At 37.4% G+C, this 144179-nt stretch overlaps 12 protein-coding genes and 2 pseudogenes across 14 annotated transcripts; 3 read left to right on the plus strand and 11 right to left on the minus strand.

The window, feature by feature from the left end:
- Positions 1-1338: 1338 nt before the first annotated feature.
- LOC132662510 (olfactory receptor-like protein OLF2) lies at positions 1339-2274 on the plus strand. Its single transcript, XM_060607967.3, has one exon. The coding sequence runs from the start codon at positions 1339-1341 to the stop codon at positions 2272-2274; it is 936 nt and encodes a 311-aa protein (XP_060463950.2).
- An 11612-nt stretch (positions 2275-13886) lies between these two features.
- Positions 13887-14730, plus strand: LOC132660683 (olfactory receptor 5W2-like; annotated as a pseudogene).
- Positions 14731-25772: 11042 nt separating this feature from the next.
- LOC132662509 (olfactory receptor 5W2-like) lies at positions 25773-26756 on the plus strand. Its single transcript, XM_060607965.3, has one exon. The coding sequence runs from the start codon at positions 25773-25775 to the stop codon at positions 26754-26756; it is 984 nt and encodes a 327-aa protein (XP_060463948.3).
- Positions 26757-31824: 5068 nt separating this feature from the next.
- Positions 31825-32778, minus strand: LOC132662508 (olfactory receptor 5I1-like). The gene has a single exon (XM_060607964.1). The coding sequence runs from the start codon at positions 32755-32757 to the stop codon at positions 31825-31827; it is 933 nt and encodes a 310-aa protein (XP_060463947.1). The 5' UTR covers positions 32758-32778.
- An 11813-nt stretch (positions 32779-44591) lies between these two features.
- Positions 44592-45542, minus strand: LOC132676685 (olfactory receptor 5L1-like). The gene has a single exon (XM_060628715.3). It carries the CDS (start codon positions 45540-45542, stop codon positions 44592-44594), a length of 951 nt encoding a protein of 316 aa, XP_060484698.2.
- Positions 45543-50323: 4781 nt separating this feature from the next.
- Positions 50324-51265, minus strand: LOC132676686 (olfactory receptor 5D18). The gene has a single exon (XM_060628717.1). It carries the CDS (start codon positions 51263-51265, stop codon positions 50324-50326), a length of 942 nt encoding a protein of 313 aa, XP_060484700.1.
- A 3846-nt stretch (positions 51266-55111) lies between these two features.
- LOC132676621 (olfactory receptor 5L1-like) lies at positions 55112-56060 on the minus strand. The gene is given in 2 exon segments (XM_060628655.2): positions 55112-55505; positions 55507-56060. Coding segments are annotated over 2 exon segments (948 nt in total).
- A 7990-nt stretch (positions 56061-64050) lies between these two features.
- On the minus strand, positions 64051-64986 carry LOC132676481 (olfactory receptor 5L1-like). The gene has a single exon (XM_060628550.2). The coding sequence runs from the start codon at positions 64984-64986 to the stop codon at positions 64051-64053; it is 936 nt and encodes a 311-aa protein (XP_060484533.2).
- Positions 64987-70155: 5169 nt separating this feature from the next.
- LOC132676482 (olfactory receptor 5D18-like) lies at positions 70156-71091 on the minus strand. The gene has a single exon (XM_060628551.1). The coding sequence runs from the start codon at positions 71089-71091 to the stop codon at positions 70156-70158; it is 936 nt and encodes a 311-aa protein (XP_060484534.1).
- An 8861-nt stretch (positions 71092-79952) lies between these two features.
- Positions 79953-80924, minus strand: LOC132660682 (olfactory receptor 5D3-like). Its single transcript, XM_060604467.1, has one exon. The coding sequence runs from the start codon at positions 80922-80924 to the stop codon at positions 79953-79955; it is 972 nt and encodes a 323-aa protein (XP_060460450.1).
- Positions 80925-87990: 7066 nt separating this feature from the next.
- On the minus strand, positions 87991-88932 carry LOC132662507 (olfactory receptor 5D13-like; annotated as a pseudogene).
- Positions 88933-106301: 17369 nt separating this feature from the next.
- On the minus strand, positions 106302-107252 carry LOC132662506 (olfactory receptor 1165-like). The gene has a single exon (XM_060607963.3). It carries the CDS (start codon positions 107250-107252, stop codon positions 106302-106304), a length of 951 nt encoding a protein of 316 aa, XP_060463946.2.
- An 8076-nt stretch (positions 107253-115328) lies between these two features.
- Positions 115329-121342, minus strand: LOC132662505 (olfactory receptor 5D3). 3 transcript variants are annotated; one of them, XM_060607960.3, is made up of 2 exons: positions 121318-121342; positions 115329-116245 (listed from the first exon to the last, which is right to left on the minus strand). In XM_060607960.3, the coding sequence occupies exons 1-2, from the start codon at positions 121340-121342 to the stop codon at positions 115329-115331; spliced, it is 942 nt and encodes a 313-aa protein (XP_060463943.3). The 3 variants fall into 3 exon arrangements, with proteins under 3 accessions (XP_060463943.3, XP_060463945.3, XP_060463944.3); XM_060607962.3 differs by lacking the exon at positions 121318-121342 and adding an exon at positions 116661-116680 and having other exon boundaries at positions 115329-116253; XM_060607961.3 differs by lacking the exon at positions 121318-121342 and having other exon boundaries at positions 115329-116273.
- Positions 121343-127965: 6623 nt separating this feature from the next.
- LOC132662504 (olfactory receptor 5D3-like) lies at positions 127966-128898 on the minus strand. The gene has a single exon (XM_081790174.1). It carries the CDS (start codon positions 128824-128826, stop codon positions 127966-127968), a length of 861 nt encoding a protein of 286 aa, XP_081646300.1. The 5' UTR covers positions 128827-128898.
- Positions 128899-144179: the final 15281 nt, after the last annotated feature.

The following is a 144179-nucleotide window of genomic DNA, read 5'->3' on the forward strand; positions in this document are numbered from 1 at the left end:
TAGGCTCCCCACAGTCAGCACAGAGCCAAACAAGGGGCTCGATCTCACAACGATGAGATCATGACCTGAGCTGAAATCAAGAGCTGGACGTTTAACCAACTGGGCCACCCCAGTTCCCCTTGGAGTAACTTTCATTAGTAAATGTATAGTTTTACCTAAACCAAAATAAAGAAGAAAAACTTTTTTTTTTTTAATCGTGTGAAAGGGTACATGCAAATCTTAGATATTCTTTTAATTTTTAAAAACAATAATAATTGAAATATCACAATGCAAATACTAATTTATATAAATCTAACCCCATATGAACCACATACCATATTTACTCCAATCCAAAGCAAAATAAGACCATCATTTATATTCCAATTCTCACATATCAATAGAAAGACAGGTGCATGCACACACATACATATATAAACAAACAGAAGTCTATATATGAAAAATATAATTTCTTGTTCAGCTCTATTTTTGATGAAAAAGTTAAGTTTAAATCCAAAGAGATGTAATTGTATATGTTATTTCTGTTTTCATTTGTTTTTAGCATTTTTCCTCTACATGAGCTTTGGTACCAGACCACCATTTCTGAGTGTAAGTAATAATAATGTGGCAAAACAGTAAAAATGTTGTATTGTTCATTACTTTTATTTTTTCTTCTATTAATTTTTTAAGTTTATTTATTTATTTTCAGAAAGCATAGGGACAGTGAAAGCAGGGGAGAGAGAGAACCCCAAGAAGACTCCATGTTGTCAGCACGGAGCCTGATGTGGGGCTCAAACTCACTAACTGTGAGATCATGACCTGAGCCAAAATCAACAGTCGGATGCTTAACTGACTGAGCCACCTAGACACTCGTGTTCATGATGTTTAAATAAGAGACCTGTTCATGATATCCAGTTTTAACACACAGGCTTGAACAAATCATGGTTTTTGAAGAACAGTAAGTGTAATCGCTTTTAGGCTCAATTTGATATTTGTTTTTCAGACATAAAGCTGTAAATTCAGCTTTGCCTTTAGGTGTGAGTTTTATATTATGTTTGATCTGTGATGAGTTTTCATTCACGATTGCTGAGATAAAGCAGTGAAGGTGCACACAAGTCATATATTTGGTGGGTGATATGCAAATTGATAATCAAACTTTAAATTCTATCACAAACATGTTAATTTTGTCAACAGCATAACAATGAAATGTTTCTGGGCTATTTTCTGAGGATAAAGAATATAATATCTGAAACAAAACCTTTCTCATGTATAGATTGTATTTTTGTGAGTTTCAAGAGGAATTAAAACTTTGATATACCGTTTCTTGGTTATTTCGGGAGCATTTTGGAAGAATAAAGAAGAATGGATGGAAAAAATTGCTCTTCTGTGAATGAATTCCTTCTCTTGGGAATTAGCAATATGTCTGGAATTAAAGTGACCCTATTTGTCACATTTTTAATTGTTTATCTCATCATTCTTATTGCAAACCTCGGGATGATCATGTTAATTAGAATGGATTCTAAGCTTCACACACCAATGTATTTCTTCCTCAGCCACCTCTCTTTCAGTGACCTCTGTTATTCTACAGCAATTGGACCCCGGATGCTGGTAGGCCTCATTACCAAGATAAAGTCAATTCCTTTCTATGGCTGTGCTCTGCAATTCTGGATCTTCTGCACGTTTGCAGATTCTGAGTGCCTACTGCTGGCGGTGATGGCCTTTGATCGCTACAAGGCCATTAGCAACCCCTTGCTCTACAAGGCCAACATGTCCAGCAGAGTGTGCTTTCTGCTCATGGCTGGGGTTTACATGGTAGGGCTTGTGGATGCTTCTGCAAATACAATATTAACATTCAGGTTATGTTTCTGTGGATCAAACGTGATCAACCACTTCTTCTGTGATGTCCCACCTCTCCTTTTGTTATCTTGCTCAGATACCCAAGTTAATGAGTTAGTGATATTCACCATTTTTGGCTTCATTGAGCTGATTACCCTTTCAGGGCTCTTTGTGTCTTACTGTTATATCATCCTGGCAGTGATAAAGATCCGCTCTGCTGAGGGGAGATTCAAAGCTTTCTCCACCTGCACCTCCCACTTAACTGCTGTTGCAATTTTCCAGGGAACCCTGCTCTTTATGTATTTTCGCCCGAGTTCTTCCTACTCTCTTGATCAAGACAAAATGACCTCCTTGTTCTATACCCTTGTGATTCCCATGTTAAACCCTGTGATTTATAGCCTGCGGAACAAAGATGTGAAAGAGGCTCGGAAAAAACTTAAAAATAGAAAGTGGTTTCATTGAAAACTTATATGTATCTATTTTTCTCCCAATCTTACACTTTCATTTGAGAAGTTCAAAATTGTTTTGATTAAAGTGGTATGATCTAGGGGTGCCTGGGTGGCTCAGTTGGTTAAGCGGTTGACTTCAGCTCAGGTCATGATCTCGCAGTTTGTGAGTTCGAGCCCCGCGTCGGGCTCTGTGCTAACAGCTCAGAGCCTGGAGCCTACTTTGGATTCTGTGTCTCCCTCTTTTTCTGCTCCTGCCATGCTTGTGCTCTATCTCTCTCTGTCTCTCAAAAATAAATAAATATTAAAAAAAAAAAAAGTGGTATGATCCAACAAGTATTTATACCATGTTCCTGCCATAACCAAGTGTGTCATTTCTTTAGTACTCCATGATTCATTTTATGTCTTGAGCTTATACTTGGTATTCCTTATTTATGGAAAATTTATGGACTCCTAGTTTGCCCAATTTGTGTTTCTACAATCTCTCATTTATGCATGAATCTAATTTCCTGTATGTTAGTGAGAGTTTTCTAAGTACGTAACGCACTTCTATGTGTTTTGTATTTTATGGTGAATCTAACAGTTTTGTGTTAATGAATCTTGTCATCTAGTGGAAACTGATGAAGTTTTGGGGTGATGGTGGGGGTCCAGAGCTGAAGGTCAAGAAAGGCTTCTTGAAGATGTCCTTTGCACAAAAAGGTGATTTTTTTTTTTTTTTTTTTTTTTTTTTTAGCACAGGGACAGGACCCATGGGCAGGAAGAGCTGCCTGGGACCCTGTGGAAAGACTGGTTCTATACTTGGGAGTTGGGAGAGGGGGGAGGGGAAGTCAAGGGGAAGTTTTCAAAAAGATTTCATATGCTAAAGAAGACTCGCAGGATACTGGAATCCAAGCTGTTGTCAAGCTTAGGTTGTTTTTCCCTCCAGCAAAGTATTAACATTAAGACAGTAGGGAGATCCTGGAGAAACTTTTTACTCTGCCAGCCTCTAATAGTTGTCAATGGACTGCAGTTTATAAGGAGATTGAATTTTACCTGCCATTTCCTTCTTGCCTTTGTTCCCCATATCACTATGGAGGTGTGATTTTGAGGTTCCAGGAAAGGAGTCTACAGGTTTCTGGAGATTAGGGTATTAATAAAATTGCCTTTTTTTTGTAATCTATCAAGACATGGAGACTCATGCTTGACTGTGTCAAGTCCTGCTTGACTGTGATCTCCCTCAGTTAACCATTTGTTTTCCTTCCTTTCCTTTGTTCTTGAGTAGCCAGGAGTGCCTGTGGAATATCACACATATCCCACCTTGGCAGGAGGGGTGGGGTGTTAGCTCAATTTTGCCCTCAGCCTGCCTATATAGGCTCTCTCATCAGAAGTGACAAATGTTAATTAAATTATCATTCAAATTATTTATAATAAACAGTAATTATGCCATAAAAAAAAAAAACAGAAGCAAAGCACAATGTTCAATTATAGTGAAGAATGTTGAAAAGTTCTTCCTGGTAATGGGAACAATCTGGGATCTAAAAGATAAGTAGGAATTAGCTGAGAGATGCACTAGATGGAGAAAGCATTCTATGCAGATAGATCAGCAACTAGAGGGTCCCCAGGGGAACAGGACCACATCATTTCTGTGGAACTTAAAGAAAACCAGTATGGCTGGGCTATAGTGCTACCCTTCACAACTTAGTCACTTCCACCAGGGGCTTTCCTTCCCTCTAGCACTCACTAAGTTTGGGTCCCATACCACCCTGAGCCTGGGAACTTTGTTGAATCTACTCTCTGTTGCCTAAATCATTACCTTCAATGTGGGGTAATGAATACCCAGAGTTTAAGGACTGGATATTTTTATCTCTTTCCTCAAGCCCCACTATAGCATCTGGGTAAAGAAAAAATGAAAAAGATCCAAAAAGTTAATTGTTATTGAATGTTTATTCATGGGAAGTACTTGGAATTACTTGGAAAATAATTAACCCAGAGGGCTATTGCCTGGGTGTTTACCAAGATATTTGCAACTCTGTTCTGCTAAAGCAGAAATCACTGAAGTGATTTCTTCAGTAAGTCTGGATACAAACAGCTCTTGCAGGACCAAAGAAAAGTCAGGGACACTCTTAAATATTTGCTACAATTACACAACCTGAAAGTCACTCAGTCTAGGTCTACCTACGTGCCATTGTAAAGGGCTTCCGTGAAAACATTTCAGATTGCCAGCAAAGCCCAAGTAGGACAATGAGACTCTTCCGTTCTCCAGGGTGATATTTTTTCTGGGATTCTGAGACATGGTAGGGGAAGGTATAAAGGTAAAACAAAGAAGAAACAAACAAAGAAAAGGAACAGGGGATTCTTCTTTTCGTTAAGATCTCTCCTCAGTTTTCTTATGTTTTATTTGAAATTTAGATTTAGACTCTAGATATGGAGTCAATATTATAGGTCTATTTTTTCTTAAGGGTTCCTTATTCTGATCAGGAATGGACATCCCTAAACATAAATGTTACCAGTGATGAACGATTAGAAAATATGTATAATGATAGAAACAATTGGCTCCATACTGAGGAAAATCTGGTTAGGAAAATTTATTAAATAAAAAAGTACTAATTCTCACAAATTGGTAATTGTGTAGCTCTTTCTTAAGAGGCAGCAAATTTAACCTAACTTGAACTCTGCAAACCTGCTGGGAACTGGAAAAGGAATGGTAGCAAAATTGGGTCTGAATCTGTACTATCAGTTCACAGTGATTGTGACCTTCGGCAAATCATTTTCCTTCTTTGGTCCTCAGTTTCCACTCTGTCAAAAGAGGGCTTTAAACTGAATGATCTTTATTGTGTATTCGAGATACCACATTTCATGCTTATACTGATATGATTCTATAAATGCATAATGTATAAACCCGCTTCTATCTTTGGGGAGATCTTAAATATAACAGATGGATGGGACTACAGTACAATCCCAGGCTAATCTGACCTGAAATTGAATTGGCAATGATCGCAGATAGATAGCACTGATTGCAAGAGCCCTCACCCCGTTAAGGTGGACCCACTCAACTGATTTTCTATTCTTCATATTTTTCATTTTAACTTTCAGAGACATCCCATATAAAAGTGAATATCCAACTTTTATGTATGTATGCATGTATTTATTTATTTATTTATTTATACTTTTTTTGACGTTTATTTATTTTTGAGAGAGACAGAGCATGAGCATGAGCAGGGGAGGGACAGAGAGAGAGAGGGAGACACAGAATCTGAAGCAGCCTCCAAGCTCTGAGCTGTCAGCACAGAGCCTGACTCAGGGCTTGAACTCAGGAACCGTGAGATCATGACCTGAGCCAAAGTCAGATGCTTAACCGACTGAACCACCCAGGCGCTCCTTGAATATCCAACTTTATTAGTCATTAGGACAATTATGGACTCTACATAACAGCTAAAATGAAAATGACAGACAATATTACCTATTAGTGAGGATGTAGAAACAGACACAGGATTCACTCACTAATAATGTGCAACTCTAGATTGGCATACTGCTTCGGGAAATTGTATGCTAATATTGGGTAAATATAAATTTTACACACACACACACACACACACACACACACACACATTTCCTATTCCTGGTTTTATACACAAGATAAATAAGTGTATCTCCATCAGAAGACATGTGTAAAAATGTTCACATTAATATTATTGGAAATAGAGGCACCTGGGTGGCTCAGTTGTTTGAGCATCTGCCTTTGGCTCAGATCATGATCTCACATTTCTCCTGAGTTTGAGTCCCACAGTGGGCTCACTACTGTCACCTCAGGGCCTGCTTCTGAACCTCTGTCCTCTCCTTCTGCCCCCTCCCCCACTCATTCGCATACAAGCACTCTCTCTCTCTCTCTCTCAAAAATAAATTTAAATAAATAAATAAATAAATAAATAAATAAATAAATACTTGCTGTCTTTTCAGGGGTGCCTGGGTGGCCTAACTGGTTCAGTGTTCAAGTCTTTGTTTTGACTTAGATCATGATCTCACTGTTAGTGAGCTCGAGACTCTCCCTCAGGCTCTGCACTGATATCATGAAGCCTGCTTTGGATTCTTTCTCTCCCCCTCTCTCTCTGCCCCTCCCCTACTTGCTCTCTCTCTCTCTCTCTCAAAATAAATGAATAAACTTTAAAAAAAACTACTGTAATAAAGCAAATGTGTCTTTTTTTAACCTGTAAGCCCTTCTCATACTGTTTTCAGCAACAAGGAGACTTAGTAAACCCGGTTTTCCTTGGTATGGTTAACATGCGCTGAGCTTATTCCCAAAAGCTCAAGACTCACAGCCATGCACCTACTTTCTGAAGGAGAGACTTTATAAACAGATAGCTGACTACATCGATTATTGTGGCGCCAGGGAAGGCGTTTAGATACAATTGTTTTCTTCACATGCTTGTCTCTGGTGTCTTGCATTAGAACGGAGTAATTTTCTTTCATTATTTTCGAAAGCCATCTTCAAAGAAATACAAATCCTTTGAGATGTTAATCATCCAATTTTTAATAATCATATGGTCCCTAAAGCTCAGATTTCAATGGAAGGGTTTGAAGGGAACTTAGCGTAAATGGTTTATGGGGCAGTCAAGTGTAGGACGGTAAATTTAGGTTCTATCTAAACAGAGTGTAACCTGAAGGGGTTTGTCATCCCTGGAGACGGAGAAGCATCTGATGAGAAAATGAGTTTGGGAAGGAGTCATATAAAATGACCAAGTGATGTGAAATGTTGGAGTCTGGTAGGGAAAAGTTAAGACAGACTTCTTGAATTATCTTTCGTGCAAAAGGGGTGGTTTTATTAAAGCATGGGGCCAGGACCCGGGGGCAGAAAGATCTGCCCTGGGGTTGTGACCAGTGACTGATTCCGTACTTTCAAGTTGAGAAGGGGTTAGGGATAATGAAAGTCTCTAAGAAACTTGGAAGCAAGGTTTCCGGACCTTGAGGCTAGTCAAATCTTATTCATGAGACCCTTGAGATGTATATCAGTGGGCCATAAGCTTGGAGGATGCTTGGGGAGGTAGAGATAAAGGAAGTTTCCAAAGGAATTTGTGTATGTTAAAGACTTACAGGAAACTAGAGGTTGGCTAATGTCAAACTAAGGTTGCCTTTTGCCTCTAGCAAAGTATTAACACTGAGGCAGCTGAGTTCCTTGAGGAAGGTCACTCTGCCTTTCTCAAGCACTTGTCAGCCTGCTCTAAGCTCTAAGGAAAATGATGTTTTTCTACATTTCTTTTGTCTTTGTTCTCCACATCACAAGGACAAATCCCATCCCTTTAATATGAATCAAAGTAGTAAATAATGGTAGTAAAGTTCAAGGGTCATACAATTGCATCTAATGTCTTCACTCGAATGGGTGGCAAATTATCACAATTACTTAGTTTGAGCCTGGCTTAAAATCATATCTCCTAAGGCAGTGAATTCTGTATGTTTGTATTGGTATCATCACACACAAAATAATAATAAAAACGGAAAGGTTATTGAAACGTATCACACAGAGTCATTTTTCCCAAATCAAGAATACTTTAATGATTTTAATCTATGATGTCGTCTAGATTTATAGGAACCATAAAAAAAGAAATGCTATGCCCGTTTCTAGTTCCCACTGAGGACTCAGACAAAAAAATTACCTGGAATATTTTTGCCCATACGCTGGTAATGCTTATAAATTCGTAAATTATTTCTTGAACCCACAGATCTGGCATTTACTTGATTTGTTTAAATGAATAACATAACTGCAATAGGGCAACACGTAGGGCAGGAAAACATTCCTGTACACGGCACTTAACAATAGACTTTCATGACACATATACATTTGTGCCTGTTAGTGAAGGAAAGGCATTTCCTTCTATTCTTCAAGTTCTTCTTGCTGAATTAGGAATTAAATTCACATGAGACAGATTAACAGGAGAGGAAAACAAAACAAAACAAAAAATACAGTTTTATTGTGTGCTCACAGAGACCAAATAATGAAATTGAGATCTAAAGAAATTACCAAAGCAGGCAGCTTTTATATTATTTTTATGAGAAGACAATAAATCTGTAAGGAATTGGCAGGATAAAGAGAATTGAATTTGCAGTCTTCGATTAGTAAGAAACTCTAAACAGAATTTGGTCTGTGGTAGTAGATTGCTAAAATGTAATAAGGGTTGTTTATACGGCCTTCCAGGCTCTGAATTTCCTATACTTGGTGATAAGGATGTGTCTTTACTTCCTGGTACAGGGAGGGTACCTTTCCCATGGGAGATTTACTTCTTGTTTTCAGGAGCACAGAGGAAAGTCAGAGGATCCTCGCACAGGCCTTCTCTTAAACAACTTTTATTTAATATAATCAGTATGCCAAAGTGGGACATTTTGGGTGGTCGCCATGATACCCACATTAGTGTCCCAGAGTGAATCACCTATCATAAAGTATCACGTGGAACATGGCCACTACAGTGAGTACTCCCCAAGATTGCCACAAGGTGCGACTTTAGGGCCACTACATTACTTATATTTTGGGGCTACAGTTGACACGTGGTGTTACATGGGTTTCAGGTGTACAATATAGTGATTCAACGAGTCTATACGCTATGCTGTGCTCACCATTACATGTAGCTACCATCTGTCGCCATATTGACCGTATTCCCTACATCGTATCTCTCATCCTTGTGACTTATTCTTTCCATTACTGCAAGCCTGGGTTTCCCACTCCGTTTGACACATTTTGCCCATCCTCTCCTCTGGCAGCCGTCGGTTAAATGTGAAATCTAAAAACCAAAACAACAAACAAAAAGCAGAATCAGACCTATAAACACAGACAACAAACTGCTATGTTACTTATTTTCTATGTGTTCCCTGGATTTGTGCAATACAGCGACCCATTGAGCAATAATATTAACGAAGTGTTCTGGCTAAGATGAATAAAATAAGGCAGATTCTTTTCTCAGTCTGCAACCCCTTTCTATTGTTCCCATCTGCCCTCCGTCGCCCGTGGCATTTTCTCTTGATTTACAAATAGGACTTGGATGGTCTCTCAGCTTTTTAGAACTCTAAGAATCTGTGGGTTGCTGTTTTTGTAAATTTGAAGTAAACACACTAGAACATTTCATGACAATAGCTCAGAGTTACTTCTTCTTAAAAGAGATATTTTATTTTTTATGACTACACTGTAGTTGGGAATATTAATAGGAATTAATATTAACAGGAAATGCTTTGGGTCAGACAAACATGATGCTTAGGGAACTTCTGTTTACTAATTACATCTGTATCATATTTTCAGTATATGTATAATGAGATTGTTAAGAGACAGCCTAGGAACCACAATATTAAAAATGTATGATGATATATATGGAGATCAGTTAAATACTATATGAAAAGCACAAAGTTTTGTTAAGAACTCCATAATGAATATATATATGAATATATATGAATATATATATGAATATATATATGAATATATATATGAATATATATGAATATATATATGAATATATATATGAATATATATGAATATATATGAATATATATATGAATATATATATGAATATATATGAATATATATATGAATATATATATGAATATATATGAATATATATATGAATATATATATGAATATATATATGAATATATATATATGAATATATATATGAATATATATATGAATATATATATATATGAATATATATATGAATATATATATATGAATATATATATGAATATATATATGAATATATATATGTATATATATAAATATATATATATGAATATATATGAATATATATATGAATATATATATGAATATATATACGTATATATATAAATATATATATATGAATATATATGAATATATATATGAATATATATATATGAATATATATATATGAATATATATGAATATATATATGAATATATATATATGAATATATATATATGAATATATATATATGAATATATATATATGAATATATATATATGAATATATATATGAATATATATGTATATATATGAATATATATATATATATATATATATATATATTTAATGTTTATTTTTTGAGAGAGAGAGAGAGAGGCAGAGCACAAACGGGGAAGGGGCAGAGAGAGAGGGAGACAGAACTCTAAGCAGGCTCCAGGCTCTGAGCTGTCAGCACAGAGCCCCATGTGGAGCTTGAACCCACAAACCATGAGATCATGACCTGAGCCGAAGTCGGATACTTAACCGACTCAGCCCCCACAATGAATTAATTAAATTCACACCTTTTGCCTTCAGGAATTCAGTGTTGAATGAAAAGATGCTTAGAAGACAGTTGAATGAAAAGGAAGGTAGAGGCGTTTTTATGGTCGGGAAAAATGGAAATGTAGGATTCATCTCTCTGTCCCAGTGAAGGATTTCAGTGAAGTCAGGGAACAGCAACATGTTTGGACAAAATTCAGGGATGGTGGAGCATTATGTTGATAGCTGTCCAGGAGGAATTTAAATATACTTAAATATCTAGTACCTCCCAATTTTCAAATCACTACCATAAATTATGGCACATAAGGGTTATTTTTGGAAACAAACGGAACTTGGCTTTGTTGTTGTTAAAGCATCATCCCAACACTTTTTTTTCTTAAAGAATTGTCCTTGTACAAATGAAATATATTTGCAGGAACAGGTCTCAAAATTTGTTTATTTTTACTCTGTTGAACATCCATCGGCCTTACAATAAGAAAATACTTAAAATTTTTTTAATGTTTATTTATTTTTGTGAGAGAGAGAGAGAGAGAGTGAGACAGCACATGAGTGGGGAGGGGCAGAGAGAGAGGGAGACACAGAATCCTAAGCAGGCTCCAGTCTCCACGCTGTCAACACAGAGCCTGATGCGGAGCTCAAGGTCACAAACCACAAGATCAGGACCTAGGCTGTAGTCAGACTCTTAGCCAACAGAGCCACCCAGGTACCCTCAATAAGAAAATATTTAACACACATTTACTGAGTTTTTACTAATGCAAATATTTGTGTCCAGGATTATGGGAATGTAGAAAGACACACATATGAATAGATAAAAATCATATTCAATAATGAGTATATTAGGAGTAATGGATGTTATACAGTCATAAAATCATTGAAATGAGGGTGAACGACATATAGTTGAGGGGAAAGAACCAGACAATGACTAATGAAAAAAGTAGTATGAAAGACTACCAGATTTCTAAATGAGAAGTGAAAGAGATATTTCAGAAATTGAAGAAACAGGATGAACAATGAAACAGATGAAAATTATTAAATAGGTCTATTTGAAATTCATTAGTATCTGCTTTTACTAAAGGAGGGTGTAAGATTCATGGTAACCATGAACACAACATTGAAATAAATTCTGTTAACTTCTATCTTTGATCAATTTGGTGATAAGCATGAAAAGTTCAGCCTTTGCCAAATTGAGACACCATTCATCACGGAAAATACATAACCACAAATCTAATTAATCATGTTCACGTAATGATGAGTGAAGACAGTGGCTTTTGATTTAAGTCCCAACAATCACAAGGTAGAAAATAAATACAATCTGCTACTTGCATGTACAGAGGTAAGAACAGAAACACCAGTTTCAAGTAGGTTTCTGTATGATTAAATTCAAAGAATTATAGAAGAAAGACACATTTTTTTTGGAAAAATGAGAAATCAAGCATTTAGAAATTTGTAAAAGAATTACGTTGTACCTGCTTACTTGAATTAACTGCAATGTAACTGCCAAACAATTCTATTTCTTTGTTTAGGCGTCGGTGTGCAATTGTCGTTCATTTGTCGTTTGTTTGAAAGGTAAAATAGATGCATCTGGGTGGCTCAGTCTGTGGAGGGTCCAACTCTTGATTTCGGCTCAGGCCATGATCCCAGGGTTGTGGGGTCGAGCGCCACATCAGGCTCCATACTCAGCATACTCTCCCCTTCTGCCCCTCTCCCCCCACCCACTCACCTTCTCAAAATAAAATAATGTAAAATTAAATTAGTAAATTAAATTTAAATTAAATTAAGTTAAGTTAAATTAAATTAAATTGCTAAAAACGAAAGGCAAAATGAAATGGGGTCATTTAGGTCAGGAGTTTTTTAAAGGGAGCCGGGAGGCTATTAAGAAAATAGGCCCTTCTTTTATTGACGTGAGGAATCACATTGATTGATTTGCAGATATTGAACCAGCCCTGTATCCCAGGTATAACTCCCACTTGGTCGTGGTGAATAACTTTTTTTTTTAATGTATTACTGGATCCAGGTGGCTAATATCTTGTGGGACCTCATCAAAATAAAAAGCTTCTGCGCAGTGAAGAAAACAACCAGCAAAACTAAAAGGCAACTGACAGAATGGGAGAAAATATTTGCAAACAACCTATCAGGTAAAGGGTTAGTATCCAAAATCTATAAAGAACTTAGCAAACTCAACACCCAAAAAACAAAGAATCTAGTGAAGAAATGGGCAAAAGACATGAATAGACACTTCTTCAAAGAAGACATCCAGATGGCCAACCGACAAATGAAAAAATGCTCAACATCATTCATCATCAGGGAAATACAAATCAAAACCACAATGAGATATCACCTCACACCTGTCAGAATGGCTAATATTAACAACTTAGGCAACAACAGATGTTGGTGAGGATGCAGAGAAAGAGGATCTCTTTTGCACTGCTGGTGGGAATGCAAACTGGTGCAGCCACTCTGGAAAACAGTATGGAGGTTCCTCAAAAAATTAAAAATAGAACTACCCTATGACCCAGCAATTGCACTACTGGGTATTTATCCTAGGGATACAGGTATGCTGTTTTGAACGGACACATGCACCCCCATGTTTATAGCAGCACTATCAACAATGGCCAGAGTATGGAAAGAGCCCAAATGTGCATCGATGGATGAATGGATAAAGAAGTGGTATATCTATACAATGGAGTATTACTCGGCAATCAAAAAGAATGAGTTTTGCCATTTACAACTACGTGGATGGAACTAGAGGGTATTGTGCTAAGTGAAATTAGAGAAAGACAAATATCATATTATTTCACTCATATGAGGACTTTAAGACACAGAACAGATGAACATAAGGGAAGGGAAGCAAAAATAATATAAAAACAGGGAGGGGGACAAAACATAAGAGACTCTTAAATATGGAGAACAAACAGGGTTACTGGAGGGGTTGTGGGGGGGGGGATGGGCTTAATGGGTAAGGGGCATTAAGGATGCCACTCCTGAAATCATTGTTGCACTATATGCTAACTAATTTGGATGTAAATTTAAAAAAAATAAAAAATAAAGAAAATCGGCCTTGGGGCACCTGGATGGCTCAGTTGGCTAAGCTTCCAGCGTCAGCTCAGGTCACGATCTCGCAGTTTGTGGGTTTGGGCCCGGGTCGGGCTCTGGGCTGACAGCCCAGAGCCTGGAGTCTGCTTCAGATTCTGTCTCCCTCACTCTCTTCCCCTCCCCCACTCACACTCTGTGTCTCTCTGTCTCTCAAAAACTAATAAATGTTAAAAAAATTTTTTTTTAATAAAAGGAATAAAAAGGGGGAATTTATCATGGATAAATCTAGAAGAGTCAAATTACGAACTATAATTTTCTTCAGTGTTTTTGTAAAAGTTTGCAACAAGAATGAAGAGGAAGGTCAGGGTTAATTGATCCCTTTTGTCTGAATTATTTCCCTTGGCAATTACCAATAACTGGACACCAAAGTGGCCTTATTTACCATGTTTCTAGATATGTATCTTGTTAATCTCCTGGAAACTCTTGGAATGTTCTTTATAATTAAAATGGATTCCCAGCTTCACACACAGATACTTTTTCCTCAGTCACCTGCCTTCTGTTACCTATGCTTTTGCATACCAATTGGGCCCAAGATGCTGGTAGATCTATTTGCTAACATCAAATCAATTTCCATCACAGGCTGTGCTCTACAATTCTTCATCTTCTGTATCTGCAGATTCTGAGTGTCTACTGTTGTTGATGATGGTCTTTGACTGGTATAAAGTCATTGGCAACCCCTTGTGCTCCCTGCCCATGCCTAGGATACTTATAGTGGGAATGTCAGCTGCTTTGATACCCCTGACATGAACATCCCGCTTATGTCTTCTGTAGGTCATATGACTAATCATTTCTTCTCTGATATCTCTACTCTCCTATTGCTGTCTTGCTCAGATGCACAGGGCAATGATTTCGTTATTTTTAACATTTTTGCCTTCGTTGAATGGAGCACCCTTTTAGGAGTTCTTGTCCCTTATTGTCATATCAGTCTTGAAGATTCGCTCTGCTGAGAGGAGGTTCAAAGCTTTCTCTACCTGCACTTCCCACTTAATGGCTGTTAGAGTCTTCTGGGGAACTATGCTTTTCTATAATATATTCCTGGCCAAATTCTTCCTCTTTCCTGGATTAACCCAAAATGAACTCTTGGTTTTACACTCGTGTGATTCCCATGTTAAATTCTCTGATTTATAGCCTACGGAACAAGGATGTGAAAGAGATGGTGGAAAGTTGAAAAATAAAATGTGATTTTAAGTAATTAGTCACATAGGACAAATAAATACATATTTATATACATACACATGCAAATGCACTCTTCTGTTTTCAAATCTCCTATTATACTTCCATGTTATATTATATTATTAAATTGTCTCAAATACCTTAACTAACATATTATTTTACTATGCTACTATGATGCCAATATTTAGGTAGCCTATATTTTATTGTATGTCTCCATTTTAAGTCAGCCATGCTTAATATTTGGAAAATTTATCAGTCTTCATGTTAGTGTGTCAATTTTGTATTAGTTGTTAATTTTATGCACTGATTTAATTATTCTAAGAGCCATTAGCGTTTAGTATACACCTGTTGCACTATAGGTGTCTTGCATTTCATGGTGATTCCAGGAGTTTGTATACTAGTGAGTTCAATAATGTAATAAAAAGAAATAAAATTAATTCATTAATCTTACAAATTATTCATGATAAACTCTACATTTTCCCTGAAGTGAAAAGTCAAGATACTCTCAGTTCAAGCAAAATGTCTACCTCTAGGGGCGCCTGGGTGGCGCAGTCGGTTAAGCGTCCAACTTCAGCCAGGTCACGATCTCGCGGTCCGTGGGTTCGAGCCCCGCGTCGGGCTCTGGGCTGATGGCCCAGAGCCTGGAGCCTGTTTCCGATTCTGTGTCTCCCTCTCTCTGCCCCTCCCCCGTTCATGCTCTGTCTGTCTCTCTCTGTCCCAAAAATAAATAAAAAACGTTGAAAAAAAAATTAAAAAATAATAAAAAATAAAAAAAATTAAAAAAATTTAAAAAAAAAATGTCTACCTCTAGAGTGCAGAGAAGAAGATCCTCTGAAATTTCATTTCAGATCAAAATGGTGAAGAGGGATACAGTGGTGATGGGGTGAAGAAAGGAATCCAAATGAAGAGGTTACAATTACAGATCCTGAGGTGGGCAGGGCAATGCCTTCTCAGAGGTTATGTAGTTGTAGGGGAGCAAAGTTTTTCCTTTCTTCTCTTCCTGGTTCTCTGACTGATCTAATAATTAGGGGCACATGAACCCCAATGTGTCCAGCAGCACTATCAACAATAGCCAAATTATGGAAAAAGCCCAAATATCCATTGACTGATGAATTGATAACGAAGATGTGGTTTGTATATATAATGGAATAGTACTCAGCAACCGAAAAGAATGAAATCTTGTCATTTGCAACACCATGGATGGAACTCGAGTGTATCATGCTTAGCGAAAGAAGTCAGTCAGGGAAAGACAAACATCATACGATTTTACCCATACTTGAAATTAAGAAACACAACAGATGAACATAGGGGAAGGGAAGGAAAGATGAGATAAAAACAGAGAGGGAGGCAAGCCATAAGAGACTCTTAAATAAAGAGAACAAGCCTAGTCTTGCTGGAAGAGAAGTGCATCGGGAGATGGGCTAAATGGGTGATGGGCATTATGGACAGCACTTGTTTTTTTGTTTTTTTTTTTTTTTTTTTTTTTTTATATGGTAGTTCTGTTTTTATTTTTTTTTTATTTTTTTTTATTTTTTTTTTCAACGTTTTTTATTTATTTTTGGGACAGAGAGAGACAGAGCATGAACGGGGGAGGGGCAGAGAGAGAGGGAGACACAGAATCGGAAACAGGCTCCAGGCTCCGAGCCATCAGCCCAGAAGCCCGACGCGGGGCTCGAACTCACAGACCGCGAGATCGTGACCTGGCTGAAGTCGGACGCTTAACCGACTGCGCCACCCAGGCGCCCCTATTTTTTTTTATTTTTTTATTTTTTTATTTTTTTTTTATTTTTTAATATATGAAATTTACTGTCAAATTGGTTTCCATACAACACCCAGTGCTCATCCCAAAAGGTGCCCTCCTCAATACCCATCACCCACCCTGCCCTCCCTCCCACCCCCCATCAACCCTCAATTTGTTCTCAGTTTTTAACAGTCTCTTATGCTTTGGCTCTCTCCCACTCTAACCTCTTTTTTTTTTTTTTTTTTTTTCCCTTCCCCTCCCCCATGGGTTTCTGTTATGTTTCTCAGGATCCACATAAGAGTGAAACCATATGGTATCTGTCTTTCTCTGTATGGCTTATTTCACTTAGCATCACACTCTCCAGTTCCATCCATGTTGCTACAAAAGGCCATATTTCATTTTTTCTCATTGCCACGTAGTATTCCATTGTGTATATAAACCACAATTTCTTTATCCATTCATCAGTTGATGGACATTTAGGCTCTTTCCATAATTTGGCTATTGTTGAGAGTGCCGCTATAAACATTGGGGTACAGGTGCCCCTATGCATCAGTACTCCTGTATCCCTTGGGTAAATTCCTAGCAGTGCTATTGCTGGGTCATGGACAGCACTTGTTGAGATGAGCACTGGTATCATATGGAAGTGATAAATCACCGGGTTCTACTCCTGAAACCAATACTACAATGTATGTTAACTAACTTGTATGTAAATAAATAAATTCTAAAAAGAAAAAAGATATTAGATTAACAGGAGAAAAACAAATTTAATCTCATAAGTACACGATCTCATAAAAATATAAAACTCAAGTAACCAGAACAGGTAGCTTGTATATTTTTTAGACAAAGAAACGATATATTTGGGGTTTTTTAATGTTTATTTTTTCTTGAGAGAGAGAGAGAGCATGACTGGAAGAGGGACAGAAAGAGGGGGACAGGGGATTTGAAGTGGGCTCTGGGCCGACAGCTGCTAGCCCAATGTGGGCTCAAACTCACAAAAGCGAGATCATGACCTGAGCCATAGTCAGATGGGTGGGTACTTAACCAACAGAACTACCCAGGAGCCTGAAACAATATATTTGTGAAGAATTGACATGACAAAGAAGTGTGGGCTTGGATTAGTAAATAAGTAAAGAGGTAACAGTTTGTTTATACAGATTCCTCAGCCCTCAATTCCCTCTCTGGTGAAGAGGATGTCTCTCTTTCTCCTGGTACAGGAAGGGTACCTTTCACATAGGAAATTTATTTTCTGCTTTCAGGAGAACAAAGGAAAGTCAGAGTGTCCTTCTTGCACCTGCTGTTTCTTAAGTAACTTTAATTTAAAATAATCAATAGCCAAAGTGGTATATTTTGGGGTGGCTTATTCTGTCCCCCCCCGCAAGATGAAAATGAGAAGGATAAAAGTGCAAAGTGGAGGGTCCTGCTAAAGTACCTCCTTGTGTTGAAATTCTCAATACAGCCACTTCCACTTGGCTCTTCTTTCCTTCTTCTGCCTTCCCAGTCCTGGTTAAATGATGTTCTTAAATTATAAATAATTTACTCTCCTCAAGGCATCCCTATACCTATGGCTCAGTTGATTTGACCATTGTCTCCAATATAAGACTGTATTCTTTGGTGAAGGTTGAGTATCATCCTTACCAATCCAGTGCCTTTATCATGTCTGGGACACAAAAATTGAAAAACAAATAAATAATAAAAACCACACACCTAGGGCACCTGGGTGGCTCAGTTGGCTGAGCATCCGACTTGGCTCAGGTCATGATCTTGCAGACCATGAGTTCGAAACCACATTGGGCTCTGTGCTGAAATCTCAGAGCCTGGAGTCAGCTTTGGATTCTGTGTCTCTTTTCCTCTCTGCCCCTCCCCGCTCATTCTCTGCCTCTTGCTCTCTCTCAAAAATTGATAAACACTTAAAAAAACCCACACACCTGATAACATTTTTGTTTGGGTTGTTTTGTGTTTATTTTGTTTTGCTGACACTATTTTTGAATGTTCACTAGAAATTTTCAGAACATAATTAAATGAGAATATAATATATGCTTTGTATATGTATTTAATAGCTTTTACAAAAATATTTATAAATGGTTGTGGATACTAAATTAATGCCTATATAAATATATTAATTATATGGGAAGTAAAAAAGCATTCATCTATGTCCTCCCTGGATGTTTTCTTCTTTATCTAGCTCTGCTCAAGTTTTCTGATGTCAACCACTAAAAGAATCTTACTGAGAAAACATGGATATGGCTATGTGTTTGTAAGACCATGTAAGACTCAATGCCATTCTTAATTACTATTAGAATTATACCCCTAAGTAATTATAACTGTCCTTGGTGAAAGAATTTAAGAATGGAAGCAAACGTCAAAAGGCTTCTCTGCTTTTGAGAGGGGCATTTATGGGAAACTGACAAATTGGGGGGAAAATATGGTGGTGGAAAAAATCAATGGGAAGGCTTCTTTTGGGAAAAAAAAAGGTTTAAGAACTTCCATTTGTACCATATTTTCCCAATTTATCAATACACTTTTGTTAATCTTTCTTAACTTTTTGAAATGCAGTAAAGTCTAAACAAGTCAGAAGCTTAGTGGGTTGATCAGAGGCTTCTCATTCAGAAGTTATAAATATGGCATCACCCTTCCATATGACATATAACAGTAATATCATGTAAAGACTGATTTGATGCACATACTGGCTTCTTTAATCACATCTAATGAGTGTGAAGTCATAAACCAATTAAATGAGATATTTTAAGCTCATCTAAAAATGGAAGAAACCAACTTGATTAACTGTAGGCTTCATCTTCCTGAATTTATGTAATTAGAGAGTGAAAAATCACTGTCTCAGAATATTGAATAGTAGCTTCATGACTTAAATAGGAACTTAGGGCAGATGGCTGAACTAACCCTTCCATGTGGAATTCTACAGAAATAGGGAACACATCAAAAAGCTTTGTGGTCTATTCTGGTTCATGTAGTTCCTTCCTCACCCATTTCCTTCCACTCTCTACATCACAATGTCCCCACACATCCACCAGGAACTGATGAAAGAATTATTATCCAGTATTACCATACAAGTGACTATTGATATAATAGACATGTTGCCATATCTGGACTCCTTTCCTTCAGCCTTGCACTGAAATCCCTAAGGATAAAAATGACATCGTGATGGTACATTTGGGCATTTGTATAATGCAACAAGCAGATGGATGCACACAGTGGTAGGTTGTGTGACACCATTTGTTAAAATACAACAGTGGCAAAGCTCGGTAACCGAGTAAATGGGTGCTCCTGTGTAAAAAAGCCAGAGGCAGCAACTTTAAACCTCTTTGGACACTCCTCTCCAGAAATATGCTGTGAATATGGCACCAAACGCAACCCCAAATCGCTGTGGTGTTCAACGACTCACTAGACCTCACCCCCACTCTGTAAAAGAGGATCTCAAACTAGATTATCTCTAAGGCCCTTTCCGGTTGCCTTAATCCATCTCCCCAATCTGTGATTCTACAGCTGTGTAAACCTATCTCCACCATTGGAGATATTAAAATGACAAACAAACAAACCACGCGAGGGGCTTCATCTTCATACAAAAGAATGACTTAGGCTGATTTGACCGGAAGGGCAATAATGATATCAGCTAGAGAGTGTGAGTGGTGGAAGGCCACATACTTGTAGACACAGCTTCTTCACACCTTCTTTACCTCTTTTTCTGCCTTCAGAATTAAACAGGCACTTCTCAGAAATGGTTATACAACTTCATTAGGACTCAGGTGAATAAAATGTAAGTCTTCAAGGCTGGACTTTGGCCCACCAGAAGAATGGCCAAAATGAAAATGATTCACGATATGAGCATCAAGCACTTGTGTGAATGCGGAACCACCGTTGACGTTACAATGTTACACGTTGACGGCAGGGATCAGAAGTGATGCACAACTCTGAAAAACTGTGGGGCAGTGTCTCTTACAGCGGGCCCCAAACATTGGGATGCCACACAACAAACAGAATGAATAAAATATCACCAGAGGCAATGGCATAAGGGAATCTTGTATACATAACATTGGGTGTAAGAATCTAGACATACAAGCTTACAAACTGAACGATTTCAGTTCAGCATACTTTTTAAAAAACATACTAACTTGCCATATTGGACGTCAATTTGTGTTTCGTTTCATGGTCTCTGAAAGGCTGTTATGTTCATGTTTTCGTCTAGATTATGTGTGCAGGATGTTTTTATTTCTCAAAAGTCACTAGTAGTTTTTAAAATAATACACATTGGGGCGCCTGGGTGGCTCAGTCGGTTGAGCGTCCGACTTTGACTCAGGTCATGATCTTGCTGTCTGTGAGTTCAAGCCCCGCATCGGGCTCTGTGCTGACAGCTCAGAGCCCGGAGCCTGCTTCGGATTCTGTGTCTCCCTCTCTCTCTGCCCCTCCTCCGCTCATGCTCTGTCTCTCTCTCTGTCAAAAATAAATAAACATTAAAAAAATTAAAAAAAATAAAATAATACACATATACAACTTTAAAATTAATTCTAAAAAGATACGCAGTTATCCGGTTGTAGAAAACTGAAAATTTTTTTAAACCCTAGCAGTTTATTTTATACAGTATTTTCAAGATGCTTCTGTAAAATTAACAAAGAATGCAACTTTTAGAAAATATTTCATTAAATAATTATCCCATATGTTGCTGAAATGAGTTGTTTGCTTATAGAATACAGATGTTAGCAACCCACAGCTCCTGGTTTTCTTGTTTCCTCCAGCAGGAAGACTTAGTTTTCCTTGGTACCAGTATCATGCACAGAAATTATTCATAATGGCCCATGACTCGGGCCAGAAAACTATTATCTGAAGGAAGGAGTTCATAAGTAGACAGTTTCTATGTAGTGCGATGCTTAGGGGTGACTGTGGCACCAAAGGAATTGTTTAGTTACAGATGATTTTCTCACTTGTCTTTCTATGACATCCTAAACTTTACCTTCAGTCTTTCCCTTCATAATTCTAGAAAGCTGTTCTCTCTTAACAAACAAATTGCTTCGGGAATTAATTTATATTTTTCAATTTTGTGCAGTATATTGCCACGCATGCTCCCCACCTAAAGGGGACTGGGATTAGACTACATAGTCCGGAGGGACGGCCATGTTTATGAAGTTCAAGCTTGGCACCCGTATGAACAGAATGTAGTCTGAGGAGATCTGACCTCCCTGCAGACAGGGAAGCACCTGCCAGGAAAATGAGCATGGAGAGGACTCAGGAGAGGTGACTGAGGGTGCTCCACGTCAACCTCCAAATATGCATCAGAGATATAGAGAACAGTAGTAAAGTGCCCACGTAACACAAATGCGTCATTTTCTTGAGTTCATCGGATGGCAAGTTATTGGCAATTCCTTAGGTGGTTTAAGATTTGTGTCAACAACACGTCCCAGAGGAGTACATTTGGTGTTTCAGTGTTGGAAATATCACGCAAAGAGTAGCAATACGTTCAGAAGAAGCATTAACAATTGTCACTAGAATCACTTTTCCAAAAATTAAAAACACACTGATTTTATTGAATTTTTGCCTCAAGAGTAGTCTGGCTTTATGGAAAGCAAGGGGAAACTCCATAACAACAAATAAAACAAGTAAAAAATAGTCATAAGAGCCAAACCTATGTTTCTGTTTCCTCCGGGTGAGGTTTCAGAAGAAATATGAAACTACCTGAAGCCCTGACACGTACAATCTGGTAGATGCCATGCACATCTTGCTTTTTTTGTCTGCTTACACAAATTTTGGACTTGCAGATTGTGTGGCCATCAAATTAGCGATGTTAAGACTCAAGAAATACAGGTGATACATATGATTATTTTACGTTTTATGGAATATCAATTAGCAGTGGTCGTTTAAAAAACACATCCGACCTATGCTCGTATGTGTACAGCAATGATTTGTTCACACGTGATAAAATGTTGTTCAATCACAATACAGAGATTATCCACCAAAGCTACCATGTTATATAAGTTCCAGGGTAACCAATTTCTTTCTTTCTTATTTGCTTCCTGCAATTGTGCAATGAAGCCACCTGCCACATCACTTTCTCTTCACATCAATGCTAATAATGATCAAGTACCCAGCTAATATAAATAAACCAGATTACCTCCAACGTAGTAACCCTCCTGCTCTCAATCATCCGTCGTTGGATCCTACCTTGGTGGATAATTGAGACTTTAATGGTCTCTCAGCTCTCTCAGAAAGCTAGAAGTCTGTGCATCATTAATTTGTACGTTTTCAAGAGTCACTTTAACATAAAGACACTACAGCATTCTGTAAGAGTACTTAAGAGAGTTATCCTTAAGATAGCTTTGCTTCATTGCATTATATCGAGGAACCTATAGTGAGCAAACCCTATGGATTCAATGAAATTCAATGACTATGGGACTATAGAAGTTTACTTATTCCCTCTGGGTGTCAATTTCTTCTTTTTTAAAATTTTTTTAATGTTTATTTATCTTTGAGAGACAGAGAGACAGAGCACTAGAGGGGTAGGGGCAGAGAGAGAGGGAGACACAGAATCCAAAGCAGTTTTCAGGTTCTGAGCTGTCAGCACAGAGCCTGACGTGGGGGTCAAACTCTGGAGCTGTGAGATCATGACCTGAGCTGAAGTTGGACACTTAACTGACTAAGCCACCCAGGCGCCCCAATTTCTGTGTCATATTATAAGTTGTTAAAGACAACCAGGGATACGTATTAATACATGAAATATATCATACTATGCGTTGATAACTAAACAATATAAATCTGACTAAGGTAAAAAGGAAAAAATGCCTTTAAATACATTAATGTCCATTAATAGAAAGAAATGTGTTGCCTCTATTCATAATACTTTTGTTATATATAATGTATGTTCTGATGCCATTTTTGTTTAAAAATTACATATCCAATAATATAGACAATGAAATCTACTTTTCCCTAGGCAGTGAGATTATGGCAGGTTTTTTTGTTTGTTTATTTTTTTGTTTGGCTATTTTTACAACAACTTTTATTTTATGAATATTTTTATGGAAGAGTGTCCGTAGATGTGTGTAAATGTATATATGTATAATGTGTACACATACACATTATAATGTATAATAAATGTGAGCAGGTATTTGTTTGTAAATTATGGAATTAAACAAAATGCTTCTATGAAGAGTAGTAAACTTGAAATAAGGAATTCCCATTGACTGGAGTCATTTTACTATTGCTAATTAAGTATACCATTGAGGAGTAAGAATAGAGAGGAACAAAAGGAACTTTTTTTAGAAGTCTGTATTTTTCAGTCACACAGCCTATATGAAATATCAGATGATAAATGATGTCATTTTTTAAGTGACTTATTCCTTAGAGGCCAAGTGTTCAACACCCAGGGACCAGATACAGAGATGACTATATAATCTGGCTCATTCAGGAGACAATGCTTGCTGAACCTCCTGCAGACAGAGCTGTGTACAACAGAGTCCGTAATTCTGGGGAAGGTACTGATATATATATATATATATATATATATATATATATATATATATATATATTTTTTTTTTTTTTTTAATTTATACTTTAGATTTGTTTAGCTTTTTATCCTCTTCAACTGAAAGCATGTGATAAAACCAAAGAGAATATGAAATATTTTAACTTTAGTTACTTGGATCAATGTATCTTAAATGCATAAATACACAGATAGCAAGGGCGACAATAAAATGGGAACGTGGACTCTCAAGCTAGTTGGACATTTTTTTATTATTTTAAATCTCTTACTGTCACTTTGTATTTTCAAAAAAAATATACTCGTTGTTAAAGGAAGACAATTTTAACTGATACGTCCACAGGGACAGGTATTTAAAAGAGGTGAGGCCAACAGTTTGGAAATATGCACATTGAACACTAGATCATTATTCAGATATTCATTTTCTGTCTTTCATCTCCATTATTCTTATGTCCTCATGGAATACAAGAGGTCACTTATGATACTGCACAAACATCATTCGTTGGGTAAAATACAACTGTGGGACACAGATTTCCGCTGGCCTCCCAAAGACCACCAACTTTTTTTTTAATGTTTATTTATTATTATTATTCAGAGACAGAACGTCAGAAGGGCAGAGAGGCAGAGCGAGAGGGGGACACAGAATCTGAGGCAGGCTCCAGGCTCTGAGCTGTCAGCACAGAGACCGACGCTGGGCTCGAACCCATGAACCGCGAGATCATGACCTGAGTTGAAGGCAGACGCTTAACCAACTAAGCCACCCAGGCGCCCCACCACCAACTTTTTTAAAGCAAAGAGAGGCAGATTTCAGAGATATTCTGTGCAAGAGCATTCAGTGAAAACAATAAAATAATATTACACTTTCTAGAAAATTAGGTTGTGGGTGCAATTCAGAAATGAGTCTATCTGAGGTTGGAGACTGTGAATTTATGAGTACTTTTACCATGTGACTTATGCATCTGATCTGTTGGTGAATAGATCTTGTTGATTATAGTAAATTAAGGCAGATGGACTCACACACTAAACCATTTTCCCTTTCTTGCTGCCCTGTCCCTGTGATCAGCATCCAGCATCCCTACAGTTTGGTCCCCCAAATTCTTCCTACTCTCTCCTGAGCAAGAGCAACTGTCTGAGGAGAGCGGGGTTAGCCTCAGCATACTCCTGTCTATCCACTCTGCCGTAGCGCGCATGGAGACCCTTCCACCATATTGTCCAGCAACCACCATCTGCCTTGCTCCAGTGGGTCCTGGAACAAACTATCTCTACCTCTTGTTTATTGAGACTGGATAGAACATAGAATTAATGGGGTTGTGGGAGAACGTCATATCCAGGAAACTACCAGACCTCTGTCCACTCCACTTTCTTGGATGATGAGGGAAAACAAAGGAATATATTCATCACCTGCACCTCTTACTTAATTATGCTTCTCTATTACAGGACATAACTCATGTTGGCAAAATTTAACAAAAACAGCTACCTTATGAGAATACCTGGATTATTGTGAGAATTATTGCCTCAAACTACGAGGATATCGTTTCCAATCTATAAGCTAGACGTAGCAAAAGTTATCATAAAAACTACATAGGTGGTGTGGAAATAGCATGATTTAATTTGGATGAAAAGTGTGCTACAAATTCTTCACAGTGCTGTTGAAATGCAGGCAATATTATTATCGCTATCATGTAATCGATTGGTATGGGTATGTATATATTTCCAGGACAGTCTGTTTAATCTAAACAGTCCCGGCACTGCTCATCTCTTTTCCTGAATAGAGAAAAATAGAAAGGACCAGCAGTTTAACTACTAAGATAATAGAATGATGTTAATCGTGATTCCATTTCCTTCTTTCACAACCAGGGATTCCCAGATCTCAGCGATGGCTGTTGAGAACTGCTCTGTGATGACGGACTTCATACTCCTAGGACTTACTGGAAGAAAAGATGTGCAGCAGGGGCTCTTTGTGTTCTTTCTGCTGGTTTATGCCATAACCATGATTGCCAACCTAGGGATGATCCTGCTGATCAAACTGGACTCCAGGCTCCACACACCCATGTATTATTTCCTGAGCAACCTGTCTTTCTGTGATGTCTGCTACTCCTCCACTGTCTCTCCCAAGATGCTGGCTGGCTTCCTAGCTGAGCAAAAGAAGATTCCATACAACTCGTGTGCAATTCAGCTGTATTTTTTCGGGGCCTTCGCAGATGTGGAGTGTCTCATGTTGGCTGTCATGGCTTACGACCGGTATGCAGCCATCTGTAATCCACTTCTGTATACAATCACCATGTCCAGGAGAATCTGCATCCAGCTCGTGGCCCTTGCCTACATCGTGGGATTTGTGGATTCGGCAATCCACACCGGTTGCACGTTTCGATTGGCATTCTGCAATTCCAATATCATCAATCACTTTTTCTGTGACATCCCACCCTTGCTGTCCCTCTCGTCTTCGGATACATCTATAAACGAGATAGTGATGTTCACTTTCATTGGTTGTGTGGTGGGGTGCAGCGTCATCACCGTCCTCCTCTCCTACACCTACATCATAATGACCATCCTCAGAATGAACTCAGCGGAAGGGAGACGCAAAGCCTTTTCTACATGTGCCTCCCACTTGACCGCAGTGGCCATATTTCACGGCACACTCCTGTTCATGTATTTCCGACCCAGCTCCAGTTACTCTATGGACACGGACAAAATGGCCTCTGTGTTCTACACGGTCGTCATCCCAATGTTAAACCCACTGATCTACAGCTTACGGAATAAGGATGTGAAAGGTGCCCTGAAAAAAATAATCAGTACTTGAAGTTGGATTTTTCACCAAAAACTATTTTTTAAAAGATTCTGAGAGCTGAAGTTCAGATCCTTTGGCATAGATTCCTATAGTCTCACCAATACAACCTTCTAGATGTTTTCTATCGTTTATCATTGTACCTAAATTGAGTGTGGGGAGTCATTATTGATCTTAGCCTTCTTCTCAGACTAAGAAAGAGTAATACTAGGTTATTGATGGTTTGCAAAAAGGATCTTTTTATACCCGCTTTCTCTGTTCATGGGGGTGCCCCTGCGAACTACTCTCCTCGTGCCGGTTAAACATAACTCCTTAAGATTATAGTATTTTGTAAGTGATGAGTTCAATAAACTTGTTCAGCCAGAGGGGAATGTCTGTGAGTTAAGTTGGGTTTGTTTGCACCCTTCCTGTGGACTGGTATCACCCTATAAATGTTCCATCATGGCACTCACAAGTATTTCGGTAGTAAGTAAATATATAAGAATAAATTAAAAATATCCTGCCCCAGCTCAAAGTTCTGTGAATGCAATACCCTTTCCAGGATTGTTCACCAAGAGTTCTCTGTTATTTACAAAGCTCAGCTCCAGATGCCATTTAAAACATTTATTAAATTAATGAATGAGTGTCCCCTGCAAAGCTGATGCAAGGAGACTTTGTAAATTCACACATACACACACACACACACACACACACACACACACACACACTTGCTTTGCTAATATTATTCTAGTATGTTCATCTGAGATTAAATCTTCACAAACTTTTTTTTTTTTTTTTTTTTTTTGGCCTAGGCTGAAATATCCATCAGGGATACGGATCATGGGATGTAAAAATATTTTTTTGGACCATCTGTTCCTCTTCATTCTGGCCTGGTTATTTAAGCAGACACCCCCAGGACCAGGTGCTCCGGTTATACACCGCATCTCCCAGTGCACATCAGCTTGTTCATTCCCCTTCCTGCCCTCACTCTGGAGAACAGAGCTGGTGTTGCTGACAACTTTACAGAAAATGTACAAATGACAGTTGGACAAGGACCTATACCTTATCCAAAGGCCACTGGAAAGAGGACTCCGTCTTTCTTAATGTGTTCATAGCATTATTATAATAAATTTTTAAAAAAACTAAAATGCCTAATTGATACAGTTTAAGCTGAAAGTAAGATTTAATGACCTAATCATGTGTTCAATGAAAAAAAAACAAAAAACAAAAAACAAAGGGCGCAGTAAAATTTACATAGAATTCTATTTGTAATAATTGACGATTTTGGCTGTCTGTTTATCTGTGAAACAAATAAACACAGTTTTAATAATGGTCATTGCTGGTAGCTGGATGTCAGGTAATCTTATGTCCTTTGCCAAAAACCTAATTAATTGCATGTGTTGTTTACACTGCCGTCAATTAAGACTTAATCCACTTATGAAAAATGTAAGGAGTGTTGCTCAAGATTCATTTTATTTTAGGTTATTGTCAAGAAGGAATTACAGAAGCACCTTTTTCTGGTTCCGGGAGGAGAGGGCCATGGTTTTACAGGTTTTTTCATTTAAATCTTCTTCCTGTTTTATATATATTCATTCCTTTAGTGTACAAAATGGGCTGAGTGTATCTCAAAATATCATAAGCATTAAATAACACATTTAGAGGCGCCTGGGTGGCTCAGTCGGTTGGGCGTCCAACTTCCGCTCAGGTCATGATCTCAGGGTTCGGGAGTTCGGGCCCCTGTGGGCTCTGTGCTGACAGCTGAGAGCCTGGAACCTGTTTCTGATTCTGTGTTTCCCTCTCTCTCTGCCTCTTCCCCACTCATTCTCTGTCTTTCTCTCAAAAATAAATAAAACATTAAAAAATCAAAAAAATATATAACACATTGAAAAGGTGAAATTATTAGCAGGTTATTAGTTTTGCATTCCTGACTGGATGGACTTTTAAGACAAATCAAAGTATTTCATTATCTATTGACCATTTCACTTTGCAATCTCAAATAATTTATTTGTTGTTTAAAATATGTCATATATCAGTACCTCTCCATCATTGTCCAAATTCCTTCCCATCACAATGTACTTTAGTGAAAAACATATTACATATATTCCTATCTATAAAAATTAAACTTATTCATGTCACATGAAATTAGATTTCCTGGCCAGCTTTCACATATGTGTGTCAGAATAAGATATTTTTTTGTTCTTCTTTATGGTTTCATTTAAAGATGACTTTAATTTAATAGCCTTTACACATGGACAGGAAATGAGGATTTTGTTTTTGTTTGTGTTTTATTTTCATTTTTTTAAAAAACGGTAAAGAGGAGACAGGTGTTAAGATAAGAACTGGAATTCAGAGTGAGACAGACCTGGTTCACATCTATATACTGACATTTACTTGTCAGCTGTGTGACCACAGATTATTAGTTTGTTACTCAGGTTCTTCATCTCCCTGATGTGGTTTTAATATTTACATGTATGTGGCTTTAATATTTATATGTTATATATGTGTATATATATACATATATGTGTATACCCATACATATATAACATATAAACATAAAACATATAAACATATACACATAAATATACATATAAAACATATAAACATATTTATATACATATATACAAATATACATATAAAACATATAAACATATTTATGTTTATATAACATATAAACCATATAAATATTAAAGCCACGTGCATGTAAATATTAAAGCCACATACATGTAAATAAATATATATATAGACATAGATATTTTTATAACCAGGTATATATCTATTTATCTGAGGACGATAGGGAGTTTCTAAGACCATTCAGAGTCAACCGGCTCCCTCTCAGGAACTAAAACCTGGTGCCGAAAGAGAAGATGGTATCATTCATGGCATCCTATCATGAAATGGTGTCCATCTTTATTCCCTTTAGGGCCTGCTCACCCGGTCATTCAGGTTCCAGCTGCACATCACAGCTGCAGGTCCTATTTGGAACTGTCTATCCAGCCACCTTGGGGCTTATTTTTCCTAATGTTGCCTTCACTCCCGAGCAAAGATTTCTTCATGACTCCCCAGGCTGGCCACACTATTCCCACGTCCAGGCCAGATGCCTGAAACTATATTTCTGATCCAAGTCTCAAACCCCACATTGCCAAGAAACGAGTTTAGGTAATTAGTCCCAGGATACCCCATTTTGTGTTATGCCGCGTGGCCCCATCCCAAGGGCCAAGGATGAAATGGGACATTGTTGGAGGAGGTGGTGGAGAGAATGTGATCGCTGGTTCACCTGCGGTCTGAATCAGAGGCTCTTCACCTTTCCCTTGTCCTTGGAATATACATTCTGCCCAGTATTCCCACAGTTTGAACTCTTCCAAGGACATAGACTTAAAGATCAATGTGGTGTTGAGGGCCCCCAGATGGTTTACATGACTGAGCCTAGTTAAGGCTTCTGTATAAACTTTTAAGATCCTGGAGCACAGGAGTGGCAATCTACTCCTCTTGGGGCTGCCCAAGACAAGCCTTGTAAGTCAGTTCATTAAACATTCCAGCTAGCAGTCTGGAGTGGTCTGCCTTTTTCTTCGGTCTCTCCCTACCCTCTGTGCGGGGGGAGGACAGTTTATGAGGCAACGTACACTTAATGACAAAAGAACCAATATGCATTTCCTGTGATGAACCTGTACACTGTGGTGAACATTGTCTGCTCAGTATTTAGGATGAAGTGTTTGTTTCTCATTGTGATCAAGCTTCCAGTCCATTCTTCCCTACTGACAGCCCACATTGCCCAGAGCCCTTCCTCACCATTAGTGGGAGGCCTTCGCAGGCCTCACCACTGAGCTGTATGGACAAAAACCCTCTTGCAAAGATCCTTTCCACTGTAGTAAATGTAACTGTGATCCTTGCTTGTAACCCAGACTGCATTTTCACTGTCAGAAGGCTTTCCTGTCTAATTGACCCTCTCTCCCACTGTTCAACCTCACCTTGGGTTTAACACTATTTTCAACTTTCTGCCACACCGTGTCTAAAAGCCAAGTCCCAGCAGCCCACCTAACTAAGATCTCACCATTTGTTGGCCTCTGATCCCATCTCTGGCTCTCAGAGAATAGCCTCCTTCAGGAACTTCAGCTCTCTGCTTACCAGTCAAGAGATTTCAGACCATACATTCTCGAGGAAATAGTTTATGAGCCAGACGTTAACTTTGTGGATATTTGCAAATTGTTTTTTAATAAGCCACCATGCTTAACAATATCTTGAAACAGTCGACTATGTGTGTTTATAGTAGCCCTCTGGAGAAGGAAAAAAAAATACTGCAAGAGAAATAGTTTCTGCCTATCCATAGGTGTATAATCTAAATAAAAAACAACCAATAGCAAATGTACTCATGTTGACTTCATGAACATTTACTCAGTATCTATATTGGGGAAAATGCTGTGATAAAGAGGCAAGGCATCAAATAAGGAACAATAATAAATGAGTAAGTCTAGTAGAGGGATAAAATACACAGAGACAGCTACAATGTCATATAGAAAATTCTGAGAGTCTCAAAGGAAGCACACTTAAGATTCTAATGAGGTTTATGATGTGACTTATCATCTGTAATTGAAGGAGATATCAGGAAAAAATCATATAGGAGTTAAAATTGGAGAAGATTTTTTTTAGAGTGAATACAATTAGATAGCTAAGCTGCAATGCACACATTTACATGGGAATAAAAATTAATTGAAAAATAGTCTCAGTAAATTGGATTTAGTTTCTTTCAGAAAAAGAGGGTTGTGACATTTAATGGCTTATCCAATGTTGAGAATAATTGTTATAAAATTTAGGATTGGAGGGAAAAGGAGTAAGAATATGAAATATAGGATATTATGTGAAGGGTAAATCTACTCCTTGAATACATATTAAAAGTTTTAACTTTAAAATAATAAAGAGATAGACATAATACAAGTGATGTGACTGGGCTTGGCTCTGATGTTAGGCTCTGGCCTTATTTTGTAGTTGAGGCCTCATTACCCACAGATTTGGGAAATATCCATATCAAACTGACTTTCCCAACAGTGAGAACCAAAGGTCAAAGAACAGACATTGTTGAAAAAGTCATCAGGCTCAATTTCATTCTTTCTTAAGAAAGCAATTTTCGGCTGATCACTTTCCTAAAGGCATTTTTGACATCTTTGTTCCTCAGACTGTAAATTAAGGGATTCAACATAGGTATAATCAATGTATAGAACACAGAGGTCACTTTGTCAATATCCAGCGAATGACCAGCGCTGGGGCGCAAGTAAATAAAAATGAGGGTACCATGGTAAATAGTGACCACAGTCAGATGGGAGGCACAAGTGGAGAACCCTTTTCTTCTTCCTTCAGCAGAGCCTGTTTTAAGAATGGCTGCTATGATGCAGACATAAGAGAGAAGAACTGTTAGAAGACAGATAGCTTCCACTAAACCGGCAAAAACTACCAGAACAATGTCATGCATGTAAGTGTCAGTGCAGGACAGAGAGAAGAGTGGGGAGATATCGCAGAAGAAATGGTTAATTTCTTTGGAGCAGAAAGACAGATGGAAGGTATTTGTAGTGTGAATAATTGAGCTCATGGTACCTCCCCAAAATGCTCCAATCGCAAGCTGGCAGCAAAGCCTCTTGGACATAATTACAGTATAAAGCAGTGGGTTGCAGATGGCTATGTACCGGTCATAAGCCATGGCAGCCAAGAGGAAAGATTCTGTGTCAACCAAAGAACAGAAAAAATATAACTGTGCAGCACAGCCCTTGTAAGAAATGGTCTTTTTCTCGGAAACCAAGTCTGCAAGTAATTTGGGGGCAATGACGGAGGAGTAGCATACATCTACGAAGGACAGTATGCAGAGGAAAAAGTACATAGGGGTGTGCAAATGGGAACTGGTCATGATTAATGACATCATCCCTAGGTTCCCCATTAAGGTAACAGAGTAGATAAAAAGGAACACAGCAAAAAGAACCCTCCAGAGTTCTGGATGCTCACTAAATCCCAAGAGAAAGAACTCAGTCTTCACAGTGAGGTTCTCCAATTCCATCCTCTGCAGTGCCCCGGACCTCTGCAGTTGTGGCACAAGTAATAATGATGGCAATATTAATAACTTCAACATTCACTAAAAATAACAACAATAACAAAAAAAACAGACAAAACAAATAGAAGAGTTATTCTAAATCCACTGTTATCTAAATCCATGTCTTGGTAACACATGGGCATATCTACAGCTAGGGTAGGGTATATACATTTCAGATATATATATAGATAGATAGATAGATAGATAGATAGATAGATATATACAGATATATATATATATATATCTGTATATATCTATCTATCTATCTATCTATCTATCTATATATACACACACACACACAGATATAGGGTATTATACATTTCAAACATGCAGATTTTCAATTTCTTAATTAAATCAACACTCTGCCACTTCTATCACGTAAAGCTATTGTTTTCTGTATTTAAGGGCACCGCCATCAAATCAGTTGTTGAGCTGTACATTCTTCGACTCCCTCATCTTCCACCAATGTCAAGTAATAGTGGCTAAACCACGTGGGTATAAAGCAAATTGAATGGATAGCCTCTGTTCCCGTTTGTGTTGTGTTTTTTTTTTTTTTTTCACAACAGATAGCATTGCCGTTCCAGCCGAAGCCTTCTATGAGAAGATTAGCAGAACTTCTGTTCCTTACCTTGAGCTGTGGCTGCCCCTCTGAGGAACAAAAAAACTCCAAAGAGTTGTTCGACATCCGCTGATAAGATATAAAGAAGAAAGGTTCTGCGTTAATCATACAAGTGACTGAATCCCAGCTCTGTCTCTCAGAAGTTGTGAGACCTTGGTCAGGCCACTTAACCACTGAGCTTCAGTTCATCCCCTATGACATGACAGTGATAGTGCCTTATAATCAAATTGTAAGTGTTAAGTGAATTTCCTTCCACAGTCTCCGTATCCTCACCATCTTGTTCCTTCACGGTTCTAAATCTGGCAGCCTGGCAATTCTGAGTCGATCCAGATGTCTGTTTTCCTTTTCTGGAATTCAAGCTACAGAACATAGCTAGAGGAATTCTCATGCCTACAGATTTATTAAATTCAATCCAGGGAATATGATAACGATACCCAGGAATGTGTCCATGCCCTCTGCCAGGAATAATTGTAAAAGATGTTGAAAAAAGGATCACTCTCCTTACCTTTCTATCTTTTTGCCTTTGACTGACCTTACTCTAGTTTAGAAATCTGTAAGTCGCAGAGAACTGATAGCAACACAATACTTGTCTACGGACATGTGCATTTTGTCGAGTGTAGAGATAATGGATTTCCCTCTCTTCTATGGAAATAGCCAGTTTTTAGTCTATTTGTATATTTATTTGTGAATTTTTTTCAAGTTTTAATTTAAGTTCTAGTTAGTTAATATACATGGTAAAATGTTCAGGAGTAGAATTCAGTGATTCATCACTTTATATATAACAGCCATGTTCATCTTAAAAGCCCTGCTTAATAATGAATTCTTGATCTATAATTCTTTGCATTATCTTTTATACCAATTAGAACAGCTTAGGGAATGAATGATGAAGTAAAATCACTGAAAGTTTCATTTTATATTTGTATAAAAGTCACAATTTGTTAATATATCATCAAGTTAGCTAACATACCGGGTATACAGTATGTTCTTGGTTTTGGGGGTAGATTCCCATGATTCATCGCTTAGGTACAACACCCAGTGCTTATCCCAGCAAGTGCCCTCCTCAATGCCCACCATCCATTTTCCCCACTCCTTCAATCCCCCTGGCCATAAACCCTCAGTTTGTTCTCTGTATTTAAGAGTCTCTTATGGTTTTTGTCCCTCTCTGTTTGGAACTATTTTTTCTCCTTCCCTTCCCTCATGGTCTTCTGTTAAGTTTCTCAGATTCCACATAGGAGTGAAAACATATGATATCTGTCTTTCTCTGACTGAAAAAAATAATAATCTTTTCCAAAGAAGACATCCACATAGCCAACAGACACATGAAAACGTGTTCAACATCACTCATCATCAGGGAAATACAAATCAAAACCACATTAAGATACCACCTCACACTAGTCAGAGTGGATAAAATTAACATCTCAGGAAACAACAGATTTTGGCAAGGATGTGGAGAAACGGGAACCCTCTTGCACCATTGGTGGGAATGCAAACTGGTGCAGCCACTCTGGAAAACAGTGTGGAGCCTCCTCAAAAAATTGAAAAGAGATCTACCGTATGACCCAGCAATAGCACTACTAGGAATTTATCCAAAGGCTACAGGAGTGCTGACTCATAGGGGCATATGTACCCTAATGTTTATAGCAGCACTTTGAACAATAGCCAAATTATGAAAAGAGCCTAAAAGCCCATCAACTGATGAATGGATGAAGAAGATGGGGGACATATAAACAATGGAATACTACTTGGCAATGAGAAAGACTGAAATCCTGCCATTTGCAACAACGTGGATGGAACTGGAAGGTGTTAAGCTAAAAGTCACGATTTTAAGTTATATTTACATATATGTATATATAATTCATAAAATTGTTGTTTAACTTTTCATAGCATACAGTTATTTCCTTCATTTAATCTCTATTGCAAACTTTCATAATTCTTTTTAGGTCTCATTCTCTTTTTGGGTCTCTTCTTCTCACTACCAGAAAATGATTTCTGTCTTGTAGAGAAAAAGATCCGATAGCAAGGAAGTATATGCTCAACTTTCTCATCAAGTCATGATATAAGCATTTGGATTCATCGATGGCTTCCTCTCTCCTTTCTTTTCCTTTCGTGGAATATCATGCCCTCACATTTTCTGAGGTTAATCCCTTCAACAGTGCACCCAGTTCTGATGTCTGCATCAATTAAGATACTTATACCATTACTACTAACCTTTCCTTCATAACCTTGCAGCACATAACATTGAAGTCAATGTCACCTTTAAAAACATTACTCTGTATCTACTTCCATTTATTTTCTTTCATCTTATTTCAAGGTTTTCTTATAAGCATCTACACTGGTTTCTACTTTCTCACTTCAGCCTACTCACATAGGATTTTTATCCCAATGACTTAAAACCCTTTTTGTTTCAATTCCAAACTACGTCCTATTCGTCAAAGTCAAAGATTTTTCAGTAGGTAATGAAATTTATTTCTCTATTTCATGTAATAGCTTTGACATCTCCTTTCTTCTTTTTTTAAATCATGTTTATTCATTTTTGATAGAGTGTGAGTGGGGGAGGGGTAGAGAGCGAGGGGGACAGAGGATCTGAAGTGGGCTCTGCACTGACAGCAGAGAGCCTGATGCAGGGCTTAAACTCACAAACTGTGATATCACAACCTGACCTAATGGCAGACACTCAACCTGCTGAGCTACCCAGGTGCCCCAACCTCTCCTTTCATCTTAAAATACCTTCCTCTCTTGGCTTTTGTACGCCTCTCTTGATTTCATTCCTAATGTCAATTTGCCCCTATTCAGCCTCCGTCATGCACAGTGGCACTTTCCTAGGGCTTCCTTCTCAATCTACTTCTCTCCTCGCTATGTACACTCTCCCAACATAATTCTGTGCCTTTCCTTACAGTACCGAGTAGACAGTGATAACTTTCACATGGGCATCTGTCCGACTCAGAGTGACCTAACAAAGAGTCACATGTACATTTCAGTATGCCAAAAACTATATTTAATTACTATTGTTTCCTACAACATATGACTATTCTATGATTCCTGTCTTGAATATATATCTGCCACTTCCACTGCTAGTCCAAGTAAGATACCTCCTCTTACCCAAAGCCAAAGAAGAACCATTGATACAATCTGCAAAACGTGGCAAACATCCAATGTTTCCTTCTTTTTTTAAAAATACAATTTAATGTTTATTTACTTTTGAGAGAGAGAGAGAGACAGAGGGCGAGTGGCGGAGGGGCAGAGAGAGGACTAGACATAGAATCTGAAGAAGGTTCCAGGCTCTGAGCTGTCAGCGCTGAGCTGGATGCAGGGCTCAAACGAACAGACCATGAGCTCACGACCTGAGCCAAATTTGGATGCTCAACCGACTGAGCTACCCAGGTGCCCCAGAAACATTCCCTTCTTATCATCATTGACACTCCATTATGTAATGTCATCCCTCACTTTCTTCAGTTGAACTTCTTAATTGGCCTCATTTTCTCTGATCAATTCCCATTCTACTTTCAAACACGCTACAAAATGAATTCATAAACCACTGTAAGAATTACCTGTATAAAATAGATTTTGTGTTATGTAGTCTTCTTCCTACACTTAAATATTCCTTGTCCCCTACAAGCTCAGCATTGAAATACCTTCAGTGTTCACATATATTCCCATTTTTATCTCATATACTGTATCTCACTCCAAACACTTTGCTTTAAAAAAAAAAAAAGTGTTAATTGGAGAAAGTGCTATCTCTGAGCTACTAGTCAACTCTTTGGAGTTCTCCCTTCCTGAAATACATATGGCATCCTCCTTAGAAAATATCAACTCTCATTGAATGACAGCTCATCTGTTCCTGTCTACAAATATGAGAGATAAGATTGTCAATTGACCTAAAAGTGGAACAATGGCCACCACTGTGAAGGCAAAAGGGATAAAATTAGAGCCAGTGGCTAGAAAGGCAAACGTGGATGAAATGCCTCTTTGTTATGTCATGCCCTCTTTTGGTATCTATGAAGAATGACTACCAAAAAGTAGGCATGAAAAAAAGAGGCTCATCTTTAAGGCCAATGCTAAAATAAGCTTGGGGGTCTGAGCCACGGAGAAGAACCACTTTTTGCTGAACTTTTTTGCTACCAAATCCTTTATTTCTAATCACAGAATCAAAGGTAATGAAGAAATTAATTTTTATAGAGAATATTTTCTTACAATGATCTTTCAAGGATGTTATATACTTTCAGATTAAAAAGACTTTCAGGAAAGGAAATATAAATGTCAAATGGAACAATAGAAGGGGAAAGGAATAGAAGATATAAAAGAGTCAGAAGCATCCAAAGAGGAACCAAAAAATCTGCTCTTCAATGCAATTGGTAGGTGAGGATGAAATTGGGGGCTTCGAAAAGAGTTTAGTAAAATAGTATATTCTGACAGACAAAGCTCTATATTGAGCGCTAGTCACTAACTTTGTAAAGCATTTTTCTGTTGCCTCAAAGCCACTCCCCTAATCCTACACCAGTCCTGTCACCTGTGTGTTGACAATTGTTCGTATGAACACATGACTACAGGATAGAATAAATAGTATGACCTACAAATGCATTAGCCTCAATTTATACTTCAGTCTGCTCAACTTAAAAAAAAATAAGAAGCAATGAGAGCTGTGTTTATAGTTAGATTTCTAATCAGAGTCCAATAATGCTGAAGATTGTCTTAAGAATATCATCTATTAAATGTGATTTTTTTTGTTGGTGGTGGTGGTGGTAATGTTGCTTTTGCTGGAAATACCTTGAGAAATAAAACCTGTGTTATTCTAAGTATGTGTCTTCTCTGGGCACCTCGGTGGCTCAGTCAGTTAAGCATTCGACTTTGGCTCAGGTCGTGATCTCACAGTTCGTGGGGTTCAGGCCCGCATCAGGCTCTGTGCTGACAGTTCAGAGTCTGGAGCCTGCTTCGGATTCTGTGTCTCCCTGTCTCTCTGCCCCTTCCCCGTTCATACTCTGTGTCTTTCTGTCTCAAAAATAAATAAAACATTTAAAAAATTATAGGCATGTGTCTTCTCAAAAGATCAGTTTTCTGTGTGTAAAATAAACGATTTTATGAAGATGAGCACTTGAAATCCTGCCCAACTCTGATGTCCCAGGATTATGTGAAGAACACTTACCAGATCACTGTCTTTCTTTCATTTACCTTACTACTCTGTTGTCAGCATCAGTTCATTTTTCACTGGAAAAATCAGCTTTGACAGTTATGGAAAGTTTGACAATATTAAAAAAACAATCCATTGCAAGATTTTCCATAATCCATGTGTACAGGCCTTTTATGTCCATATAAGAAATCTGGGCCTCCCTTAGGAAGGCAGTGTTTCCTTAGGATAATGCAACACCTTTTATATTTTGCCTTGAGTCTTCTGAGATTAGCTTTCAGATCTCATTTAGGATCCCAGGAACACACACTCTGATATCCAAATCCCAGTGGGAAAAGATATGTGAGCAATTAAACAGTTCTACTGAGGAATTGTTTAACTCAAAAACACAAAATGAAATGATGAAATGTGTTTTTCTGTAACTTGAAGATGTCTCAAAGAAAACTATATTTTTTAGTTTTGAAATGGTAGATTATTATTTTTTTAATTTTTTTAATGTTTATTTTTGACAGAGAGAGACAGAGCATGAGCGGGGGCGGGGGGGTTGGGGGCAGAGAGAGAAGGAGACACAGAATCCAAAGCAGGCTCCAGGCTCTGAGCTGTCAGCACAGAGCCAGACGCGGGGCTCAAACTCTTAGACTGCGAGATCGTAACCTGAGCCAAAGTCAGGTGCTCAACCGACTGAGCCACCCAGGCGCCCCAATGAAATGATAGATTATTATATAAAATTAGAATATGTTATTTTTCGTCTGATTTAACCAGCTCAAAGCAATTTATCAAACAGCTATCAGAGTATTATTCTATGTGAAGCAAGAATAACTGGAAAGAAGCAAGAATATTTCTATCTAGCTGTTGAAAATTAGAAGACCTTAAAGTCAAATGTCAGTGGAAAACCAATTACCAATTATGACTGAAGTTAATGACTCTGATATGTGCTAAGTGTGCATCTATGTGCAAGTGAGATTCTGGCCATCCAAGGCCAGAATAGCTCAGAGAATCTTTCTTTAATAAATACATCTGCTCTGTAAATATGTGTACCAGACAGTGTTTTGGGTACAAAACAGAAAGAAGAAAGATAACTTGAACTGCACATTTAAGAATTTTGTCAATTACAGAATAGTGAATAAGAGATGATAAAAGAAACAACATAAACAATTACACAAAGTTTGGAAAGTGTGTGGCATAATTGTAGACCTGAAAATGAGATTTAGAAAGAATGTGTTGCCTCATGAAGAAAGATAAGGCTGGATCTGTATATATACATCTTGGTATTTTGGCAAAGAGAACTATAAGCAGCTTTGAACTTCTATATGCCCAGAAGATTTATATCAACAAAAAGAAGCTCCATTTCTAACAGAACCTCAGTTAAGTTATTAGCTCACTAACCATTCACGCGAACCAATCCACGCAGAAACCAGTCACTGCATCTCTTGATTACTGGCCATTAACACTTCCTCAAATCCCATTGGCTGAATGCTGGGGAACATCATCAAAAAGATGTGAAAGCTTCTGCACAGCAAAGGAAACAATCAGCAAAAGTAAAAGGCAACCTATGAAATGGGAGAAGGTATTCACAAATGAAATATCCAATACACTTATCAAACTTAACACTTACAAAACAAATAATCAGTGAAGAAATGGGCAAACGATATGAACAGACACTTCTCCAAAGAAGACATCCCGATGGCTAACAGACACATGAAAAAAGGCTCAACATCACTCATCATTAGGGAAATACCACAATTAAAACCACAATGAGATACCACCTCATGCCAGTCAGAATGGCTAAAATTAACAACTCAGGCAACAACAGATGTTGACAAGGACGCGGAGAAAGAGGACTTTTTTTGCACTGCTGGTGGGAATGCAAACTGGTACAGCCACTTTGTAAAACAGTATGGATGTTCCTCAAAAAGTTAAAAATAGAACTACCTTATGACCCAGCAATTGCACTACTAGGTATTTATCCAATGGATACAGGTGTGCTGTTTCAAAGGGGCACATGAGTCCCAAAGTTTATAGCAGTGCTATCGACAATAGGCAAAGTATGGAAAGAGCCCAAATGCCCATCGATGGATGAATGGATAAAGATGTGGTATATATATACAATGGAGTATTACTCGGGAATGAATGAATGAAATCTTGCCATTTGCAACTGAATGGTTGGAACTAGAGGGTATTATGTTAAGGGAAATTTGTCAGAGAAAGACAAATATCATATGACTTCACCCATACATGGAATTTAAGATACATTACAGATGAACATAAAGGAAGGGAAGCAAAAATAATATAAAAACAAGGAGGGGACAGAACATAAGAGACTTTTAAATACAGAGAACAAACTGAGGGTTGCTGGAGGAGTTGTGGGTGGGGGGATGGGCTGAATGGGCAAAGGGCATTAAGGAAGACACTTGGGATGAGCACTGGGTGTTATACATAGGGAATGAATCACTGGAATCTACTCCTGAAATCATTATTGCATTATATACTAACAAACTTGGATATTAATTAGTTAGTTAATTTTAATTAATTAATTAATTTTAATTAATTAATTAATTAATTAAAAACAACAACAAAAAACATGACTGCTGAGTGACTGATGAGTTAGATTCAGATACTCAGAGGCTCCTCACCCCCTCCCTTGTCCTTGAAATGTATGTCTTGCCTGCCTTTCCCACTCCCAGAGGCTGCTCCAAGGACCTAGCCTTGAGTTAGTGATGTGTTGTTAAGAACACCTGCATGGTATATGTGACTGAACCCAGTTAGGATCTTTTTATAAACTTTTAAGATTTGGTGGGTGGGTGCGGGGATCCATTTTGTCTTGCTACTGCCCAAGACAAGCTTCATATATAAATTCCCTTTGCTTATTAAAACTGGTACCTATCAACCTGGAGTGACCTGCCTTTTCCTTCTGGTCTCTCCCTGCCCTCCAAATAATGGCGCTGGCCTCAAATTATACCTGAAAAGCTCCCAAGAGAGTTGCAAATCAACCTTGCAAAGTCAGAGGCCAACTAAGAATAGGAGAGTTTGGGTCCCCACCGGAAAATTGAGATGCAAATAGTAAGAGAATGAGAATTGCATATCAACTCCTATAGTTTGCAAGTAAGAGAGCAATCAGATTATATAAATAAAACAAAACCACTTAAAGAAATAGAAAAGAAACTTTTGTGTAGTTGCTTTTCAGATATTTGAGGAACACTCAGTGTTTCTCAATTATTCCCAGACAATTGTGGATGTTATCTATGAAGTAACCTTGGGAGGGAAAAAGAAACCTGATATTTAAATTTTTTTGTGAAGCTGAATGTAAATGAGACTTTTTTTATTTCTTTGTTTCTTTGTTTCTTTCTTTCTTTCATAAAACGAAACAATCAGCCTCTCCATATGAAAATTGAGCCTGTGTCTTAGTAGGATATGGAGACCAGTAACTATTCAAGCCCAGATTAAAGCTATTCTGTGTCTCTGAGACCCTAAAACCCAAGGTCTCTGAAAGGAACATTGCAGATTCTGAAGAGAGATCAGAGTAGTAACTGGGTAAAATGTGAGCTTCTGGCTAACCAAAAAGGCTTTTTAAACACACAAAAGCTCAATATCGAGGGTCCCTCTGAAGAGACTGGAGCTCTTACATACTGAAGCCTGCTAGTCCCGTGACTCCTGGCTCAAGTGGCTGTCTCTCTAGGTGAAATTGGAAAATGTTGGGAGACTTTTTGCCTATCACAAAGGTAGGGAAGGGTGGTAAAGGTAGCCAATGAGTAGAGGTCAGGGATCCTGCAAAACATCCCATAATATACAGACCAGACCCCTATAGCACAGAATTATCTAGAGAGAAAGGCCAATAGTGCCAACGTGGAGAAACCCTGTTCTGGTTGGAAGACCAAAGGTGAAAGATGTTTTTCTCTTACCTTTATCTTAAAACCCAAGTCTCATGGGTGAGGTAGGAAATCTCACTCCATTTACAACATTTAAAAAGCAATATAGAGCCATATTTTTATCATATGCACAATATATAACTCCATTCTTGGTCATTATTTATTCATCAATTAAAAAGAAATAATGAGTAGCTGTCTTTGCCAGGAATACTGGAATATTTCTAAGTAACTCTTACCCTCAAGGATATCTTTTTAAGAAACATCAGGAGTGCATTTTATGAGCCAGGTCTTTGCAGTTTTGTTGTTATGTTTAAGTTCAGTGATAACTCTGAGTCAGGCAACTTGTCTTCGGTTTATATTTGAGAGACTCAAGGTTAAGCAAGATTAAGCATCTTCCTCAAAATCACTCTTCAGGATCTGAAACTGGCTCCATCCTATTTCACTTAAGCAACAAAGACCTATATTATGTTTAAATCAGCAAGTCCAATAAAAATATAGTCAATAACAAATATAAAATGAAATCTTAAGAAAGTAAGAAAACAAGGGGAGTGTTAATATTGTAGGAACACAGGAAAAGTACATTATACTTTGGCCTTTAAAAGGTGGATGTCTTAAATTTGAAAATGGACGTTTTTTTAATATGTCAAGCTCTAATCCCTGGGACCTGCAAATGCCACCTTGTTTGGGAGAAGGTCATTTGCAGATGTGATTAGGCTAAGGATTTTGAGATGAAGAGATTATCCCTGATTACCTGAGTGGGCGGTAAATGCCTTCACAGGTGACCTCAGAGAGTCAGTCTCTTTCATACACACACACACACACACACACACACACACACACACACGAGTAATAAAGATGGAGAGCAAAGATAATTGAAGATACCAGCCTTGAAGTTTGAAGTAATACAACCCCAAGTCAAAGAATGCTTGCGGCCACCAGAAACTGCAAGAGTTGAGGAAAGCATTGTCCCCAAGAAGCTCCTAAAGGTATATGGCTTTCTTGGCACTTTGATTTTGGCCCAGTAACAGTGATGTCAAATTTCTGCCCTCACAACCTATAAGACGATAAAGTCTATTGTTTGAAGCCACCAAATTTATAGTCCTCTTTCTTTTTTTCCCCAGAAGCCATGGGAAACCAATGCAATCAATAAGTTTAGGATATAATAGATTTGAAAAAAAAGTAAATGCCTAAAATAATATAAGGCAAAAGAAAACATTAGTAAGAACACAGAAACTTAAGAAAAGTAAGGCATCAGATACATAATCTACTTATCTAATCAAGGATTAAAATATAGAATGGAGAATAAAAGGTAAAACTAAAAATAACCATAGTAATATCAACAAATAATTTATTAATCATTTATAATATATCATATATAATGCTAAGAATTTAAGAGACATAATTTAATTTTCATGGAAATTTTATTAGAAAATTATAGTATTGTCTCTATTTTGTAGAAGAGACAGTTTTTTTTAACTTATTATTTTATCGAAGTATACTTGACATACAATGTTATATTATTTTCAGGGGTACAACATAATGATTCAACAATTCTATACATTACACAAGACTCACCATGGTAGGTTTGGTTATCATCTGTTACCACACAACATTATTACAAATTATTGACTGTATTTCCTATGCTGTACTTTTCATCCCATGACTTAAATTTTATGACTGGAACTTTGTGCTTCTTAATACCCTTAAAAGAAACTTTAAAACTTCTGAAAGTATAATATGGCAATGGAAAAAATAATTTAAAAAATGACTAAAAATATTACACAGAAATTTACTCCAAATGTTCACTAAAATACATAGGTTATGAGACAGATGTGTGTGCATTCCCTAGAAAAATGAAAGTCTAATGAAAAAGGTTGCATGCTTTAACGATGATGAAACGACTTGTCTTTCTATGTGCACTTTGTTAGAAATATATTGATTTGTTCTCAAGCCAAGAAACAGAGTCTAACAAGGCCTCCCAAACCCACTCAAGGCAATTAGAGATTGGGGAAAGCAGCAACATTACCAGGTGCATTTGAATCATCCATAAAACAGATAATATATGGCTTAATAAGACAAGCAAGTGGAAAACAAAAAAGCATGCATAGTCCCCCAACTCATAAAATTTTTACCTACTTTACTTTTCATTCACATCCACCCAAAACCAGCCCCTCATTAAATATCTGATGTCTAGTTAAGAAAATAATTTTTCAAAAGGTAATCTAGATCCCAACACTTTCTTGAGTGCTTCCTTCACATCCTTGTTCCACAGGCTATAGATGAGGGGGTTGAGCATGGGAATCACTACAGTGTAGAACACCGTGGCCACCTTGTCAGTATCCATACTGTTGCCAGAACTGGGCTGGCAGTAAGTGAAAAGGATTGTTCCGTGGAAGACAAAGATGGCTGTGAGGTGGGAGGCACAGGTGGAAAAGGCTTTGCGCCTTCCCTCGGCAGAGTGCATCCTCAGGATGGTGATGAGAATTAGCAAGTAGGACGTGAGGATGATCACGATGGTGGTGATCTCATTGAAGGTGGCCACGAAGTACAGCAGCAGTTCATTCATAGTGACATCAGAGCAAGCAAGGGATAAGAGAGGGGGCAGATTGCAGAAGAAGTGGTCAATCACATTTGATGTGCAGGACGGGATCTCCAGAGCTAAACACAAGTGGATCAGAGAGCACCCCATCCCACACAAGTAGCAACAAGACACCAGCTCCACACAGAGATTCCGGGACATGGTGACCGTGTACAGCAGTGGGTTCCAGATGGCCACAAAGCGGTCATAGGCTGTCACAGCCAAAAGGAAGACCTCAGTGATTGTATAGGTACAAAAGAAATAGAATTGCACCATGCATCTCAGGAAGGAGATGGCTTTGTCCTCTTTTAAGATACTGGACAGCACCTTTGGCATGATGACAGTGGAGTAGCAAAAGTCCACAAAGGACAAGTGGCTGAGGAAAAAGTACATGGGAGTGTGAAGGTGACAGCTGACCTGAATCACTGCCATCATGCCCAGGTTGCCCAGCACTGTGACTCCATAGATGAGAAGGAACACAGAGAAGAGGGTGACTCTCAACTCAGGGGCTTCTGAGAATCCGAGGAGAATGAACTCGGTCACACCGGAGCAGTTTCCCGTGCCCATGTTCCCATTTGATTGAGGTTGGAGAGAAATATTCATAGTTATCCTCCATTGTGTGATCCCAGATTCATTTTTTGGCTGTCTCTTAAAAAGAAAGACATGAAAATGCATAAGATGGTTATTTTTTTCCGCAAAGAATTAGGACATGGCTTTTGTGAAGTTTAGGAAAAGTGCAGGCATTGTGGAAAGATGCGTAAGGTCACACGTTGATTCACAGATCACACAGAAACATCCACATCCATCATAGCGTATGATTCCTTAAGCGAGTCCTACATAATTTACAGCTTGACACTGAATCATTAGAAAGACCTCAAACATACTAGCCACATTGTGTTATGAAACTCAAATCCCCTTTTCCTGGCAGAGTGTTTAATGAGTACTGAATCTAGTGAGATCTCAGAAAATAATGTTTTAAAATACACCATGCCCTTCCCTGTTTTCCACTGAAATGTCGAGAAGCATGTCTGTTGAAAGTTGTTAACCCACAAGTGTTGATTTTTTACCCATATGTTTAGATGTTTAGCTTTTATACTCCATGCTCACATCTTTTTTTCTGTAAATTAACACAGTGATTTTCTTAATTTTGTTGTTCAGTGTAAGCATTTGACTCAATTTTGGCTCAGGTCATTATCTTACCATTGTGAGATTGAGCCCCGCATCCTGCACTGCTCTGAGCAGAGAGCCTGCCTGTGAGTCTCTCTCTCCCTCTCTCTGCCCCACCCTGCTCGCACTCCCTCTGTGTCTCTCAATATAAACAAATAAACAAACAAACAAAAGAGAAAGTGAGTGATTCCAACATTTTTATGAGAAACCACTTCCAAACATATTAGTTGAAAACAACAACTGTTAATTGAATAGGTCACCGTTGCATAAGTCTGTAAGATAGTACTGCAGATCTGATCATGACATGATTGATCTCGGCTTGGTCTGCTTATGTATATGATATGAGCTTGGCAGTTTAGGTGATCTAAGAGGACTTCACACCCATGTAGGGCACTTGGCTAGATGCCAGATCATATGCTGGAGGTAAGGGTGACAGGCTGTGCCTGTTAACACGGCAACTTTCCTGAGAGATTGTGAAAATCCCCAAGGTTATGAAAAAGCCATGTTGCCTCTCAGAGGCTTAGAACTTGAACAACGTCATTGCAACTACTCTCCATTAGCCAAAGCTACTCAGAAAAGCAGACTACCCTCCAGGAGTGGGGAAACTGACTCCACCATGTAATCAGAAGATCTGCACGGTGGCATAGACACCAGAGGACTGGAGAATTTTGGCTATGTTTGCAATCTACCAGACTGGGTAAACAAACCCTGTTGAGAGAATTAATTTCCAAAATTTTGCCCTTCAACAAAATCGGAGAAACTCAGTATAAATTTTGTTTGATGCGTTATTTTTAAAATTTCTGATAAAAAATCATTGTGAGGAACTGGCACATAACTTGGGTGAGTTGAAAGATTTGAGTGACCTTACTAATACAGCACAATTTCTGACACAGTTTCTAGTCTCATTTACTCTTAACATGACCAAAAAGTCTCAGCATTTTCTTTTTAAGAAGTAGAAATAGAGATGATGCTTAACCCTCTTGCTTTCTAGCATTAAGTGATATCTTTCCATGGATACATTTAATTAACTGAAATAAAAAATCCAAATATATATTCATGATATTTCTCATGAAAATAAATATTTGCAAACACATTTTTTTTCAATTTTGGGTAATTGTATTTTATCAAAATTTGCAAATGCAATTATGTTTTTGATTAGTGATACAATTATTATTGTATTATTACAAGGTTAACTTAATCTATGAAAAAGAACGTTCAATATTGCCAAGAGCAATATTAATCCAAGAGATTAAAAGTATGAATGTCATTTATAAAATTATAATATTCAATGGATTGGGGTAACATTGAACATGAGTTGAGGAAGAAGAGTGACAGAAATCTGCTTTCAGATGTTCTTATTTATGTAATTTAAATGAATTATGCTACACAACAGAAATCACACTTTTTGTGCTATTTAAATTTATGATGAAATATTTTGTATGCAGACTTAAATTCTTTCCAAAACTGAGATGCACACAACCAAAAAGTTTGGAGGCTAATATGTCATGTTCTATATAGAAGCAACAGAATCTGTCACAATGAATTTGAAATGTGGCAACTTGAAATGAAAGAAAACACAAGATTGTCTGCTAGAGTTTAGTAGAAGACATGTCTGGAGTCTTAACCGACTGCTTTCATTTCTGTCAACAATTGCTTTTACAACCTTGGCCGGGTCACTTACGTGTTACGGGCTTTGGTTTCCTCAGAGTAAAAGCTAAATGGTTGGTGTTACTTTTACCCCCAAATGATCATCCTTTGTCCAAGCAAGACACAAGTAAAATGAGAGCCTCTCTAAAGAGGGATTACCCATCTTTGATTCAATGTAAGAGTCACATAAATAATTTCCCAAATTTTGAGGAAAATTAGGATTGTATAAGTGTAGGAAAATTGTATTCATTTATGAATAATGAGTTAATTTGTTGTATAAGTGTGTAAGTGAGTAAAGGAGAAAAGGCTTAACTAGAGATTGATCCAGAATGGGCTTATGGAAAGAAAGGTGCCAAAATTCCACCCAATGCAAAATGCATTTTTGGAGCAGAATTCAAGGGTATTGACTGAAATAGCAAAATTTCAGGTATGAAGACATCAGCAGCAACAAAACATGGCCTTGAAGAAATTTATGTAACTAATTAGAGCTGGATACTATTGGAAGGGAAGACTGAACTGGAAAATTCAAGAACACAGAGATTGTTTACCTGCTGCCAACCTGTAATATATGTAATCCATTATAATTCCCTAAAGTTTGAAATATTTTCCTACAGCTGTGTAAAATATTGGCTAAAGAGACTGAGTATCCTTTTACCTCATGTTGTAAACTAAAAGGCTCACTAAAATGTATTGAGTGTCTTGAAAAAAAAAAGGACCAAAGGAAAGTAAAAGATAAATTTGTGGATATGCAGAGAAACCGAAGTCAATAGAAGAGAAATGCATTCCCTCCTCAGACATCCATTTCTAAAACACTGTTTCTTAGATTGTATCTTTCCATGTAAAATGGTTATTTAAGTGATTCCTTATTTTATGACGTATATAAATAGAACATTTTAATAATGATCATTAGTTCAAAATAATATGCACATTTCAAGTAACTTTATCGAGCCCATATAAAATTGTTCTCCCTTACCAGAATACCAGGAAATTTATGTTTTTCAATATAGTAATAATTTGTTTGCAATTTTAACTATCTATATTGAGTAGAGAGAAAGAGAAGCACGTGCAAGGTATTTAAGTAAACTGTGTTATTAATATTATAGAAATCTGGTATTTTAAATTTGCCAGATTAAGTAGGCCTTGATGCTAATTAGTATTTTTATTTTTATTGTATTTTGACTAAAGTATATAAACAATTAGTTTTGAGAACTTTTTTTTTAAGGTAGAAGTTTAGTTGAGAAGGATTCAAAGATTATGCTCATGTTTAGGAAAATAATTAATAAAGTTTTGATAATGTTTTTGACATCTTCATAAGCAGAATAATAGTATGAAACATAAGATGGGCAGGAACTCATTATGCTTATTTTTTGCATATAAGATATTCTGAAATCCAGGGGCTCCTGGGTGGATTGTCAGTTGAGCATCCAACTCTTGATTTTGACTAAGGTCATGATTCCAAGATTGTGGGACTTGGCCCTACATCAGGCTCTGTGCTAAGCATAGAACCTGCTTAAGATTCTCTCTCTCTCTTGCTCTCTTTCTCCCTCTGCCCTTCACTCTCTCTTTCCTCTAAAAAAAATAAATAAATAAAGAGAGTTTGTGAAATCCAATCTAACATCTTTAAACCTTTGGTGGAGCCTAAGATAGCTTATCAAACTGCACAATGGAGCTCCTTTGAAAACACATTCAAGATATAGACCATGTCTTATCAACTTGCCACTCATGCCTAGCAACCTATACACACAATGCAACACATGCACGCACACACACGCACACACACACACACACACACACTGCAACACACACAAACATGTTATATAGTAATCATTCAATAAAATGTTTGTTTGATAAGTAGCTCAGTATTGCATTCTGACCTCCCTGATTTTGCAATGCTTTGTTCTTCTGGATAAAACTCATATGTTGTGTCCTGAAACTCTGTTCATCTTGTTATCCAAAGCCAAGTTCAAACAACACCTATTTTTTGGAGGGGTTATTCAGAGTCCCCAAGGGACTTGAACTTTTCTTTCATTTAAACACTTGGTGGTACTTTTCATTCCCACTTTATACAAAGGCCACTTTCTTCACTGCCCTACTGTTAACACTGGGTTTTACATTGCGCAGAGAGGAATGCTATGTCCCATTTTAACTGCTACTTTTACTTTTAGGAGATAAATTCATATGTTTATTGAGAGCCTAGTCTACTCCAGGTATGTTACAAGAAAGGGAAATGAAATTAATGTTTATTGATATTATACAAAGTATCCACATAATATTTATATTACCTTTTAGACCTCACAATCAGATTAGGAGCTAATTTATGTTACCTCATTTTTGTGGATTAAAAACCAAAGATGAGGGGGATTGCTGACTTTTTTTCCAGTAAGCAAGAGAGAGCATCAAGGTCTCTTTGAATAAAAATCTGCATTCTTTTCATTGTACATCGACTCTTCATTATTTTTAAATGTATCTTTATAATCAATGTTTATGGGTACACGATTTATACTTCAGGGCCAAACTCTAGTCAAATAATATGCTTAAGAAAAAAAGATTTTAGTATCCATTATCTTGCCGACTGTATCCTTGACGTCCTTATTTCTCAGACTGTAGATCAAGGGATTCAGCATAGGAATCACCACTGTGTAAAACACAGATGCCACTTTGACTGTATGTTTGGAGTTTTTGGAGTTAGGAACACAGTAAAGGAAGAGGATGGTTCCATGGAAGATGGTGATGACTGTCAGGTGGGAGGCACAGGTGGAGAAGGCTTTGCGACGACCACTGGCTGAACGCATCTTGAGGATGGTGACAATGATAAACACATAAGACATGAGAATGATGAGCAGTGTACTGATCTCATTAAAGGTGGCAAAAATGAAAAGCAGCAACTGATTGATGTAAATATCAGAGCAAGACAGGGACAGCAATGCAGAGAACTCACAGAAGAAGTGATTGATTGTGTTGAAACCCTGGAAAGATAATCTGACAGCAGAACATGTGAGTATCAGGGAACATGCTACTCCCCATGCATATGATCCGACCACCAGCATGGCACAGAGTTTCTGGGACATGGCTGCTGTGTAGAGCAGAGGGTTGCAGATGGCCACAAAGCGGTCATAGGCCATCACAGCTAATAAAAAGGATTCAGCTACCACAAAGGTACAAAAGAAAAAGAATTGTACTACACATCCTGAAAGTGAAATGGTCCTGTCTTCTACAACTAGGTTTGCCAGGGTCTTGGGAACAATGATGGAGGAATAGGAGAAATCCACAAATGAGAGGTGGCTGAGGAAAAAGTACATGGGGGTGTGCAGTTTGGAGCTAATCTTGATTATAACTATCATCCCAATATTTCCTACAACAGTGACACTGTAGATGGCCAAAAAAATCAAGAAGAGAGGGACTTGCAGTTCTGAGTAATCTGAGAAGCCCAAGAGAGTGAACACAGCCCCAGTTTTATTTCTCTCTGACAGTAACATGATGGTTTCTGTTTGTCAGAATCTGAACTGGTCCTGAAAATAAAAATATTAAAGAGAGTGAACATCTAAGAAGCTTGCCTAACTGCCCCTTACACCACTGGAAGATGAAGCAAAATGTCTTTTCATAATTTCTTTATGTGTTTGTTAGCAAGATATGCTAACTATCTAATATTTGAAAATATGCAAAACAGTTTTTAAATGCTCTTTAAGTTAAAAAACAATATAATTATTGAATTAAAAAATTTTAAGTCTTTGGGGTGCCTGGCTGACTAGAGCATGCAACTCTTGATCTCGGCATTTTAAGTTCAAGACCCACATTGGGTGTAGAGATTATGTAAATAAATAAACAAACAAACAAACAAACAAATAAATAAATAAATAAGTTGATAGATAAAACCTTTAAAGATTGTTTAAGTTCTTAACTGTAAATTTTAATATTTATAAGCAGTATATGAGATAAAGGGATTTATGGTTATTTTAAATCAAACTTCCCATAAAGTTTTCAGTTTCCCTTGAACATTAGAAGTTCATAAAAGATACACCTAGGATAATATAATGACTGCTTATGCCAGCCTTATAATCAGTACAAAAATGAGAAATTTCCAAACAAATTAATGTCTACAACATATGTTTACACTATGACATTAAGAAAAAACACCCATAACACTTTATGTTACATTTCACAAAGTACTTTAATCTTTTTCTTTCTGACACAGTAAATCTGATATCAAATAAACCTTAACTTGTTTTTCAGGATATTCTTCTCAACAAATGGGCTCTTAATTGTCAACCTTTCCTCATCGCTTGATAAATAATTAGAATAGGTGATAAAGATAATCATGTCCACTTCCTTATTCTAGGGGTGATAAAAGAAACCTTGACTTTCCCAACGATATGCAAGTAGGGACTAATCTACGTATCTGTGACTAGTGCCCTGATTGGAGCCCCAGCCATGTGTCCATTCCTACACACCAGACTCTGACCCATGTTCTAGGTCTAGAAAGCAGGAAACTGTTAATCATCTCTCTGTTAAGGCTACCTCTGGTAGCCTTAACAGATGGCCCATCAATAAAGATATCAGATCATATTCAAGACTGAGAGCTTAATGGACCTCTTTGTCCCTATAGTCAGTCATACATCTGAGTACTAAAGACAACCTCAAAAAACATCCATCATGAAGCTAGACATTCTCATTATCACACTTCTTGCTTAATATAATATTTAACTTACTAAGGCTTTTCAGGTTTCATTTTAAATGAATGTGATATTCAACATGATGATTCTTGCATCCCAAATACTATTATTACATTGCTGGTAAAATCTTTCTCTACCATTGAGTCCAAGAAATATAACAGCTGAAATCTTCTTACCTTTGTTTTCCCTATTTTGTTCTAATTTTTCTCTAATTTTTTTCTGCTTTATCGTCTTAATTAAAGCTGGCCCTTTTAATTTTTTTTCACTAGAGAGTCTATTCAATCTCTGCTAGTTTCATTTTACTTAAATCTTCTCTATCCTACCTTGACTATATCTTCTGTAACTTACAGAAACAGAACAATACACATTCCCGAAGTTCTCAGACTTCTTCTATCCTCCCACCCAGGGTAGCCCTTGTTCATCTGAGCCAGGCCCTCTAAGACAAAACCGTGTAGCATAAATGCACTTTCTCTTCCTTGCGTGTTCAGATATGTTACTTTTGTAGTGACTAAATAATTCTCAAGAACTGTCTAGATCTAAGGGTAAGTTTCCCCCACCGTGCTGTTTCCCAGATACCCTACATTGAAATTAATATCAATCGGTCTCTAGAATCTGAAAACAAACCTGCTGATGGCAAAAGTAAGGCCACTCTTGGTTGGGACTGATGGTATATTCTTATATCTATAGTACAACCTTTGGGACATGAGCCCTAGAGATTATGTCTTGCCCCATTCCCTTGAGGTCATGAAATAAACAATTAAAATTAATCATTTTTCTCTGATGTAATGCTTGAAAACCTGGAGCAGCATTAGGAAAATTTTATACAAAAATTTATATAAATGTATTTTAGATTTTATTAATTTAGTCTGGAAGAAAAGGAGAGAGAGAGTGTGGGAGGGGCAGAGAGACAGAGAGAGAGAGAGAATACCAAGCAGGCTCCACACTGTCAGCACAGAGCCCAGTGTGGGGCTTGAACTCATGAACCATGAGATCATGACCTGAGCCAAAACCAAGAGTCAGACACCTAGCCGACTGAGCCATCCAGGTGCCCCCAAGTGTTATATTTTAAAATCATTTCTCCAACCCCTGATTACTCGCATACATACCTACAACCATTATAAAAGTTATGGAATTATAAAAACCATCCTTATCAAATATTGAGTGGCTACCATATAGCAGGCGTAACTGTCTTCCTCCCTGCCATCCACTCTGACCCTGTTGGAGAAGGGTGAAGATCCCTCCTTTAGGTCATCATGATTCACTGAGAGTTAAAGCATAAATATTTAAAAAGTTAAATATCGAGTTGGGAAAATAGTCCCTTTGAAACCTTGTCCTATTCTATTACTCTTAACCACCTCTGCTTCTTTGATCTAGTCTGACCTCTTTGATTTTGTGTATTGCTTTTTGTTTTCCAAAAAATATTACTGACTCTTTCTTTATGGTCTTTTCTCCTCATGTTTCCTGCACACTGAAATGCTTTCCCTTAAGTTTTTGTTCAAATGCAGCTTTTCAGTGAAATCATCTATGAACATACTGTTTTACTTCAGGAGTTACTCTACTACCCAATTGAGTGATTAATATACTTCACATGATTCAAATGTATTTTCAATAATAATTAATTTCTTTAATTGTATATTGCCTGCTAAAATAAAAGTTCCAGGAAAGCAGAGATCATTCATTGCTTTGTTCACTAATATATCCCAAGTTCCTAGATGAATGAGTAGCATAAAGTCAGTGCACCATGAGTCTTCATTGAACAATAAATATGGCCTTCCAAAGGAACTGGGAATAGAGCCAAACTACCAGAACTATGAGAAATTTCAGTGCAGAGAGGAGATAGTTCACAAAGAATGATAAGGATGTTTTAAAAGTGGTTCTTGAAACTGCAGTCACAATAAAACAAAATACAAACAAACCAAAAAAAAAAAAATGTCCACTCCTCTGAACTTCCTTTTTTAAAAATTTTTTTTCCTTAAAGTTTATTTATTATTGAGAGACAGAGACAGAGCATGAGCATGGGACGGGCAGAGAGAGGAAGAGACACAGAATCTGAAGCAGACTCCAGGCTCTGAGCTGTCAACACAGAGCCTGATGTGGGGCTCAAACTCACAAACTGCGAGATCATGACGTGAGCCGAAGTCGGACACTCAACCAAGTAAGCCACCCAGGCACCCCTGAACTTCCTGTCTTTATCAGGTTTATTATAACAGAAATCTTGACCTTTTATTTTCTGTTCTTTACTTTTGTTTTCTTTTCTTTTTTTTTTTTTTTTTTTTTTTTTTGACATTTTCAAGATCAGGAGCAGCATGGTGAAATTACCAGCAAATGGAAAATATCTCAAGTATTCTCCTTTAGAAAAATTTACACGTAGTTATTCTAGAGTTTCATCATGTTGAACCATTTGGAAAATATTTTTTGCACAACAATTAATTGCAAAGCTACACTACTGATATAAGAATAACACAGATATGGTCCCATAAAAGGTGTATTTAAATTATCCATAGAAGATATTATATGGCTTAATTAGATAAGCAAGTGGAAAACAAAACAGCATGCAGAGTCCCCAAGTTTTATTTCCCTACTTTACTTTTCCATTCACACCCACCCAAATCCAGCCCGTCATTAAAGTCTCTGATGAAACTCTGAGTCTGGTTAAGAAAATAGTTTTCCAAAAGGTAATCTAGATCCCAACACTTTCTTGAGTGCTTCCTTCACATCCTTGTTCCGCAGGCTATAGATGAGGGGGTTGAGCATGGGAATCACTACAGTGTAGAACACCGTGGCCACCTTGTCAGTATCCATACTGTTCTCAGAACTGGGCCGGCAGTAAGTGAAAAGTATTGTTCCGTGGAAGACAAAGATGGCTGTGAGGTGGGAGGCACAGGTGGAAAAGGCTTTGCGCCTTCCCTCGGCAGAGTGCATCCTCAGGATGGTGATGAGAATTAGCAAGTAGGACGTGAGGATGATCACGATGGTGGTGATCTCATTGAAGGTGGCCACGATGTACAGCAGCAGTTCATTCATAGTGACATCAGAGCAAGCAAGGGATAAGTGGGGGCAGATCGCAAAAGAAGTGGTCAATCACATTTGATGTGTAGGATGGGATCTCCAGAGCTAAACACAAGTGGATCAGAGAACACACCATCCCACACAGGTAGCAACAAGACACCAGCTCCACACAGAGATTCCGGGACATGGTGACCATGTACAACAGTGGGTTGCAGATGGCCACGAAGCGGTCATAGGCCATCACAGCCAAAAGGAAGACCTCAGTGATTGCATAGGCACAAAAGAAATAGAATTGCACCATGCATCCCAGGAAGGAGATGGCTTTGCCCTTGTTTAAGATACTGGACAGCACATTTGGCACAATGGCAGTGGAGTAGCAAAAGTCCACAAAGGACAAGTGGCTGAGGAAAAAGTACATGGGAGTGTGAAGGTGACAGCTGACCTGAATCACGGCTATCATGCCCAGGTTGCCCAGCACCGTGACTCCATAGATGAGAAGGAACACAGAGAAGAGGGCGACTCTCAACTCAGGGGCTTCTGAGAATCCGAGGAGAATGAACTCGGTCACACTGGAGCAGTTTCCCGTGCCCATTCCTGCCAGGTGTTGGACTTAGGAAAACAAATGATAGATATTGTCTTTCTTCTAAAAAGGGAGGAAAAAACAGGTTAACATTAATTTCAGAAAAATATAACATTGATATCAAACAATGTATCTATAAGATATAACAGAAACACAGTGGTCAAGTAATTCAAAAGGTTGAAAGTCCCAGTGGATCCCACTGACCAAAATTGACTTAAGCATCAGCAGAAACCTTGAACGATTCCAACCCTTATCTATCACTTTATCTATGATTAACTTCAGTTTCTGGGTGGAATTTTAGATTCAATGATATATTTCAAAGCCATACAGACACTAGCGTCTGTTCTCTGAAGAAACTTAATAAGCTCTGTCCAGGAGAGTAACACCTACTCTGATTCTCCAAACACTCTTTTGTTTTTTTTATTTTTACGTGACTCTATCAGGAACATGAATTTGAAACAAAGTTTTCTCATATTCTATTTTGGAAAAGTGTGATAGAATTTTTGATGTTTGTGGCTCACAAAAACTCCTTAAAATCTGAATTATGAAACAAGAGATTTAAAATATACATTGAAAGTGAGAATTGTGCCTATCAAATCAACTATGTGGTTAATTGATTTACTAGTTTAATCAATTATAGTAATAGCGATCTATGCTAATAAAGATTCAGAGAGATAGATCTCTTGAATACCTTTTTCTGGAAAGTAATGAAGGGGCATATATCCAAGTCTTGACCCTGACAACAATAAAAGCTATCTGATATTTTTTTGATAGATTTTATTCCTCATAAGCTATTAAAAGATATTTAGTTACATTGATAAAATTGTGAAAAATCATTTCCAAAACTGTATTGCATTCCTGTTTATAATATTTGCCATAAAAAATATTTTCAGAAGTGGAGCTAGTGTTAAACTTTGGGGTGTCATATCTAGGACAGAAAATTATCATGCTATGTAAAATCCCATTTATGAGGTTTTTTTTTTTAAATAAAAAGAATACTGAATAGTACACTCAGCATATACATATAGACGCAAATGAAGATGCACCCATAGAGATATGAATACACATGATAGAGATTCTTTAAGTGGTTGGTTGCAGAAATGATTACATTGTATGCTCTATATAAGGGAGATCTACCACTGAGGCCCTTCCTAAAGGAAAAGGCAAATAAAAATTGAGGGATTCTATTCTCTGCTCCCACTTCTAGACAGCACGAGGACTAGACTCATGACTTCTACACTTATGTGTAATGAAAATTGAGTGAAGAGGTTCTGGAATGGAAGCATATCTTGGTATCTTCTCGGTCTCTTGAGCTAACCTTTAAGACATGGAAACATCACTTCCCTTAAGTCACAGTTTTTCATTACATGACCAAGAACAAAAACAAAACAAAGCAAAATACCTGACTTATTTGCCTACTTTTCAAAGAGGATATTCAACCTGGCAAATGTTTTTCTTCTTAATCTCCTAGGCTGATAATACAAAACCATTTCATAACAAACTCAAAACAAATCCAAAAGAATTCATCTCTTTTTCTAACCACAGAGAGTTCATAAGTCCTGACTCTCGATAACCATCTGGCAGGAACAGAAATGCAACCCTCAGCATTAATATGAAAATTAAGGACCCTCTCAATGGTCATACATGTTAGATGCTGTGATAGAGATCGGTCTGAAAAATGGGTGGTAAGAGATGAAATAGAGACAGAGAGAGAGAGAGAGAGAGAGAGAGAGAGAGAGAGAGAGAGAGAGGTACCATTTGCTTATTTAGCATTCTTTTACACACATCCATGTTTTATGTTACAGAGAAAACAGTTCTAAATTCACCATTAATTGTTCTGAATACCAAAACACAAAAGCACTCTAAACAGTAACTGCACAGAAATATGGGTCCTGTCAAAACATTCTCTAATTAGAAGAGAGTTGAGGGGCACCTAGGTGGCTTGGTCGGTTAAGCATCCGACTTCGGCTCAGGTCATGATCTCACGGTCCGCGAGTTCGAGCCCCGTGTCGGGCTCTGTGCTGACAGCTCAGAGTCTGGAGCCTGTTTCAGATTCTGTGTCTCCCTCTCTCTCTGCCCCTCCCCTGTTCATGCTCTGTCTCTCTCTCTGTCTCAAAAATAAATAAACGCTAAAAAAAATTTTAAAATAAAAAAAAGAAGAGAGTTGAGTTCAATATATCTTTAAAATAATTGTTTACAGACAAAATATATTCATTTCTATTTTCAAGTAACCAAAACCTAGTTCTTGCTAACAAACCTGAGTGACCTACGTTTTGTCCCTGGTGCTGAAGATATGAGTTGTATATAGTAGGCAGACACTTACTTATACTGTAATTTAAGCTCCTGGGGGATGGGCCCATTAAGCTCCAAAACAATTACTAATCTCTATGGTATAACAAAATACATAAAAATTAAACCAAGGTGACGTATGATATAACACAACTAATAGTTCATCTCTATGGAATATCATCAGGAAATTTATTTTTTAAATTATCCCAAATTGGGAAACAATGGTTTAAAACCACATATGCCTCCTCCCAGAATTTGTGGTGCTACATGATAGAGGTTACATTAAGTGTCGTATGTGTGGGACACAGCTCATATTGCCATAATGACATGCCATGCATATCTCTTAGAAGTTCTTCCTTTCTTATAACATTACAACATCCCCTAGATTCCTGTAGGGCACAGGGACACAGCTGCATCAGAATTCCTTTAAATAACAAAAAAATAATGACTCCAGTGGTCAGAAAACCATATAATAACTCACACTTGCTATGTGTTGGAACCCATTCTAACTATTATACAAATATTCACTTACTTTAGCTTCCTAGTAACCAGCCAGGAGAGCAATTCCAGTTTTTATGCTTATCTTACAGGCGGTTGAAACTTGGACACATTCAAAATAAATGATCAATAAAAGAAATTGAGGCCCATCTGGTTTTCCACCCATATGAATGTATAGAAAAAAATAAGTAAATCCAGAGAGATTTCTGAGACTGCATTTTTTTTCTAATGTATGTGCAATAGTGGAAGTCATCAAATGGGACCCCTCAGATATCTTTCCCAGATGTGTTCTTCTGACTTTGAAAGATCAATCTAAGCCACAGTTTTCCATTCGTCTCTGTGTATCACTGGCTGTGCACATAAATTTGTAAAGGTATATGTGGTAAAATGTAATTTCAAGGAAATAAATTGGTATTCTCTCAACTACCATATAATATGATTATATTTTACAAAATTGATGTGCCAAAGACGGCACCCAAGGCTGAGGAGACATTCCATCTGGTTCCCCATCTCCATCATTCTATGTAAGTGATATATTACATTGTTTTTCATATGTTAAACCAACTTCGCATTTCTGAGATAAATCTCCCTTGGTGTGGCTCATAAGCCTTTCATATGTTTCAGTGCATCTATTTTATCTTATTATTGGATACAAGGATTTGTTGAGAATTCTTGGGTTTGTATCCATAAGGGATTTTGGTTTCTGTTTTCCTCTGTGTGTTGTCTTTGTTTGGCTTTGGTATCAGGGTAATACTGATATAACTGCATGAATTGGAAAAAGGATCATGATCTCTATCTCCTAAATAAAGTAACTCACAATTGGTACCATTGCTTATGTAGTTATTTAGTAAAAGTAACTGGTGAAGCCATCTGTGTAACAACCAGTGTTATTGCCTACATAGATATTTAGTAATAGTAATTGTCTGGATATTGATGAAAGGAGTGTGAGAATATTTTCATTACAAATTGAATTTATTGTCACATATCTATTCAGATATTCAACTTCTTTGTCAGCTTGGGAAAATTTATCTTTTTCAAATCTGTCTGTATCATCTAAGTTGACTAAATTGTTGGCATAAAATTTTTGCAAGATTACTATCCTTACTAATTGTACTAATTTGTTTCTGGTTTCCTTTTCTCCTGGTAATTCTAGCTAAAATTTTGTCAATGGTAGTAATCTTTTCACAGTACAAACTCAATGATCTCTACTTTTTATTTTCCTACTTTATTGACTGATAATCTGGTCTTTATTATAACCTCCCTTGTTCTTTTTTCTTTTTCTTTTCTTTTTTTTTTTTTTGATTCTTAATGTGGAAACTAAGATTCTAATTTTGAGAGTTTTCTTCATTTCTAATACAGTTATTTAAAGACATATATTTCCCTCTAAACACTTAGAAGCATCTATTAAATTTCATAGGTTAGTTTTCATTTTCATCATTCTCTCCAATCAAGAACAATATAACATTTCTGCTACTTTTCTACAAGCGTTCCAGGTAAGTTCAAATCAAGTAAGTGACAATGTGTAAAGGAAGGCAGTTTCATATACGTGAATATATGCAAATATATAAGATAGTTTGGGTCATAATTATATAGTTCTATTTCTGAAATAAGTGGACTTTAATTAATTACTGTACGTTTAAGATCATAGAACCATTCCAAATTATTTCATGAACCAATATAAGGTTATTATCCAGTGTTTATGTTACCTTCAACAAACACAGCTATTATTTTTTCTCACAATAATTTCTGAACTAATTTGGGATTTACCAATGACAAAGAGTACCAAACAAAGGATACGTAAGTAATTCAAGCAAAATTAATGATAGAAGAAAGATAAATATGATGTCATAAGATTTTTGAAAATTAGACACCTTTATCTATGAGGCCATCTTATAATAAATATTACTACTACCAGAGAAAAGCTAATCTTTCCTAATAGACACAATAACCTAGGTTTGATTAATTACTTGTTAAGATTATAATTTACAAATGACAATTTAAAACAACGTTTAAGGAAAACAAATGGCTCGGAATACTTACAAGAAATCTATTCAAAAATGTTATGAAGACTGCCTAAAGAATTCTGAAGAAAAGAATTGAGATATGCCTTTGGTCAGGGGCCATGTCAATTAATAATATACTTATGCAAATTGACAGGTGATAAAAGGGAGCCTAAAACATAGAACATGAATATATTTGCTTTGTTTTTGTTCTCACTATTCTAGGAAACACGCTAATATTTCTAACCTTCTTGTAATATTTGCACCGTCCACACTGGAGCTCTTTTTGAAGGAATTGAGAATAGTAAGTGTATCTTACGCAAATTCTCATTCCTTCCAGCACCTAACAAGATACCTTGAATGCATATGACATAAAACAGTAGCTCACAATAGTGCTGAATCATTGGCTTTATTATTCATGCTCACCTCTCGAACATTGTTCCTGTTCTTTACTCCTGAATACACCTTGTGTCTTTCTCTTCTGTGTCTTTTCAAAACCTGCTCTTCCTTCAAGGTCAAGCAAAGGATGCACGCAATTATGAAATAATCTCTTTGATATCCACATATGATTTTGAAGTGTCTCCTGACCGAACATTATGATATTTACTAATACCACTGGCTTGTGAGGTTCTTGAAAAGAAGACTATGTATTTCTTTCCTGTCATCTATTTCACTGAATTTAAACTACAAAAGTGGCTGTGTATTTAACACCTGCAACCTATCGCTTAGCAGTGAAGAGAAGAGAATACAACTAGCATTTATTGCACATATACAATATGCCAGATATGTTGTCTACATTTTATTTTTTTTCACACGTCACTCCATGAATTACATCACATTATATCATTTTTGTAGATAAAGACTGGTTCAGATAAACCAACCCCGCCGATTTTATATTATCAGAGCCAGGTATGATTTCTCAGACCTAAAATTCATATTCTTCCCATTGTAAGTATTCTGTCTTTTGGAAAATCTAAAGTGATTTTTAAAAATGAGCTTGATTGACAGGTCCTTCAAAAATCACAGAAAGATGTTCTATAGTAACAGAGGTAAGTGTTTACCATTCACTATGAAAAAAAAAGTGTTAATTATTTTCTGACTGTGTCTTTGATGTCCTTATTTCTCAGTCTATAGATGAGGGGCTTCAACACGAGGATCACCACCGTACATAACAGGTATCACTTTGTGTGCCTGGAGGTTTAGGAGGTAGGGCAGAGACTAGGAGAAGAGAATGGTGCTGTAGAAAACGGTGATCCCGTCAAGTGTGAAGCTGACAGTTGAAGAAGATTTCCTGATGCTCACCTGCTGAATGTATCTGGAGAGGTGGCAGTGAAAACCCCATAAGATGGAAGGACGAAGAGCTCTGTGCTCACCTCATTGTGAGAAGCAGCGAGAAGCAACTGGCTGACGTAAGACTCAGAATAAGAAAGAGACATTAGTGAGGAGAACTCACAGAAGTAACTGATTGTGATGAACCACTAAAAGATACTTTGAAAGCAGAACATGTGAGTTTCAGGAAACATGCTACTCCCCATGCATATGATACAACCTGTAGTAGGGCACGGGGTTTCTGGGGTACAGCACCTGTGTAATACAAAGTGTTGCAAATGGCCACGAAGCTGTCACACACTGTCATAGCAGAATTAATTCAGGAACCACAGGGATGTAAAATAAAGTCCAGTATGCACCCTGAAAATGATCTTTTTCAGGTTTTTATTTAAATTCCACTTAGTTAACATACAGTGTAATATCAGTTCCAGATGTAGAATTCAGTGATTTATCACTAACATCCAACACCCAGTGCTCATCACAAGTGCCCTCCTTAGTACCCATCACACGTTTAATCCATTCCCCCAACCACCTCCCATCTGGCAACATTCAGTTTCTTCCCTATAGTTAAGAGACTATTCTATGGTTTAGCTCTCTTTTTTCTCCACTATGTTCATCTGCTTTGTTTCTTAAATTCCACATATGAGAGAAAATAATATGGTATTTGCCTTTGACTGACTTATTTCACTCAGCATAATCCTCTCTAATTCCATCCAGGTTGTTGCAAATGGCAAGATTTCACTCTTTTTGGTGGCTCAGTAATATTCCTCTCTCTCTCTCTCTCTCTCTCTCTCTCTCTAGATATAGATGATATAGATATAGATGATATATAGATATAGATACAGATATAGATACAGATATAGATATAGATATATCACATCTTCTTTGTCCATTCATCAGTTGATTGCCATTTAGGCTCTTTCCATATTTTGGCTTGAAAATGAAATATTTATGTTTTCTACAAATAGCTTAGAATTCCAATTTTAAGTGACAGCGTTTGTTCCAAATGGAGAGTTATAATGGAGACAAAAATTGAGGAAACAAACAACAAAAATGTGACAAGTGACCTAAGTCAGAAATGCAGCTACTTGTAGTAAGGGTTATTCAATGATGGCAAGTTTGTGTGTGTGTGTGTGTGTGTGTGTGTGTGTGTGTGTGCGTGCGCGCGCATGTGACCAAAAGTATATATGTAATATTAGGACAATATAAGGGAAGGAGAAGAGAGAAAGAGAAAACTATTTATGTGCCAGGGATTATTCTAGGCTCTTTGCACATGACATGCAATTTAATTTTACTAACATCCATGTGAAATAATTAAGATTAACTCCACTTTTTCAGATGACATACTATCTGAAGTTCCAAAAACACTGTACACTGAGACAAATAATAAGGAAAACAAAAAATAAGCAATAAATGTATCAAAAAGAATAAAAAGATAAAAATGACATGTGTGCATGTGGAAATCTCACTCTATGTATCAACTGTTGGACAAAGATGTGTTCTTCATTGTAAAATAGCAGGAATTCAATTTTGAAAAGGAATGAATTTTCCATCATAGATACTGAAAGAAAGCATGATTCTCAAGAGTTCTTCATTAAGCTTATGAAGGTTATAGATCAAACCAAAGATGTCTTAAAAATCCATTACTCCTATCCATTTCAAAGATTATAGACTGAAGAAAAGAAAAGAAGTAGGCTTAAAATTTGAAATATACTCAGTCCTAACTTTGAGGCAAATGGAAGATTCATAATGGTAAGTGAATCAAAAAGAATCACTCTTAACTACCTACCCCCTGGCTCTACCCTCCACTCAAACACTACAACCACCCATTCACTGCTCAACCAGCCTGCCCTGTGGGAACTTGAGTCTCACAAAGAAAATATTTTCTAGGAAAATATTTTGGAGCTCACCATTCTTCTGAGCGCTTCTTTCACATCCTTGTTCCGCAGGCTATAGATGAGGGGGTTGAGCATGGGAATCACTACAGTGTAGAACACCGTGGCCACCTTGTCAGTATCCATACTGTTGCCAGAACTGGGCCGGCAGTAAGTGAAAAGGATTGTTCCGTGAAAGACAAGGATGGCTGTGAGGTGGGAGGCACAGGTGGAAAAGGCTTTGCGCCTTCCCTCGGCAGAGTGCAGCCTCAGGATGGTGATGAGAATTAGCAAGTAGGACGTGAGGATGATCACGATGGTGGTGATCTCATTGAAGGTGGCCACGATGTACAGCAGCAGTTCATTCATAGTGACATCAGAGCAAGCAAGGGATAAGAGAGGGGGCAGATCGCAAAAGAAGTGGTCAATCACATTTGATCTGTAGGATGGGATCTCCAGAGCGAAACACAAGTGGATCAGAGAACACACCATCCCACACAGGTAGCAACAAGACACCAGCTCCACACAGAGATTCCGGGACATGGTGACCGTGTACAGCAGTGGGTTGCAGATGGCCACGAAGCGGTCATAGGCCATGACCGCTAACAGGAAGACCTCACTTACCACGCATGTACAAAACAAGTAGAATTGCACGGTGCACCCCAGGAAGGAAATGGCTTTGTCCTCGTTTAAGGTATTAGTTAGCATCTTTGGCACGATGACGGTGGAGTAGCAAAAGTCCACAAAGGACAAGTGGCTGAGGAAAAAGTACATGGGAGTGTGAAGGTGAGAGCTGACCTGAATCACGGCCATCATGCCCAGGTTGCCCAGCACCGTGACTCCATAGATGAGAAGGAACACAGAGAAGAGGGCAACTCTCAACTCAGGGGCTTCTGAGAATCCGAGGAGAATGAACTCAGTCACACCGGAGCAGTTTTCCGTGCCCATGTTCCCATTTGATTGAGGTTGGAGAAAAATATTCATAGTTATCCTCCACTGTATGATCTCAGATTCATTTTTTGGCAGTCTCTTAAAAAAAAGACGTGAAAACGCGTAAGATAGCTAAGTTTTTCCGCAAAGAATTAGGACATGGCTTTTGTGAAGTTTAGGAAAAGTGCAGGCATTGTGGAAAGATGCGTAAGGTCACACGTTGATTCACAGATGACACAGAAACATCCACATCCATCACGGTGTATATGATTCTTTAAGCGACTCCTACACAATTTACAGGTTGACCCTGAATCACTAGAGAGACCTCAGACATAATTAGCCACAATGTGTTATGAAACTCAAATCCCTTCTTCCTGGCAGACTGTTTAATGAGCACTGAATCTAGTGAGACCTCAGAAAATAATGTTTTGAAATACACCACATCCTTCCCTGTTTTCCACTGAAATGATGAGAAGCATGTCAGTTGAAGACTGTTAACCCACAAGTGTTCATTTTTTATCCATATGTTTTAGATGGGGAAGTAGCTTTTATCCTCCACACTAGCTTTTTTTTTTCTATAAAGTAACATAGTGATTCTCCTAATCATGGTCTTTCTTGTCTTTTTTTGTTCAGGGAGTTTGTAGTTGGTCTCAAACTTCCTATAACTCTGACTCTGAAGCCTTAACCTATTAGACAAATAAATTCAGTTTTAAATCTATTTGAAGAACGAATCAAAGATGTACATAAGGAAGTATTACCAAAAGTCTTCCTGCTGCATTGTAGCATTATTTATGAGAGTAAATTTCAGCAATAATATGTCAAGCAAGAGGGAAATGGTCAGGGGCACGTGGGTGGCTCAGTCGGTTAAGTGTTTGACTTCGGCTCAGGTTATGATCTCACAGTTTGTGAGTTGTAGCCCTGTATCTGCTTGTCTGTCTTCAGTGCAGGGTCTCTTTTGCATCCTCTGTCTCCCTCTCTCTACCCCTTCCCTGCTCGCACATGCTGTCTCAAAAATAGATAAATATTAAAAAGATTTGAAAAACAAGAGGGAAATGGTGAAAGCTAGGGTACATATATATTATGGAAATCTATGCAACTATTTACAGGATGTTTTTGAAGGCCCTTTAATGGCCTGAAAAATCATTATGATAAAACGGTAAGTTAAATAACACTAAGCCAGAGTGTACATGTAAAATATTGTATATGCATACATAATTTGCTTTACCTATTTAACCCTTATAAGACCCATGACAATAAATATTTTCTTCTAACCATTTGAAAAGAAATTAGAGCCTGCTTTATGAGGTGGAGTCCCCAGTGGATTATTCCTGGAGGAAACATGGTCTTCACTAAGATTCAATCCACTAGGTATGTTCCACTTTGGTCAAATGATTTCAAAAAGGTAAAAGATATGCGCGTTGAGAAATCCCAGTCTGAAAACAAATAGTTATTCTGATAATATGGTTCTCTCTCTTCAATGGTCAGTAAAAGTGAGGTGTCTTTTTCTGAGTCCAACATAGTACCCAATGTTGAAAACCTTGCCTGTTTTCAAGTCTGAAGGTGAAAAATCAGGCTGTTGACTATTTATAGAGAAGTGGTTCTGGAGCAGGAGATATTTTGATGCCTCTGGGACCTGTGGCTCTGTCCCAAGACGTTTTGGGTTCTCCCAATAGGAAGGGGTGCTAGTGACATCTAGTGGGTAGAGACCAGGGATTTTGCTGAACAGTCAAACCGGACTTCTGTCAGATACCAGAAATAGGTGCGAATAACAAACCACCTTTGCTAAGAAGAGTAACCAATGCTCACAGTGACCACTTTCTATGACCCAGTTACTGTTCTGAATACAACTATTGACACATTTTATCCTTTTTTAAGATTTAAAAAAAATTAATGTGTATTTATTCTTTGAGACAGAGAGAGAGATGGAATGTGAGTGGGGGAGGGGCAGAGAGAGAGGGAGACACAGAACGTGAAGCAGGCTCCAGGCTCAGAGCTGTCAGCACAGAGCCCGACACGGGGCTTGAACTCATGAACGGTGCGATCATGACCTGAGCCAAGGTCGGATGCTTAACTCACTGAGCCACCCAGGTGCCCCTTTATTTAACTATTTTAAGTGAATTATATTATGTAAGAGAAATCACACTTTTTGCTGCTATTTAAAATTATGATGCAATATTTTATATTCAATATTAAATTATTTTCAAAATTGAGAGGCACACAACCAAAAATTTCAGAGGCTAATATGTCATGTTCTATATAGAAGCAACAGAATCTATCATAAAGAGTCTGAAATGTGGCAGCTTGAAATGAGGGAAAACACAAGATTGTCCGCTAGACTTTAGTAGAAGATATGTCTGGAGTCTCAACCGATTGCTTTCGTTTCTGTCAGCAATTGCTTTTACAACTTTGGCCGGGTCACTTACGTGTTATGGGCTTTGGTTTCCTCAGAGAAAAAGCTAGATGGTTGGTGTTACTTTTACCCCAAAATGATCATCCTTTGTCCAAGTAGAACAGAAGTAAAATAAGAATCTCTCTAAAGAGGGATTACCCTTTTTTGACTCAAAGTAAAGAATTCCTAATTCAATATAAATATTTCAAAAATAATTCAATGTAAATAATTTCCTAAATTTTGAGGAAAATTACGATTGTATAAGTGCACGTAAATTGTATTAATTTATGAATAATGAGTTAATTTATTGTATAAGTGTATAAGTGAGTAAAGGAGAGAAGGCATAACTAGAGATTGATCCAGAATGGGCTTATGGAAAGAAAGGTGCCAAAATTCCACCCAATGCAAAACGCATTTTTGAAGCGGAAGAATTCGCGGATATTGACTGAAATGGCAAAGTTTCAGGTCTGAAGACATCAGCAACAACAAAACATGGCCTTGAAGAAATTTATGTAACTAATTAGAGCTGGATACTATTGGAAAGGAAGACTCAACTGGAAAATTGAAGAATGAAGATATTGTTTACCTGCTTCCCAACCTGTAATATATGTAATCCATTATAATTCCCTAAAGTTTGAAATATTTTCCTACAGCTGTGTAAAATATTGGTTAAAGAGGACTGACTATCCTTTCACCTCATGTTGTAAACTAAAAGGCTCACTAAAATGTATTGAGTGTCTTGAAAAAAAAAAAGGACCAAAGGAAAGTGAAAGATAAATTTGTGGATATGCAGAGAAACCGAAGTCAATAGAAGAGAAATGCATTCCCTCCTCAGACATCCATTTCTAAAACACTGTTTCTTAGATTGTATCTTTCCATGAAAATGGTTATTTAAGTGATTCCTTATTTTATGACGTATATAAATAGAACATTTTAATAATGATCATAAGTTCAAAATAATATGCACATTTTAAGTAACTTTCCTGAGCCCATATAAAATAGTTCTCCTTTACTAGAACAGCAGAAATGTATTACTTTTCATTATATTAATAACTTGTTTGCAATTTTAACTGTCCATATTGAGTAAAGAGAAAGAGAAGCAGGTATAAGGCATTCAAGCAACATGACTTATTAATATTACAGAGGCTTAGTATGTTGAATTTGCCAGATAAAATAAATAGGCCTTGGTGCTAATCACTATCTGACTTTATTTTATTTTTGAATAGTTACGGAAGCAATTGGTTTTGAGCAGTTTTTTAATGTTTATTTTATTTTTGAGAGACCGAGAGAGAAAGCATGCCAGGGAGGGGAAGAGAGAGAGGGGGACAGAGGATTCAAAGTGGGCTCGACACTGAGACCAGAGAGCCTGATGTAAGGGCTCCAACTCATGAACCCTGAGATCAGGACCTGAGACAAAGTCAGGGACTTAACCGACTGAGCCACCAGGAGACCCTGAGCACTTTTTCTTAAGGTGGGAGTTCAGTTGAGAAGGAGTCAGAGATTATGTTCATGTTCAGGAAAAAAAAATGATAAAGGATTGATAATGTTTGTGATGTCTTCATAGGCAGAATGTTACTATGAAACACAGGTTGGGCAGGCACTCATTATGCTTATTTTTTGCATAAGATTTTCTGAAATCCAGGGGCACTTGGGAGCTCAGCTGGGTGAGCCATGCTGATCTTGATTTCCGCTCAGATCATGATCCCAGGGTTGCAGGATTGACCCCACATCAGGCTCTGTGATGCGCATGGAGATTGCTTAAGATTATCTGTCTCTGTCTCTCTCTCTGCCCCTCTCTCCCACTCATTTCCTCTCTCTATCTCTCTGTCTCAAAAAATTTTTAAAAATTAAAAAAAGAGATTTCCTGAAATCCAGTCTAACATCTTTAAAAGCCTTTGATGGATCTCATCATAACTTATCACACTGCCACAATGGAGCTCCTTTGAAACACATTCAGGATATAGACAATGTCTTATTAAATTTCCACTCATGCCAAGTAACCTAGACACACAATACAACACACACAACACACACACACACACACACACACACACACACACACACACACACATGTTATATAGTAATCACTCAATAAAATATTTTTTAGATTACTGATTCAGTATTACATTCTGACCTCATGATTTTGTGATGCTTTGCTCTTCTGAATGAAACTCATACGTGTTGTCTCCTGAAACTGTGCAATTTGTTATCCAAAGCCAAGTGCAGGTGATACCTATTTTTTGCAGTCATTCCTCTAAAGTCCGTAAATGGACTTGATCTTTTCTTTCTTTCAAAAATTCTATGATACTTTTTATTTCTCACCTTATACAATGGCCACTTTCTTCACTGTCCTATTGTCAACACTGGACTGTGCATTCCTTGGATATGAAGACTATGTTTTATTTTAATTGCTAGTTGTACTTTTGGAGATATATTTATGTGTTTATTGAGACCTAGTCTACTTGAGGTATGTTATAAGAAAGGAGAATAAAATTAATGTTTACTGAGATTATACAAGGTATTCGACATGATATCTAAATTAAGGTTTAGTCTTCACAATCAGATTAGGAGCTAGTTTATATTACCTCAATTTTTTGGATTAAAAACCAAAGGTCAGAGGGGCTTCGGATTTTTTTTTCCAGCGAGCAAAAGATAACATCAAGATAAGTCTCTTGGATCCAAATCCACATCCAATCCATTGTACATCAACTCTTCATTATATTTAAACTTATCTTACAATCAACAATTATGGGCCCACTTGATTTACATTTCAAGGACAATATACTGCAATAATATGCTCAAAAAGAAAAGACTTTAGTTATCTTGCTGACTGTATCCTTGACGTCCTTATTTCTCAGACTGTAGATCAAAGGATTCAGCATAGGAATCACCACTGTGTAAAACACAGATGCCACTTTCACTGTGTTCCTCGAGTTTTTGGAGTTAGGAACACAGTAGAGGAAGACAATGGTTCCATAGAAGATGGTGATGGCTGTCAGGTGGGAGGCACAGGTGGAGAAGGCTTTGCGACGACCACTGGCTGAACGCATCTTGAGGATGGTGACAATGATAAATACATAAGACATGAGAATGATAAGCAGTGTGCTGACCACGCTGAAGGTGGCAAAAATGAAAAGCAGCAACTGATTGACGTAAATATCAGAGCAAGACAGGGACAGCAATGCAGAGAACTCACAGAAGAAGTGATTGATTGTGTTGAAACCCTGGAAAGATAATCTGATAGCAGAACATGTGAGTATCAGGGAACATGCTACTCCCCATGCGTATGATCCGACCACCAGCATGGCACAGAGTTTCTGGGACATGGCCGCTGTGTAGAGCAGAGGGTTGCAGATGGCCACAAAGCGGTCATAGGCCATCACAGCCAGTAAAAAGGATTCAGCTACCACAAAGGTACAAAAGAAAAAATATTGCACTATACATCCTGGAAATGAAATGGTCCTGTCTTCTACAACTAGGTTTGCCAGGGTCTTGGGAACAATGATGGAGGAATAGGAGAAATCCACAAATGAGAGGTGGCTGAGGAAAAAGTACATGGGGGTGTGCAGTTTGGAGTTAATCTTGATTATAACTATCATCCCAATATTTCCTACAACAGTGACACTGTAGATGGCCAAAAAAATCAAGAAGAGAGGGACTTGCAGTTCTGGGTAATCTGAGAAGCCCAAGAGAGTGAACACAGCCCCAGTTTTATTTCTCTCTGAAAGTAACATGATGGTTTCTGTTTGTCAGAATCTGAATCGGTCCTGAAAATAAAAATAGTAAGGGAGTGAGCATCTAAGAAGCTTCCTAACTACCCCTTACCAAGACTGGAAGATGAAGCAAAATATCTTTTCATAATTTCTCTATGTATTTTATGTAAGATATGCTAAATGTCTAATATTTGAAAACACAAAATCATTTTTGAAATGTTCGTTAAGTTTAAAAGCAATACAATTACTGAATTAAAATTTTTTAAGTTCTCGGGATGCCTGACTGACTCAGCCAGTAGAGCATGTGACTCTTGGTCTTGGCATTGTAAGTTCGAACCCCATGTTGGGTGTAGAGATTACATAAAAATAAAATCTTTAAAAGTTGTTTAAATTCTTAACTGTAATTTTTAATATTTACATATAAAAGTATGAGATAAAGGGATTTATGGTTATTTTAAATCAAATATTAGCATAACCCTTTCAGCCCTCCTTGCACATTATAGGTGCATAAAAGATACACCTAATACAATATAATGACTGATTATGTCAGCCCTATAAGCAGTACAAACATGAGAAATTTCCAAATAAATTAATTTTTACATCACAGGTTTACACTGTGACATTAAGCATAAACACCTTTAACATTTTATATTTTTGGCTTTATTATTCATTTCATACAACACATTAATCTTTTTCTTTCTGACTCAGTGAATCTGATATCAAAATAAACCTTAATTCATTTTTTCAGAGTATTCTCCTCAACTAATGGGCTCCAAATTGTCAATCTGACCTCATTACTTGATAAATAATTAGATTAGATGCTAAAGATAATCATGTCTACTTCCTTGTTCTAGAGGTGACAAAACTTCTGGAGACACCTTGACTTTCCCAATGACATGCCAATAATGACCAATCTACATACCTGCGACTAGAGCCTTGATCAGAATCCCAACCTATGTCCATTCCTCCACACCAGACTCTGACCCCTGTTCTAGGTCTAGATACCAAGATATTTCTTTTATTGATGATCATACTTGTAATTTGTGACAAGCCAGCGTCTCTGGGCCTATGGGAAATAGTCTACTGACAATGTACAGACCAAAGAGCTGCACTAGAAATCAGCATCATGATGAAATAAGACCAGGAACTAGGGAAATTTTCTCTCCCAGAAATAACTAAAGTAGTAATAAGCGACTTAGACACTTTCCTTGCCTAGGAATCTCTCGCTTTCTCTCTCTTTTCTCACCTCTCCTCTCCCTTCAAGACATGCAGGATATTCATTCTGTCCATACAGTATCTGTGAAGGAGAAGGATTTTTTAAACACTCGAGGTAGTAATACACTATGAAGGCATTTTAGAAGAAAATAGTAATACAAAAGTATCATTGTACTTCTCCAGTTGGTGCCCAACACCTCTAAGATCTTACCATAGCAGAAAACTCTTAATCATCTCAATGGTAAGGTTATCTTTGGTCCCACAACCCAAGAGATAGTTTCAGATGGCCCATCAATAAAGATATCAGATCATATTCAAGAATGAGAGCTTAAAGGATCTCTCTGTCCCTATAGTCAGTCATACATCTGAGTATTAAAGACAACCTCAAAAGACATCCATCCTGAAGCTAGACGTTCTCATTATCACACTTCTTGCTTAATATAATATTTAACTGACTAAGGCTTTTCAGGTTTCATTTTAAATGAATGTGATATTCAACATGATGATTCTTGCATCCCAAATACTATTATTAAATTGTTGGTAAAATCTTTCTCTACCATTGAGTCCAAGAAATATAACAGCTGAAATCTGACCTTTGTTTTCCCTATTTTGTTCTAATTTTTCTCTAATTTTTCTCTGCTTTATCATCTTAATTAAAGCTGGCCCCTTTTAATTTTTTTCACTAGAGAGTCTATTCAATCTCTGCTAGTTTCATTTTACTTAAATCTTCTCTATCTTACCTTGACTATTTCTCCCATAACTTACAGAAACAGAACAATGCACATTCCCAAAGTTCTCAGACCTCTTCTATCCTCCCACCCAGGGTAGCCCTTGTTCATCTGAGCCAGGCCCTCTAAGACAAAACCGTGTAGCATAAATGCACTTTCTCTTCCTTGCATGTTCCAGATATGTTACTTCTGCAGTGACTAAATAATTCTCAAGAACTGTCTAGATCTAAGGGTAAGTTTCCCCCACCGTGCTGCTTCCCAGATACCCTACATCGAAATTAATATCAATCGGTCTCTAGAATCTGAAAACAAACCTGCTGATGGCAAAGGTAAGGCCACTCTTGGTTGGGACTGATGGATACATTCTTATATCTATAGTACAACCTTTGGGACATGAGCCCTAGAGATTATGTCTTGCCCCATTCCCTTGAGGTCATGAAATAAACAATTAAAATTAATCATTTTTCTCTGATGTAATGCTTGAAAACATGGAGCAGCATTAGGAAAATTTTATACCAAAATTTATATAAATGTATTTTAGATTTTATTAATTTAGTCTGGAAGAAAAGGAGAGAGAGAGTGTGGGAGGGGCAGAGAGACAGAGAGAGAGAGAGAGAGAGAATACCAAGCAGGCTCCACACTGTCAGCACAGAGCCCAGTGTGGGGCTTGAACTCATGAACTATGAGATCATGACCTGAGCCAAAACCAAGAGTCAGACACCTAGCCAACTGAGCCATCCAGGTGCCCCCAAGTGTTATATTTTAAAATCACTTCTCCAACCCCTGATTACTCCCATACATACCTACAACCATTATAAAAGTTATGGAATTATAAAAACCATCCTTATCAAATATTGAGTGGCTACCATATAGCAGGCGTAACTGTCTTCCTCCCTGCCATCCACTCTGACCCTGTTGGAGAAGGGTGAAGATCCCTCCTTTAGGTCATCATGATTCACTGAGAGTTAAAGCATAAATACTTAAAAAGTTAAATATCGAGTTGGGAAAATAGTCCCTTTGAAACCTTGTCCTATTCTATTACTCTTAACCACTTCTGCTTCTTCGATCTAGTCTGACCTCTTTGATTTTGTGTTTTGCTTTTTGTTTTCCAAAAAATATTACCAACTCTTTCTTTATGGTCTTTTCTCCTCATGTTTCCTGCACACTGAAATGCTTTCCCTTAAGTTTTTGTTCAAATGCAGCTTTTCAGTGATACCCTCCAGAACATACTGTTTTACCACTGGGGCTCTTCTACTACCCAATATAGTGTTTAAAGTACTTCACATGTTTCAAATATATTTACTTTATTTATTTATTTTGAGAGAGAGAGTGTGTGCGTGAGTGTGATTGGGGGGAGGGGCAGACAGAGAGAGAGAGAGAGAGAAACCCAAGCAGACTCTACACCATCAGCCCAGAGTCCCAGGCAGGGCTCGAGCTCACGAATCATGAGATCATGAGCTGAGCCAAAGTCATAAGTTGGACGCTTACCAACTGAGCCTTCCAGGAGCCCCTCAAATATATATTTTAATCCTTACTTATTTCTTTATTTGTACATTGCTTGTTTTCTTCTGCTAAGGTAAAAGTTCCAGGAAAGCAGAGATCGTTCATTGCTTTGTTCACTAATATATCCTAAGCTCCTAGATGAATGAGTAGCATAAAGTCAGTGCACCATGAGTCTTCATTGAACAATAAATATGGCCTTCCAAAGGAACTGGGAATAGAGCCAAACTACCAGAACTAGGAGGAATTTCAGTGCGGTGAGGGGATAGTTCACAAAGAATGATAAGGATGTTTTAGAAGTGGTTCTTGAAACTGCAGTCACAACAAAACAGAATACAAACAAACCAAAAGAAATTTGCACTCCTCTCAACTTCCTGTCTTTATCAGGTTTATTATATCAGAAATCTTGACTTTTTCAACATCAGGAGCAGCATGGTGAAATTACCGGCAAATGGAAAATATCTCAAGTATTCTCCTTTAGAAAAATTTACAGGTAGTTTTGCTAAAGTTTTATCGCGTTGATCCATTTGGCAAACGTTTTTTACGTATCCATTAAATGCAAGGCTACAGTGTTGATATAAGAATAATAAGGAAGTGGATCACATTAAAACTTTTCTTTCAAAAGATGTATAATTTCTCTGTAGTAACAAGCAATACAATTGAATAAAGACTGAAGGTTGTACATGCTCAGGATTAAAGCAGGGACTGTTCTGTGAATTTTGTGTTTTGCTACAGGAACCAGGGAAAAGTGGTTGGGTACCTGATGAGGGTAAGTAATTATTTATTATAAGTTTATAATGAGCTAGGTACTATCTTAGATATTGGGGAAAAAGAGAAAGAATGTCCCTTTGTCAACAAATTTCTATTTAATGGGGAGTACAAATAAATAAATATGTGATCATTTTTTAGTAATTATAAATGCTATAAGTATATAACTGAAGATATCATTTTTTAAAAATTATTTAATGTTTACTTATTTTTGAGAGAGTGAGACACATGGTGTGAGGAAGGGAGGGGCAGAAAGAGAGGGAGACACAGAATCCGAAGCAGGCTCCAGGTTCTGAGCTGTCAGCACAGAGCCGGCCCGATGCGGGGCTCAAACTCATGAACCATGAGATTATGACTTGAGCCAAAGTCAGAAGCTTAACTGAGCCACCCAGGTGCCCCATTTTAAATAAGGAGGCCAGACAAGACCACAGTGAGATACTATTTGAGCCTGTACCATGATGAAGTGAGAGAGGAAGACATACAAAGATTGGGGGGAAGAGTGTGGAGTTTGGGGCAAAGGAAACAGCAAATACTACTTATTTTCAAATGCATACTCAGCAAATGGCAAGATTGTGTTCTTTTTTATGGCAGAGCAAGATTCCATTGTGTGAGTGTCTGTGTCTATGATACATGTCTAGACATATATATACTCCTCTTTATCCAGTCATCAATCCATGAACATTTGGGTGATTTCCATAGTTTGGCTCTTTTGGATAATGCTATTATAAACATCAGAGTATGTGTATTCCTTCAAATCAGCATTTTTGTGTCCTTTGGATAGATATCTAATAGTGCAATTGCTGGGTCGTTGGGTAGTTCTGGTTTTAACTTATTGAGGAACGTCCATACTGTTTCCAGAGTGACTGCACCAGTTTGCATTCCCACCAACAGTGTAAGAGGGTTCCCCTTTTTCTACATCCTCAGCAACACCTGCAGTTGATGGAGATAGAGAGTATTATGCTAACCAAAATAAGTCAGTTAGAGAAAGACAAATACTATATGATTTCATTTATTTTATTTATTTTGTTTCTGTTCAGAAACAAAACAGATGAATGTGGGGGGTGGGGGGGAAGAGAGGCAAACCAGGAAAACAAACTCTTAACTATAGAAAGGAACTGAGGGCTGCTGGAGCGGGGGTGGGTGGGGGGATGGGCTAGATGGGTGATGGGTACTAAGGAGGGCACTTGTGATGAGCACTAGGTGTTGTATGTAAGTGATGAATCACTGAATTCTACTCCTGAAACTAATATTACATTGTATGTTAACTAATTGGAATTTAAGTAAAAACTTTAAAAAAAAATACACACTGTGTTTTTACGCATCCCAATAATTAATCAGTTCGTCGTGATGTTTTGTGCTTTCTAAATCTGCTTGCAAAATTATAACTTGGAGATTTACAAGTGACATTATTCATGGCAGAAAGGAAAAGAAGGAAACCTACTTGGGTATATCAATGGGTGTTCTTTAAAGCTCTATTTATGCTACTAAGTGGGTATTGGAACAATAACAAAATATGGGATGCCATTAGTGGAATACTTTTATAGTACATTTTCATTAAGAAATTATCATTGAATAATTTCCGCTCTGCAGAAATAATCTGAGATGATATAGCTTAAGAATAAAAAAGGTTTATTGATGTAATTTTTAAAAGTTTAACGGCGGGGCGCCTGGGTGGCTCAGTCAGTTAAGCATCCGACTTTGGTTTCTGCTCAGATAATGATCTCATGGCTTCGAGCCCCACATAAGGCTCCGTGCTGGCAGCACAGAGCCTGCCTGGGATTTTCTCTCTCTCCTCTCTCTCTGCCCTTGACCACTTGCCCTGTTTCTGTCTCTCTCAAAATAAAATTAGAAAAACTTATTTTAAAAGTTAATGTTTTTTTTTCTTTTGAAAATATTCAAGGAAACAAAAAGCCCTTGAGCCAATGTTACAAGCCTCAAAACAAGATCCACAAGAACTGCTGGCCATACTGATTGTTTTTTTCTGTCCCAAATGTATTTCTTGGCCAAGAGTCCTGTGTGCAGCCTGGAAAACGAGACTAATGTGGCTTGCTCTTTGTCCTAAAGGGCCAGAACATTTAATGGACAGTGAGTCCCTGACTTCCAGTCTTATTAATTTGAGTCCTCTACAATATAATAATATTTATAGAATATAATATTTCTCTATCAATCCACTTGCTAAGACAACTGAGTCATTAATAGGAACTTATGAAAAGTGTGACAGTTGGTAAAATGAACATTTGAGTAAATAACCTCGTCAAATTTGACCTAACAAAAAATATATCCTTACAAAATTCTACACATATTCTGTTGTTATAACTCAGTTTCCTTTATTATGTAAATGCTCAATGTATCATGTAACAGTTCCCTGGGGGCGGGGCGCTTGGGCATGCACACACATGTGGACCGGTATGTGCGTTCAGGTAATTTTGCGGAAGACTTGGACCCTTTGCAGAAGGCTGCATTCTCTGCATTGGGCTTACTGCTTTAATTGGTGTCATTTGACATGTTCCTGCCCTGGGTTTTATAAACTGACACCTCAAGAAGCTTTATTAGTTCCGATTCATTCTTTTAGCTTCCCTTCGGCAAGCATTGTTCAGACGTGGTTCTGACTCCTCCCGTGGCATTGGATCACAAAAGCACCTGTTAACTAATCGTTTTCTAGGGATCCTCGGTCCCATCTGTGGATGCAGGTCCTATCAGCTAGATCACCTCATTTTAGCATTCCCCACCAACATTTTGCGTAATGATTTTAATATTTCTTGAAACCATTGCCTTGGTGCATGTTTTAACATTAGGAGTTCTGAAATCGCGATTTTCTAATTCCATCCTCTTTTCTGCTTTTACTCTCCCTGAATTTCCCCTCACAAACTGTTAGGTAACCCTGAAATGCAACTCATAATAGAAAGACAAAATAAATATTTATTTCCCTTATTTATCAGTTTTCAGAGCAATGCCTTGACACCCCAGCAACCTTCAATAGTAGCCAATGATTTATTATCTTTTTTTCTTTTTTAGTATCTAAATTAAAATTTTAAACTTAAACATATCTGATGTCTTTTTGAAAAAAAAATCTTCTTTAATGTTTATTTGTTTTTTGAGAGAGAGAGACAGAAAAAGACAGAGAGAGAGAGAGAGAGAGAGAGAGAGAGAGAGCAAGAGTGGGGGGAGGGGAAGGGAGAGAGAAAGACACAGAATCCGAAGCAGGCTCCAGGCTCTGAGCCCTCAGCCCAGAGCCCGATGCGGGGCTTGAACTCACGGACCGGGAGATCGTGACCTAAGCTGAAGTCGGACGCTTAACCGACTGAGCCACCCAGGCGCCCCTCATATAAAATACTTTTGATACTCTGTCATCATGTTTCACATCACTTCCAATACTATTAATAAAAGTACAAAAAGGAAGAAGGAACAAAGAACTTGGCCAGGTCTTAGAAATAGTGCCTCTCTGCTTATTACTAATTCTTCCATATTTACATTCCTAATCAGCCACCACTTTGTAGAATTCCTCCATGACCCTAATGATGCATGAAACAAAGGCAGAAGGAACTGGCAAAGGAACTAAATTTCTTTATAACCTGCAGTTCATTGACAAATACTTGAGGCAGCCAGAGCAAAATGTTCCTCAGGGAACTGCCTACTGTCTTAATGCTAATGCTTTACTAGAGGGGAAAACAACCTTAGCGTGACAATAGCTAGGCCTCCGCTATCCTGGGAATCTTCTTTGGCCTCTGAAAATCTCACTGGAAACTTCCCTTGGACTTTACCTCTTCCCAACTCCATAGTATATAACTAGTCTCTCCTTGTGGTCCTGGGGCAGCTCTTCCTGCCCACGGGTTCTGTCCCCGTGCTTTAATAAAATCACCTTTTTGCACCAAAGACGTCTTCAAGAATTCTTTCTTGGCCATCAGCTCAGGATCCCGGGAAACCCCGCCCCCATCACCACCAAAAAAACCAACCACCAACCAACCAACCAACAAATAAACAAACATCTCATCACCTAACATTCCCAATGTTTAAATGGAATTGAAAAATGATTTACCACGCCAGCATGGTAATCCAAGAGATTTGAATTTTATGGTCTGCTGTTTACTGTTAGATAAGTTTCTTAGAGTTGCTGCAGTAAGTTACCACAAACCTGGTGGCTTAAACTAGGCCAATGCATTTCCTCATAGTTCTCAAGACTAGTAGCCTGAAATCAAGGTGCTGGCAGGGTCATGCTCCCTCTGAAGATGCTACAGGAGAAGCCTTCCTTGCATCCTCCTAGAGCCCCCTACTCAGTATCAGCAGAGCACTAATCTTCACAAAGACCTCTCCGTGGGTTCTTTTTCTGTCTCTTATAAGGACACACTCATTGGATTTAGGGCCCACCCTCATCCAGGGTGATCTCATCTCAATCTTCACCTTTATTACATCTGTAAAGATCCTGTTTTCAAATAAGGTCATATTCTGAGCTTCTGGATGGACTTGGATATTTGGGGGGACACTATTCAACCCACAACACCAAGTTTCTTTACCTGTTGCTCATAGTTCTTTTACAAAACATTGAAGTGACCAGAAATCAATGATCAAATAACTGGTTTATTACAACAGTAGATTTCAAAATGTGGTGAATTGACTAAATACTTTGAACTGTCACCTCTACTAGAAGCATTGAGTAATTCTCCGTATAATAAATCAAATCTCTTTTGAAAATGCACACCTTTGACAAAATTGCATTGAGTGATTAATTAATTTCCTGACACTCTCCTTCACATCTTTGTTTCTGAGGCTATAGATTAGAGGGTTCAGCATGGGGATCACCACGGTATAAAATAAAGAACCTACTTTGATTATGAGCCATGAGTTTTTGGAGTTGGGTACACAGTAAAGGAACAGGACGGTCCCGTGGAAGATGGTGATGGCAGTCAGGTGGGAGGCACAAGTGGAGAAGGCTTTTTGGCGCCCACCAGCAGAAGGCATTTTTATGACAGTGACAAAAATAAAAATATAAGTAGTGAGGATGATTACCAGGCTGCTCACCTCATTGAACATGGCGATGGCAAAACAAAGCACTTGGCTAATGTAGGTGTCAGAGCAGGACACAGAGACAATGACAGAGTGCTCGCAGACAAAATTATTTATGATGTTAGAGCCACAGAAGGACAATGTCAGGAGAAAATAGGTGAGTGTCAGGGAAGAGACTATACCCCATGAGTAGGGCCCTGCCACTAACGATGCACACAGCTTTTGGGACATGACAGCTTTGTAGAGTAGAGGGTTACAAACTGCCACAAAGCGGTCATAGGCCATCACTGCCAACATGAACGTTTCTGACACTGCAAATATACAAGCCAAGAGGAATTGCACTATGCAGCCTATGAAAGAGATGGTTCTGTCTTCCACAACCAAGTTCTCCAACAGTTTGGGGGTAACTGTAGTGGAGTAACAGAAGTCGACAAAGGACAAGTGGCTCAGGAAAAAGTACATGGGGGTGTGGAGTTGGGGACTGACCCTGATGATCATGATCATGCCCAGGTTCCCCACCACAGTGACGGTGTAGACGGTCAGGAATAGCAGGAACAAGGGAATCTGCAGATCCGGATATTCTGAGAAGCCCAAGAGGGTGAATGTGGCTCCAGTACTGTGGTTTCCTTCCAGGAGCAACATGCTTGTGGTTGGAGAAGAATCTGAAATAATACTAAAAACAGTAGCAATGATGATCGTGATCATGCATTTCTATTGCACTTATCACGTGGCAGGCATTGTGCTAAAACCTTAAAATGCATTGATTGAAATCTTCAAATAGCACTGTGAATCGTAAAACAAGGAGCTTCATATTTTACTTAAGGATGGGGAGGCATATATAAGTTAAGGAACTCGTTTGAGATCGCACAGCTTACCAGTGATGAGCTCGGTTTTGAAATTGATCCTGAGTGGCAGAACTCCAATTAAATTTAGGGAACAGACAGAAAACTACACCACATTGTTGTAGACCACATGTATTTTTCACAGTTCCATCATTCTGAAGATCTGCCCTTTTTCAGGGGGTTAATATAACAATGCAGCTAAATGTAGCACTCAAATTTATAAAGCGAGGATCAGATGTAAAACATTAGAGGCGATAACACTTTGATAGTTATGATGTTCAACCCCAGGCTCAAGGAAGGCAGCATTTATAAGGCACCGCAAGAATTTCCGTGTTTTGAAAAAAATATGTGGATGTGGACAGAACATAGCCCCGCATATCTTCAAGCTTTCCACTGATTCTATCCAAATGCTACAATAATTACTTCAGTGTTCCAAAAACAATGCAGGAACCTGGTAAAATAATAAAGTCGCACTTGTGACATGTTTTCCCCCCACTTCTGTGTTTTCTTTCCTACTTAACTATTTTCTCACTTAGTGTCACTAATGCTTTCCTTTTTTTTTTTAAGTTTATTATTTATTTATTTTTTTTTTACTTTGAGAGAGAGCATGAGGGGAGGGGCAGAGGAAAAGGGAGAGAGAGAATCCCAAGCAGGTTTTGCACTGTCAGCGTAGAGCCCAACATGGGACTAGGTCTCACCAATAGTGAGATCATGACCTGAGCTGAAGTCAAGAGCTGGACGCTTAACTGACTGAGCCACCCAGGTGTCCCTTGCTGCTTTCAACAATACTCATCTAGATCCCTTAATTATTATCTTTTTAACTTTCTATTATTTTTAATCTGATAACTTTACTAGGCATGTATGATATTAAATACTCATAGAATATCTAAATTAAATTAAAAACGACATGTTTTGCTCAAGCTTCTCAAGCTAGACGTTACAGCAATAAGCAGCAATGGTTACATTATGACCCGGAAAATTTCTGGTGGGGCCATTGGTTTTGATTAACGTTATATATGTGATTATCTTGTTTTGAGTTATGCCATCTTTGTTTACTTGTACCTGTTATTTTGAGAAAGCAGAAGCATTTTTGTTCACAAGCAGTCCTTAGCCACAGAAGTATCTTTAACCATTTAACAATATTTTTTTGTTTTTTTTTGAAACAATAAGTTAGCCAGTAACAGGCACATGTCTAAAATATTCAGGTTAATTAAAATATATTAGCATGAATCTCATAAACAAAGACATCATTTTAGTTTTGTCTGACCAGGTCAAGGTAGAAAGAAACTATAATTTCCCTCATAGCTAAATGCTGGTTTTTGATATTCAACAACATGTGCTTTCTATGTGCAGAGAAGGAATGGGTGGGAAAGGGACAAAAGCTAATGACAGTCCAGCATAATGAAAGAAGCCCGAGCTTGGGAACCTAGATTTGAATTCAATTTCAGGCTTTGTCACTTACTCTGTGATCTTTGATGAATTAAATTTTCTGAACCTCAGTTTTGTCAGCAATAATGACATGATGATACATGTTGCATGCGTGTATCAACATTATTTTAGCGAATGATGTTAACGTACTTAGCACTGAGTCTGAAAACTGTGGAATCCAGTAGGTATGGGCTTCCACACCCTCACTGTTTAAAAAAAAAATTCTTAGTGCTATCACTAATTAATATTATTTTAAAGCCCTTGTATTATTTTTTTTAAATCTAAGAAATAGGTCAAGGGCCAAAGTGGGCAGCCGCAGATAGGTGGGTACATCTGGGATGCCACAGGGAAGCCCAGGTCTCTTTCCTGAATCTCCACTTGACCCTGATCATCTGAATTTTCCAGTTACTGTCTTTCAATAAATTCCCTGTGTTTTCCCCTTTGCTTTCTCATTATTATCTGATTCTTTCTTGTCCTCTCTTTATAATATCAGGTTGGCACCCATGGAGACTTGGCAAAGTGCAATCATTACCCAGCTGGATTATAGTAGCTTAAACACAGCTAGCTTCCCTGGAGTGCTTCTAGCTTGCACTGGAAGAACATCAAATTCTTCTTCCCTTGATTACTGTGGCTATTAGGACAGCCTTTAGCTCTGACAACTTGGATTTCTTCCTATTGACTAATTTATCAAATCAAAATTTCTATGCTCAATTCCACCTAAGGCCTGACCCGAGCCATTTCCCAACATCTAACCTCCTTTAATGCCAATATCCATGGCTGATCATCAACAACACGTGCTCATTTGTTCTATGGTTTATGTGATTTTTCTTTCCTTTGACCTGAAATATTCTCTTTTTCTCCCGTGTGTTGATGCAGCACTTGCATTACATGAAAACTACTATCACAAAGAAACCTTCCCGTTTCACTCCAGCAGTATTTTCTACATTCTTGCTGTACTTACGGACATTATTCTCAGGAGATCAAAATGTCATGACCTGTTGCGTTCACTACGACTTTATACATGTTATTCTTATCTCCTATCTATAGGACTTTGAGATGTCGAGGACAGTCTCAGTTTTTACAATATTCTTTTGAAATGTTCAGTGTGATTCTACTATGCTAGGAGCATGGTAGCGCTTCTCGAAGTAAAAATTGGGATGATACCCTAGCGAAGGGGGAAGAAATCACAGCTCATCAGCGGGAGCTGTTAGAAAGACCGACTTCAGAGACATTATGTCATTTAGACCAGCAAAGAGTATTCCCTGTCTCAAAGGCTGCAGGTCCCCCATATAAATGAAAGATTACACAAAATAGATCAGCCAGCCTGATACCAACTCACCTGAAGATCCTGTGCTATTATTAACAGTCTCCAAGGAAGTTCCAACTCAGAATTCAAACGTTATTAAACATATTAAGCGGTTGGTAAATATTGCAGGAGTAGAGAATAAATTTTAATTAGTGTGACAGGATTATATTTCTTAGTATCCAGAGAAACTCAGAGAAAGGGGAGAGAGAAAGAGAGAGAGAATCTGACTCCTAGGACCGAAATGTAGGGTTTATGTATGCTTCCATGACCTCAGAGATTTAGACCCTAGAGAATTAGTACTCAACTTTTATTTTTACATCACAAACTCAGAAATGAGATTGCGTGCTAGCTTGTGTGGCGTTTTACAAGAATGCAATTTCTTCTAAATCACTGGAGACAATGTCACCAAGTCTACAGCATGAATTTCTTTTAAAAATGTAATTATAGAAAATATACAAACTGACTTGGAAAATATGGTAACTACAGTAAACAAAGGTAAGGATAAATCAGCCAATATGCAACCATTCAGAGATAACCGTTATTAACATTCACTGTATGATTTTTCTCTTTTTCTATGCAAAATATATTTGTTGTGAGATGTATAAACAACAGAACTTGGATTCTGGATTTTTCATTTAACATAAAATAATCATTTTTGTCCTTGGAAATATTGATTTGCTTCATTGAGATAAATGTGTGTGTGTGTGTGTGTGTGTGTGTGTGTGTGTGTGTTTCAAATATGGGCAATCTATTCTTCTAAGTTTGTACTAATACAGTTGAATATTATAATCTTTTTGTGTCCATACGTTTTTAAAAATGACTAAGTATTTTGGTTTTTTTAATTTGTTTAAGTTTATTTATTTATTTATTTATTTATTTATTTATTTATTTTGAGAGAGAGAGAAAGAGCTGGAGCAGGAGTCAGGGAGAGGCACAGAGAGAGAGGCAGAGAGGGAATTCAAGCAGTCTGCACACAGTCAGTGCAGAGCCTGAGGCAGGGCTTGATCTCATCACTGCGAGATCATGACCTGAGCCAAAATCACGTTGGATGCTTAACCAACTGAGCCACCTACTCACCTGACAAATGTATTTTGGAAGCATGTTTAACTCTCTAAAAACAATGGGTTCCAACCAATCCATTGGTTCTACTTTACCTGAATACCACCCAATTAGATCCATTCAACACTCTCCCTGGGCCCCTGAAAACCTATCTCTTACCCTACTCTTGCAGGGACCCTAACACAACAGAGGCTATTTATCACAAGGAATAGAAACATTTGTGGTAAGTGACATGAATCCCAGAGGTCTGCATTGTCATTCTCACACTGGGGTAGGCATCAGTTCCGCTCTGCCTCTGCTCCCCACCACTACACCTCTGCACACTGGAAATGTGAATTCTTTCTGATTTCCTTTCACAATTAGAAAGGTAAATAATACATTTGCCAAATCAATGTTTGCGTGTTGTGTGCCTTAAGCCATATTCATCTGACTGAGGCTACTATTTGGTTGAGTTTTCCATGGTCTATGGTTATTCTCCAAGATCCATCTGGTTGCCTCTTGCTTGAAGAACTCTTCATATGACTTCTTTTACTGGCAGTCACCAGCTGTTCCTTCACATTCACATTTTTTTGCTGGTTCGGGGAACAAGCTGAGGAGATTTGGCCCTTGCAGAGGGTCAATACTGAGAAAATAATCTAGCAGTGCTTTGTGGAGACACAGGAAATTTATTTGATAAAGTTGTCTAAAAATTTAGTGATGGGAGTGCCTGGGTGGCTCAGTTGGTTACACGTCCAACTCCTGATTTTGGCTCAAGTCACGATATCATGGTTCGTTAGATGGAGCCCCGTGTCTGGCTGGCTCTGCCATGAACAATATGGATCCTGCTTGGGATTTTCTCTCTCTCTCCGTCTCTGCCCTTCTCCCCATCTCTCTCTCAAAGTAAATAAACATTTTTAAATGTTTAAAAAAAGAATTTACTGGTAAATTGAAAAGTAAAGAAATCCTAAACTCTGTAATCTTTCCCTACAGAGCCTTTGTTATGTTCTAGGTTGCTGTGGGAGGCTGGGTATGTGAACCAGAGAGACAGATTGAAATGTCCTACGGAAATGTCATGGTGTTTAAGAAAAAAATATCTCACAAGAGAATTGAGACCTTGCTCAAAGGTTTGACCATCTCTCCCCTCTCACAGTATTTGTCTGGCTATTAAGCTGCAGAAGAGAAAGTTAAACTCCAACACGAGAAGGACAGAACACAAACACTACACATTTTAAGATCTGAGGGAGCTACATAGGAGCTAGGTCTCTCTCAAAAGCCAGCTACGCTGAAGGAACAGGGATGGATCATGGGATGATTTTAATGGTTTCTTTCCTATTCTCGGAGAACCTCTCTTCCCCCTCTTATATCAGCAAGACTTCTATGACTTCTGTGACTTTTATGACAAATCATTCTTCTAATCTGCCTCTGTTTAGAGCCAAGAGTACTTCATTTCTTGTCCTCACCAAACATTTACTCATGGATACAGCATCTGTCTTTTCTCAGAATTCATAACAATTTGAAAACCATTCTTCCATAAACAAGCGTCACCCTTACCTCAAATCTCAAAAGGACAATTACACGACAGGACGATTATACCTCATCGGTACAGTTTTCAAAGTCTTGGTAACATAGATGCTATAAGATTACCAAAGGCACAATGCAAAAGATTTAAGTATATTAACAAGTTTATATAGTAGCATATTTTATTCATTTACGTAAATTTAAGTTTCTCTATGTTAAACTGACAAAAACTTGTCATATCTTTCCTACCAACTCTTGTTTATCCTTGATAGGTTTATAGAAAGAGCTCTTCATGAAAGACAAACTACTCCTTCTAGAGAAATCACTTTTTAAAGGAAAGAAGTCAAAAAAAGTTTATAAAAGGCAAAAATATCCCTCACGCACTATTTTTCCTATTCTTTTCCATTTCCTATATTACTGCATGTACCAGAGAGAACAATTTTTTCTTCAGTTAAAATAAATAAGTCGGATTTCGTATCTTATGGATGAATACTGAAAAAGAGAATTGTTGAGGTCCATGGGAAGTGTTCACATAACTTCAGAAGACACAGCTAAACTGTTCCCAAAGTGGTTTTATGTTTTACCCCCATCAGAAATGCGTGAGCAATCTGCTTGCTCCACATTTTCACCAGTACATGGTATTTCAGTTTTATTTATTTTAGCCATTCTGATGTGCAGCAGTATCTCAGTGTTAATAAGAATTTCACTGATTAATAATACTTAGTATCTTTTCATGTGCGTAACGATTATTCATTTATGTCAAGTGTCTGCTTAAATATTTCACCTTTTACTAGATCCTCTGTCTTCTTGTCTTGAGTATAAAGAGCTTTCTTTCATATGTTCTACAAACAAATCCTTTGTCAAACATGTGCACGTGCATACATGTGGCAAAGATGTATATATAGCAAATATTTATTCATAGCCTGTGGCTTACTTCTTAACAGTGTCTTTTACCACCAAGGAACGTTTGCAACAGATTTTAATGTTGGTGAAGTTCTTTTCATCAGCTTTTTGAGGATCCATCCTATTTGTGTCTTATCTTTAAGTGACCAGATATGCTTGGGTCCCTTTAAAGTTTCATGAGTAAAAGTCAGCATCTGCCGTTCAATACAACAAATAGCAAAAGGTTGGCTTCTGTAAAAGGTACAGTGAGCTGACACACCCCGCCAAAGCCGTCCCTGGAACATGAGCCACCTGATTGTGATTCGAGGGAATCATTCTCGACCTGCACATATTTGATGAACTGGTGATTAGTTTTATTTTGGAAACATACATATGAAATCATACTACATGATAAAATAGTTTAAAATAACTTACAAACATTGCAAAAATATTACGATCCAAGAGTTTTATTTATTTATTTGTTTAAGTTTTGGTTTACATGTCTGGAGATATTTCCCTAAAAATGAATGTGTACAAAATCAATCATCATAAAATGCCCTGCCATAAATATATTCGCTGAAACATATTAATTGCAAAATGATTTGAATCATCAACCGCATGACAAAGGTTGAACGATCTCTAGCATAGTAAAACAGTTTGTTTTTTCAGGAATAAAATCATGAATCTAACAAGATTATATTGAGGGACAAAGCGATTTTGCAACAACTAATCTCAATGTGTCCTTCACATCTTTGTTTCTAAGGCTGTAGATTAAGGGGTTCCGCATGGGAATCACTACTGTGTAAAACACAGATGCCACTTTAACTCTGAGCCAAGAAGTTTTAGGATTAGGGATACAGTAGAGGAAAAGGATGGTCCCATGGAAGATGGTGATGGCTGTCAGGTGGGAGGCACAGGTGGAGAGGGTTTTCCGGCACCCATTTGCAGAAGACATCCTCATAACAGTGACAAAAATGAGGGTATAGGACATCAGAATAACCATCAAGCTGCTCACCTCATCGAATATGGCAGTAATAAAACAGCGCATCTGGCTGATATAGGGGTCCGAACAGGAGACAGAAACAATTACACAGTGGTCACAGATAAAATTATTTATGATGTTAGACTCACAATAGGATAATGCAAGGAGAAAATATGTGAGTGTCAGGGAACACACTATACCCCATGAGTATGACCCAGCCACCAGCGGAGCACAGAGCTTTGGAGACATAATAGCAAGATAGAGCAAGGGGTTACAGACCGCCACACAACGGTCATAGGCCATCGCTGCTAACATAAAAGCTTCTGTTACTCCAAATATGCAAGCAAAGCAGAACTGCATAATGCAACCGGAGAAAGATACGGTTCTGTCTTCCACAATCAAGTTCTCCGACATTTTGGTGTCACTATGGTGGAATAACAGAAATCTACAAAGGACAAGTGACTAAGGAAAAAGTGCATGATGGTGTGGAATTTCAGATTGATCTTGATGATTATAATCATGCCCACGTTGCCCACCGCAGTGGCCATATAGATAGACAAGAAAACCAGGAAGAGTGGAACCTGGAGGGCTGGGTATTCCGAAAAACCCAAAAGAATAAAAGGGTATGATACTTCGATTTCCTTCAGATAACATCACGATTCCTGTTGATTGAAAAGTTATTTCTAAAAGTAGACCTGAATGGAAAGGAGAAACAGAAAGAAGAAAGAGGCTTCATATGCCTCTGTGAAGTTGACACAGAACAGTGACTCTCAACGTGTGGTCCCCAAACCAATAGCAGCCGGAGCACCTGAGAAGTTGTTAGGAATGCAAAATCTCCAACCCCATCACCAGCTTTCTGAATCAAAAACTGGGATGGGGTCTACAATTCCTTTTTTTTTTTTAATTTAATTGTTTATTTAAATTTGAGAGAGAGAGACAGAACATGAGCAGGGGAGGGGAGACAGAGAGAGCAGAAAGAGAGGGAGACACAGAATCCAAAGCAGGTTTCAGGCTTTGAGCTGTCAGCACAGAGTCCAAGGTGGGGCTCAAACTCACAAACCGCGAGATCATGACTTGAGCCAAAGTTGGACATTCAACCAACTGAGCCACCCAGGTACCCCAGGTACCACCCAGGTACCACTTCTGAAGTGTCAAGCTCCAGACTCAGCAACATGGCTGCCTACCTTTCCATGTGCCACAAGCAACCCCACACATAGAGCATCCATCAGCAGCAACATTTTTTTTTTCCAACATTAAGAAGGACCAGGCAGATACACTGGAAACATCCACTGTTGTTCAGGCTATTTTAATAAATGAGTTCCCTTCAACATGTGAAACTATTTGCAAATCCCTGGCTTATTAGGGACATTGTTGCTACTACTGTTCTGGCCTTTTGGCACGCTTCTTAGGTCAATACCAAAAAGTTATTCAGAAAAAGACTTGGTATCCCAACCCTAGCAATTTCAAAGGTTTTGGTGAAAACCAATGGGACCGGATTAGGTTTGTATCCAAACAGAGACCAGGCCTATGGAAATACAAAATCAACAAATACCCCATGATTTTCTGTGTCTTTCCCATTGCTCACTGTTGCTAGTTTCTGTCATACGAAATTTAATTCTCAAAAGCATTCATGCCTCGTGAATGAAAATTAAAAGGTCTCTGACCAGAGAAAGGGGTCCACGTATAATTTTTGGAATAATCTATATGAGCTGGAGCTCCATGTTTTCTTCCTAAATTGAAAGCTACTGAAAAAGAAATGAACTGACCTGACACCAGAAGCTCTTGATTATTTTACTGAGAATTTTTTTTTTTATGATTAGTGAATCTCAGGCATTTTTCTTCTTAGTAATAAAACATTCTTTACAGTAGCAACAGGCTTGAGGTTTGAAAAAAATGGTAGTATATTTCAATAAGTATAACCAGTCAAAAGGCATTTTATTTCCAGGACCAAAGAAATCTTTGGGAATTCAAAGAAAAAACCAAAAGCTGAATCCACAATCTAAACTCTGCCAAACTCTGGGTCTTATATCTGCCTCCATAACTCTGAAGATATAGATTACAGAGAATTACAATTGGAGTGTTCCTCAGTGCACCACAAATCTTACAGTTAGTTGAAACACCGTCCCTTGGGTCATCGTGGTATATGCATTTTCTCTTAAATCATTAAGGATAATTACATCACCACATCTATTCCACTAATTGCTTTTAAATTTTGAATTATTGAAGTAATATGTATTAACTGAAGAAAACGTCAACTGTTGAGTTTGAAATAAGTAAGGGGAAAAAAGAACAATTGAGAAACAGCTGTTAGGAACTCAACTGCATTTTAAATTCCACAGTAAGTTTGGAGTGGAATACTGCCCCAACGCTACCTTAAGGAAAAAGAAGGTGACCATTATCAGTGAAACAATGCGGGTATCATTTACCCCTTGATATGATGTGATGAGAAAGGGTTCACCTTTCTGACACTCTTACTTCCATAATTCCAGCTTAATATGAAAAGAACCATTATGCAAACTCTTATTTGGAAGCATTCTATGGGATACCTAACCAGTATTCCTTAGGGCTGTCAAAGTCAAGAAAAAAAAAAAAAAAGAGTAAAAAAACTGTCACAGACCAAAGTAGACTGGGGACACACAGCAGCTGCATGCAGTGTGGTATCCTGGATTGGACCTCAGAAAACGAAGAAGGCATTAACGGGAAAAAATAAGGAACCTATATAAAGTTTAGATTTTAGTGATCATAGCATACTAATACTTCTTTTTAAAATGTTCATTTTATTGTGGTAAGAACACTTAATGTGAGATCTACCTTCTTAAGAGGTTTCTAAGTGTGCAACACAGTATCATTGACTACAAATACAATTTTGTACCGCAAATCTCTAGAACGTACTCATCTTTCTTAACTGAAACTTTATAACCACTGATTGGTAACTCCTCTTTTTCCCTTCCCCCAGTCCCCAGCAGCTATCATTCCACTCTTTTATTCTATGAGTTTGATTATTTTAGATAACCTCATATAAGCGGAATTTATTTTTTCTGAGTAGCTTATTTCACTTACATAATGTCCTCAAGGTTTATCCAGGTGGTCACATATTGTGGAATTCCCTTTATTTTTAGGGCTGAATTGTCTTCCGCTGTATATTCATACCACATTGTCTTTATCCATTTATCTGTCCATGGACATTTAGGTTGTTTCTGCATCTTGACTATTGCTAATGGTTCTGCAATAGAACACAGAAATGGTAGTAACTCTTTGAAATCTTGATTTCAATTCTTTAGGATAAATAGGATTACTGGATCACACGGCAGTTAAATTTTTAATTTCATGAAGAATCTCCGTAACTATATCCATAGCAACTGCACCATACTGCATCCCCATCAACAGTGCATATGGGTTCCAATTTCTTCATTATCTTCACCAACACTTTACTGCATCCCCATCAACAGTGCATATGGGTTCCAATTTCTTCATTATCTTCACCAACACTTGTATACACACACACACACACACACACACACACACACACACACACACAGATGTGAGTTGAGTCTTATCATTTTAATTTGTATTTCCCTGATGACTAAGTGACATCGATAATTTTTTTTTCATATACCTATTGGCTATTTTTAATACTTATTTTCAATATTTATGAAAAGAAGAAACTCAAGACTTTATAATATAGATTTAGCCATTTATATTTGCAAATTACAACTATAATTTACAAAGCATCTTTGCATATCATCTCAGTTGTTTCTTGAATAAAAATGGGATTGTCATGAGATTCTAATGTCTACCTTGTCAGAGAATGTACTTTCATAAAGATAATTGCATTCTGGATATTAATGATCTGGGAGTTATTGTAAGTACTCCAAGCATGTGTTGCTAATTAGAAATAGAAATTGGACCATTCCCCAGATCATTAACTCTCTGTAGTATTTGAAACTCCCTGTACACAATACATCGCAATGGAAAATTTCTGGAAGTCTAAGCTAATTATAAGTAACAGAATAATCAAAATCTGAAAATAGATTGAAAGTTTATAATTTCATGAAACAAGCTAAGGGTATAAAATATGAACATTGTCAGAAATGGTTGAAGTAATTATTGAAGCAGAAGTGATGTATCATATTACAATTCAAAGAAGGCAATAGCAAGTCCTCTAAAATTATGGAATAAAAGAGTGGGATGAATCTCAATGAAATTTTAGTTCATTTTTTATAGATTCAGTATAATCTGTATAATCTGTCTCTCAATGCGGCATACTGATATTTGTAATATAATATATTTACAACCTGAAATACATAGATCAAATATGTAAATATTGAAATGAACTAAATACAAATATACTAATATATATTTGTATCTGTATGTTATCTGTATATATGGGTATTCATATCTCTGTATAGAGGCATCTATCAATTAATCTACAAAAAGAGAAAGATAGAAGCAGATACCTTGGTGATTATAACATTGAGAGACCATGCCAACCTTTTTTTAATCATCAATTTCTGCATTAAAGATATTTATGATAAATTACATGAAATGGTCTTCCTTTAGATAATGCATTTTCCTAACGTGATTCAAAAGATAAGTTTAAAAAAAATCTCCCACATGCTTCTGCCTGTCAACCCATTAGTTTTTCTACCTGAGGTAAACAGTGCTACCTGTTTCTGTTTGTTTATTTGTTTGTTTTGAATCATCAAGAAACTGCAGTGCATTTAATATGTTCATATGTACAGAGAAATGTATATGCACTCCTAACATAAATGATGCTGAATTAAGACTACTGTGTGGTTCTTGCTCAGTTTTTCTGGAACATTTTATTTTGGTGATGTAGGTATATATAAAAATGAGCTAACATTTTGAATGGCTACATGGTATGTTCTTTTTAAAAAAAAACACTATCGATGGATAAAGAAGATGTGGTATGTATATACAATGGAGTATTACGTGGCAATCAAAAAGAATCAAATCTTGCCATTTGTAACTATGTGGATGGAACTAGAGGGTATGATGCAAAATGAAATTAGTCAGTCAGAGAAAGAGAAATATCATATGACTTCACTCATATGAGAAATTTAAGATACAAAACAGATGAACATAAGGGAAGGGAAGCAAAAATAATATAAAAACAGGGAGGCAGACAAAGCATAAGAGATTTTTAAATATAGAGAACAAACAGAGGTTTACTGGAAGGCTTGTGGGAGGGGAGATGGGATAAATGGGTAAGGGGCATTAAGGAATCTACTCCTGAAATCACTGTTGCATTATGCTAACTAACTTGGATGTAAATTTTAAAAAATTTAATTAATTAAAAAAAGAATAAAAAAAGAAATGCAAAAAAAATTATTTGAGGTAATGAGTTTAAATAGAGAAAAAAAAACTTATCATTTTAGTGGGGTGCCTGGGTGGCTCAGTCAGTTGAGCTTCTGACTTTAGCTGAGGTCATAATCTCATGGTTCGTGAGTTTGAGCCCAGCAAGGGGCTTGCTTCTGTCAGCTCAGAGCCCGCTTCAGATCTTCTGTCCCCCTTTCTGTCTGCCCCTCCTCCATTTGCACTCTTTCTCTGGAAAATAAACATTAAAAAAAATACTATCACTTATAAGCCAAACACATATTAATGGGCATTTCAGGTTTTCTAGTCTTTTGCTGTTCTAAATAATACTTTAAAAATATCCGAATGTATACCTCTACTTTGTTTTTCAAAGTATCTCTAGTATAAATTCTCAGAAGCAGTACTGCTGTGTATATTTTCTTAGGATAGCTATTACCAAATTGCTCTCTACCAGTTTTCATGCTCACCAGCAATGTGAGAGTCCTTGACTCCCCACACCTTGCTGTGGTGGGACAAAGATGCACAGTAAAGATAGATCCCTCTTCAAGGAAAGATATGTTCTCCCAGCTGTGAATTCCAAGATTGACTTCAGCTCTACAGAGCCATCATGCCCATATGACAGATTATGCATGGGTAGGGGACCTGACCCAGTGGATCGACTCTGATATATGATATGTGTGCCAAAACTCCCCATAGGGTAGGCAGGACTTTGGTGGCTGTTATCACAATCTAAATTGTCCCCGAATTCCATTCTGCCTCCTTCCCTTTCCTTCTATTGCTATGTATCCCATGAAAATTGCATGCCAAATTCCGTCGCGACATCTATGTCCGGAGAATTCAGCTACAACATTGCCAACTCTACATTTTTTTCCCCAAATTCTTTGAGAACATTCTTATTGAAGTAGAACTGTTACAGGTGGGTGGGAGAGACACTGGTCTTTGTCTCATGGAGTCTAGGAATGAATCTCGTGGAAATGGATAGTGAGCAAAAAGATAGAGTTTATGGAGTGAAAGTACAAAGCTCTCAAGAGGGAGAGGGTCCCTACTGGATTGTCGCCAAGGAATCTTCTCTGACTTTTTATTGGGACCTTATCAGGAACAGTTTGTGAGACTCCATTCATGGTGCTTAGCACCTGGCAGGTCTAGAATGCATTTATCCTTTATTTATTTATTTATTTATTTATTTATTTATTTATTTTCATTAAATTTATTTATTTAAATTCAAGTTAGCTAACATACAGTGTAGTATTGGTTTCAGGAGTAGAACCTAGTGATTCATCACTTACACAGAACACCCAGTGCTCATCCCAACAAGTGTCCTCCTTAATGCCTGTTACCCATTTAGCCCATCCTCCCACCCACCTCTCCACCAGCAGCCCCCACTTTGTTCTCTGTATTTAAGAGTCTCTTATGTATTGCCTCCCTCTCTGTTTTTATCTTATTTTTACCTCCTTTCCCCTATGTTCACCTGTTGTGTTTCTTAAATTATATGAGTGAAATCATATAATATTTGTCTTTCTCTGCCTGACTTATTTCCCTTAGCATAATACACTCTAGTTCCAACCACGTTGTTGCAAATGGCAAGATATCCTTTTTTTTTTTTTTCACCAAACCCAGCTGCAGCTGCAGACAGCCTCCCCAAGGATCCCTTATCTATCCCTGCCCACTGTTAACCCTTTCCCTACTCAGAACTTAAATCCAATGACGTGAAAAATTAAGAGTTCAACTCAATGAATTGTTTAATTAAAAAAACCTTGCATACCTACCAACAAGATCATGATATCAGTTATTATCAAAATATCACTTAGAAGCATCTGCTATGCCTTCCCAGTGAGTAGCCCAAAAGAGCAGCAACTATACTGACACATTACTGTAAACTAATTTGACTATTCATGAATTTTGTTAATAAAATAATATGATTTATACACTCTGATGTTTGCATTCTTCTTACTTAACATCATGACTGTGAAATCCATAATGTTGTCCTGAGTATCGGTAGGTTTTTTTTTTCATTTCTATACAGTATCCAATTGAATAAACGCAACCAAAAATTATTTATCTTTTTTAGGGATATATAAATCATTTTCACTTTGGGGCAATTGGAAATAGTGTGGTTGTGAACATTCTTGTCCCTGTCTTTGGTGCAAATATATATGCATTTCTGTTGGTTAATACCAAGGACTGGAATTATGGGTTCATACTTCCAAAGAGTTTTCAAAAAATCTTTGTTCAATTTTGCAATCAGACTCAGCATTTATGAAAGTTTTATTTAATCCATATTCTTGCTATTTGTTTTAATTTATTTTTAATGTGTGTTTATGATATTGTTTGCAAATGTTTATTGGGGTTTTTGTACTTTACTGTAAGTAGGAGCTCTTTCTATACAGTTATTACATATATCTCTTACAGATGTTCCGAAGATTTTTTCCATTCTATCCAAGGTTGATTTCCTCAGTAGCAGACCTTGAAACAAGATTTGGATGCAAGTAGTTTGTTTGGAAGATGATCTTAGGAAGCACCAGTAACTAAGTAAGGAAGAGAGACAACCCAAAAATGAACAGGTTATTTGTGTGGATAATTGGGTGTCAGTTCCACTGAGGGCCCCTAGAAGACTGTGTAAAACCTAATTTAGACTTGTTCCCCCCTCAAGGAATGAAGAAGATGGGATCTTTATGTTCTCACTACCATATACTACCACTGGTTGAAAGCTATTCCTGTAGATGTTCACTGTTTGGCACTTTCACCCTGGCCTATGTATGGATTGAGGGCACTCCCAGAAACAGGAGAAAAAGAGCCTTCAGATAGAGTCACAGGTATTTTCAGCAGGAAAGCATCTGAAGAAAGAAAAAAGAATTAAAAGGCAAAGACAGAAGAATTTAATAAATAGCAAATATAAAATAGAAGCAATCAACAAATCCAAAATTGGAGAAACCTGATAATATTAAACTCTCATACATCTAAACAAGCAAAAGAGAGAGACAGGGAGAGAAGGCACTAATAACTAATGTCAGTAATGAAAACTGATCATAACTATAGACCATTTCAACTTTATAAAAAACTTTTATGAAAAAAGTTGTGCCACCAACTTTGAAAACTTGGCAATGATGAGTGGGTGAGCTCCAAGAAAAAGAAAACAATACATGGTTTAAGAAAGTGGTCCAGGTTTATTCCTCCGCATGTCGCTGTCCAGTTTTCCCAGTACCACTTGCTGAAGAGACTGTCTTTTTTCCAGTGGATATTCTTTCCTGCTTTGTCAAAGATTAGTTGGCCATACATTTGTGGGTCCATTTCTGGGTCTTCTATTCTGTTCCATTGATCTATGTGTCTGATTTTGTGCCAGTACCATACTGTCTTGATGATTACAGCTTTGCAATACCTCCTAAAGTCTGAAATTGAGAGGCCTCCAGCTTTGGTTTTCTTTCTCAACATTACTTTGCTATTTGGGATATTTTCTGGTTTCATACAAATTTTAGGATTATTTGTTCTAGCCCTGTGAAGAATGCTGGTGTTATTTAGATAGGGATTGCATTGAATGTGTAGATTATTTTGGGTAGTAGTATCAACATCTTAACAATATTTGTTCCTCCTATCCATGAGCATGGAATGTCTTTCCATTTCTTTGTGTCTTCTTCAATTTCTTTGATAAACTTTCTAGAGTTTTAAAGGTACAGATATTCTACCTATTTTGTTAGGTTTATTCCTAGGTATCTTATGGGCACCTGTCGGGATGAGCACTGGGTGTTATATATAAGTGATGAATCACTACATTCTTCTCCTGAAGTCAATTCTACACTGTATGTTAACCAGCTTGAATTTAAGTTAAAAACTTAGAAAAAGGAAAAAGAAAACAATGAAACTGACTCAAGAAGAAATTGAGATTATAATTTTCTTACCACTATTTTAAAAAGTGCATTAGTAATTAAAACTTTACTATGCAGTTAAAAATTCTCTTATTTTTCAGTGAATTCTATTAAGGAACATTTTTCACTGAATTGAATAAGGAGAAATTCTTACCATTTCATCTAGAGAGGCCAATACAACTTTGATGTACAAAACTGACAAGGACAATGCAATAAAAGAAAATTGCAGAGCAATTATGAACACAGAATTTTAAATTACAGACAAAATATTGACACAAACTGATCCGCTAATAGAAAAAAAATATTCTATTCTATAACTTTTAAATTCATGTTCTCGGGAAAAGATCACTTGAGTTGATATTAGAAAATTCAAAAAATGTAAGTTACCATATGAAAATATTAAAGAAACTCAGATGAAGAAAAAATAGCTTAATGAAATTCCACATCTACTCACAAAAACCCAAAATACACACAAAAACACAGACAAATGAAGCAGATAACTTTGTTAATCTGGAAGCAGGAGGAATATACAAAAAACCTATAGAAAGCGAGATTTTAGGGAAGCCTGGGTGTCTCAGTTGCTTGAGTGTTTGCCTCTTGATTTCAGCTCAGGTCATGATCCCAGGATCGAGTTCTGCATTGGGCTCTGTGGTGAGTGTAGAGCCTGCTTAAGATTCTCTCCTTCTCTCCCTCTCCCTCTCTCCCCTGAGACTCTCTCTTAAATAAATAAATAAATAATAAATAATAAATAAATCTCATTTAACCTGTAAGAAAAAAAAATTAAATTTTCAGGAATGGCTTTACTGGATACCATATCTTATTAGTTATGGATGGTTGTAACTATAAAACAGAGAAGCATGTAGAAAATTTATATACTGTACATATAGGGACATTTACATTATGAAAAACCTGGCACTATAGATCAGTGCTAATGGAGTGGTTTTCAATAAATATTGCTGGGAAAATATGCATCCACAAGTAAAAATACAAAATCAGCTGATTCTCATATCACACCAAAATTTAATTCCAGTTTTATCTTAGAAATACATTGAAAAGTCAGTGTAAAAGGAAAATTAAAGTCTACAATCCAAGAGTAAATAGAATATAATATAAAAGACATAATACTTTACTAAATTTAGGACAACTTAACCCATAAAATACGGGAATATCTTCATTATTTTAGAGGAAATAAATATATCTTGAATAGGACCTTGGAAGCACAGTTTGATAAACCCTGTTTGATTAAACATAAGGAAATCTGTGTCCCTCAATACATCGTCAAGAGAGTGGATAGAGGAGTGCCGGAAGATGGCGGCGTAGGAGGACGCGGGGCTCACAGCGCGTCCTGCCGATCACTTAGATTCCACCTACACCTGCCTAAAGAACCCAGAAAACCGCCAGAGGATTAGCAGAACGGAGTCTCCGGAGTCAAGCGCAGACTAGAGGCCCACAGAAGAGGGTAGGAAGGGCGGCGAGGCGGTGCGCGCTCCACGGACTGGCGGGAGGGAGCCGGGGCGGAGGGGCGGCTCGCCGGCCAAGCAGAGCCCCCGAGTCTGGCTGGCAAAAGCGGAGGGGCCGGACGGACTGTGTTCCGACAGCAAGCGCGACTTAGCGTCTGGGAGGTCAGAAGTTAACAGCTCTGCTCGGAAAGCGGGAAGGCTGGAGGACAAAGGGAGGGAGAGCTGCTGAGCCCCCGGACGGCAGAGCTCAGCTTGGCGGGGAACAAAGGCGCCAGCGCCATCTCCCCCGCCCATCCCCCAGCCAAAATCCCAAAGGGAACCAGTTCCTGCCAGGGAACTTGCTCGCTCCGCGCAAACACCCAACTCTGTGCTTCTGCGGAGCCAAACCTCCGGCAGCGGATCTGACTCCCTCCCGCTGCCACAGGGCTCCTCCTGAAGTGGATCACCTAAGGAGAAGCGAGCTAAGCCTGCCCCTCCAGCCCCCGTGCACCTTGCCTACCCACCCCAGCTAATACGCCAGATCCCCAGCAACACAAGCCTGGCAGTGTGCAAGTAGCCCAGATGGGACACGCCACCCCACAGTGAATCCTGCCCCTAGGAGAGGGGAAGAGAAGGCACACACCAGTCTGACTGTGACCCCAGCAGTGGGCTGGGGGCAGACATCGGGTTGGACTGCGGCCCCGCCCACTAACTCCAGTTATACACCACAGCACAGGGGAAGTGCCCTGCAGGTCCTCACCACGCCAGGGACTCTCCAAAATGACCAAACGGAAGAATTCCCCTCAGAAGAATCTCCAGGAAATAACAACAGCTAATGAACTGATCAAAAAGGATTTAAATAATATAACAGAAAGTGAATTTAGAATAATAGTCATAAAATTAATCGCTGGGCTTGAAAACAGTATACAGGACAGCAGAGAATCTCTTGCCACAAAGATCGAGGGACTAAGGAACAGTCACGAGGAGTTGAAAAACGCTTTAAACGAATTGCAAAACAAAATGGAATCCACGATGGCTCGGCTTGAAGAGGCAGAGGAGAGAATAGGTGAACTAGAAGATAAAGTTATGGAGAAAGAGGAAGCTGAAAGAAAGAGAGATAAAAAAATCCAGGAGTATGAGGGGAAAATTAGAGAACTAAGTGATACACTAAAAAAAAATAATATACGCATAATTGGTATCCCAGAGGAGGAAGAGAGAGGGAAGGGTGCTGAAGGGGTACTTGAACAAATTATAGCTGAGAACTTCCCTGAACTGGGGAAGGAAAAAGGCATTGAAATCCAAGAGGCACAGAGAACTCCCTTCAGACGTAACTTGAATCGATCTTCTGCACGACATATCATAGTGAAACTGGCAAAATACAAGGATAAAGAGAAAATTCTGAAAGCAGCAAGGGATAAACGTGCCCTCACATATAAAGGGAGACCTCTAAGACTCGTGACTGATCTCTCCTTTGAAACTTGGCAGGCCAGAAAGGCTTGGCACGATATCTACAGTGTGCTAAACAGAAAAAATATGCAGCCGAGAATCCTTTATCCAGCAAGTCTGTCAATTAGAATAGAAGGAGAGATAAAGGTCTTCCCAAACAAACAAAAACTGAAGGAATTTGTCACCACGAAACCAGCCCTACAAGAGATCCTAAGGGGGATCCTGTGAGACAAAGTACCAGAGACATCACTACAAGCATAAAACATACAGACATCACAATGACTCTAAACCCATATCTTTCTATAATAACACTGAATGTAAATGGATTAAATGCGCCAACTAAAAGACATAGGGTATCAGAATGGATAAAAAAACAAGACCCATCTATTTGCTGTCTACAAGAGACTCATTTTAGATCTGAGGACACCTTTAGATTGAGAGTGAGGGGATGGAGAACTATTTATCATGCTCCTGGAAGCCAAAAGAAAGCTGGAGTAGCCATACTTATATCAGACAAACTAGACTTTAAATTAAAGGCTGTAACAAGAGATGAAGAAGGGCATTATATAATAATCACAGGGTCTATCCACCAGGAAGAGCTAACTATTATAAATGTCTATGCGCCAAATACCCGAGCCCCCAGATATATAAAACAATTACTCATAAACATAAGCAACCTTATTGATAAGAATGTGGTCATTGCAGGGGACTTTAACACCCCACTTACAGAAATGGATAGATCATCTAGACACACAGTCAATAAAGAAACAAGGGCCCTGAATGATACATTGGATCAGATGGACTTGACAGATATATTTAGAACTCTGCATCCCAAAGCAACAGAATATACTTTCTTCTCAAGTGCACATGGAACATTCTCCAAGATAGATCATATACTGGGTCACAAAACAGCCCTTCATAAGTTTACAAGAATTGAAATTATACCATGCATACTTTCAGACCACAATGCTATGAAGCTTGAAATCAACCACAGGAAAAAGTCTGGAAAACCTCCAAAAGCATGGAGGTTAAAGAACACCCTACTAACGAATGAGTGGGTCAACCAGGCAATTAGAGAAGAAATTAAAACATATATGGAAACAAACGAAAATGAAAATACAACAATCCAAACGCTCTGGGATGCAGCGAAGGCAGTCCTGAGAGGAAAATACATTGCAATCCAGGCCTATCTCAAGAAACAAGAAAAATCCCAAATACAAAATCTAACAGCACACCTAAAGGAAATAGAAGCAGAACAGCAAAGGCAGCCTAAACCCAGCAGAAGAAGAGAAATAATAAAGATCAGAGCAGAAATAAACAATATCGAATCTAAAAAAACTGTAGAGCAGATCAACGAAACCAAGAGTTGGTTTTTTGAAAAAATAAACAAAATTGACAAACCTCTAGCCAGGCTTCTCAAAAAGAAAAGGGAGATGACCCAAATAGATAAAATCATGAATGAAAATGGAATGATTACAACCAATCCCTCAGAGATACAAACAATTATCAGGGAATACTATGAAAAATTATATGCCAGCAAATTGGACAACCTGGAAGAAATGGACAAATTTCTAAACACCCACACTCTTCCAAAACTCAATCAGGAGGAAATAGAAAGCTTGAACAGACCCATAACCAGCGAAGAAATTGAATCGGTTATCAAAAATCTCCCAACAAATAAGAGTCCAGGACCAGATGGCTTCCCAGGGGAGTTCTAGCAGAGATAATACCTATCCTTCTCAAGCTATTCCAAGAAATAGAAAGGGAAGGACAACTTCCAGACTCATTCTATGAAGCCAGTATTACTTTGATTCCTAAACCAGACAGAGACCCAGTAAAAAAAGAGAACTACAGGCCAATATCCCTGATGAATATGGATGCAAAAATTCTTAATAAGATACTAGCAAATCGAATTCAACAGCATATAAAAAGAATTATTCACCATGATCAAGTGGGATTCATTCCTGGGATGCAGGGCTGGTTCAACATTTGCAAATCGATCAACGTGATACATCACATTAACAAAAAAAAAGAGAAGAACCATATGATCCTGTCAATCGATGCAGAAGAGGCCTTTGACAAAATCCAGCACCCTTTCTTAATAAAAACCCTTGAGAAAGTCGGGATAGAAGGAACATACTTAAAGATCATAAAGGCCATTTATGAAAAGCCCACAGCTAACATCATCCTCAACGGGGAAAAACTGAGAGCTTTTTCCCTGAGATCAGGAACACGACAGGGATGCCCACTGTCACCGCTGCTGTTTAATATAGTGCTGGAAGTTCTAGCATCAGCAATCAGACAACAAAAGGAAATCAAAGGCATCAAAATTGGCAAAGATGAAGTCAAGCTTTCGCTTTTTGCAGATGACATGATATTATACATGGAAAATCCGATAGACTCCACCAAAAGTCTGCTAGAACTGATACATGAATTCAGCAAAGTTGCAGGATACAAAATCAATGTGCAGAAATCAGTTGCATTCTTATACACTAACAATGAAGCAACAGAAAGACAAATGAAGAAACTGATCCCATTCACAATTGCACCAAGAAGCATAAAATACCTAGGAATAAATCTAACCAAAGATGTAAAAGATCTGTATGCTGAAAACTATAGAAAGCTTATGCAGGTAATTGAAGAAGATATAAAGAGATGGAAAGACATTCCCTGCTCATGGATTGGAAGAATAAATATTGTCAAAATGTCAATACTACCCAAAGCTATCTACACATTCAATGCAATCCCAATCAAAATTGCACCAGCATTCTTCTCGAAACTAGAACAAGCAATCCTAAAATTCATATGGAACCACAAAAGGCCCCGAATAGCCAAAGTAATTTTGAAGAAGAAGACCAAAGCAGGAGGCATCACAATCCCAGACTTTAGCCTCTACTACAAAGCTGTCATCATCAAGACAGCATGGTATTGGCACAAAAACAGACACATAGACCAATGGAATAGAATAGAAACCCCAGAACTAGACCCACAAACGTATGGCCAACTCATCTTTGACAAAGCAGGAAAGAACATCCAATGGAAAAAAGACAGTCTCTTTAACAAATGGTGCTGGGAGAACTGGACAGCAACATGCAGAAGGTTGAAACTAGACCACTTTCTCACACCATTCACAAAAATAAACTCAAAATGGATAAAGGACCTGAATGTGAGACAGGAAACCATCAAAACCTTAGAGGAGAAAGCAGGAAAAGACCTCTCTGACCTCAGCCGTAGCAATCTCTTACTCGGCACATCCCCAAAGGCAAGGGAATTAAAAGCAAAAGTGAATTACTGGGACCTTATGAAGATAAAAAGCTTCTGCACAGCAAAGGAAACAACCAACAAAACTAAAAGGCAACCAACGGAATGGGAAAAGATATTTGCAAATGACACATCGGACAAAGGGCTAGTATCCAAAATCTATAAAGAGCTCATCAAACTCCACACCCGAAAAACAAATAACCCAGTGAAGAAATGGGCAGAAAACATGAATAGACACTTCTCTAAAGAAGACATCCGGATGGCCAACAGGCACATGAAAAGATGTTCAACGTCGCTCCTTATCAGGGAAATACAAATCAAAACCACACTCAGATATCACCTCACGCCAGTCAGAGTGGCCAAAATGAAGAAATCAGGAGACTATAGATGCTGGAGAGGATGTGGAGAAACAGGAACCCTCTTGCACTGTTGGTGGGAATGCAAATTGGTGCAGCCGCTCTGGAAAGCAGTGTGGAGGTTCCTCAGAAAATTAAAAATAGACCTACCCTATGACCCAGCAATAGCACTGCTAGGAATTTATCCAAGGGATACAGGAGTACTGATGCATAGGGGCACCTGTACCCCAATGTTTATAGCGGCACTCTCAACAATAGCCAAATTATGGAAAGAGCCTAAATGTCCATCAACTGATGAATGGATAAAGAAATTGTGGTTTATATACACAATGGAATACTACGTGGCAATGAGAAAAAATGAAATATGGCCTTTTGTAGCAACATGGATGGAACTGGAGAGTGTGATGCTAAGTGAAATAAGCCATACAGAGAAAGACAGATACCATATGGTTTCACTCTTATGTGGATCCTGAGAAACATAACAGAAACCCATGGGGGAGGGGAAGGAAAAAAAAAAAAAAAGAGGTTAGAGTGGGAGAGAGCCAAAGCATTAGAGACTGTTAAAAACTGAGAACAAACTGAGGGTTGATGGGGGGTGGGAGGGAGGGCAGGGTGGGTGATGGGTATTGAGGAGGGCACTTTTTGGGATGAGCACTGGGTGTTGTATGGAAACCAATTTGACAGTAAATTTCATATATTAAAAATTAAAAAAAAATAAAAAAATAAAAAAAAAATAAAAAAATAAAAAAAAATAAAAATAAAGAGAGTGGATAGAGAGCACAGTTTAGGAGAAAATAGTCATGGCAATTTTACCAAAAAAAAAAGGACTTTTATTTAAAATGCATAATGAACTACACATTTATAATAAAATATAACCCAATAGGAAAATGGACAAAAAAACGAAATAGGCATCTTACAAAGAAAAAAGAACCAAAGGGCTACTAATAACCCTATTAAAAGAAATTCAACCACATTGAAACTATGAGGAATTTAAATTATAACCAAAATGACATACCAATACTCACCTATGAACTTTGAAGATATTAACATGTCTAGTGTGACCATATTAAATGTTGGCAAGAATGGGCAGTAATTAGAATCACACGCGATATAGGAGGAATGTAAATTATTACACTGACTTTGGAAAATTGTTTGATTGGATCTAGTAAAAGAGAAGAAACCAGCTCTCTGTGATCCAGAACTTTCACACATAGGCACATCCCACAGAGTAAGTGCTTGCTTATGTGCAAATGCTTGTGCAAGAACATTCATGGCAGCGTTTCCATAAAAACCAAGAAGAGGAAATAACTAAAGGCCATTAATAGTATAGATACACCAATGATGGCATATTTATTTTATGGGACATTCTTCAACAAGAAAAAATGAACTACGGTTACAGCTAATAAATTGAAACATTCACTTAAAACAAATGTTGAGCCAAAGCAGCCAGACATAATGGAATATATACTCTAAGATTTCATTTATGTGAATTTCAAAAGGAGGGAAAGCTAGCACTTATACTCTCAGACTTATTCTTAGGAGTTGTAGCTAAACTAAAAAGAAGCAGCTTTGAAGACCACAAATTCCACAAAGGAGTTTCCTCCTAGAGGTGTTGGAGAGGCAGTGATGAGAAAGTGCTTATGGAAATTTTGAAAAATGCTGATAATGTTCTGCCTTTACTTTCTTACAGAAAGTAACACATGGGATAATTATTCAGAATTACTTCTCTATGTGTTTGTCATATTTCATGATTCAAGAGGAAGGATGAGAAGGGAAGAATAAGGTGAGAAGGAACAAAGGGAGCAGGGAAGGGCAACATCTTTGCAGGTTCTGAGAGTTAGGATGAAAACCTCTTTGGAGGACCATTATTTGGCACACTACCCTCTGGGGTTGGAACTTGAGAAGAATTTTCATTCTTTCTTTTCTTTTAACCTGTAAACAATTTTTTAAAGCACAGTGAGATTTAATGTCACAGATGTATATGAATGAACTAATTATCTGAATACATTTTCTCCAGTTATTTGAAGAAAAATTAGTAACCCTTAGTGCAACATATAAAAAGTATTTAAAAGTAATTGTGTATGTGTATGTGTATAAAAATCAAAATTAAGGGCGCTTGGGTGGCTCACTCGGTTGAGTGTCCAACTCTTGGTTTTGGCTTAGGTCATGATCCCAGGGTTGTGGGATCGAGTCCCACTTCAGACTCCATGCTAAGCATGGAACTTGCTTAAGATTCTCTCTTTGTCTCCCTCTACCCCTTTCCACAACTCTCTTTGTCTCTAAAATAAAAAAAAAAAAAAAAAAAGAAAAGAAAAGAATCCAAATTACATTGAGTGAGAAAGCAGTTTGGTATGAATTAACTTTCTGGCTGTGTCTTTCACATCTTTGTTCCTAAGACTGTAAATAAGAGGGTTCAACATGGGGATCATGACAGTAAAAAACACAGTGGCCACTTTGACCAGGAGCCACGAGCTTTTGGAGTTGGGCACACAGTAGAGAAGAAGGATGATCCCATGGAAGATGGTGATGGTGGTCAGGTGGGAGGCACAGGTGGAGAAGGCTTTCTGGAGTCCTCCAGTAGACGGCATCTTGACTATGGTGACAACTATAAAAATATAGGAGGCGAGGATAATCAGGAGGCTACACGCCTCATTGAATGTGGAAATGACTAAACACATCCTCTGACTAAAGGAGGGGTCAGAGCAGGATAAAGAAAGGATGGCAGAATACTCACAGCCAAAGTGATGTATAATGTTGGGACCACAGAAGGACAGTTCCAAAAGAGAGTATGTGAGTGTCAGGGAACATATTCCACCCCATGCATAGGTTCCAGCCACCAAGAGGGCACAGAGTTTCCGAGACATAGCCACTGTGTAGAGCAAGGGGTTGCAAACAGCCACAAACCGGTCATAGGCCATAACCGCTAACATGAACATTTCTATAATCACAAACGCACAAACAAAAAAAAATTGCACCATGCATGCTTTGAAGGAGATACTTCTGTCTTCCATGACCAAGATCTCTAGCAGTTTGGGTGTAAATACACTGGAATAACAAATATCCAAAAAGGATAGATGACTGAGGAAAAAGTACATGGGTGTGTGGAGTTTGGGGTTGATCCTTACAACCGCAATGATGCCCAAGTTTCCCACCAGAGTGACTGTGTAGATGGTCAAGAACATGAGGAAGAGGGGTGCCTGGAGGTGTGGGTACTCCGAGAAACCCAGGAGGATAAATATAGTCACAGAGCTCTGATTTCCCTCATCCAGTGCCATGGTTCTTGATTTTAAAAAATAAAGGAGAAGAAAAGAGAATTGAGCAGCGGAACTTGAGAAGGAAGAGTAAAAGGAAGTCAGGACAGGTCAATGCGAGCCAGTGAAGGCAATGGGGTCAGTGCGTACACATGAGTGCTCTGTTTCACTTTGGAGTCTTACTTGACTTTTTAATTATGTGCAATTAGCTGTATTCTTCAGTACTTTAGTTTCCTCATCTGGAAAATAAGAAAAAAAAATGGGACTAATCAGTAGTATTAAGTTATATAAATAACCTGTAGATGTATATGATCCTTACAACGTTGAATATCCCAGGATAAAATATAATTATATGAGCACAAAGGAGACATATAGCAAAATTTAAAAAAACAAACAAAAAAACCTCTGAGCACATCATAGTACTCATATGATCATGTCAGAAGCCACGTTGGGAAAATTAAACACTTTTAATGCATAAAGAAAAACATAACTGTAAATATCTTTGGGGGAAAATGTATCATCAGACCTTCACAATTTTTGTATTGCTATATTGAGTATTTCCCTATTCTAGATATAGCCCATTATCAAGGACTTAAGAGTTTCTTTAAGTGGTCTGGTCAAAAATTCCATGGATGACTATATTCTGTCAATTACATACCCACCATGTGGTCATTTTGAAGGCCCAAACTACTCAATGATTTATAACTGTTTTCTAAGGGAGTATTTTGCATATAGTCTTGAAAATTTCACATCAACCCTCTTCTGTTGGCTATACAGTTTGTAGTGCTTATTGTATTAAAATGAAAAAAATATGCTTATTTATTAGTGATTATAACACACACACACACACACACACACACACACACACACACACAAAATACGGTACTGAGAAAGAAGTATCACTTACAACAACAACCAAAAACTTTGTTCTAATGTGGCAAGTCTATCTGTAGTGGTCAATGAAGAATAAAAAAAAATGTGTTAGATTAAGAAATATAAACATTTGGTTTCTGTAAAACAGCAGGAGTTTAAATATTACCAATTCCACAAGGTCAAATCCTAAAGAACGGATTCTAGAAGTGGATGTGGAGAGATAATGAACATGATCCTGCCATCTTGGACACATCTGTGAACCTGCACAACTTTAGCTTTGTCTATAACACACAACAGCATATCATTAAATCTACCACTAATCCAGGAACAGAGCATTAGCTATGCAGTCACATTCTCCATCACATAGAAGATTGGGTCTACCTGTTGTGAACTTCATATATGTAGTTATGTGTATTGATTTAAACAAAAATCCTCTCTAAATTCAGGAACTTAGATTGCTTTTATTGGGTCACATTCATGCAAGTGAAGAATTCTGAGATACAATCTGCTATTATTGCCAGAAGGCTAGATAAACCCAATACATCATGGTTTAGTTGTAGAGCTTGGTCTAGTTCAAGTGAAAGACTCCCTAAATTGTTAGTCATATTCTACCTACTAAAGAATAAGTGATCTTTGTGAGGACTCTAAACCAAGATAAGACAAGACTTAGTACAGTTGAAAGGCAAAGAATTTCTGAGTATTTTCATATGTCTTGTGTTCAGACTTCTTTAGTAACACTTCCACTGCCCTTTCCTTACATTAAAGCTCCTGTCCTCACACCTAATGATCTCTCTTCAAACTCGTCAGCGAAACTATCAAAGCAGTAACCATCATACTCAATTCTATGTTTATCCTAAGTAGTTTTCTCCTATCGTATTTTCTAGTGCTTTCAGAGTCCAAATGGATCTTTCTCTCTCTCTGGAGTTCACAGGATTTGAAGCTAATCCTCTCTATAAAGAGACTTTCAAATGTTTGAAGACATTAAGGTAGATCTCTTGCTCTTTTCTTCTCTAGGTAAACAATGTTAGTGTTGGTTTATAGTTTGTGCTTTGTTTTTCCATTTTCTTCCTCACATGGGTTTCTAAATATTTCAGACAACCTAGTCAATATTCTAGGTATAGCATGGACCCCTTTGAGCTGATATTGACACTAAGAACTAAACTAATCTTTTCAGAGATATCATGGAGTGCCAAAAGGCAATGGACTCTGCAATCTGCACTTGCTATATATGTATACATATGTGTATGTGTATATATATGTATGTATATGTATGAGTTCCAAGTTTTTAAATATATAGATATAGATATAGATAGATATAGATATAGATATATAGATAGATAGGTATAGATATAGATATAGATAGATAGATGATAGATAGATAGAAAGATAGATAGATAGATAGATAGATAGATAGATAGATAGAGCCTGGGTATTTGTACTCAAATATTTGAACTGTGTTAGGTCAATTTACTGCCCTGCCAAGCTTTGTCCAGGATTTACCAGTAAGCAATAAATCTCAGACGTGTACTTGAAACATTTGTACAAATTTGAGGATTGTGCATTTATTACTAAATTTCATGCACTGTTGACTCCTTACTTCTCTCTTCACCCCTGGCGTGGCCTTTTAGTCTAACTGAATTGCTGCTAATCTCACTACTTCTTGCCTTTACTCGAGCCACTCTGTCCACCCAGAAGGTCTTCAGGTTCCATTCATATCACCAATCACCAGTGCCCACTCCATTCTCATTACTACTTGGACTATTTGTTAAATTGTTGGTAAATATGCTTTCTCCGCCACTTCTCAAGAGTGCACATGTTGGGTTCAATACGTGTCCCACATAAACTTTAAGTGAGAGAATTCCAGGATGCCTTAACGACCTAGAGGAGTTCAAGGTCAGGAAAGAATGCCAGGAAGTCTTAAGGAGTTCAAGAGTTAAGAGTTCCAGGTTACTCATAATGAATGTGAGACTTCCTCGCCCATTCCACACCCCTTGTGAGGAACATGCTCCCATTGTAGATTTATTAATTCACCAATTCTACAGGTACAAAAAAAATGCATAAAGGCAATAATTGTTAAGGTAATGTTGTGGTGATAAGCTTGTCAAACTATAGGGTATTGTTTTTAACTAACTCAGCTTGGTACTAGGAGTATGATTGGGATTGAATAAAGAAGCTATATCTTTGTTCACAGTGCAGAAAAAGGAAAATAAAATATCTCACTTACCTTTTCATATCAGAAACTTTTCTTATAAAATTCTACTGTCAACTTTTTTGAAAATTAGCCCCATTCAGAGAAGGGGCTAATTTGAGTGGGTGGAGAAAAGACAGCCTTACATCATGTTATTTTATAGAGAACGTGAATTTAGGAAACAGATGTTAGTTCAGTTTCAGCCTATGTTGTATATTACATAAGCAACTTTAACAAATTCTTTAATCATATGAGCCTCAATACTCTCATCTACAAAATGTGGATGGTAACACCACGCTAGCTCATTTAATGTTGAGCGCGAACATATTAAATGACGTATGACCTTAAAATATCCAACAAATCCTACACTTGGTTAAGATCTCCACAGATATCGGCTTCCTTCCATGTTAATTTTCTACTGCCATTAATCTCTATGAAAATAGTACAAGTTCCAAGTTTTTAAACGTTCTTGCGGTGCATATTCGGAAAGCTATTTTAAAAAGAATTGTATCTCCTGGACTCTTTTTAATTTGAGATGTTTCACTGAGTCTTGGATTCACAGTCGTATCCATTTCTAATCCAGCAACGCAGAATCTTCATTTTCCTTTGCTTTCCTAACCCTGCCTGGTTCTTTCTGTCTCTTCTGCCGTGCCGTATGTGTGACTGTGGGAAAGGCAATCAGGGAAAGGTGAAAAGAGAGAAATAGTCTAAGTGCACCCTCCCTCTTCATTTTTCCTATCACCAACTATCCTCTCACCTGTATATAAGATTTCCAACTGGAGTCCAGTCTGTGAGATTAACTTTTGTTCACTCACACTTAGCCTGGAATGCAATGGTGTAAGCATTTTTGAGAGCATTTTATACTAAGTGAATCAAATCGAAACTTCTGCCCAGATGTCTTTAATATCTCCAGGCACTATATGACCACATCGTCTGCCATGACCATAGTGCTTCATTCACAGTGGGGCCTTAAATCCTTATTGTACAAAAACAAGCATTTGTAACTCTTAATCTTCCACCATTCATCCCTCTGAAATGGCACCTCTACCCTTGTTGTTGTACGTTGTGCCACCATTTCCTGAAGTACCACATAGCCCCTCCAAAAAAACTGCTGGTTAATAGAAATGCCTTTTCTCTTCTTCTATGTTCTTTCCACGTCTATTACCACAATGTATGTGTAGTGCCTGGCACGTTTGCTACATTTATGGGCATGTGTGTGTATGTGCATGTTTGCATGTGCGCCTTAGCTTTTTCCGTGAAGAGTATCACTTCTTTAGGAGAAGACTTGCATTTAACATTTCTTGTCAAACCACACAATGTGTTTAGCTTCGCAATTGGAGACGAACTTTCCAGCTCAGAACAACGGTTCTGGGAATAACGCAAGTAGAATGCAGCCAGTTGAATATACACATAAACCAAGTCGAAATTGCTGTTACTCAGCTCACGTAGGTGGCTCCGGCCAACAACATGCTGGGTTCCAATGTCCCTCACATCAGAATGAAAAGATAATCTTAGGTTGAATCAACTCACCAAAAGCCAGATTTTCCCGATGCATTTTTATTGACTTCCTTGCTACTATTAATAGGCTGCCTATACTTTCTGTCTCAAAACTGAAAGTTTTGTTTAAATGTTTCAGTTCTTTGATCAGAGTTGATGTTTCTTGCAAAATTTTATTCAATAAAGATCCCAAGAAATGCCACTTTTGCAACTGTCAAGAAATTTTGGAGGGAACATAGAGATGTCCTTCAGGAGTAGATAGACCTGGAAACTATACTCCATGATGGTGTTTGTTTTATTCTAAGTGCCTAACCTTGGGGGCACAGACCTCAGGGAATCCTGACAGTGTGTGCTATAATGAGCTACAAACAAAATAATTAGAGGGAACTTCCTCTTCCTCAGCTTAGACTATAATTTCTTTTAAATCATTGACATGCTGATCTTTACATCTTAAAAAATAATGTGCCTCTGTATAGAGGTTATACTTATTAAAATCATGAAAAGTTATAGTCCTATCTATCCCATTGACTCCAGCATACTTATAGCTGCTATGATATGCTTTTTTAGTCTCTTAATTTTGCTTATCTGTTCCTACATGAATTTATATAGAAACACACTTAATATTATACTATGTATATATGTATATACATATACATATATATAATATATATAACACTTAATATTATACTATATATGTATATTTACTATGTATATATGTATATACATATGTATATGCATGTATATATATATACATGTATATATATGTATATGTGTGTGTATATATATATATATATATATATATACACACACACACACACACACGTATATATATTTTACATTCAACTATTAAGGCTTATTGTTTCTTATATGCTGAACATGCTTGCCTTCAGCTGGGGGCTAGGATATGTTAGTTAATCATCATCTTGGCTATAAAGCCAGCTGTATTCTTTAGTTCAGCCAGAAAGGTCATAGTGCCAATATTTTAAGTCCACCTATGTTATTCCTGTACCTCTAGGAATATTTTCTAGGCCACATATTAGGAAAGAAAGAAAATTGTGTTCAATACGGTCCTGTTACGTCACAGGCCTTGGACAGAAAGAAAGTCACATTTATGCCTACTACATCTAAAATTTTAAAGGAAGAGTAGCATATAAATCCATGGGTAGAAAAAAAAATAGCCCATAGCCATCACGTAACACAATCACTAGTGAACTAATATATTATCTAACGTGTTTAGCTTCACTGTTAGAACGTCTACTTTCAGGCTGAACGTACAACGTGAGGCTTTTTGAAAACCACTTTACATTACATTTGTGTAAATAAGCTGCATATGTAAGAGCATTTACCAACATAAAAGAATATCATGTTCTAAAAGGATTTTTCAGCTCTTCACTTTTTCTTGTTTTTATTTTGTTTTCCACTGAGAAACACAAAACTAATTAAATTACCAAAGTTTGGATAACTTCAAAATCAGTATTTAAAAATTATATATTCTAGTTTTTAACCTTAGAAGCCTTACTGAATATACCAAATATTCCATGATAGCACGCTCAAGCTTCCTAACTTATTTTTGTGTTCTTAAAAGATCACACACACGCAGAGGCATGCACACAGTGAAAGAACCTGGTGGAACATTTACTTAGGGCCCTTGGTTGACAAACAATTAAAAATTAAAGTAAATCCTTTGTTATTGCTATGATAAACAATGAGTGATTATAATTTTGTTATATATCCCTAATTTACACAAGATACCTGATTCCACATAAAGCGTTATGGTAAAGAGAATTTAATTTCCATATGAAAATAAGACTCTAAATAATGGAGAGAAACAAGTAATGTTTAAGTGGTTGAATTAGAGCAACCACACGTGAATGTCTCTCTAGTCTTTGCTTATAAACTTTAATCATGATTAAGACAACAAAGAAAACGTGAGTTATTATATTTAATCCCAGGCATTTGCTTAAAGCAATACAATAACCAGTCGATTATTAGAAAACTTGGCTGAAACCTACCACAGTCATGGGTTATCTGTTATCTGCCATAAAGTTATCTGGCATTATCAAAGAATACGTTCAATGAGGCAAATGCTTTGGTCAATCTTCAGTAGATTTTGAGCCAGATTCTTTGCTTCTCCCTATATATACCCTGTTGACTTATAACTTAACAGTTCCACAAGATGTAGATACCTTTCTCACCCCTTGGCCTTGGGCTTAGCCATGTGATTTGCTTTAACTCCTAACATGTTAACAGGTGAGACCCAAACAGGCACTTATAATATACCTTTGCTTTATGCATACTTTATTGTGACTCAACTTACAACGTAGACCATTAACGGAATAGTCCAATAAAGATGACCTACCTACAGGCCTGTAGATTGAGGTTAGCTGATCTGGTTAGCTCAGTATTGATGCTCAAGTGACCCAGCTGCTATCAGCCGAGGTACCTTCGTCAACTCACCGGTTCTAAAGGATTGCTATTGTTGCATCCTTCTGGAATTTATGATTGTTTTTCATCAATAAATAATTGATGCCTGAGTAAGATCTGTACATTGTGTCATTATTAATATCCTGATTGTTGTATTATATGATCATAGGGGAAAATCGGTAAAAACTACTTGGGATCTCTCTAAATTATTTCTTACAACCTAAAATGTACCTAGTACTATTACAATAAAATTTTGAATAAATGAAAAAAGTACAACTATATTGACACAAAGAGAAAAACTACAGTGATGGGCATGTATCTCCAAAATGTATATTGGTTTCTTGTGCTACGACATACATAGAAAATATTTTATATTTATTCATACTGCAGTTATAATTTACATTGTATTCTGGACCTTTTAAGGGAGATATACTTTTATTTATTTTTATTTTTCAGGGAATCTTCCAGTACCAAGATGATTCTTGTGGAATTAAATATAATTTTTGTTTTTAGAACCTTAGAGTTTTATGTTGAAAAGCTTTTTAAATGTTTATTTAACTTAAGAGAGAGAGAGAGACAGCATGAGCAAGGGAGGGGCAGAGAGAGAGGGAGAGAGAGAGAATCCCAAGCAGGTTCCATGATGTCAGCGTAGAGCCCGACATGGGCCTCCATCCCAGGAACCATGAGAACATGACCTGAACTGAAATCAAGAGTCAGATGCTTCACTGACAGAGCCACCCGGGAGCTCCTATGTTGAAGAGCTTTTAAGGTACTGTTTTTATATTAAGAAGTAAACTACCTCGTAATAAGCCATAACTCTTCAGACCATCTCAAAAATCCCACACTTCCATGACTTAAACTGAACTGAAATTTGTCTGAGCAATTACATGATGATGTATACTGACACAGACACTTTTGTATTTCAATTTATGAATCAAACACTTGGTTTAATCTTTTATCCCTAACATCATATGTAATTTTAAAGTTATTTCACTAAACTTTAGAGTGAACAGATTATGGACTGTCAATTACAAGTGTATCATACCCTTATGGACTAATTTTCTATTGGACAAGTCTTACCAGTACCCTAAAAAAAGGACTAATTCATATTTCTGGCTTTACATTTTATCAAAGAATAATTTAACATTAATTAATGTCTTGACTGCCTCTTTCACATCTTTGTTCCTGAGGCTGTAGATCAGTGGGTTCAGCATGGGAATGACCACAGTGTAAAAGACAGAAGCTACTTTGACCATGAGCCATGAACTTTTGGAGTTGGGAACACAATACAGAAACAGTATGGTCCCATGGAAAATTGTAACAGCGGTCAGGTGAGAAGCACACGTGGAGAAGGCCTTGTGGCGCCCCCCAGTGGAAGGCATCTTCATGACGGTGATAAAAATGGAAACATAGGAGGGAAGAATGATCACCAGGCTGCTTATTTCGTTGAATGTGGCAGAGACTAAAATGACCCTCTGGCTAATGTAAGGATCAGAGCAGGACACAGAGACAATGGCAGCATGCTCACAGACAAAGTTGTTTATGAAGTTAGTTCCACAAAAGGATAAAGTCAACAAAAAGTATGTGTATGTTAAGGAGCAGGCTATACTCCAAGAATATGATGCTCCCACCAACAAGGAACAAAGCTTCTGAGACATGACAACTGTGTACAGAAGAGGGTTACAAACTGCCACAAATCGGTCATATGCCATCACGGCCAACATGAAGGTTTCTGTCACCACGAATATGCACGCAAAGAAAAATTGCATGATGCAGCCTGTGAAGGAGATGGTTCTGTCTTCCACAACCAAGTTTTCTAATAGTTTGGGTGTGACTACTGTAGAGTAACAGAAATCAACCAAAGATAAATGGCTGAGAAAAAAGTACATGGGGGTGTGGAGTTTGGGATTGATCTTGATGATCATGATCATACCCAGATTCCCAAGAACAGTGACTGTGTAGATGGTCAGGAATACCAGGAAAAGTGGCATCTGGAGTTCTGGATATTCTGAGAAGCCCAACAGAATGAAGGTGACTCTACTACTCTGGTTTTCTTGATTCCTGTGGACAAAATATAAAAGTTTATCCAGAAAGTAAGTTCCAGAATCTGAAATACATAACAGAAGAAAAGACAAGTTTAGAGGCTCAATGGGTCTCTTACGAGTGTTGCTGAAAATAGTAGACTTCCTTCCACTGTTACATTTAAAAAGTGAGTATTGACTTATGTAACAATTACACAGTGAGTAAAAACTTTGTGTGACTAGAATCATCAAAACCAAGGTTAAAACAGGAACATAAAGCACAGACTAGACTTTGCTCTATTTCAGATAATAAAATCAGTATTATCATAGGCAGCTGACTTCATAAGCCACTCTCTTTGCACGAATTTGAGCTTAGTAAAAATACAGTTGACCTTTGAACAAGGGTTCGAACTGTGCAAGCCCACTTACGTGCTATTTTTTTCCAATAAATATAGTATAGTACTGTAAAAGTACTTTATCTTTCTTACAACTTGTCTTAATAATTCTTTTCTCTAGCTTACCTTATGGAAAGAATACAATATTTAATGCGAAACACACATACATATATACAAGCATAAACCAGGCAACATACAAAATATGTGCTAATCGACTGTGTATGTTATCAGGAAGGCTTCCAGTCAACACTAGGCTATTAATAGTTAAATTTTGGGAAGTCAAGAGGTATATGTAGGTTTTTGATTGCATGGAGGTTGGTGCCTGTCACTTCCATCTTGTTCAAGGGTCAACAGTAGAAGCAAAGAATTACATGACTTTCTTTACTTTCTTACCTGCCTCTCCCCTTAAACTGTGAGAAAATCAACTCCTAACTGGTTTTAAAAAGTTTAAATGCTAGCATTCATGCAAAATGGTCAATTTAAGATTTTCTTGGTTGTCTCATCTCCCTTTCAATGCCCTTGTTACTCCTGGTAATCCGATATTCTCAACACAGCTACAGCTGTGCTGTAGAAGTATCCTAAACTTACACACTTATGTTGAACTAATCTTGAAATTTTTTTAATATTATCCCTCATGTCATATTATATTATTCATCGGGATAGGTTCACAGCAAAATATGTGCTGCATTTCTAGGGAAGACAGTTAAAACGATATTGAACAAAAATCTCTTCTTTCTCCAGTGTGGTCAATTGTGGAAACTAGGTAGGTGGTACACAGTGAAAACTCTCAAAATACTGGACAGTGTGCATAAATCTCATGCTGCAGTGAAAAATGCATTCTGTCGTTTTGAACTAAGTTTAAAGCTCTTCCAAGGACAAGTGTCAGGACAAAGACCCATCTCAAACAACACACTATATTTCTTGAAAATTACTTGCTGCCACGAGGCATTTTCTCAACAGTAAAATGAGAATATTTGTAATATAAAATTTAAATCACTACAATGGATGTAGATACTTTGGTAATGAATTCAAGGCTACAAGGCATGGTGCAATGCATACTTGATATTCAGCTTTCTTATTTAATGAAATTTTGAGTAATGGGTAGAATTCCAAAAACCTTACATTGTTACAAAAATCAGGCCCAAGTATGGACATCTATCAATGGGTGGGCACATACAATATAGAAATTCTTTCCTCCTGAATCCATACAATAGAAACGCTATAGAATTTCATTGGGGCATTTAATCTAAGATGCATAATTATATTTTCCCCATTCTGCTATAGGTTTTCTTAACACACTATTGCTTTCTCTGCTTCCCATGTGTTCGTTCCTATAGGAAAGATATATCTCAAAGACCGATCCCACAGCAAAGCCACTGTGACACTCCCTTAAAAAGTCTTAGCCCTGCAAAGCTAGATTATGGACATATACCCCAGGAGCATTCCTTCACTTTGAAATATTCCGTGCAACACTGTGAGGATAATTTTCCACGATTACTTTAACCTGACAACCAGTGACTTCTAAGACTCCAAATACATTTTAAAAGTGAATGCAGGCAATTTACAATGTTCAGCTGGCTTTTCCAAAACTTCTTGGATCTAGAAATTCAATCTCATTGCCACCTGACACATTTTTCTTCAGTCATGGCGGCCTTATGAAGACCTGTTACATGATAGGTGATCGTTTGCCCGTAGTTTATTTTCCCAATTTATTCCCACTATTGTCATATTTTATTTTACCACCTACTATTAGAGACATTGCTCATTGTTTCTTGCCTTTTTATAAACTCTACTGTTTATAACTGATGAGTGCCATATGCTGTAGCTTATCATTTAAAATAAGGTTGTTATTATTACTTTCTTCTTTGGAGATTGTATTTTTTTTTTATTATTGTTATTCTGGATTTGCCAAATGTTTGTTGCCTTGCTGGCTGCAGAGTGACTACAAAATAAGGAAAACAGGATGAATAACATTTGAAAGAAAGAAGGAATTAGAATACAATACCACAAACCCTTTGCGCACAGAACTAAGTGGTCTGTGGGCACTTTGTCCTACACACGTGCTCGTCTCCTGCAAAGATTACTGGAACTCCACATTTTCCTTCTAAAGCAAAACAAAATCAACTCACTTAAATGCAGAAAGGCTTGCGTGAGTCATTTAGGGAAGAATTCTTCACTTGGATGAATGAACTCCAGGAATGTTCCTGCAAAGTATTTAATTAATAGAAACAGAGCTGAAAGCGAGAATAGTCCACAGTATGTTTCATTAAATGTTTCAGATAGTTACTTGTTTTTTTTCCAATTTATTAAGACAACTCAGAAATAACAGAGATAAGATCACACCTGAAAATTAAATCCGGGCACCAAACTGTGTCACAAATATATGCCAGTAAGACCTTAGGGATGCAGAGACTAGAGAATGTCACTGAGGTACTGCCTTGCAGACTGTAATTCAAGTAATTAGTTGTAACACGTCCCATGTGATATCTTGGTTGTGTATTATTTTCCTGAAGCCCTGAGGTGTCTGCATTATCAACATTAAGCTTAAGGAAAATAAACAAGATTCTATATATCTTTACATTGATGTAAAATACAGAAATGTGTGAGAAAAAGGAGCTCCTGGGTGGCTCAGTCGGTTGAGCATCTGATGTCAGCTCAGGTCATGATCTCATGGTTCATGGGTTCGAGCCCTGCATCAGACCCTGTGCTGACAGCTCAGAGCCTGGAGCCTGTTTCAGATTCTGTGTCTCCCTCTCTCTCTGCCCCTCTCCCACTCATGCTCTGTCTCTGTCTCTCTGTCTCAAAAATAAATAAACACTAAACAGATTAAAAAAAAATAAATGCATGAGAAAAAAATAACCTGTAAGACAGTAGTCTAGCAGGACACCTGGGTGGCTCGGTCAGTTGAGCACCGACTCTTGATTTCCACCCTGGTCGTCATCCCAAGGTCTTGGGATCAAGCCCCATATTGGTGTCCATGCTGAGCATGGAGCCTGCTTAAGATTCTCTCTCTCCCTCTAGCCTTCTCCCCCACTTGCATTCTCTCTCTCTCTCTCTCTCTCTCTCTGTCTCTTAAATTAAAAAAAAATAGGTAATAGTCTAGAGATAGTCATTGTAATTCATGTTGAATTTATATTTTCTATTTTCCTATGAAAGTATACTTATGTCCCTGTGTATGGTAATATAGAGCTTTCTAAATAATAAATTACATTGTCTATTTTTAATTAGTTAGTTAGCAATACACTGAAAACTTCCTTTTCTAGTCACACTATGGGTTTTATTAATAGAAGACAATCTGCTTTGGCCTGTCAAATACAGGTACGGTGTCCTCGGATATTTATACTTACTGTTGACTCTGAAATAATTTTGGATTGTAGGTTTCCTAAAATACCAATTTATGGAAAGGATGATATATTCATTAATTTGGTAATTCTATCCAACATGCATGAAAGACACAAATCAAAAATACCAGTAGCTAGATGCAGTAAGAGCATATTTCTTTCTCACTAATGGAAGATTCAAATTGCATTCCTGAATATTAGGCAGTTATGCTCCATATAGTAATTTCGGGGCTCAGGTTTCTTATAACCCCTGGCTCACCTTCAACATGGTGCTTCTAAGGTTATGATTCTCTTTTCTAAGTATAGAAGAGGCAGTTAAAAACTCTGTAAATACATCCTTCAGAAGCTCAATTTTTATCGAGTCCAATTTATATAATGCATAAGAAAATCAAGGATAAAATATAGTCAGCAGTCTCCGAAACAATACATCTGAGGATCCACACATAAAAAACGATATAGATCTATGTTCATCAGGGATCTTGATCTGTAATTTTCTTGCAGTATCTTTATCTAGCCTCAGTATTGGGGTAATAGTGCTGGACTAAATTACTTTGGAAGATTTTCTTCTACCTTTTGGAAGAGTTTTAAAAGGATTGGTGTTAATGCTTTTTAAAATGTTTGGTAGACTCCTCAACAAAAGGGTAGCAAATTGAATCCAACAGCATCCTAAAGGCGTCATATCACATGACTTAGTGACATTTTTCCAGAAATACAAGTGTAGTTCCACGTAGGAAAACCAACTAACGTATGTACCACATTAAGAACAAAGCAGTAAAACCACATGACCATCTCAGTCGACACAATTTCAGCAAAGTTTCACAGCACACAGTAAACATCCAAAAATCAGCGGTGTTTCTAGATAGCAGAAATGAGCAATCCTCAATGGAAGTTAAGAAAAACATTCCACTTAAATGACACTCAAAAGAATCAAATACCTAGACATAAATTTAAAAGGAGGTGAAAGACGTGTATACTGTAACTACAAAACATTGCTGAAACAAATTAAAGAATATCTAAATAAATGAAAAGCTACGGTGCATTCATAGGGAAGGAATCCAGAATATGCCCTGCTAAAATATGCATTTTGATATTAAAAAAAATTTTTTTGAGCTGAAGGCAAGCAGAGCAACAAATGCAGGGAAAGCTCTTTGTACCGTCCCCTTTTCTGCCAAAAAGCAGAATATAAATTTTCTTTTTACTAGAGACAGACACTTATCAGCCCAAAGAAATCTGCAAACAATCTTACTCCATTACTTTCCTTTTTTTTTGTTTCAAGTTTTTATTTAAATTCTAGTTAGTTAGCATATAGGGTAATATTGGTTTCCAGAGTAGAATTTAGTGATTCATCACTTGTGATACAACACCCAGTGCCCATCACAAGTGCCCTCCTTAATGCCCATTACCCATTTAACCCAACCTCCTGCCCACTTCTCCTCTATCAGCTGTCAATTTATTCTCTATTTTTAAGAGTCTCTCCTGGATTGCCTCCCTCTCTCTTTTCTCCCCTTCTCTTGTTCATCTGTTTTGTTTCTTAAGTTCCATATTTGAGTGAAATCATATGGTATTTGTCTTTCTCTGACTGACTTATTTTGCTGAGCATAATACTCTCCATCTCTATCCACATCTTTGCAAATGGCAAGATTTCATTATTTTTTATGGCTGAGTAATATTCCATTGTATGTATATATACCACTTCTTCTTTATCCATTCATCAGTCAATGGGCATTTGGGCTGTTTCCATGATTTGGCTATTGGTGACAATGTTGCAGTAAACATCGGGGTGCATGTGCCCCTTCAAATCAGTATTTTTGTATCCTTTGGGTAAAAAGCTTGTAGTGCAATTGCTGGGCCACAGGGTAGTTCTATTTTTAACTTTTTGAGAAGTTTCCCTACTGTTTTCTAGAGTGACTACACCAGTTTGTATTCCCACCAACAGTGGAAGAGGCTTCCCTTTCCTGCACATATTCTCCATGACCTTCCCACAGTTTGCTACCCTTGGAAGCCTACAACTGTTTTCCTTTGTCCTGTCGACTCTCTACACATTCATTGTTCTTTGTTGAAGATGTTATCAAAGCTGCAGTTCTAAGCTGTCTCTGCGTTATTTTATGTTTAAACTTCTCTCATGTGATGTGCACTGCATGCGTTAATAAACTTTGTTTCCCTCTTGTTAACCTTTTTTGTTAAAAAAGCCTAGCTGAAAATTTAAGATGAGCAGAGAAGTTTTGTCCCTCCTGCAATAGCGTGGAACACTTAATGTTGTTAAGTTGGCCATAGCATCACAGGTTATATACAGTTTCAGGGCACTCAATCTCTATCAAAATTCCAAAGGTAATTTTGTGGAAATGGAAACTGATTTTTAAATCCATATGGAATTAAAAGGAGTCCAAAAGCTAAGACAATCTTGGAAAAGAACATATGGGGGGAGATTCATGATTCCTGATTTCACAACTTACTCCACAGATACAAGGAATAGAATTAAGAATCCGGAAATAAACCCATATATCCATGAACCATTGATTTTCAACAGTATCCCAAGAACATTCAATGGAGAAAGGAATTTTTTCCATAAATGATGGCAAGGAGAACTGGATATTCACGTGTAAAATAACGAGGTTGGACATCGACTTTGTTTTATTTTATATTTTTAATGTTTTATTTTATATTTGAGAGACAGAGACAGACAGGCAGAGCACGAGCAGAGAGACAGAGACAGAATCTGAAGCAGGCTCCAGGCTCTGAGCTGTCAGCACAGGGCCAATGTGGGGCTTGAACCCACGAGCGGTGAGATGGTGACCTGAGCCAAATTTGGACACTTAACTGACTGAGCCACCCAGCATCCCTGGACATCTACTTTATACCATATACAGTGGTTAACTCAAAATTGAACAAAGACCTAAAGTAATGGCAAAACCTATAGAACGCTTAGAAGAAAACTTAGCTGTAATTTTTATAGCCTTGGATTTGGCAATGAATCCTTAAATACGGGACCAAAAGCACAAATGACAAAAGAAAAAAATAGATAAATTGGACTTAATAAAAATTTAAAATTTGTGTGCATCAAAAAAAAAAAAACAACCACACATTATTATTGAAATCAGAGAATAGGAGAAAAGATTTCCAAATCATATATCTGATAATGGAGTAGAATCCACAACATATGTAGAACTCTTACAACAAACACCCAAGAGTCAAGCTTTCCAGTTAGAAAATGTGCAAATGATTTAAATAGGCATTTCTCCCAAGATCTAAAAATGCCCACAAGCACATGAAAAGATCCTCAACGTCTTTAGTGATTAAGAAAATTCAAATCAATACCACAATGACATGCCACTTCTTCACTAGGAGAGCTATAATTTATTTTTGTTTATTTATTTATTTTTATTTTTTAGACAGAGAGAGACAGAGCATGAATGGGGGAGGGTCAGAGAGAGAGGGAGACACAGAATCTGAAACAGGCTCCAGGCTCTGAGCGGTCAGCACAGAGCCCTATGCGGGGCTCGAACTCACGGACCGCGAGATCGTGACCTGAGCTGAAGTCGGACGCTTAACCGACTGAGCCACCCAGGCGCCCCTGGAGAGCTACAATTTAAAAAGGAAAAAAAATGTACAGTAGCAAACATTGGTGATGATATAGAGTAACTGGAGTTTTGTACATTGTTCTTGGAAGCCCAAAATGGTTCAGGCACTGTGGAAATCAGTTTGGTTATTCCTCACATAAATAGACTATTAGACTCAATGTGTAGTAAAAAAAAAAAAAAAAAAAAAAAAAAATTGGTCTCGCACAAATGCAAGTCCGGCTTTTAGTCTCAGTTTCTTGGAGGTGATCTATTTCTTACCTGATAGGAGGGTCTCTTTATGATCAGTGCCACACCTGATCTTAAGTTGGGGCTGACCACGTATGTCAATCTTGGCCGATAGTGGTCTTTTGTCTACAGTCAACCTGGAGGCTGAGATCAACCATGTGGACAGTCAAAAAATCAACCCTATGTAATAGAACCGTAATAAAAGCTGAACACTGAGGCCTGTGTGATCTTCCCTAATTGCCAATGATCCATGTGTATTGTCGCACGTGGAAGCTGGAATGGTAACATGTCCAAGGACACTGGAAGCTCCTCTTTGGGATCTCTTCTAGATTCTGTTCTGTGTGTTTCTTCCTTCAGATGATTGATCTTATTTTGGTTTATTTGGTTTATCACTGGATAAACAGAGTTTCAGTGAGTTGTTTGAAAACTTTTAGCAAATTAATAAACCTAAAGGTGGTTTTGGGGATTCCTCTAACTTGCAATTTGTGTCAAAAGCGAGTGTAGTCTTGGGTATGGGGCCTTTTAACCTTACAGTTTGGGTAATTCCAAGTACCCAGCAATTCCACTTCTAGGCAAAAACTGAATAGGTGTAGCTGAGTACAGTTGATAACAGGCACCCAAACAGACACTTGCGCATAGATGTTTATAATAGCACTAGTCACAATCGCCAAAAGGTCAAGCAATCCAAATATCTATCAATAAATGTACTTCAACAGATGTACGAACTGTAATATGCACATATGATGGATGACTGTTCAACCATATAGAGGAATAAAGTACTGATGTATGTTACAATGTGGATGAACCTTGAAAACATGAGAAATGAAAGAAGCTAGGCACTCATGAAATATGAAATATATAGAATGGATAAATGCATGATATGAAATATAAGAATGGATAAATACATTATGACAGAGAGCAGAATGGTCACTATCGGGTTCTGGGTGGAGAGGCAGAATGGAGAAAAACTGATTAATGGGTATGACGTTTGCTTTTGAAATGGTGAAAATATTTTGGAACTGGGTAGAGGTGTTGGTTGAATAATACAGTGAATGTTTTAATGGCACTGAATTTTTGACTCTAATATGGTTAATTTTATGAAAATTTTGTTTCAATATAAAGGAAGCCAGCTATCGAAAGGAAATGAACTTTGACCCTATGTTTTCTCTCTGCCTCAAGTGTCTGCAGTAATTAGCTCAAATATGTCTAAGGAAAATAGTTTGTTTTCATCCTAACTAAAATTCTAGTGCTCCAGTCTTACACACTATTGATGCCTTATTGTCCAGAAAGAAGTAAATGAGTTCTTCCTTCTAATAATCTGTCCTTTCTATTCCTACTTTACTGAGTATTTTTATCATGAATAGTTGCTTAATTCCATCAAGCATTCTCTACATCTGTTGAGGTAACTATATGTTTCGCTACATTATTTTGTCCATGGGACAAATTATAATAATGGACTCAAATTATACATCATTCCTGCATTCCCGGATTAACTCCCTCTTGTATGTGATGTATTAGCTTTTTTTATATACCACTAAATTTTATTTGTTCTTTTAAATATTTGTCCATGCATATTTATGATATGTTGTTCTATAATTTCCTTATCTGGGGATGCTGGCCTACAATGAACTGGAAAGTGTTCCCTTCTTTGCCTGCTGGGATAAATGTATGTAAAGTTGGAATTATATCTTCTCTAATGTGCTATTTACATTGGAGATAAGGCTTTATTTTTTTATTTTTGTAAGGCTTTCCTGGAATTTCAATTATAGCAGTACGGAAATAAACACCAAATGCAACCAGAAAATCACTCCAGGATTTTGCTTCTGTCAGAGGCACAAACTCAGGACTGCTTTCACATCCCTTGTGCTTTGAATGCAACTTTTTTCTTCAAGACTATCCTCAACTTGAATGAACTAAGTAACTAAGCAGTAATATCCAGAAAACAGAGCACTGATGTAGGAGAGCCACAATCCCTTCCTCTAATTGTCCATGTAGCTTTCCTTTTTCTCTTTCAGGTTCCATCTATTTCTAAGATGATGAAGTAGGAAATACCAGATACACAATAAAAATATCACCTATCGCCACTGAAATATTCATATCATAAGCCAACTGTCCAACATTAGTAAATTTCCTGAACTCTTATTTATTACTAAACACAATATGAAAATTAATATGTACATAACGTGGTCAACATTCAACTTATAACAGTTCCTCCATTAAGTGGCTATTACTTCTGTACATTTTTTGTTGTACAAGATGATCTTGTGAATATCTTTACCAAGAGTCTTGCCACGGCCTTCAGAAACCAAACAAAAAATTTGCCTCTATCCAAACTACTAACAAAAAGTTAAAGAAGAGTATAACATACATAGAAATAAATAGCTCATTACTATGACTTTATAGAACCCCCAATGAAATAATATACATTAGTAATCTTACACTTATCACTTAAAATGTGCACATTCAGATTAAAATTATAATTTTGAAATTCTTGGAGAACTTCTGTATTACATTTGTGTGAATAAGTGTCCATTCAAAAGCATTTTCCAGAATAAACCAGTAACCTATTTAAAAAGATTTTGCAGTTATTCAGAGATCTTTCTGTAGAGTTTACTTTTGTCCTGCACGGCACAAATCCAATTAGTTTCAAAATAACATTTTACCTCACATTTATGATATTTTTTAAATGTTAACATCTTAAATCCAAAGCTCTATATCATATGCCACATATAGTTAATTCTATACTGTTTTCGCACACTCCCTAAATACATTTTTTCTATCCTTAAAATATTTGTATTAACATACACACACAGCCTATAAAGGTATTCTACTGGAATTGGTCGAATGCTTTTGATACTTGGTTAATAGAGAATTAAAAGTTAAATAAATCACAAAAGCCCATAATTATATATCATGATTTGCTCGTATATTGTTACGTATTGCTAAACAATCAGATGAATAGGTTTATAAAGAGCAAAGCTTTATATAAAGGAAATTGGAATATTTTATTTGGAAATAAAAACCTCATGATTTGGGTGAAGCCAGTAATATAGTGTGCAGTTGGATCGAAACTATGCTACTTGGAAATTTATCAAGACGTTACCTCTCCTGGGAGTCATCAATCACAATCTGCAAGCAATAACCAACACAGTCATGTAGTTAAGCCAATCAAATGGTGTACCAATGTATTTAAAAGTTCTGTCAAATTAAGACAGTTATATTTATCTGGAATACAGGAGAAGGATATTTTCCACGAAGTAAGATTTACCATAAACTTCAGGAATATTGAAATATTGGACCCAGTTCTTCATGACTCCCTGTATGTATGCTCTTTGGCATGAAACTTTTCAGTCTTGCAGCTTAGATATACCTTGGCAACCATCGACTTTGTGCTCAGCTATGTGGTTTGCACTGGCTAATAGAATGTTGATAGGCATGATACACAAGGGAACTTGAAGCATCTTTTGTTATATCGCGTTCTTTTTTGTGATTCAGCCGTGAACACTGCAAGAAAATCCTCTAACTAGCCCCGTGGTTCAAAGGGGACCATAGATCCACAGAGCACAGCTACCCAATCACCATGCAGTCTATGAACTGGAAGTAAGTTGTCCAGTTAGACAAGACGATATCAAGTTAACCAAGATGATTTTGCTGATATTAGCAGGGCTATCCAATCAATCAACCAATAAATAATTACCTAATATGACATATGACTAAAATCTTATGTCATTGTGTTTATGCATCAATAGCTAACTCACAACACAAGATGAGCAGGAATGATAAATTTAGATTTAGCAAAAGCTGTTTCTGAACTACACAGTTATTAATTTTTATTTTCATATTTTGTGTACAAAAAGAGAAAATAAAATTTATATTAAATACAATTTTACTAAGCAGTGTTCTGAACTTTAGTGGGGCGGAGATACGCCTTCTTTGTATTTGTAATGTATCAATGTTCCTTGTGTAAAATTGAAGAAATATTACTTTTAAGATGTGTGTGTGTGTTGATCAGCTCTTAATTGACTAGACTACATTTGATGTATCCTTCCCCACGATAAACCATTTGTTTTCAGGGTAACTCTATAAACTCAATCTTCAATGACTTAAAAAGGAATCGAAGATTTACGTAGGTGGTCAAATGGTCATGTGTACTAACTCAAAAGTCTTTACGTGACAAGCCACTTTACATTATGTGTCACGATAATTTGGTATTGATTAACTTCTTGACTGTCTCCTTCACATCTTTGTTCCTGAGGCTATAGATCAGTGAGTTCAGCATGGGGATGACCACAGTGTAAAAGACAGAAGCCACCTTGACCATGAGCCATGAACTTTTGGAATTGGGAACACAGTACAGGAAGAGAATGGTCCCATGGAAGATTGTGATAGCGGTCAGGTGGGAAGCACACGTGGAGAAGGCCTTGTGGCGCCCCCCAGTGGAAGGCATCTTCATGACAGTGATAAAAATGGAAACATAGGAGAGCAGAATGATCACCAGGCTGCTTATTTCATTGAATGTGGCAGAGATTAAAATAATCTTCTGGCTCATGTAGGGATCAGAGCAGGACACAGAGATGATGGCGGCATGCTCACAGACAAAGTTATTTATGATATTATTTCCTTTGAAGGATAATTTCAGTAGAAAGTAAGTAAGAGTCAGGGAACACACTATACCCCAGGAGTATGATGCATCCACCAACAAGGAGCAAAGCTTCTGAGACATGACAACTATGTACAGAAGAGGGTTACAAACTGCCACAAATCGGTCATATGCCATCACGGCCAACATGAAGGTTTCTGTCACCACGAATATGCACGCAAAGAAGAATTGCATGATGCAGCCTGTGAAGGAGATGGTTCTGTCTTCCACAACCAAGTTTTCTAATAGTTTGGGTGTGACTACTGTAGAGTAACAGAAATCAACCAAAGATAAATGGCTGAGAAAAAAGTACATGGGGGTGTGGAGTTTGGAATTGATCTGGATAATCATGATCATGCCCAGATTTCCCAAAACAGTGACTGTGTAGATGGTCAGGAATACCAGGAACAGGGGCATCTGTAGTTCTGGATATTCTGAAAAGCCCAAGAGAATGAAAGTGACTTCAGCACTCTGGTTTTCTTGGTTCCTGTGGACAAAACAAGAAAGTTGACTCAGAAAAGTCAGAAACGAAATCCAGATAAGGAAGGTTAAAATGAGGAAATAAGGAGAAACTTAGTGATTATCCATAAATAGTCTTGTAGAAAATACTTGATTTCAACCTTTATTTTTAAAGTTAGAATTTACTAAAAAAAAAAAAGGAAACAAAAGAAAAATGAAGTTAGAATTTGCTAATATCACAATTACAGGGTAAATATGAAATTTGCACAAATAGAATAATAAAAGATGGCAGTCAAGAGAGACAGAACAAAAATAGAATTGCCCCTGATATATTTTGAATGATCAGACCCAGTATCTTCAGAGGCAGGTGACTTCATGAGAAAGACCACTCTGATTTATTTCATGAATCAGAATTTAGTTAAAATGCTGGTCTTAGGAGCACCTGGGTGGCTCAGTCAGTTGAGCATTCAACTTTGGCTTAGGTCATGATCTCGCAGTTCATGAATTTGAGCCCACGTCAGGCTCTGTGCTGACAGCTCAGAGCCCGGAGCCTGCTTCAGATTCTGTGTCTCCCCCCTCTCCTGCTCCTCTCCCACTTGTGCTCTCTCTCTCTCTCTCTCTCTCTAAAATAAATAAATAAACTTTAAAGATGTTTAATAACAAAATGCTTCTCTTGGTAGACATACATATCATAAATTTCTACAATCTCTTCCTGCCTAACCTGTCTATGGGAACTTAGAACTCAAAAGAAAATTAATGACCCAGAGAAATGACCAGATTACATTTTTTTACTATTGTTGCTATAATTATTTTTGAATTCCCTTTCCAGGAAACTTCTTATACTCCGTCACACATTTCTGTCCCCACATTTTAGCTATGTCCTACAGAAAAGTAGCACACTTGGTCAGTCACATTTCCCTAAGTATGGAAAATTGTGAAAATCTATTACCCTTTCTTGGTGCATTGTAATATCAGATATTTCATGAGATGTGTGATAGAAATAAACTTATTTACAATATGTGCAGGCTATTTTTTTATGCTGGAAATCTTTCTACCAGATTGTCATCAAACTTAGTCTACCTCAAAACCTCCAAAGATTGCCACCTGCTTCTTGAAGTATTACAGTGTGGTTGTTATTTGACTAGGGATTTTTTTCTTTCTTTCTTTCTTTCTTTCTTTCTTTCTTTCTTTCTTTCATATTGAGTTGATTTCATAGACATAAAGATAATCCTTCCAATACCCTTTTCTCTTAATTTCTTATCTCTTACAAAATCTGTCTCTCCACTTGACCCTTTTCTCATGGCCATGGTCATACTCTCGGGGCCATTATAAGAAGGATAAGCCCTCAAAATACAAATTTCATCCACATTTGTGACATGATTGCATCTTACTTTTTAAAAAATCATTTAACATTTATCATCGTCTGTTCCACGGCAAAATAAAATTCATGAAAACAAATTTGGGACACCAGAACCAGAGTGGATACTCAATAACATTTATTGAATAAATAAATATACGAGCATGTGAAAGAGTAAACTCAGGCATATAATACACACGTATTGGGGTAAAAGTTGATAATAATAGTAAAAAAGTTAGGTATGCCTATTAAATCACTACCACACACAATGCACTGAGACACATCTTAAGTCCTACAAAACAAGCAGAAATAGTGAAAATCCTGAACTTCCTGAATTAGCATAAAACAAGGACCTTTGAGGGAAGAAAGGAAGCAATGAATTGTTCTCTTAAATTGTCCTGTGTTCCTCCAAAATGCCTAAACTGCCTTTTTCTGCCAGTGTAATTAGTTACTCTAAAACCCACTTCCTGACCACTTACTGAAATCTACAATAGCACAAGGCACAACAGGGAAGGCCATTCCACATAGAATTCAGTGAAAATTCTATGCCGTATTATCAGCCAAAATGAAATTCTCCGTGCTTTTCATTCAGTCGTTCCGGTTTTATCCTCTAGGACCAGATATAGCACTTAGAAGTATGAAGGAAAGCATATATATAAAGACATCATTCCCATTCCCCTGCACTTTTTCTTCTTCAATTGCTCTTTTAAGAGTCCTTTGATACTTGTGACTTCATCTTCCACCACATTTATTATCATTTCCTGAGTGTATTTTTCAATTTAATATAAAACTAAGTAAGCGCCAATTCCAGAATTGAACACACTTCTCCCAAAATTTGTATTAGTTCCGTCTGTCTGTGGTAGGAAAGCCTGAGCAATTCAGAACTGAGGGGGATAGCATCACCATCAAAAATAAATGTAACTGGAAGACTGTATATCCCACCCCCTTTCACCCATTTTGTCCCTAGCCTGCCCCCGCATGTCCCTCTGGCAACCATCAGTTTGTTCTCTGCATTCATAGAGTTTTTGTTGAATCTGTTGAATCTGAATCTGTTTTTTGTTGTTGTTGTTGTTGTTGTTAGTTTACTTACTTGGCTTTTTGTTTTGTTTGTTTTGTTTTGTCTTGTTTGGCATGCCACATATGAGTGGCATTGAATGGTATTTGTCTTTCTCGGTCTGACTTATTTCATTAGCATGACACTTTCTAGGTCCATTGATGTATGATGTGGTGTGATATTGTACGATATTTTGTGTATGGTGACAGATGGTAATACACTTGTGGTGGGCACAGCACAACATATAGAGATGTTGAATCACTCTGTTGTACACCTGAAATTAAACTAATGCAATATTGTGTGTCAATTTACTCAAATACAAAAATTTGAAGATAGCTATGATTTCTGATGTATATTTAGCTCATTCTTACCCACGTGTCTTTTCCACACATGTAGCTTTCCACTCCACCTCCCGCACTCCTTATATTTATACCAGCAGCCTTGGGGTCAAAGTTCACAGCCCCCCATTTGGCTCCCGGAAGTGTCCAGCACGTTCAGCTGAATGAGCACATAAGGTGCTATGCACACCCTCTCCCTCCTCTCTAGTGACATCTATCATGCTTTCTCATTGCACCTCTACTATGTACTTGACACCGTAATAGGCACTTAGCAACTGTAAAATTATAAAATATAGGCCTTGTCCTCAAAATTGTTCTTTTTTTCTGAGAATTGTTTTGAGGAGTATCACATATCACAAATGATATATTGCAACGTGTAATTCTTATTGTTATTAAAATTCAATTTGTTTATAAAGAGAAAGATGAGAATACTGCGGTGCAATAAAGCTGAAAATAACTTCTTAGTGATGTAGGTCAGTGAATAATAATAAATGTGGCTAGAGATAAAGAACTGAGTTAGTTACTTGAACTGTATATCAGGATGCTAGGATTTACAAATGTGTTTGTCTTCTACAAAGATCATTGGAACACACTATTTTCTTTCTAAACTAAAATATGTAAGAATGGAATCAACTCACCTGAGCACAGAATAATTGGGCTTACTCATTTACTGAAGCTTCTTTGTTGTGATTAATGGGCTCCAGAAAACTTCCTGCTGAGAATTCAAATAAAAAAAAAAGTAACAAACCTGAAAAAATAGTCAAAGAAGTCTACAGTATATTGTAATGAATATTTCAGAGAAAAGAATTTTCCTCTAATCTATCAAAAATAAGTTCAGAGATGACAGAGAGAAAGGGAGATCAGAAAGCTGAATCCGAACACTAAACTTATCTTGCATATATTCCACCAAGACCCTAGGGATGTCAACCCTCGAGAATATGATGGAAGTATTGCCTTAGCAGACACAAAGCAATTAAATGAAGTAATGTCCCATGTGATATTTTAGTTGCGTATAATTTCTTCTGAAGACTGGGGAATCATTTCATCATGAACTTTAATCCAGTGCTCTTTTAAAAATGTTGAAACAGACCCTACATTTTGTCTTTAAATACCTGTCAAATGCTGCCATGTCAAAAAGAAAAATCAGCTGCTATGCGACAATCCAGAGATAACTACTCTTATTCTTTGTGGTACTTGTGAACTACTCTCTATATAAGGTTATATATTTATCCGTATGTATTGGGGTATGAAATTTATGCAATAAGAATCATATTAGTTATATTGTTCATTATCCTTTTAAAAATTTAACATTGTATCACAAGCTTCATTTTTATGAAAACCATTGGTTTTCTTAAGCTGACACAGTTTGCTTTACTCTTCCAAATGTGACCACAATACTGTTCAATGTTTACACTTATTATTGAAATTGAAAAAAAAAAAACTATTACTTTATTTTTCAGTTTATAATCTGGGTTTATGGAAAGAGTAATATATCTATTATTTAAGAAGCTATCATATCTTAACATATAAACATCTCAATCTCAGTGACTTGTTGTAACAGAACACGTCAGCAAACTTTTCTCATAAAAAGCCATAGCATTAATAATTTAGGTTTTGTGAGCCATATAGTCCCAAGCCCCACTATTCAGTGTTGTAGCATGAGTGCAGTCATAGACAATGCACAACTCAATAGGCATGTCTCTGTTTTAATAAAATTTTATTTAAAAAAAAACACAAAAAATCAGATTTGGTTTGTGGGACGTAGTTTATTAAACCACGCAATAGAAATTTATTACTTGATTGTGTAAGTTCCAAAGTTATTTCCGGATCGGTAGGCAGATGTTCTCTGAGTAGTGATAGACCTAGGCTGCTTCCAAATTGTGGCTTATAATAATGCGATTATTATAACGTAAGTATTGTGAGAGGAACAAGAACTTGAAAAGAAGACCCTGCACTTTTCTACATCATCACCGTGCCTAAGGTTTTTCGGTTTTCTTTCAGTTTGGTTTGGTTTTTACTTTAAGCTTTCATTGAGTACATTAGGGGTACTGTTCAGAAGCTGAAATAATTAAATAAAGTCCAAGATTTTTACTGATTGGCAAAATCATAATAGGAATTTGAACTTCGGGATGAACTATAATGTTAGAATAGAATTACGGGGACCAGGGGCACCTGGGTGGCTCAGTCGGTTAAGCGTTCAACACTAGCTCTTGGCTCAGGTCATGATCTCACGGTTGGTGAGACTGAGCCCCTCATCAGGCTCTGCTTTGACAGCACAGAGCCTGCTTGGAATTCTCTCTCCCTCTCTCTCTGCCCCTCCTTGGCTCTCTCTCTCTCTCTCTCTCTCTCTCTCAAAATAAATAAACTTAAAAAAAAAAAAAGAATTACAGGGACAAGAGAGAAAACCAAAAGCTTTTCAATCAGAAGAGGTAGACTGAGCCAAGGTAGGAATTTGGATGCTTACCTTTCTATCAATTAGAAATAGAATTTATGCAGGTAGTGTATCAGATGAGATTGGAGAATCAGAGGGGCCAAATGGTATAAAGAATGCAATTGGAACCACTGTAGGTCATTGAACCTTGTAACAGGGTTCCATGCTGATAGGACAAGAGTGGAATAATGAAGAGCTTGGTTGTAAAAAGGTACAAGCATTGTGAATGAAACTGACATAGTTTTAATATAATCACAGCATTCAATTTGGCTGCACTAATAGATCATGTAGACAGATACAGGTAACTCCTGTTTTCATTCTAGTTTGGAAGGGAGCAGAATGCTCTTGATGGCATCTCAATGCATGTAGGCCATCATTTCCCAATAATCATTGGTATTTGTATAGGTTTCTACAAAGTCAAGTAGTTAACAGTGATATCTATATATCTATATCATCTATACATATATACATACTTATGTGTATATATATACATATATGTATATATATATGTGTATATATATATATATGTATACATATATATACACACATATATATATATATATATATATATATATATATCTCATAAGCCAGTCAAGGGCTTGAAGACATCTGAAATACAGAAGAAAAATAAAAGGGGACTCAGACCAATGATGTTTATATATTTCAAGGCTAAAGTGTAAAAAAAATAAAATAAAAATAAAAGACTGGCCTTGTTTCCTGCGTCTTCAAGAGAGAAAATTAATTCCATTAATTTGAAAAACACAGGGAAAACAATTTTAGAACCAAAAAAAATAAGAACTTTCTCTCCATACTGTCCAAAACCAGAATAGCATGAATGATTTTTAGATTCCTTGGGTTTCTCAATTTCACTAATAGGGTATTAGTAGGGACTATAAATAAATAAACTTTAATGTAAGTAGAATGAAGGGTGTGATTCAAGAGGAAGAATGCAGATAAAACTCCATAACGTCCTTCTGTATTTGTCCTATTCTGTGACTAATCCTCATTTTGGGTAGGAGCTCTCACTAAGATCACTTCATTTTTGGAGTTCTCAAAATACTCTGTTGTTTTTAAATTGTCTTTATGCTTCTCAAAACCCATAACCTATACCTATCTCACAGGTTGGCTTAACTGCCCTTCCAATAAAAGTAACTATTATAATAATTAAATAGACATTTTCTTTTTTTTTAATTTTTTTTTAACGTTTATTTATTTTTGAGACAGAGAGAGACAGAGCATGAACAGGGGAGGGTCAGAGAGAGAGGGAGACACAGAATCAGAAGCAGGCTCCAAGCTCTGAGCCATCAGCCCAGAGCCCGACGCGGGGCTCGAACTCACGGACCGTGAGATCGTGACCTGAGCTGAAGTCAGACGCTTAACCGACTGAGCCACCCAGGCGCCCCTAAATAGACATTTTCTAATCTTGCTACCTTAAGGATTTGGTTCAATTCAATCTCTGTTACTTATTATCTATAAATGAGGGGACTATTCAAACAAGCACATGTAAGTGTATAAATATGGCATATCATAACAAGTTATAAATTCAGTTCAAAATAGCCTCCAATATCCATCTATGATATACAGGCATATAGAACAAAAAGTATAAATTATATGCCCGTGACTAATATTCTGTATCTAAGATAAATCTCAATTAATGTAATTACAGGCAGTTTACTTCATCTTTCCCTGATCTAAGCTGAGTCTCCAGTATGGCATATATTTCAGGAAAGATGAAAGAGTTAAGGTAGACTTGATAATGAATCTCTTAAATCCCAGTCCAGTATTATTTCTTATTACACAAGAGTTAATTTTTTAAAAAGTTTATCCTAGTTTGACGTAATGAGAATGAAATGTTGGTTTCAATTACCCCCAACATCGCAGATTTGATTATCATCTATTTGTGTTTTTTCAAAGAAATTACATTGTAATTGGTAGATTTTTTTCATGTGGTCAAAATAGAGTCAGAGTTGTCTTTTTCTTATAAGTGATACAAATAGAATATCCACTAGATGGCAGGGCGATACCAAAATTTGAATCAAGACATTAAAATCCCTGTGTATTATTTGCTTTAAAGAGAGGAACGGAAACCAATAGAAAACACATTCATAGCTTGAATACACCTTGAAGACTATTCATTCCACATACCTTAATTTCAGAGACAAGGGAACAAATATTCAAAGATGGTAAATCGTTTGACCACATTCAAACACTGACTCACCTTTAATTTTATCTTTGTTTTCACATGGATTAATTTTGAGCTAGAAATAATGTGGGTCGGCTTTCGGTCACTTACACAATCACGCAGTTGGAGGAATAAAGAACATTAACAATCCATCGTAATTTATTTGTAATGAGTAAATACACAAATCAAAAGGGGATTAATAATATATAAGGATTTTATTATAAGGATAAAAATCCTTACAAAAATACAAACCTTACTCAAGCCAAAGCTAAATGGTGAAAAAAACATTTATCTATTTACATACACACACCATATCCATATCTATACATATGCATATACATGATGTAAAATATCATATGTATGACATAAAATATAACAAAATGGAAGCAGAACACATTGATTATATTAATAGATGTAATGACAAAGTTAAACCTAACACTGTGCTATCAACATCAGAAACATAAGCAAAAAGATTCAGGAAAGTTAAAATTAAAGAATAAATTAGTGATTTCTAAATTAGTTTAATTTTCTCACAGAAAATATTCTGAAAGATTTGACTCCTTTGAAATTTGTGGTGGTTGGCTTTATGATCCACGAAATACTCAGTTGTGGTAAATTTTCTACATGCACAGAAAAACACACATGTTCTGATTTTGTTGATAGTCATATTCTATATAGGTTAAGTAGGTCAAATACATAAATTATGTCACTTAGAGCTTAGACATCATATTGCTTATTTATTCATTAATTGAAAAAAGTATGTTAAAATCTCCCACAATGATGAAGGACTTGTTTATTTCTTCTTATAGCTCTGGATTTTTTCCTTTACTTATTTTGAAGGCCTCTGGTTGAGTGAATGGACATTTGAATTGTAATCTTTTCTTATTAGGTAAATCCCTGTATCACTGTGAAATAATCCTCTATCTTTAGTGATTTTATTTTACTTAAAACCTACAATGTCTCATATTATCATAGCTGCATGAGCTTTCTTCACAGAGACTTTGCTTTGTACATATTTTTACAAAATCTAAAATAGATGAACACATGCATAATTTACCAGAAAATTTACCCAAATATATAACCAACAGAAATATTTATGTTCACCAAACAATATGCAGGATTGTTCAAAATGCCATTATTTATAATACCTGAAAAGTAAGAAATGGAACAAAACAATACTTAGAAAGCCATCAACATCTTTATGTATAAAATTTGGGGTATATTCATACATTAAGTATCATACAGCAAAAAGAGTAGAGGAATTTGCGACAACAAGATGAATAAATGTTATAAACACAATGTTGATCAAAAGCTGCCAGATACAAAAAAAGAAAACAAACAAATAAAAGAGTTATATTCTGTACAGTTTTACTTATATAAAGTTAAAAACAGAAAATATTGGTATTACAAATTTGAATCTGAATTTTGGTGAAAGGGGGCTAGTAAATGAGAAAAGAGCAAGTATTTTTCTGCGTTTTGTTAACGTCCTGCTTTTGGTCTCTATGCTGGTTACAGATGTGTGTTCATTTTGTTAAAATTGTTGGTGTTATTAGTAGCCTTTTCTATGTGCGTGCTAAAATCATTACAGAGAGGGAGGGAGGCAAACCCTAAGAGACTCTTAAATACAGAGAACATACTGAGGGTTGCTGGTGGGGTTGTTGGGTAGGGGGATGGAATAAATGGTGATGGGCCTTAAGGAAGGCACTTGCTGGGAGGAGTACTGGATGTTATATGTAAGCGATGAGCCATGGGAATCTACCCCCAAAATCAAGAGCATACTTTACACACTGTATGTTAGCCAATTTGATAATAAATTATATTTAAAAAAAAAAAACAATAAATCCATCTGAAAAAAACAAACAAAAAAAAACCTAAAAAAAAAAAAAAAAGAAAACATTTAAAACTGAATAAAGATATTAAGCATATAAAAAGAAACAATGTGGGGAGCCTGGGTGGCTCAGTCGGTTAAGCGTCCCACTTCGGCTCAGGTCATGATCTCGCGGTCTGTGAGTTCGAGCCCCACATTCGGCTCTGTGCTGACCGCTCAGAGCCTTGAACCTGTTTCAGATTCTGAGTCTCCCTCTCTCTCTGACCCTCCCCCGTTCATGCTCTGTCTCTCTCTGTCTCAGAAATAAATAAACGTTAAAAAAGAAAAAAAAGAAAAAAAAAGAAACAATGTGCCAAAATTGCCATGGGGAACAAAGGCAAAAGGGAAATGTAGATAAAATTAAATTTCCTTATAACCTGCAGCCCATTGACAAATACTTGAGGCTGGCAGAGGATGGCATTAGGGAAAAACAATCTTAGCTTGACAATAGCCAGGCCTCCAGGATCCCGTGAATCTTCTTTAGCTTACGAAAATCCTTTTGGAAACTTCCCTTGTCTTTATCTCCCCCAACTCTAAAGTATATAAGGAGTCACTCCTCACAACTCCAGCGCAGCTCTTTCTGCCCATGGATCCTGCCCCTGTGCTTTAATAAAACTACTTTTTGCACTGAAGACATCTCAAGAATTGTTTCTTGTCCCTGGGCTCTGACCCCAAACATTTCCACGTCGAAATGATGGCACGTGACAAAGGAGAATGCAGGCCGTGCAGCTTTAACTGTAGTAAAAGTAACAAACACTCAGTTACAAAAGCTAGAATTCACAATGACGTTATAGCAGTTATTAATATCTATATATCTAATGATCAAGCAACAATTTCCATAAAGCAGAAACTAGAAGAGACGAGAAGTAGAGAAAGACTCTTAATTCAAGAGAAAAGAAACACAGCAAGCATTTGCTAATGCTACAATCGCAAACTGTACAATCCCAAATATTGCACAGAACTCCAGGTAACAGAGAATATAATTTTTTCAGTTGCACCTGAGTAGTTATAAAAATTGAGTATATTTCAGCCCATGAGTAAAACACAATAAATTCAACAATAGGAAGTGAATAAAGAAGATCTGAATATTCCTTGAGGATGGGTGAAAGAGTGGAGAATAAAACACAGCCAGGTTTACATCTGTGCGTTTCGGGGACCACAAGGGAGGAGACCAGTGGTTCCCGGGAAAGTAACACGAGTGTTAACATATAAGACTACACCCAACCGTGTCATCTCCACAGTAAGCCAATGGACTAAGCAAGGAAGGAGGGAATATCACAGGGCTGAGATTTACATGATTACCAAATAATGTTTACTGACAAATAAGGTAGTGGTAGAAATCAAAAGGACCTTTCTAGGGGTGCTTGAGGGGCTCACTCGATTAAGCCACTGACTCTTGATTTGAGCTCAGGTCATGATCTCACAGTTTATGCGTTCGAGCCCCATGTGGGGCTCTTTGCTCACAGCACAGAGCCTGCTTCAGATCCTCTGTCCCTGCTTTCTGCCCCTCCCCAACTCATACTTTCTCTATCTCAAAAATAAATAAACATTAAAAAAAATGTTTAGGGGCGCCTGGGTGGCTCAGTCGGTTAAGCATCCGACTCCAGCTCAGCTCATGATCTCACAGTTTGTCGAGTTCGATCCCCGCGTCGGGCTCTGTGCCGTCAGCTTGGAGCCTGGAACCTGCTTCGGATTCTGTGTCTCCTTCTCTCTCTGCCCCTCCTCCACTTGTGCTGTCTCTGTCTCTCAAAAATAAATAAATGTAAAAAAAATAAAAAAAAAACAATAAAAACATAAACAAAATGGAATGACATCGTTAGTTCTAAATAGGAAAGATTTGGAATATTTGAGTGTGCGTTGCATGGTGGGCTGCAGGAGTCTGTGAAATCTCTCTGGAAATAAGAGGAGTTGAATTGACCGGCAGGACTGAACAGGGCCTGATTGGGAATGGTAAAGGTCCAGTTACGGTACTGCAGAGAGCCCTTCGGGGTTCCAGGAAAAGATACTTAAGTTTAAGCTTACAGACACTGCTAGAGATTTCGGCATACGGGTGTACATAAAGAAAACTGTGTTTAGGGAATAGAAAGTAGCAGACTATGATGGATCCTGCTTCTTTTGGGGAGAAAGGCCATTTTGTTCTGATTGCACAATTAACTCAACTGCCCTTCAAGGAGGTAAGAGGGACAACCAGCTGAAGCTATTCATTTATTCTGATGTGTTTGGAAGAAAGACAACCAGCCATCGGCAGCCAGCTGCTGACTCCGCCTAAGGGAGGTCAGAATCACAGACAGGTCAGGCCCAGAAGACGCGTCCTTAAAACATCTGGTTTAACACCCCCCCTGCCCCTCCAGTTCACTTAGGGTGAAACTGAATAAAAGGAATGCAGCATATTAAAATCATCCAGTTAAGAAGTAATGCATCCAGATGAAGGAGATAATGTTTTGTTCTGTTTTACAAACAGCCCAGTGTTTTAAGGGATATCTACTGATGCAGTGGTATTATTATCTATGCTGTAAAAATGCAGAATGAGTCTTGTAGAATATAGGAGTCATCGCTTCTCAACTTTTTATAGAAATACTTGACAATAAGGGAACTAATACTTTGAAGTGTTCAGGAACATAGATTATAGTTTTTGAGTCATGCACTACACAGATTTTGTATTTCAAAAGGTAAATTAAATGGTAGGTCCTGTCCACATCTTTTTTTTTTTTTTTCCATCTTTCTCACGAACTGGATTGGATGCATTCATGTGGTTATAATCTTTAAAACAAGATGTATTTAGCTTGCTTCTCAATAATTCTTCCTTAGCCTATCAATGACGCTTGAAAGTCTATCACTAGAAAAGTATTTCTCTGTCCTGAGGCTTAATGGTTATACCAAAGAGACATTAATAGAGCCAGTTGTTGGGACACCCGGGTGGCTCAGTCCGTTAAGCATCCGACTTCTGCTCAGGTCATGATCTCTAGGTTTGTGGGTTTGAGCCCCGCATCGGTATATACACAAGTCAGTTCCCTTTTCATTTCATTCCTGTGTCACCTGGGTCTGTGAAGTCTATACAAAAACACTCTTCTTCAGATGCTACTGTGAGCTTTCCTGTCAGATGCTTAGAAAGTATAGCCAGTTAAAGGTTCATTTCAGGGGACACCTGGGTGGCTCAGTCAGTTGAGTGTCCAACTCTTGATTTAGGCTCAAGTCGTGATCCCAGAGTCATGTGATCAAGTCCTGCATCTGGCTCTGCACTGAGTATGGAGGCTGCTTGGGATTCTTTCTCTCTCCTTCTGCCCCTCTCCCCCACTCACACCTCTTCTCTAAAAACAAAATAAACATGTTTTTTTTTAAAGTTCATTTTGAAATATATGGTCTCTGGGGGATGAGCCAAGAGCTATAAACTGAAAGAGAAGCAGTTTTTATATCTTCACATTTATGGGAAAGAAATTCTCAACCCTCAAATTTCTAGGACAAAACCAAACAGACAAGGAGAGAACTGTTGCAAAGCCATTACAATTAAAAAGGGAAAAAAGAAAAATATGCAAATGCGCACACAGACAGAATAGCTGAGAAAAAATGTTCGATAGAATGTGAGGGCTGTGTGTATGTGTATATGTAATTACATATTAGCCCCTTAAATTCTCTTCTACAGTATCCATCGTGAATACGACCGAACAGTTGTCAAAAGTTAACACAGCTTGTCTTTGGTGCTGGGTTGTTTTTTTTTTTTTTTCATTAAAAAAATTTTTTTTAACGTTTATTTATTTTTGAGACAGAGAGGGACAGAGCATGAGCGGGAGAAGGGCAGAGAGAGAGGGAGACACAGAATCCGAAGCAGGCTCCAGGCTCTGAGCTGTCAGCACAGACCCCGACGCTGGGCTCGAACTCACAGACTGTGAGATCATAACCTGAGCTGAAATCAGACGCTCAACCGACTGAGCCACCCAGGTGCCCCACTGGTGCTGTTTTGTTTTTTTTTTCCTCACAGAGTGGACTTATTTTGTTTTCATGTTTAGAAACAAAATATATTGATTCATGTGTAAATTGCACATTATTTGAAATCCATATTATGAAAACCACTATTCGACTCAGTGAGCCTTCCAGTTAGGGCCAGCTTCAAATCTATGGGATTTATGACAAATGTATTATACCTTGTTGAACTTAAACTTTTTTATTAGCCTGTAAATAGAGACAGCATCTTCCAAAGCTATAGGGGGAGCAGCCATTTTGCAACCAGAAGGACAAGTGCTTCACAAAAAACATGGCAGAGCAAGAATCTAGAAGGATTGTGGGTCCCAACTAGATCAGCAACTACATCGTTCAATCAACTATATCGTGGTTTTAAATACAATCTTTGTGCGCATATGCTGTTTTTATTGACTTATTATTACATTAAGAAATATTTGCTTAAGTTCCTAACCTGTTTTCTATTAACAGTTGGGAATAGTTCCCAATTAACTGAGGGAAATTTCAACTAATAGAGATCTGGGTTTGGGGTTTTTTTGTTTTTGGGTTTGAGCACTTATCCTTCTTCAGAAACCTTAGGATTATGTTATCAAAACGAAAACAAAATATCCTTGGATGTTAATGGAAAACGTAATTACATTTATATATTAATTCAGGAAATGGCTATTTTTATGATATCTCCTGATCTAAATCTTTGAGATCTGATTCTGTCAGTGTTTATTATATGGCTTTACTTAAGGTCATGTGATTTTATTCCTATCGATCCAGAGTTTCTTAGTAAAATATATTTTTAAATAACATTGTTTTCTCATTATTGTGAATAATTTTTCTATTTCTCTATTTTTATTCCTAGATGAAATACAATCTATTTATTTTGTGTATACATATCTTAGATTTAGCTACCTTACAAATTTTCTTATTAATTCTAGATATTTTTACCATTTTTCCCATTTTCCATTTTTATAGAAGTATAATCTACTCCATTTTATAGATGAATCAAGCTGTCTTGCAGAATTTTAGCATCTATCTCACTAAATTAATAGCAAACAAATTATCTTTAATTCCCAGTTTGGGGCACGCTTCATGAAATCATTGCAGCCATTGGTTGCTTTAGAGAAAGTTATGGGTGCCTGGGTGGCTTAGTTGGTTAAGCATCCGACTTCAGCTCAGGTCATGATCTTGCGGTTTGTGAGTTCGAGCCCTGCCTCAGGCTCTGTGCAAAGAGCTCAGAGCCTGGAGCCTACTTCAGATTCTGTGTCCCCCCTTCTCTCTCTGCCCCTCCCTTGCTAGTACTCTGTTTCTCTCTCTCAACAAATAAAAAATAAAAAATAAATAAAGCTACATATGAGATAAATTGTTTCTGGGCTGAAAGCCTAATACTGTAATTTTATAAAATGCCTTTTTTACGGGTGGAGCATATGGGCATATTTAAAATGTTCTCCAGGAAAATTTCAGCTTGAAAGGAAGAGACTACAGGCTAAATTGGCAAACAAGGAAGGCGTTTTAACAATGTAACACCTGGTAAACTTAGAGTGTTGAAATAAACTTGAAGAAACTGAGAATTTAATCCTATCATCAAGGAGTCTGGGGTGATACAAATGTAGGCTATGTTTACCAGCCTCTGCTGTATTGTAGAGTTTTAAAATATTTTACTATGATGTCAAATCCATTTATTATTTTAAGCCTACAGTAAAGTCTCTCAGAACCAGTAGAACGTGTGATCTTTAAACCCAGGCAATCTGAGGGGCGTCTGGCTCTTGACTTTGGCTGAGGTCATGATCTCCTGGCTTGTGGGGTCACACCCTGTATCAGGCTCCATGCTGGCAGCACAAAACCTGCTTGGGATTCTCTCTGTCTCTCTCTGTCTCTCTCTGTCTCTCTCACTCTCTTCCCATCCATTGCTCATGATGTTTCTCTCTCAAAATAGATAAATAAATTAAAAAAAAAAAAAAAAAAAGGAAAGAAAGAAAGAAAGAAACCAGGCAGTCTGAGTTTAGAGCCTCCCACCTTCTCCCAAACATACACCTGTTTCCTACATAGTGTAGATTATAATTAATATTTCAAAAATAGAAATTGAGACATACTAATACAATTGTAACTCTTTCTTTTATTACTTTCAGAACACAAA

The sequence above is a fragment of the Panthera onca genome, chromosome D1, assembly GCF_046562875.1.
Source record: "Panthera onca isolate mPanOnc1 chromosome D1, mPanOnc1 haplotype 2, whole genome shotgun sequence".
In the NCBI taxonomy this organism is placed as follows: Eukaryota; Metazoa; Chordata; class Mammalia; order Carnivora; family Felidae; genus Panthera; species Panthera onca.

Excerpts from the sequence above, each read along its gene's own strand:
- LOC132662505 (XM_060607960.3), bottom strand. The coding sequence starts at position 121,342 with ATGGGCACTGGGTGTTGTATCACAA. Across the intron at positions 116,246-121,317 it reads CACTGGGTGTTGTATCACAA|TCACCTTCATTCTGTTGGGC; the intron begins GTGATGAATCAC and ends AGAGTAGTAGAG.
- LOC132662508 (XM_060607964.1), bottom strand. The coding sequence starts at position 32,757 with ATGGAATTGGAGAACCTCACTGTGAAGACTGAGTTCTTTCTCTTGGGA.
- LOC132676685 (XM_060628715.3), bottom strand. The coding sequence starts at position 45,542 with ATGGGCACGGGAAACTGCTCCGGTGTGACCGAGTTCATTCTCCTCGGA.
- LOC132676481 (XM_060628550.2), bottom strand. The coding sequence starts at position 64,986 with ATGGGCACGGAAAACTGCTCCGGTGTGACTGAGTTCATTCTCCTCGGA.
- LOC132676686 (XM_060628717.1), bottom strand. The coding sequence starts at position 51,265 with ATGTTACTGTCAGAGAGAAATAAAACTGGGGCTGTGTTCACTCTCTTG.
- LOC132662509 (XM_060607965.3), top strand. The coding sequence starts at position 25,773 with ATGATGTTAATCGTGATTCCATTTCCTTCTTTCACAACCAGGGATTCC.
- LOC132662506 (XM_060607963.3), bottom strand. The coding sequence starts at position 107,252 with ATGGCACTGGATGAGGGAAATCAGAGCTCTGTGACTATATTTATCCTC.
- LOC132662504 (XM_081790174.1), bottom strand. The coding sequence starts at position 128,826 with ATGCCCCTGTTCCTGGTATTCCTGACCATCTACACAGTCACTGTTTTG.
- LOC132660682 (XM_060604467.1), bottom strand. The coding sequence starts at position 80,924 with ATGTTGCTCCTGGAAGGAAACCACAGTACTGGAGCCACATTCACCCTC.
- LOC132662510 (XM_060607967.3), top strand. The coding sequence starts at position 1,339 with ATGGATGGAAAAAATTGCTCTTCTGTGAATGAATTCCTTCTCTTGGGA.
- LOC132676482 (XM_060628551.1), bottom strand. The coding sequence starts at position 71,091 with ATGTTACTTTCAGAGAGAAATAAAACTGGGGCTGTGTTCACTCTCTTG.